The 144,179-nt window shown below is 46.1% G+C and overlaps 1 long non-coding RNA gene across 7 annotated transcripts; it reads left to right on the top strand.

Annotated features, from left to right (window-relative positions):
- Positions 1-64,971: 64,971 nt before the first annotated feature.
- On the top strand, positions 64,972-137,533 carry LOC112547560 (uncharacterized). 7 transcript variants are annotated; one of them, XR_012898415.2, is made up of 7 exons: positions 64,972-65,259; positions 111,704-111,898; positions 125,558-125,701; positions 126,984-127,175; positions 128,033-128,086; positions 129,460-134,326; positions 135,767-137,533. It is a non-coding gene; the product is annotated as an uncharacterized LOC112547560 (long non-coding RNA). The 7 variants fall into 7 exon arrangements; XR_012898400.2 differs by adding an exon at positions 86,795-86,877 and having other exon boundaries at positions 64,973-65,259; positions 128,033-134,326; XR_012898390.2 differs by having other exon boundaries at positions 64,975-65,259; positions 128,033-130,896; positions 131,415-134,326.
- Positions 137,534-144,179: the final 6,646 nt, after the last annotated feature.

Genomic DNA, 144,179 nt, shown 5'->3' with positions numbered 1-144,179 from the left:
ATTCAGGGTTGATCTGCAATGAGCAGTAGGTGCTCAACCAGTGGCAGCTGGAGCTACTCTTATTTGTCATACCTTTGTCTTCCCACGTGAATTGGGCACAGACTGTAAATGAACTAACCTTGGTTCTTTGGGTCCTTAGTGAATAGACCGATTGTAACCTTCCCCGCTGCTGGTTTAATGCAGTCCGAGTCCTTTATTTACAGATGTAATATTACTGCAATTTGTGGTTTAAGTTTGCCCAATTTCAAACCGAAAAGGAAAATGACAATGAGTCTAATCTTGCAACCTTCACTAGGAAGCCAGAGAGCCATACTTCTCTACCTGACATCAGTTTTCATCTCATTTTCTCCAGAATCACCAGCAAGATCTAACTTATCCAACAGCCTGTTTGCTGTCATGGACTAAATTCAGCTCGGGTGTAAGTGAATGTAGTGCTACTTAGTGTGGTTGCACCCACTTACATTACATCCAAATTTGGCCCTGTTGGCTTAAAGAAAAGAAAACTAGGTTTGTATTGATCTTTCCTCCCCATGAGATATGGACGATGCCCTGTTCATGTTGTCTATGAGGGTATGTCTACACTACCCCGCTAGTTCGAACTACGGGGTAATGTATGCATACCGCACTTGCTAATGAAGCCCGGGATTTGAATTTCCCGGGCTTCATTAGCATAAGCGGGGAGCCGCCATTTTTAAATCCCCGCTGCTTCGAACCCCGTGTAGCGCGGCTACACGGGGCTCGAACTAGGTAGTTCGGACTAGGGTCCTATTCCCTACCGTTACTCCTCGTGAAACGAGGAGTACCGGTAGTTCGGAATAGGCACCCTAGTCCGAACTACCTAGTTCGAGCCCCGTGTAGCCGCGCTACACGGGGTTCGAAGCAGCGGGGATTTAAAAATGGCGGCTCCCCGCTTATGCTAATGAAGCCCGGGAAATTCAAATCCCGGGCTTCATTAGCAAGTGCGGTATGCATACATTACCCTCCTAGTTCGAACTAGGAGGGTAGTGTAGACATACCCTTAGTGTCTAGGTAAGAGGCCACTAAGAAACTTGGCGGCTTTGTTTTGCTTGGGGGGGGGGGAGCATATGTCTGATTAAACCCCACTGCTGCCTAGTGAGTCCCTTGTCACTCCTCTCCTTCACTCCTCACCCACTCCAGATGTCCCTGCTGCTTGTTGCATCTCTCCCGTCCTTTACCCTCTTAAGCCCCCCAACCCTCCTGCTTGCCACATGCCTGCAATTGGTGTGGGCTTCACAAGGGAAGTGAGGTATGGAGGAGAGAAGGAACACAATGATGGGGGAGGCTGAGTGGAGAGGGGGCCAAGCTGGAGTGGGGCCGGAGCCTGGGATGGAGCAGCAGTGGGACCTGGTTCAGCATGGGGATACAGTGGGGCCGGGGCTGCAGGTGGAAGAGGCAGGATAGGAGCTAGCCTCTCACAGGGGAAGCTTTGCCCCCCACACATGGTTGGCCTGGAGTCTCCTGTAATCTGCATGAATCTCTTGGTCACTGCTGAAAGCAATCCTGGGGATTGTAATGGAATGTTTTAAGAAAACAATATTAATTGATATTGGGGTGGGGGGACTCTCCAAGAATAGCTTGAGGCAGAAGTGGCCACCCTACCCATGGCTCTTCCCTATCTCCCAGGGGCGGTGTACGGATAAACATTAAACATTGTGCGGGGCTCAGCTGTCATGGTGATGGGGTAATAGAATTGCCTTAAACAGCTCGTTAGGTACATAGATTTCCTTGGAACACCCTCAATCTGAGTGTGATGCAGAGTCAAAAATTGACCTAGGATCTCTCAAAACTGGGATCAGGGTTTATTTATTTTTTGCCTGTAAAGGAGAGCATACCTTATGCTTTGAGACTCAAGTTTGGCTTGAACCAGAGCAGGTGAGTGTGGGATGATTTTGGAACTCCGTGAACATGGTTTAGCAAAACTCTGGTACTTCATTTCCCTTCGTCTCTTGATGGTATCCTCCATTGTAAGACTTGAGAGCTTTCAGAGCGTGCAAACAGCTTGGCTGCATTGCATGCTATTGTGATCCTTTCATCATGTTAATTGCCATGGTTAGTAGCAGCTTGAGCTATTTAAAAAAATAAATTAATGTTCTATAAGGTAAGAAAATTATTAGAGTGATGTCGGCTCTACTAAAATAATACACTATTTCATTTGTTTCATCATATGCTTTTTATGGTCCCGTCACTGTGAGATTCTGGCTAGTTTGGAGAATGTGTGATAAAGACAACTTTTTGGAAGCTGATTAAGCTGCTTACTTAAACATAAGCTTCGCATTGTCTGTTGTGTAATGCACAATAGTAAGATTTGGCTTTCTCCTGCACAGGGAGGGCAAGCTGCCTGCGTAGACAATGGAAGTTCATCCACTTATCTGTCTGCCTCCTGCACAGGTTGGCTGACTGCTCGCTCCCCATTTGTCCGGGAATTCTGACACGGTCTTTAAACTAGGGTCTCCTTCACAGCAGCAAATATGTGCTGCTTTTGCCCCTCTAAAAGATTTTACACAGTAGGCTTTCCTGCTTTGGTTCCCTAATCTTAGCAGAGTCATTTGAATACAAAACAAATCCCTGGTTTTTCTGAGTATTATCTAATCACTAATCTCTTTTTTTTATGTTTGTGCCTGGGGGGAGTTTTGTGAGATCAGTATTGCCTATCAATAGTTTGCTGTCCTCTACAGAAGAGGAGTTGCCCGCATTTCAGTTTTGACAATATTATATTGGGTGTTACAAAATTTTCACTCATCCAGCATTGTCTCCTAGTAAATGTGATTGTGATGTAGATAAATAGGGCTTGCGCTTTATCTAAGCTCTGCTGTCCAGAAATGAGGAAGAATGAGCAATATTCAAAACCTCAGGTGTCTTTGCTTTAGTTGTATAAAACATAGTCAAATGTATCTGACCCCACAACTCTTCTCCATGCTGGCTTCTCTCTGCCTCCTGGCCAGCCTCCAGCGTACCTCCAGCTCCAATCAGTATCTGCTTCCCACCATTTGTGGGGCTTCACTGGTCTCCTCAGAGATGAGCCACCCAGCACTGGGGCAGAAGTCTGGCCAGTCTTGGCCTGTTGGTGGCAGGACAGTGTGGGCAGCTTGGCTGGGCCCCTTGGCGAGTGGTTTTGAGGGAGCTCGGTTGGGTCAGGCTCCGGCCTGGCTGATCTCACCACTCCTGAAGGGCTGAGGTGATTTCCCCATCCTAGGACCAGCCCTGACTGCCCTGGTAGCTCAGCCTGGCAGATACAGTCACCTCCCAGGGGGGGCTAGGGAGTGCAGCTGGGAGGCAGAGTGTGTGTCTCTGGGGGCCCAGGGGAGTGCTAAGCTGTGAGGAAGCAGGGAAGGACTCTGTGTGCTAGGGCACTAGGGAGTGGGGGTTCTTTGGGGGTTGCTGGGCAGACAGATGTGGGGTTGTGGGTGGAGAGCGCTGGGCAGAGGTGGTGGTGTGCAGGGTACTGTGCATTTGTGGCAGGTTCTGAGGGGGGTGCTGGGCATAGCACATCTGGGGGGCCTCTAGCCATAGGGAAACAGAGCGTGTTCTGGTGTTGGGTGGAGGACATATAGGGCATGGGCATACTGGTGGCAGCAGCAGTGGTCTGGTTGGGCCACTGTGCATCTGGCACTGCTGGTTTGTAAATAATCCTCATACTGTACTGGGAGCAGCGGGGCTGCCCTTGCCATGCCATTCTCCAGCCAGCCCCTCCGTCTGGGGACTGAACCCCCCACACTGTGTCAAACTCCGCTGCTCCCATAGGAACCCACAAATATGATTGGTGCTGGGTCCATGAAAAGTTAATCCAACCCTGTCCCCCAGAAGATTTGCCACAGCAGGTCAGAAGAGCAAAGATACGGTTTGAAGAGGTAGGTCCATCCTCGACTTGCTCTGGGTGGGGAAAGCTTAATCTCACTTTACTGACCATTAAAATGTTGGTTTTACGTTGAAAGCTGCATCACCTGGTACACGGAGCATCATGAAAGATCAAGGTCTAAGTTCCCCGTTTCTCCCTATGGGTGTGGGCTCCGTAGTGTCCCTTGCCATGAGCTGGAGAGAGGACTCCAATGTGACACCCACAGAAAGGATTCTCCACCCAGGAGGGTGAAGGCACAGCAGTTGTTATTATTTCTATAACAGTAGAATCTAGAGGCCCCAGTTGGGATCCAAACCCTGCTGTGCAGGGTATTGTACAAACATAAAATAATAGTCAGTCCTTGCCCCAAAGAACGTGTGCAATCTAAGGTGCTGATCCAGCAAGGGAGATGGGCTGCTTCTCTGTGGAGTCCAATTGACCTCCGGAGGGGACCTCTGTGGTGGCTCAGGGCAGAACACAACAACCACCATACTGGGTCGGATCAATGGTCTGTTTAGCCCAGTATCTTGTCTTTTGACAGTGGCTGAGGCTAGATGAGTCAATGGGACTGAACAGACCAGAGGCAATTTATAAAGTGTTCCACCCTTCCCCTGTTATTCAGGCCCAGCAGCTGATAGTCAGAGGTTTAGGGACCCCAGAACGTGGAGTGACACACTTTCTCATGCATAGCCAGTAATTTTTTACTTCCGGTTGCACGAGTGTAGACTCAGCATGTTCTCCTTATCTGTATGTTGGTTTATGACTAATTTTACTACTTTTGTGTCTTTTGCTGCAAATTGGAAATATTTCTGAGGGTACTGCTAGACCGTGGGGTTTTTTTTTGTGGAAGAGCAAACATGCTCTTTCAGAAGCCCCTGTATTCCTCATTCTACGAGGAAGAAAGGGCTTCAGAAAGAGGGTTTTTTCCTGACATTTGGTGCAGTCTAGATGGGCCAAGTGTTGGAAAAGCCTCTTCTGACAAAAGAACTGGAAAAAGGTATGCAAAATGCGGAGCACATTTTGCGTACCTTTTTCCAACAAAAACTTGTTGTCTAGCCGTACCCTGAGTGATTAAGCATACCCTGAGGCTGTGTCTACATTGGCATCCCTTTCTGGAAAAGGGATGCTAATGACACACTTCAGAATTGTAAATCCGCGGGGGATTTAAATATCCCCCGCGGCATTTGCATTTACATGGCTGCCGCTTTTTTCCGGCTCGGGGTTTTTGCCAGAGAAAAGCGCCAGTGTAAATGCGATTCTCTGGAAAATAAGCCCTTTCAAGTATGAATAAGGGATCTTCCTGAAAAGGGCTTATTTTCCAGAGAATCGCATCTACACTGGCGCTTTTCTCTGGCAAAAATCCCGAGCCGGAAAAAAGCGGCAGCCATGTAAATGCAAATGCCGCGGGGGATATTTAAATCCCCCGCGGATTTGCAATTCCGAAGTGTCTCATTAGCATCCCTTTTCCGGAAAGGGATGCCAATGTAGACACAGCCTGAGTGATTAAGCAAACTAAAAAAATTGAATATATTTTTTCCAACCATCTTGGCTAATAGCCATTCATGGACCTATCCTCCGTGAACTTATGTAATTCTTTTTTAAACACAGTTATACTTTTGCATCACCTGGTGCATGGAGCATCTTTAAAGATCAAGGTCTAAAAGTTCCCTCTTTCTCTAGCTTGTAGACTGAGAACAAAGCTTGGGGTTCATTTTATCACTACCCAATATTCATCAAAGGGTATATCTACACTGCTCTCAGGAGGTGTGATTGTAGCACATGTAGGCACACCTGAGCTGCCTTGCTAAAAATGGCTGTGTAGCGGTGTGGCAAGAACTAGCCCTACAAGTATGTACCTGGGGCAGGAGTATACCAAGGCAGCTAGCCTGTGCCTCTGCAGCTACACTTTTGTTTTTAGCGAGCAGACCAGATCTGAGCTAGCTTGGTTGTGCCTACATGTGCTGACTACGCTGTGGCTTCTTGATGTACCTGAACTGATTTGTTATGCTCAGAGAGAACTGAAGTGTCAGAAGTGTTTTCAGCATTGTGACTTGCCTCTGGTTTTCCTACCAGTGTATCAGAAACAAAACAATTAGCCTTTCCAGCAACAGGCAGTCTTTTTACATACAGAAAATTAACAGTCTGGAGAGATCTCATATTTCTCCATCACAGCGATATCCTGTGGATCTGAATCTTTTCAGTTGCCACAGAATCCAAGGTCCTGATCCTGCCTTTACAATGCATCAAAAATTTCACGGAGTCACTTTGTCACTGCAAATGTTATTTGTTATACTACCCCTTCACAGTCACCTCCTCCCACTCTTCTGGTAGGATGCTTTATTTCCCCTCTCCTGCATGGAGTACCAATCTTCTGCAACAGCCACATGCCTAACACCTCTGCACTCAGCTGCTGAACTTGTTAAATGCTATCCAAGCCGCACAAGGAAATCCATATTCATTTTTCAGGGCACAGAGTTTGCCCTTGCTGGCTCTTTGCTGCAATAAATTGGACAAATGATGTTTTGATGAGAAAATTAACTCTCCCCTCTCTCCTCCTCAAAACACTTCTGTGCTATTTCCGAGCCTGAAAACAAATCCTCCCCAGCAGCAACTCTAAAAAGAACAGTTTGCCTGGTTTGTGTGGCTGCCCTCAGGCTGTTTCCCACATCTATCAGGAGTGTGTTTCTGCCCTGTTGTGTTGCTGGCATGATTAATGCTGGATCAAATGATCAGTATTTAGTTTGACCCCAGAAGCATCTGAACTCAGGCACTGGTCAGCCCTGGGGGGAGGGGGGGGGGGGGGGGTGGGAACAGCCACAAACCATCATATTAAGGGTGGTTATTTCAATAAATTATTTAATGGATCAGACCAGGTGTAAGTCAGTTGACTTGAATATTGCTGTCCCATTCTGCCCTGCCTGATGATCTGACTCTGTATACTGCTAGTAACTGCCTGATGTTTCCCTCCTGAGCAGCTACACGCAGTACCACTGATACGGCCTCATAAGTACACACACACTTTCTCATGTATAGCCAGTCATTTTTTACTTCTGGTTGCATGTGTAGACTCACCATGTTCTCCTTGTTTGCATGTTGGATTATGATTAATTTTACTACTTTTGTGTCCTTTGCTGAAAATTTGAATTATTTCTCAGCGATGAAGCAAACTAAAAAAATAAAATAAAAATATTCCTCCACCTCCAAGATGTAAACTCAAAGGAACCCTAATGTTCACACACATCCCCTTTTCTGATGGAGTGCTGAGAATCACCTAGCTATCATTATCTGTCTATTCTTGTCTGGCTCTCCATGTTCATACACCACCCCCACCCCTGTGGCAGCGGTGTGTCTGTCAAGATGCTGTATTGACAGTTCTGGAAACTGAAATCCTCTCAAATAAATCAGGAGAGCAGCTTTGCAAGATTCTGGTTGCAGCTTGGCAAGCTTCTTGCATGATGTGACTCAAATTTGACCTCTAGGGATCACCTCTCATGGTGAGAAGATAGTTCATTCTCTATGCTGGTGCTAATTCTTGTCCTTTCTGATGAGCTTGTCAATCAGTGCCAACTAGCCCATGGAAACCTGCTTGCTCGGAAACAGACTGACAGCGCCAGACTATTTCAGATATAGCAGGTCACTAGACAGCTGTCTCCTACCTAGAATCTGGGCTAGAGTTGAACTTGTGCCCCAAAGACAGTTGCGTCTTTGTCCCCTAACATTCCCCTCAAGCAATCCACTCTCCAAAAGCAACTCTCAGAACTTGGAAATAATGTCATCTTACAGAGATTGCTCAAGACGTTCGATCAGGTTTAGAAATTGCATCGGGGGTAAAGCACTCCCCTTTCTTTTAACATTAAATTGCTTCATTATAATCTCCAGCAGAAGAGTGTGATTCGTCATGTGCATTGTTGTCTTTCTCAATTAATGCTTTTCACAGGCGCTCAGGTTTAAACATCTCCCTTTCTCTTCCCAGGTTCTTTACATTTCCCAGAATGGTTCCCAGCGCTAGAGATAATTCTGTTTCAGAGATGCTGCATTTCTCACCTGCTGATTGCAATTAGCCACTGCCAGCTGGGGCCTGGGGTGCTGCTGAAGAGCTAACAAGAAGTGGAGAGCAGCATGAGGCCTAGACAGTATGTATGCTTTGAATATATAAAAATGCTGCTCTGTGTTTATGAGAACACACCTCTGCAAGCAAGATTTCCATGCGCCTGCACAAATGGAGCTTTTACTTTCTTTGGTAACATGGTTGGTTTGTTACTTTTTCACAATACAACAATGGGTTTACCAGTAAGGAAACGTGAGGAAATGAAAAATAGCACAGGTGAAAGTGAAGCCAACAGCAGCCTTGTTAAGCAAACCTTTCACATAGTATTGTCCTCAGGCACTGTCAGTTATGACAGGGGCAAGTTACTTCTGTTTGTGTCAAAAGAAGCTCATTAGACTGACAGCTAAAACTCCAGGGGCTGAGCTGACCTGGCCATAGACTCATTTAGCTGAAATTATAGTGCTGTAGCATTCAGGAGACCTAAGCTCTGTGGGATTCATAGTCTCCGGAGGTCAGAGCATAACTGCCAACTGCAGAAGGAAGTTGAAGAAAAAAGCAGAAGGAATCTCACAGTCTTATGGCATGTGGGGGCTGGCCATGATTAATATCCTTGTCCCTTATCTGAAAGGAAGGACAGCTGCCTGCTAGTGTTTCCATGCAGGCTGGCACCTCCAACATGGCTGCCTGACCATGGAGGGGCCCTTTAAGGGACAGAACAGTTAGGGATGTAAAATCCCATTTCTTTAGCTAACCAGTTCAAAGTTATGTTTAACCAGTTAACCACTTAAACGGGGGTGGTGCCCCACCTGCAGTGCGGCATGACAGGCTGGCCAGGCCAGAACGCCTCCTGCCATGGTGCAGCACGCTAGGTCAGACAGGCTGGAGCAGCCTTCTGCTCACATCGGATCTGAGGCTTCTCTAGCCCAGCTGGGCCACTGGTTAACCATTGACATGCCTAAGAGGAATAGCCACACACTCTCTCTACACTGAGGAACTCTGAATGACATCGGGCTTCTCTGAGGCACAATGCCAGCAGCCCTCTCAATGGGGCAGAGAGAACACTCCCAATGCACTTTTTAAGCACAGCGAAGGCCCAAGGAAGCCTACTCAATAGTGAGCTAGTGGGAGAGGATGGGTTTCCTATCACAAGTTTCCCCAGCAGTACGACTGTGCTCATCTGAAATACTAAACTGAGATGTGCCGGGGACATGCCCAGACAGGCAGAGTGGAGAATATAAAAATACAGTTCCCCTTTGCTCCAGCCAAACATGGCAAGCACAAGGCTGATCAGATTTTGAGTGGGAAAGGCAGCTTGTGCTTTGCAGCTGCTGTCCGTGTTATCAATACTCTGCCTCCTCTGGCATGGCATAGCCCTGAAGCATTGCAATGCCAGTGTTGCTCATGATTGGCACTTCATCGTCTCCTTGTGCTTGGCCATGGTGCGGATGGCATCTGGCCAGGCCAAAGAGTTCGCGGGGCCCAAGGCAGCATGTTGTGGTTGGCTGAGCCTCACGGCCGGCCGGCTTCCAGTCAGGGCAGTGAGTGAGCAGCTGGGTGGGTGGGAGCTGGGCAGCGTGGGGCTCTGAATATGAGGGGCCCAAGGCAACCACCTTGTCCAAAGGCCAGGGCTGGGTAGCCTTCTGCACGCACCCTAGCACAGCAAACGCTGGGCTTTACAGGACAGAGTAGAGGTAAGTCTGCCTTACTCCCCTGCACCACCACCCAGAAGCCACCTGTGGGAAGCAGTGCCCAGCTGGAGGCTGCATTCCGAATGCTGGCCCCAGTCCTGAACCCCTCCTGCACCCCCCAAACCACTGCCCCAGCCCTGAGTCCCCCTGCACCCAAACTCCCTCCCAGAGCCTGCACCCTGAACCCCCTCCTGCACCTCAACTCCCTGCCCCTGGCTCAACTCAGAACCCCTCCCACACTCCAAATCCTTTAGCCCAAGATCAGAGTCCATATCCTCCGCACCCAGCCCTCTGCCCCCAGCCTGATAAAAGTGAGTGAGGATGGGGGAGGAAGGGAGGATGGAGTGAGCAGGGGTGGGGCCTTGGAGAAGGGGTGGGAAGAAGGCAGTGTAAGGATGTTTGGGTTTGAGGTGGATCCTGGATTTCATTTAAATTCCAAAAGTGATCTCATGCTTAAAAAGGTTGGAGACCCCTGGTCTACACTATAGAGTTCTGTTGGAAAAACAGCCTTTTTCTGACACAACGTGAGGAACCTCCACACTGCAATTAAGAACATAAGAACGGCCATACTGGGTCAGACCAAAGATCCATCCAGCCCAGTATCCTGTCTGCCGACAGTGGCCAATACCAGGTGCCCCAGAGGGAGTGAACCGAACAGGTAATGATCAAGCAATCTCTCTCCTGCCATCCATCTCCACCCTCTGACAAACAGAGGCCAGGGACACCATTCCTTACCCATCCGGCTAATAGCCATTAATGGACTTAACCTCCATGAATTTATCTAGTTCTCTTTTAAACCCTGTTATAGTTCTAGCCTTCACAACCTTCTCAGGCAAGGAGTTCCACAGCTTGACTATATGCTGTGTGAAGAAGAACATCCTTTTATTTGTTTTAAACCTGCTGCCCATTAATTTCGTTTGGTGGCCCCTAGTTCTTATATTATGGGATTGCGTTCTTCCACAAGAAAATCGAAAGAACAGAGGAGGTTTTCCGGCATTGGTAATCCTCATTCTAGGAGGAAAAAGCCTTTTTCCAAAAGAGCTCTTTTGCAAAAAGGCATATGTGGATGGGGAAGAGGGAGTTCTTTCGAGAGAGGGAAAAGCACAGGTGCCCTGGTAGCCATTGCATCCATAGCAATCATAGCTTATATGCGAGATAGCATCCCTTCAGTCTGGATGCTCTCTTTCAAAAAAAGCAGATTGCTTTTTCAATGCACTTCCATGGTGTGGACAGTCTCTTTTGGAAGAAGTTTTTTCAGAAGATCTCTTCTGAAAAAAGCTTCTTCCGAAAGAAGCCTGCACTCTAGATGTAGCCACACACTCTGTATTTGAATTCTTGTGTGTTATTTTGAATTCTAAGAAATAAAGCAACATTAATGTTCCAACCTTCCAGCAAAAACATTCATGGTTTGTTTTTTCTACTTTCTGTGTGTATGCTCTGAACATAATAGAAGGAGGAACAGACAAAGAAGGGAGAGGCACAGAAATAGGTAAATTGGAGAAGGGTTTGGGAGAATACAGTGGAATGAAAGGAATGTGCTAAAAGGCATGTGTGACAGTAGGAAATCAAGGGGAAAATGAAACAGATGGATGGAATAAAGGAGTTAGCATAGCAGGTCCTGCAAGCATGGCAGCACATGTCTCCTGCATGAGAAGAGGAAACACTTCTGCCCCGGGCTGCTCAATGCCTTGAGAGCGCCCGCTGTAGCCAAAGCAACCTGGGGATGAAAGCATGACATTTGCCAGAGACTTAGGGCAGTGCCTTACAATGATCTTCAGGGCTGAGGCTACTGCTGATACCTGTCAGGTTGGCTGGGGCAGCTATTATACATTCTCTATGCATTTTTTTCTAGGCTGTTTATCATGTTAGACCATCCCAGTAGGTTTTTCTTTTGTACATTTGTATTCCTATTGCCTTAGGTGTGTTAAAAACTAAAGCACGGAATTGGGATGGCTTGAGATTATACAAAAATATTAAGAATGAACATGCTCTGCAGTGTACAACCAGGGAGTGTTTACTAAAATATTAATTATATAGAAAAAAAAACCCACCACAATATGTTTGCAAGATCTGTTCATGACCAGAAAGCTACATTTCTTTTTGCAAATAACAAGATTTCAGATTGATCGATGCATACTCTGATATTGCTGTCTCAGAAGGACTGTAAAAAGCATCTTACAGAACCATGCAGCCTAAAAACAAATTAAGAAAAGGTCTTTCACAGTCTCCAGTATTTTGAAACATCGCATTCCACACCATTTTTTAAGGAGGAAAGCAGCAGGTTGCTCTTGGAGATCTCCTTCGCTTGGTAGGCTCTGTTATTGGCTTGGTTCTACCTGGTCATGCCTTAAGACTAGCATATGTCATGCTTTTATCGTAAACCCCACAATTCCATATTTTTGATCATCTAGTGGGTGACACACCTGCACATCATCCCCTGGGTAACTACTGTCTTTACAGCCACATCTGGCTCCTGAATGTTTTGTAGAAAAAATGGATTTGAAAAGACTATTTTGTTTCTCGTTACTGAAAAGTCATTATCTGCTTACGACTGACCTAACGCTTATTCCAACCCTCCTTCAAAACCCTGCAACCACCCTGTGGCCACTGGTCCTCACCTCTTGGTGTGGTCCTTCAAGGTAGAAGCTCTGCAAGTCTGCAAGATATCCACTTTAAATCTGAGGATACGGACGTGCATATCTGTGGCTCATTTTTGCAGATATGGGTGCATATGCACATACAAGTTTGGTATCTGAGCAGAGCTCTACTTCCAGGGGATTCAGCTTCTTCTAGCTGACTCTTCTTAAATTGTCCTTAATCAGGTCAATACCTGAGCCTAATTAAGACTAGCGGTGCCTTCATTTTACGGCATACAGTCTGAGTCACTCTCTCAGTTACTTTCTTGGAAGCAGGGCTTTCTCCCCTTTGTTGCACCAGGCCTTTTGGCCTCCCCTTCCTTTTCCGCCCTTTTTAGCAGGCCTTGTTTCCTCTACCTGGCTGAAGCTGTGGGTGCATGGGACATAGTCAAGCTGCTTGTCTGTAAACAGTGGAGGCTCTTCCCCTTGTCCCCCTGTCTGAGGTAAGCTCAGTGTAGAGTTGTAGACCCCCATCACAGCACCTCATGGTAGCGGAAGCAGCAGCAGAATCTTTCAATAGCCACTACATCAAAAGCCAGCCTTTCTCTGGGATGACTCTTCTCCTTAATTTATTTTTAAATAGTAAATATTTATACTCTGGAAGCACCCACATGCCCCGAACAAAATTGCAGCCCCATTACGCTGTGATGCACTTCCTCACTGGCTTCTTTTTGCTTCTCGTAATAATCTGGGGGAAAGGCAAGAAAGAAAAATACATCCTTTCTCTCTCTGAAAGTCACTCATTTCTTCACCAAAAGAATCAGGGTCTCTTTTTAAAATGTTCATGGCCCCGTTACAAACCAGAGAACAGAATCTTGGATGAACATGATAATCAGAGGCACTTCAAAGAGGACTACTGGGCATATGGTGCATATGGGCAGAATCGAGATGTAAGTTCCTGTGGCATAGTAAAAGGATTTTTCAAGCTTGTTAAGTCTGAAGGAATTCCCTGAAAGATCAAGCTAAGCTATTGTCCATTAAAGGCTCGATAGGTGAAGGTCAGATGTTTTCATAACACTCTTGCAGTCTCTTCTTATTGGTGTGTGCAGAGTGGGCTCACACATTTTTATTCTCGGGCCTATTTCTTTTAGCCATTTGGTTTGATTGAGGAGGCTGCCACACATGTCTTCACTTTTGTGGTTACAGACGACGTAATCTACAAAAATGGAGCAATTTACACAGCAATTGAAGGTCCTTACTAATTTCCCATTTTCAGGCATGGCTCCCAGGAGAGTCACAAATGGGTTTGGATATATACCAGTTTCAAACAGATGAAATAAAGGAAGAAAGAATCCTCCCTCCAAACCCTCGAAGCAGTCTCCATGCCCACAGAATGTGTTGTCCTGTTGTTTGCCTTCAGAAGCATTACACTGCTAGCATTATACCGGCTGGCTCATGGTTGAATGGCCTTTACTCCAAGCATGTTACCAAAGGTGAGTAATAAAGAAATGTATTAATTTTAAATTAGTTTTCAATGTGGAATTGTGCTTGTAAAATTATATATCTGCTCCCGGGGGTTCCACATATAGACTACATCTAAACTACGATCCTCTTGCAGAAGAGCAAATGCAAATGGAGCACTCATTTGCATATGTCACACTCTCATTTGCATTTCCTCTTCCTTTCCCTTTTGTGCAAGAGGTTTTTGCGCAAAAAAGCGCTGTGTAAATGACACCTTTTTGCGCAAAAAAACCTTTTGCGCAAGAGCTGATCTTCCTCTTTTTTTTTTTTGCACAAAAGGGGGTTTTTGTGCAAAAAGGCACCATCTACACAGAGCTTTTTTGTGCAAAAACCTCTTGCACAAAAGGGAAAGGAAGAGGAAATGGAAATGAGAGTGCAACATATGCAAATGAGCGCTCTATTTGCATTTGCTCTTCTGCAAGAGGACCGTAGTTTAGACATAGCCATAGAGGAGATTCCTATTTGTCTAAGTTAAGTATGAATGGGTATGTCTACACTACCCCGCTAGTTCGAACTAGCGGGGTAATGTAGGCATACCGCACTTGCAAATGAAGCCCGGGATTTGAATTTCCCGGGCTTCATTTGCATAAGCGGGGAGCCGCCATTTTTAAAACCCCGCTGGTTCGAACCCCGTGCAGGGGGCTCGAACTAGATAGTTCGGACTAGGATTCCTGTTCCGAACTACCGGTACACCTCGTTCCACGAATCCTAGTCCGAACTACCTAGTTCGAGCCCACTGTAGCCGCGCTGCACGGGGTTCGAACCAGCGGGGTTTTAAAAATGGCGGCTCCCCGCTTATGCAAATGAAGCCCGGGAAATTCAAATCCCGGGCTTCATTTGCAAGTGCGGTATGCCTACATTACCCTCCTAGTTCGAACTAGGAGGGTAGTGTAGACATACCCATAGGGATTACTTGAGGCTAACACCCAATGCTTCTTGAAAATGAGATTACTATCAATTTACTCCACGCAGGTTTTTAACTATTTTATTCAAAAATACAATGTAACGGTATTACTAGTAGAAGAATGCACGGAACAACTCCTAATAACTATAGTATCCTTTATTATCTGCAATGAGGTTAACACCTAAAGAGCCCCACTCAGCCTCATTGTTCTAGGTATTGTAATAATTTATAAAACATGGATCCTACCCACACAGAACTTATGATGTCTAAAATATACCAAGTCATACCAAAGGAAGGAGAAAGAGGCTACAAAATCCAATCCCTGTGGCCAGGTGGTAAGATGCATACGTCTTCTTGGTTCCATGGAGATGAAGATTATTGTTGTCTTGATACAAAAACTCCACTCCAGGCTTATCGGCTAATTTTTTAAACAACTGCACACTAATATCCCCACTTTCCAGTCTATCTTACCACCCAAATAAACTGGACTTAATGATGAATGGCCATGGACCATTAAAAAAATCACACCATATTCAGGTTGCTTCCCATCCCAAGAGACCAGACACGTATCCAGATCACTTGGTACCCTACATCTTACACCAAAGACAAGATCTGTAGCCAGTCCTGTGATAAACCAGCTAAAAGTCCGTTAATTAAGAAAAAAGATATGAGAATTATTTACAGGTCAAAGCAAGCAAACATATGCACACAAATGAATTACCATCAAGATCCTTAGAGTGACAGTGACCTGTCCATTCAAAGTGTCTTTCAGGATGAATCCAGGGCTAATCCCTGGGGATCTGTGCCTCAGTGTAGAGCAGTGGTCACCAACCAGTCGATCGGGATCTACTGGTAGATTTTGCAGCCTCTGACAGGTGATCCTGACTGGTTTGGCCAAGAGGTTATTAATCAAGCACAGCACTTCAGCTGCCCCTCCCTCCACTGCTGTGCATCTCCTGCTCCTTGCCTGCCCACCCCCGGAGCCTCGTGCTTGCTGGGCAGGGCAGGGCAGGGAATGGAGAGGAGGTGTGCTGATATCAGGGTGCCCCCTCTCCCACCCTGTATTCTATCTCCATGGAACAGAGGTGGGGGGCACAACAGGGCATGGGATGGAGGGAGTTCGCTGTCTACCTTTGAGAGTGGTGCAGGGCCAGGGCAGGGGGGAGCCTGGCTTAGCCTCATTGGACCACCACCCAGGAGTCACCTGAGGTAAGCAGTGCCCAGCTGCAGCCAGCTCCAAATCCCTGCCCCAAGTCATGAACACCCTCCTGCACACCCTGCCCCAGCCCTGAGGCCCCTGAACCCAAACTCCCTCCCAAACCCTGCACCCTGAACCCCAACTCCTGCCCCATGCACCGCTCAGAGCCCCTCTCACACTCCACATCCCTTAGCCCAAGACCAGAGCCTGTGCCCCAACCCTCTGCCCCTGCCTGGTGAAAGGGAGGGAGGGAGGAGGGGCAGGCAGGGCCTCAGAGAAGGTGCATGAAGGAGGCAGGGCAGGGTATTTGGGTGTGAGGTAGATCTTACATTGCACTTAAATTCAAAAAGTGATCTTGTGGCTAAATAGGTTGTCGATCGCTGGTGTAGAGTCTCCGACCCTGTCTGAGCTCAAACAGCATAGAGACCGATAAACTTCCTGTGATTTCCTCCATTTAGCTTCCAAGTCCACAGGGCCAGCTTCCTTGCATGTAGTATTTCTGAGGGTTGATAGGGCCATTAACCAATCTGTTGTATTGTGATAGTCCTTTATGGCCCATCTGATTTAACAGTCCATCTGGATGGGAGAGGGGGATGATTCCCCTGCTTGGGTTCACAAATACAAAGCAAACATTTTCATAGTTACCAAGCAAAATGTACATGTTTTCTTATAGCATGAAATACAGACATTACAAGGGAGATTAATGCATGGGGCAATTTACAAACATTTCAGGGAGGCTGAACACTAAACGCATTCTTACCAGACTAATGCCTATTCTGAGCAAAGCCAACATACAAGTTAACTGATCTGGTCTCCAGCATTGAGTTTTTTAGTTCTTAGCTCATGCGTGTAGCCTGGGAAAGAGCTGACATCTAGTTTGCCAGCCTCACAGTCCCAAACAGAGTTGAGTTCTCACTTCTCCCTCACTTCTGTGATGGTTGGCAAGATGGAATGGGAGTTTTCCATTTGTAATCACATGTCCTCTGGGTAAAGTGAGCTTAATAAAGGATATGAAGGGCTTCCATCTACAGACTGCTGAATACCTCCTGGAAGAGCATCTTCATTTCTCATCCACTTCAGTGGACGCGGTAGGCGTGCAGGAGGGTTAGGCCTACTGCTGGGACATGGCTAACTATAACTTCTTGCACTTGAGGAAGGGAGATATGCCTCTAGCATTGCAGTGAATGACCAGCAGCCAGAGAACTCAATTGGGAACCAAGATATGGTGGGTTTTTCTTTTTATGAGGCCTTGGGCATGAAACTTGATCACCCTGCCTTGGTTTTTCCATGCATAAAACAGTGATAATAAAACTTCACAGAGCAGTTGCAAATAGAACCGAAACCAAGCCAATAAGTTTAGATGAATACCCAAAGCAAAACTCTCCCAAACTTCAAGAAAGGCTTGAGTCTAGTGTTCTGGTTTGACTTATCCTACAGAAAATAGCCACAATTATGAAGTTTGGGCCTCAATTTCCTTAAAGTTTGAGAGGGTTCGAGTCCAGTGTTCTGGCTGGGATCTAGTACTAGTTGTGACAATTCATTGCTTAATGCTTGTAAAGCTCTTCAGATGGAAAGAGATACACAAATGCTACAAGTGCTAGAGACTCCTGTTCTGTCCTTCTATTGGGGTGGGTAAATATGATTAATTAAGAAAAACCCTTACCCTGAAAATAGTCACACAGAATTTTAAGATAATTTCAATTTCTCCCAAAACTACTTGAAAAACACTCTCCCCTGGTAAATGCTTTTTTTTTTTTTTTTTTTTTTTGACTAAAGGGCATTGCTAATCTTCTTGGGTACTCAGATACACTGGTGAGGAGAGTGATAGAAGAACTGGAATAAAATATTCCATCCATCAGCCACATTTATCCTTTAGAAATAGATCATTGTTGATAACTCTGGTTTGATCAATTTGGGAAGAAATACAGAACTGTAATCTTATTCAAGAGAGAAATCCTCCTATGCCTGCTTGCAGTTAGAGTTATTAGATGCCGTTTCTCGCCTCTGAATGTAAGCAGAAGGGAAAAGTACTCTACTCTACCTTTGCTTTCCTCTTGACAGTCAGGCGAAGCTGTGCAATGGAAGGGGACTAAGGACCAAGCAGATCCCCAGTTCGATTGTACATATAGACTATGTACTGAACAAACACCAGTGAATGTTTGGGGAGCAAGAGGTTAATATTTACTGTGATTGCCTCTGTAACAAGATGCTGGAGGAGAGTCCAAGCTGGTGTCTGCTGAATGCCAATGTGGCACAACAGGCTGAAGCAGTACTAGGTATATAGCTCATAATCATAAGGGAGCTGGTTTCTGTTCATAGACTGAGCCCAGCTCCCTTGGACAGAGCAAATGAGCCCAAACCAGCTACTTGAAGAGGCCTGGGCTACAGCTAGGCTTATAAAGGGCTGCTAGACTGGAGAAAGGGCTAAAGCAGGTTACGCCCTGGCGAGGGAAAGCCACAGTGGTGCAGCATCAGCTGCTGTGGTGAGTCCCTGGAGCAAGGGCCAGAGGCTCAGGGAAGCAGTCATGTGACTGGTCCTCCAGGAAGGGAGCAGGGCTGGCTGAAGCTGAGTGGTTGCCAGGTGCTGGAACGCCCGAGGAGGGGTGGCCCTGAAGTCCAGGCTCCCGACTGAGTTGACTGTGTCCCATTTGTGTGTTCACCTCCATGATGAAAACAAACCTCCTTGAGGGGGACTGGACATGGCTGGGCGAGCTGAGAGAAGCAATGCCTATGGACACTGCCTACTAATGGTCTGTTGCAACTAGTGGCAGAATGACTAACTGCAGGACAGAGTGTTGGTAGCCAGCTGTGGGATGTCACAAAAGGACAAACAAGTGGCCCACCGAATAGAACAGCAGTTCTTATTTTTTATAGGGACTATTAATTTCACTTTCCCCATCTATGCATTTATAGACAAGAGTATGCAGAGAGGCTGCCAGGAGGTGGCTTTGTGTTTGTCCTGGAGGAGAGGTGCCAAATAATTGGTGGCTGGGGGACATGCACAATGGAACCACAGTGAGTGAGTGTATAGGAGGGCGGAAGGTATTCTGGGCATGAGGAGCTGTCAAAAAACTTGGGAAATTTTTCTGTTTTACAAGATTATAAAGCTATGTTGAGCGTTCCCATTGGCCTAACTAGTTCCACGACTCCTATTATGCACTTCTCAACCAGAAACAATGGCCCCTCTCCTCCCCCTTGAGATGGCTAAAATACCCAGCACAATAAAGGTGACTCAGACTCATTGGTAAAACTGAGACTTGCAAAGCAGAACACTGTTCAGAAGATCAAAGCTTTGAAACTATGGCTATAAAGGCAATACTATTCCCAGCATCCCACACCAGGTAAATATGTGCAAGAGACAAAATCAATTTATCTGATAGTCAGTGCTATGCAAATAAAACATGGAATGAGAGCAAGAATGGGGGGAAAGGTTGACAGACCTGGCTTCTGGAGAGAGGAGTTAAGGCAGGTGTGTTGTGTTTAGCTTTCTGGGAAAGGAGATTGCTCTGTGATACCAATCTGTGTTCCCTGCTGGCTTCGCAGATATGCATATTGTCCTGCCATTTTGTTCTGCTATAAAATGAGTTGAAAACCCTCTTATCTGATCTCTTTATTCCTTTAATGCAGAGATCTAGATTTTTTTTTAAGAGTTGGTTGAAATTTTCCAAATTTTTACTCTTACCATGATTTTTTCCTCACCCCCCCCCAAAAGTCATGGATATGTTTGCAACGACCGCTCTACTGGGTTTCCAATCAGCTAAAGCAGTGTTTCTTAAACTGTGTTCTGTGGCACACCAATGTGCATGGAAAACAACAGAGTTCAAAATGGCCACCCTTAAAGGGGCAGGCGACCTTTTATTTTTGTTTTTTTGCTCAATAACTTCCCCCCGATCCCCCCCCCCCCCTTTTTTTTTGCTCAACAAAAAATTCTTGGTGTTCCTCATAAAAAAAATTATTGTTTGGTGTTCCTCGGTCTTAAAAAGTTTAAGAAACACTGAGCTAGAGAGATGAGTGGGTTGTTCTGATTCCAAAAATGTCAACAACATTTTAAAAGTTTGAAAAAATGGTAATGAGGAATATGACTTTAATCAAAATATTTACCACTTTTTACAAACAACTCTAGCTCTTTCAGAACAACAGACACCTCTTATGATGGTCATATTTTTTCAGTGACGTACTGTCCAGTGTTTTAACAAGGCGTTCCAGTTAAAATGTTCCCAAAAGCCTTTAAACTCCATTAGCTAGGGATATGTGTGCCACATAAAGCAGCAATGAGCAAAGAATTTATTCATTTGTTTATTTTTTAAACAAAAGAAAAGCTTTCTGACAATCATACCCAAGGTAGAGGTGACATCACCAAGGCAAACACAGGGATAATAAGGGCATGTCTACATTTGGCATTTAAAATGGAAAAAGTCCCTTTTTTGTGCAAAAATGGTGAGTGTGTCTATACTTGCCAATGACTTTTTGTGGCGAAAAGAAAACCACTGCCAAGAGAGGTGTACCACAGTGATGTGCAAGGGAAAACACATTCTTGCTTTAGTGTATACAGAATTTGTAGCCTCTGGAGGATATCCCACAGTTCCCAAATGACCACTCTGACCAGCACCTATGTTGCGCTGATGCCAGGTAAACAGATGTCCCCTCCTCCTTCTGTAAAGCCTTGGAACTTTAAAACTCAAGATGCCCCAAGTTCACCCCCCTTTCCACAAGATCGATCATCAAAATGGAGGGAGCAGCACTGTGGGAGCTGCTCCCATCAGGGATGGAAGGGCTGCAAAAGTAAGCACTCTCTGGCACCTGTGGAAGTAAGTGAGAACACAAACCAGTGAATTTCTTTTACTGCTTCCCTATCCTGGGTGACAGCTCAAAAACTTTGCAAGTATAATTATAACTCACACACCTGCTGGGTGTGGTTCACTCTCCCATCTAGATGCACTTAGACCACTTACAGAGAGAGACAGAGAATGAATGTGTTCTACAGCTTTAGCTCACACGGTAGAGCAGGGATTGGCAACCTTTTCAAACCAAATAGCCAAACTACATCAAAATTGAGAACATGTGGTCAATAAAGAGCCGTACAAGAATGTCCATTTGCATGACTTTAAATATACAACTTAATACTATTGGTAAATGACATAATAATAAAAGTAATAATAGCATAAATGAAACATTGTACTCATCTAAAGAAGTGGGTTGTGCCCACGAAAGCTCATGATACCATCTACGTGTTTTGTTAGTCTTTAAGGTGCTACTAAACTATTTGTTGTTTTTTAAGTTTTTCCTGTTGCAAAGTAACTTAGCTACTCTTCTGAAGCTTTTAAACTTGATTTAATGGGACTTCTGCTGCTGCATCTTTTTGTACAGTTCTTTGAAGTTTGCTTCATAACTGGTCAAATCCAGCTTCACACATGCATTCAGGCTGTCTTCTGTCAATCTTATGGCACGGGGCTGGAGATGTGGGGATGTAGGAGTCTGGGTTGGAGCAGGGCCAGCTTTAGGCCGATTTGCCAGATTCCCCTGAATCAGGCCCTGCACCTAAAACGGCCCTGAAGCTGAAGATTTAAAGGGGCTGTGAGTTGTTTCTTTGTATGCTGGATTGGTTTTTTTGGTTCGAATTGGGCCCTGCACTTCCTAAAGCCGGCCCTGGGGTGGAGTGTCTGAGGGGCTGAGGGCAGGAGATTGGGATGTATGATGGACTCAGGATACAAGGGTGGGGTGTGTCGGGGCATAGTAGTGTTAAGGCAGGGGACTGGAGATGTGGGGGTACATAGGCAGGGTTGGGGAGGATGCAGGAAATGTGTCCCGAGGGAAGGAAATGTCAGTGAGCAGAGAGCCAGCTTTGGGTCCTGATTTCCCCCACGCAGGGAGAAGGAACTGTCATGCTGAGCCATGCTTAGCTCTGCTTGTTCCCCACACGCCATGTTTGGCAGGGAGGTTCCAGGCTTTCTCTCCCCATACCTCCCCATAGGAAACTGCGCTTCCAGCACGGGCTCCCTGCTGTGGGAGGAGCAAGGGGGGGCTACGGTAGAGGCTCATGCACTAAGCTCCACAGCAGTGGTCTCCAACCTTTTTACACCCAAGATCACTTTTTAAATGACAGACCAAGCCAAGATCTACCGCCCCACGCTCTGTATTCTCCTCCTGTCCATCACTTGCTATCCCCAATCCTTATACTGCTGCTTGGCTTTTTTTTTTTTTTTTTTTATTCTTCTGTAGGAAGAGGTTTTTCCAACATTTGGCATGTCTACACTGGACCAAATGTCAGAAAAAAAACCCTTCTTTTGGAAGCCACCTTATTCCTTCTGGAAAGAGGAATATAGGGGTGACCAAAAGAGCCTGTTTGCTCTTCCACTAAAAAAGCAGAAGAACAAACGCAACCCTGGATGCAGAAGAGTTTTTCTGGGATATCTCCAAAATCCTGAAAAACTCCTGCAGTCTAGCTGGACCCTTGCTGTGTTGAGACAGGATGTGTAGGCTCTGGGGTGGGAATGAGGGATTTGGGTGTGGGAAGGGGTGAGAAGTGCAAGCTCTGGGAGGAAATCTGGATGCAGGAGGAGGTGGAGAAGAGGACACTGGCTCAGGGAGGGGGCTCCAGGCTGGGCAGTGTTGGGATACTAAGCAAGCCACAGGCTTGTGGATGTGAGGGTGCAGGGATGTGGGTTGGGGTATGTGAGGGGCTGAGGGCATGAGGTTCCAGTGTTTGATAGGCTCAGATCTGGGGAAGAGGGAGTGCAGGAGTGGTTGTGGCCAGATGGGGGCTTGGCCCCAATTGGGGGTTTGTTGGCCAGGCTTCATTTTTAAATAGAATACTATGTTAAACACAAAAAGTTTCTGCATTGTCTTTATTTATGAGAATGGCAGGGAACCTGCCTTGAGTCAGGGGTCACTGACCCATAGAAAAGTCATTTGGGAGCAGGGGTCACAGTACTGGGGAGGAGTGCTAGTGGGTTCTGGAGCAGGGAACAGGGTGCCAGGACAGGTTTCTGCAGCAGGGGACAGGGTGCCGGAGGGGACAGGTTTCTGCAGAGGGGAGCAGGGGGACAGGTTTCTGTAGTAGGAGACAGGGTGCCAGAAGGAACTGGTTTCTGCAGGGAGGGCAGGGTGCCGGGGGACAAGTTTCTGCAGAGGGGGGCAGGTTTCTGCAGCGGGGTCGGGGGGGGGGCAAGGGAGAGGGAACAGGGGGCCAGGAGGGCAGGGGACAAGTTTGGGGCAGAGGAAAGGGAACGAGGTTGGGGGCAGGGAGTTCCCTACACCAGCCACGGAGGGAAGCCTCCGACCCACACTCCCTCCGGACTGACCGCAGGGCAGCCGGGCTGGAGCGAAGAAAAGTGGCTGCCCGGCCAGCTGGCCATGGTGCTCAGCCAGGGTGCCACCAAGCTCCACGTGGGCAGGCGCAGAAGGAAAGCTGCCCAATCAGCTGGAGCACGGTTCAGCCTCCTCTGGGCTGAACGCCACAGCCAGCAGGCCAGGCAGCTTCTCCTCTGCGCCAGCCCACGTGGAGCGTGGTGCACCCTGGCTGAGCGCCATGGCCAGCTGGCCGGGCAGCTGCTTCTCTTCCCTCCAGCCCAGCTGCCCTGCGCTCAGCCCAGGGAGGCTGTGCCTAGCTCCAGCTGTGAAAGCCACAGTCAGCTGGCTGGGGTGTTTCAGCCCTCCCGACCTCCCAGCTCCCACCATTCCTCGCAGCTATTCACCTGTGTTGTTGCTCAGTGAGTAGCTGCTCCTCAAATGAAGAAATCTAATGTAAATGTACTGCGCAGGTGCGCAGTTCAGAGAGGGCTCAAGAGCTACTCTTAGAGCCCCTGAGATCTACCGGTAGCTCACGATCTACTGGTTGGTGACCACGGCTCCAGAGGTACATAGGCATAGAGTAAATGTTTATATGCTGCTCTTGAAAACTATATTGAGTACAGTGATAATAGAACACAGTGTCCAACTTGTGTAATTTGAATAGAATTGGCTACTTTGTAGGGCCTCCCCTCAGGAAAATTACTGACATCTGATGAGAGAAAGGAAACATTTTACGGATTGGGAACTGATGTACAGAGAAATTAAGTGACCCTCTAAAGTCATAAAGGAAACGTATGCAGAGCTAGGAATTGAACCTCCTAAGTCCTAGTTCTATGTTTTAACCATAAAACCCATCTTCCTCTTGCCATTATATGAAGAGCATTCCTGAGGTAGAATCCTTGCTGACCACAACTGTATTCTTCTCTGATGAGTCATTACCTGGTCCACAGTTACCATGGCAATGTATTGCAAATATCACGTCATGATCTCATTGTCCTGCTGGATAAACTTTGAAAAGTAGCAGCTGTAGGCAGCTCAGCTTTCAGGAAAGCCAGAACAGAGCAAAACAGCATTGGTGCTTGCTGTGCTTTATAGAAACCAGGTGAAAGGTGGATGAAAATCTGACCTTTGTTTTGGAGTGACTTCTGATTTATCACTAAAGATGAAGACTTGTCAATCTACCCTGAACTGTTCAAAAAGTGTTCTTTTTGCTCAGATCGGCTTCCATTTGCATAGCTGCCAGCTGCACCAACAGGGGAATCTCTTCTCTAAACTATTTGCATTGGGTGAATAGTGCTCATAATCCCAGACTTAATGTCAAATATTTTCTGTGCGGGGAATAAAAATGTCAACAGGAAGTGAAATGTGATCTGATTAACAGCTAGACCTCTGACTTTGACTCATTTTTGACTGATGTGGTGTTTTACAAGAATAATACAGCTGATTCCTTTTTATGGATGGGCTCTGATGGAAATATAAACTAAGCAATTATTACGATTCTCTGAGGCTCATAAAAATAAGCTGTGCTGAGAGACAATCACAGTCATTTTTGAAGTGTACACAGTAGTGCTGCTCTTTTTTAAGGGACATCAAGATAAATTTTACTTTCTTAGCAGCCAGAATGAAATTGGGAAACAAAGCAAACAAAAATCTGTGTGCAGTGGGGCAGTTCATGGTTGCTGAGGCTTCATTATGGCTTGGGAGTTGTGAAAATCAGGGACTCCGAATGTTATGTTAAAACAAACAAAACCGAAAAATGCTGTCTATAACCTTTATAGCAGCACCGAGCCGTCTCATTCCATGTCAAGGGACTCTTTGCACTACCCAAGCACTGCATGAACATGAAAGGAAGCACAGTCCTTGTCATGAACTGCCCACAGTCTGACTCCTGAGGTGTTTAATGTTTTCTCCTGTGGGTGGATGACTGGTTGCCATCAGGACACTGGCTCAGTGTTTACTGAAGACCTTGAGATCTGCCAGCTTGAAATCTGGGCCACATGAGAAGAGCAGCAGAAAGGCTCAGGATTAGTAGCACTGGCTGGGTACTATGCAACAGTATTTGCAAACATTTCTTCTAAGCCTAAGCTACTGTTTTGGATCCTCTGATATTTGCACAAACAGATTTTCTGCTCATGCAAAAGTTTGGAGAATGTCCAATACAGCCAGTCCCAAGGGTTCCAAAGTCATAAGTCAAGCCCTAAACAATAAAGATTTATCAGTGCTTTTTATTCACCTTCTGGTTTCTAACCCTCAAGACTGTACATTTAAAAGCTTTCCACTGCAGCCACAAAGCTAGAAAATGACTTTTTAAAAGAAATGAGAGTGGACATTCTCATGTCATAACATGTCTCCAAGAGCTGGGGCTTTTAGGAAAAACACCAAATATCACAATGCCCACAATGAAATTGTGAGAGCAAGCAATCCTAAGTTTGTTCTTCATCCAAATGTGCAAAGAACCAAAGCTATTTGTGTAGGAGGGTTCACTATTTATGCTCACTGAGTGAGGTAAGAGCTTTTAACTTCTGTTGGTCCAAAAAAAGATATTACCTCCCTATCTGTGTCTCAGATACTGAATAATACAAGTTTGTAGTTCATGAAGAACCTCTAATTTGAGATTTGTTCCCCAAAACTGTTATCTGAAAAATTCTACAAAGGGAATAAACTCATGTAAAGCTAAACCTCTTTGTGATTTGCAAACAGAAAAATAAGCCTTAAAATATTTGTAACTAATATTCACAACTTCTGATTAATTAATCATTAATTAGGAAATATGGCTTAATGGATAGAGCATTAGACTAGGATTGGATTCAAAACCTGATTTTGCCTCAGATTTCTTGTGCGATCTAGGCAAGTCACAATATCTACCTTCTACTTCAGTTTGCCTTCTTCACGGGGCGGGTCATGTGGATTTTAGCAGGTCATGGTGATCAGACACTCTGGTGATGAGGGCTATATGTGTACCTAGATAGACAGACAGAATTGAGCAAACTCTGGTGTCAAGGTTAGTTTGTTGTAGGAGTTGGAGGCAGATGTGGGGGGAGCAAAGGGGACAATTGCCTTTGAGTCTGGTAACTCTAAGGGGCCCGTGGTTCCTATCTGCCACTGCTACTCTGACAGTTGCAGCAGCTGGAGCCTCAGGCCTTTTAGAATTGCCACCAAAGCCCTGCACAACGTGCTTCAGAGCCCCAAACTATGTGCTCCAGCAGGCTCTAACCCAGTGTTTCTTAAACTTTTTAAGACTGAGGAACACCAAACAATCTTTTTTTTTTTAATGAGGAAAACCAAGGATTTTTTGTTGAGCAAAAAAAAGGTTGAGGGGGGGAAAGGGTCGGGGGAAAGTTATTGAGCAAAAAAAAGAAAGAAAAAAGGCCTGCCCCTTTAAGGGCGGCTATTTTGAATTCTGTTCTCTGCAGTATACCTCCGACTGCCTCGCAGCACACCAGTATGCCATGGAACACAGTATAAGAAACACTGCTCTAAGGGCTGGCCAGAGCAGTAACTAATATTCACAACTTCTGGCCAGAGGGGAGGTGCTAGGGGCTGGCTGATCAGTCTCGCCCCTTCTGCCCGAGGCCCCACTCCTTCTGGGAATGCAGAGTCCTGCTTAGGGGCACAGCCCGATGATCCTGAGTGCTCCCCTGGCTGGATATAGTGTCATGGATTCTCTAGCTTATGGGAAAAGTCGTGGAGCTTATATCGCAGGTTTGAGCCTTCTGCACACAACAGCTGCTGTTGAAATCTTTGCAGAAGCTGAGTTAGGAAAATGGCTCTGAGAAGTGGTACATAGTACCACTGGGGTGCCCGGGTGGCTGGGAGTGTTCGTTCCCTGGGCAACCCATCTCCTCCTTGCAGCTCCCCCTCCTGGCCCAGTGGCCGGCGACTGCCATACCTGAGCACTGCTCCGACGGTGGATCTCCCCATGCCGAACTGGTTCCCCATGGATCGGTAGCTATCCGGCGTGGAGAGCTTCCAGAGAGTGATGGCCACCTGCTTGTGGAGGAGAATGGCGGGCCTCATGCATGTGTCCCGTCGCTGCAGAGCAGGGGCAAGCCACTTGCAGAGCTCGAGAAAGGTGTCCTTCTTCATCCTGAAGTTCTGGGTCCACTCTTGGTCTCCCCAGCGCTCCAGGATGATGTGGTCCTACCAGTCGCTGCTGGTGTCCAGACGCCAGATGTGGTGGGGCACGCTGGCATCCGGGTGCCTCTCCTCCAGGGCCCCCGGGGGGGGGGGCATGGGCAGAGCCAGGGGGCTGGCCTGCACCAGAAGGTGCCAGGCAGCCTCCAGCAATTGCTGCCAGGCTTGCAGCAAGACGTTCAACATGAGCACCAGAGTGCCCGGGGCAGCTCTGGCTCCATGGTGCCGAGTGCTGTGGTGTCCCAAATGAGAGCGACCAAAACAGACAGAGAGGAAAACGTTTCGCTGTCCCTCAGCAAGGTAGGGAAGCAAGCGGGAAAGCTGAGAACCGAATGTCCAGGGGCGGGGTCCCTTTAAGCATGAGCCTCAGATAGCAGCCACACAAAGTAACTACTGACCTGATGCCCTGCTGGAACCGGTTTCAGCTGACCTTAAATGTGATCCAGCATCCAATCAGTGTGGACGCACTATTTTGAAATAGCAAAATGCTATTTCGAATTAGATTTTGTGTCTAGATGCGTTATTTCGAATTAGCTTAATTTGAACTATTTCGAATTAAGTTAATTCGAAATAGCACTGTAGTGTAGACATACCCTGAATGGTTTGGCCGAGAAGTTATTAATCAAGCATAGCACTTCAGCTGCTCCTCCTTCCACTGCTGTGCATCTCCTGCCCTTTGCCTTGGAGCTGCCTGCCCCCAGGATCCTTGTGCTTGCTGAGCAGGGCAGGGAAGGGAGAGGATAGGTGCTCATGTCAGGGTGCCCCCTCTTCCATCCTGTATTCTATCCCCATGGAATGAAGGTGGGGGGCACAACAGAACTTGGGATGGAGGGAGATTGCTGGTTACCTTTGGGAGTGGTGCAGGGCCAGTGAACGGGTGAGCCTGCCTTAGTCCCACTGCACCACCCCTCAGGAGCCACCTGAGGTAAGCAGTGCCCAGCTGAAGCCCACAACCTGAAACCCTATCCCAGCCATGAACCCCCTCCTGCATCCTGAGCCCCTGCCTCAGCCCTGACCCCCCGAACATAAACTCCCTCCCAAAGCCTGCACCCTGAACCCCCTCCTACACCCCAACTGCCTACCCCAGGCTCAGCTCAGAGCCCCTCTCACACTCCACATCCCTTAACCCAAGACCAGAGCCTGTGCCCCAACCCTCTGCCCCTGCCTGGTGAAAGGGAGGGAGGGAGGAGGGAGGGAGAAGGGGCAGGGCCTCAGAGAAGGGGCATGAAGGGGGAAGGGCAGAATATTTGGGTGTGAGGTAGCTCTAACATTGCACTTAAATTCAAAAAGTGATCTTGTGGGTAAAAAGGTTGGAGACCCCTGCACTAGGGCTATGATCCCAGAGGGATTGCAACCACTCTCTCTTTTTTGGGCTGGAGGGGACGGGAGATGCCTGGAAATTCTTCTTTTGTGCTGTAACATGGGGTCACGGAATACAAAGGTCTGAGAGCCATTGTTCCAGCTGGATGCTGGGTGGTTACCAGGTAATAGTGGGAGCCATTGTACTTGCAAATGCTTGGTGGTCACCATTGCACCATTGAGGAGCTCAACGGAGGACTTGGGGTACTTCCTTGTCATTGGTCAAATTCAGAACCTTTCAAGCTGCTGCTAAACGAACCCTGTAACTCAGGGGTAAGGAACCTTTTTGGGGTCAGAGGCTACTGACCCACATAAAAATCAGTCAGGGGCCACGCACAAGTAAAAAGCAAAAAACAAAACAAAACACCCTCACTGACGTGGTGCCCACCTTAGAAGGAGAAAGACACGCCCCACATTCCCCTTTTTACACCAGAGCCTGGGGGAGCCCAGGCTAGTAGATTTTGTGTGCTTCAGTCCCACGAGGTGGGGGGGGCGGGGAGCATCAGGGGTGAGAGGAGCAGGAGTGCCAGCACGGGCTCTCCAATGCTGAGAGAGAGCCCTGAGCCTCAGGGGCTGGATCCAGGCAAGCCAGGGGCCACATCTGGCCTTGGGCCTTAGGTTCTCCACCCCTGCTGTAACTGCTGATTCCCAGAAGTTATTAAACAGCCTTCCAAAGAGCACACTGTTCACTTTATGCTCAGTGTGTACGATTACACCAAATGGCAGCTGTTGTAGCAAAACAAAAGAATCCCAGAGTAGGATATATCTGACCGTGGCCCCCAAAGTCTAGCCCTGTGTGACTCAAACTAGAGGTCCTGACCCAAAAAGAAGTTGCAAGTCTATTCTGGAGAGGGTGAGGTATCTGTGCTGCCTTCAGGGCTGTGAATCCAGCCAGCAGTTGCCATGCTCTGGTAGCTTAGCTCTGAAGGCAGTGCCGCGGCCAGCAGCAGCACAGAAATGAGGGGTATGGCCTGAGGGGGATCTTCACTGCCTGAAACATTTTCAAAGACTGTCCCAGTAAAAAAAAAAAGTTTGAGAATCCCTGTGATAGCCCATCTACCTCATTTTCAAAATTGCACAGGATGAACAGTGGCACCACTCAATAGTCTCAACACTGGCCCATTCAAACTGAAGCCAACAGAAGGTCTCTCGTTGAGTTCAGAGGGCTTTGGATCAGGCTTCCTATCTCCATGCACAAAGTGTGACTATTTCCAGCAAAATTCAGTGAAAATGCTTGCTACTTGTTGCTGCCTCCTTCGTTGGTTTGGAAGTACGATTAGATGCATATATGCGGGGAAACAAATGAAAAAAATAGGCCGAATTTTACTCTGATGTATTGTACTTGCTGTGTGAAGAGAGTTTGAATAGGTTTGCTCTGCAGCATGGAGAGGTTTCTCTTTTCCTGTGAAAAGAACATTTGTTAATTATTCCCAAGCTATTCAGAGACTAGCCCTTTAATAGATCTATGACTTGCCTTTCCTAGCTGTACTGCATTGACCTAAGAACGTTGTTCCTCTTGAAAATATCTGCATTTGAAGAATGATGATTTTCCCCCCCACAGGTAGGGGTAAAACAACTGGAAAATCATTTCAGAAATGTCTCTGATTGGTTTCTGAATGCTGAATATGGGAAGTCTAATGACAGTCCCGAGAGAACAGAAAATGTGTGTACCATTCTGCACCCTTATGGGTTAACCCAGACAACATGCCATTTGTCTCGCTTGAGCTGGAAATGGCAGGATCCCAAAGGGATTTATGGCTCCCCCTTAATGATAACTCATTATAGTGGCAGCCACCGGGACTGCTGAAATTCAGATTCTGTCAAGGTTTCTGTGGTGGAGCAGAGTGCTTGTTCCAGGCACTGGTGATGATGCAGCCATGACATTCCAGCCATCTCTGATATTTGGCCAAGCTGCTCACTGTCTGGCTAGGAAGGGTGATGGTGTGGTTTTTTTCAGTGAATTGAGAATACATTTTGGAGGGATTTTTGTATTAAATGATAGAATTGAAAAATAAAATCAATTGAATTTAACTGCTTATCTGCTTCTCTGTTGCCATGGAATTCCACAGCGAGCCTGGAACTAGCCAATCGGGGGCTAGGGAAGGGGCTTTTATTACTTTTGTGGTGATTATGTGGCACACATTTTCGAAAGATTGTCTGATTGTTTTATATCTCACTGGGTCTAAAACAATCAACTTAAAAATCCATCCTACTACACTCTGAGCTGCCAGCTACCTGGCCTCCCGCCGTTCCCCTTCAGGCTGCTGTGTGAGTTCTGTGGATAAGCGGTGTGGTTAGATGTGCCTGGCTGAAAGGAGCCACTGGTTACCAGAACTGTAAAACTGGAGAAGTCCCACAGGAAAGCAATTAATATTGGAGCATCATTTATTCAAAACCAGTGGTACCGAAAATATCCTCCAGAAGGCCGACTGATGTTAACCAAGTACATGGTGTGACGGGGTGTACCAACCCCGCCCTGACCTGCGATGGGTGACCAGGCCTGCTGGGCTGAGTAGGCCCTGCCCCCACGGCCCTGCTGGGCATGCTCCAACTGCAGACCCAGTATAAAGGCCAGAGGAGCAGGAGGAAGAAGAGCTCCTGCCAGAACACAGGAGCAACTGCCCCCGCTGGCCACAGCCACTGGGGCCACAGCCGCACCAGCCACAGCTGCCACCACTGACACTGCAGCATCCACAAGCACAGGGGGGGACTACGCTTGCCAGGGGGCTGGGGTAGGAAGCAGCCCAAGGCAGGGAGCTCGAGGCCTCCCGGCAAACTCGAAGTGCTACTGGGAGAGTTCCCCACCAAGCCAGTGGTGGGAACCACCTACTGCTGACAAGGCCCTAGGCTGGACCCTGGTGGAGAGGGAGGGTCCGGGCCCTCTAGCCCCACCTCCCTTGCTCCTGAGAGGGGAAAGCCAATCTAGTACAGACTCAGCTGCTGGGCCTACTTACCCCACAGATGGGGGCATTATGGACTTGGCCACTGGGCCTTATTTACCCTGCAGACAAAGGCAAGATAGACCAAGCCACTGGGGCTTACTGCCCCACCGACGGGGGCGCCATAGGCTTGGCCACTGGGCCACACTACCCCACCAACCGGAGTGTGGAGGACTAGGCCCTGAGCCATAATGCCCAACCTCAAGGGACTTTAGATGGGGCTAGATCACGTGATGAGCCACCTTGCCCGGTTCTCCAGGAGAGATGGGCTACCCACCCCATGACACATTGCAAAAAAAGCACACCTTGGGTGAAACTAACCTCAGAGCAGTGACCCTCGCGAATGCCCCACTTATGCCCAGCATTAAAGGGCAAATCCATGCCCCCAGCCCCACAACCCCAGGGATCGCTGTGGCAGGATACCAGCGTGGTTGTACTGCACAAGTGGGTGAGATGTGAATGGGCTGGATTTGGGGAAGCTGTATAAGGACTGTGCACCCCTTAGACGTCCCTTGGAGAGGGAGGGAGAGGGGGCAATAAGAAGAAGGTCCTTTGGTTACACAGCAACAGAGAGCTACTTCAGCCATTATCCTGGACTCCCCTCCCAGGAATGACTCTGCTGCTGCCGTTGCCTAAAGAAGGGTGAGAGGAGGGGAGGAAATTCCTTTTTCCTCTCCTCAGTGGGTGTGGTGCTTGGTTCCTTAGTCTTGTAACTTCATTTGTTATTTATACTGCATGGCCTCAATCAACATCGGGCCCCATCGCGCTATGCCCTGTACAGTCATATTGTAAAATATCGACCTTGCCCCAAGATTAAGCTTGGAATCTGTGTTATGATCTTTTGGCACTGACCCCTGCAAAGTCCCTTCTGTTTCAAAGAAACCCCCCACAGGTGCAGGGATCGTGCACATAGATCTGTAGGCAGAAGTAAGGCCTGAGTCTGGATTTGGCCTTCAGGACACAGGTTATGGTGTTCTGCACAGGGGTGAAGAAAGACACAGAAGGGGAAATGGATTCAGGAAGACATTGAGAGACAAGTAAGATTTTGTGACCCAGTGCTCGGAACAGATCCATGCTAGACTGAAGCATTATGGGACCCTGCCAAAGGCCCTCATTCCTGGGTTAAGTGATTACATCAGAATTTCAACTAACTTTTTTAAATGCAAGATTCTAGCTCAGATTGTTGCAAGGAAAAGCTTGAAAACATGAACCAAATACGACGGGTGCAGTATTCCCTGCCTGAGTTTGCAAGCGGCTTGAAACAATATCTCAGAGACACAGGACCTTGCCCTATGCATTAGAATAGGGAGTTAAGGTCAAGACGGACTCCTCTGGAGGGGTCTCTCCAGCATCACCCACACCATGAACTCTGTGTGTGGGAAAGAAGAGAGCCAAGGGCTCAGCACACCCACCCAACCAGAAGCACCAAGCTGCTGGGCTAGACATTGTGGTCTCCTTGCTATCACCCTGCATCTTTAAGTTTGGAGATCCTGGCTGATGCCCCTGCTGTTCCCAAGTGAAGGGAGGACATTGCTGTGGTTCCTGGAGTCACCTACCTTCACTAGGATGGGTGGAGGGACAGAGCACAACCCTGGTGCACGTATTGGTGAGAGGGCCAGCAGGTTGTGATGTGTCTAGGGCTCCTACATCTGAGTATGGACTAAAGTCTGGACAGGAAGAAGTGAACTGCACCAAGCAGAAACTATTTGCTTCTTCATACTGCCAGCCAAACACAGCTGCCGTCTCTGCCCTCTTGAATTCTAGTGAAGTGTTGTCAGTAAAGCTCCTGCCAGAATTTCCCACAGAAGAACTGAGGAAGAGCACAGTTTTTCTTACCATATTTGAGGTGCCAAACGCTTGCTGGACCCAGAAGACATTTTACAGCACAAAAATAAAGCTTAGTTGGTAACAGCTGAGTACCTCCTGTGACAGACCCAGCCCAGCTGACTGCCACATACTAATGGAGGGAAGACATGCTGGGGCTTGGGTGAACAGTTTTCTCTTCCCTGAATAAAAAAAAGCCATGCCAAAATGCAGCATAATCAGGCAGGCACCTGGGGTCAGTTAGAGCTTGCTAGAAGCTACAGACTCATTAGACACCTGCAGCCAATTCAGGCTTGCGGTGCTGCTTTGAAAGGTCTCCCCCAGGCAAGGAAGGAGGGAAGGCAAAGAGCAAAGGACTGGAAGGAGGAAGTGCAGTGTAGAAGAGGTGTGTGCAGGAACTGAGGACTGATTAGCAGGTACCAAAGGAAAGGTACTGGGAGGGATCGTTTGGGGAAGTGGCCAAGGGAAAAGCTGCCAGATTGAAAGTGACAGTAACCCTGCCTGTTGCTACTGCCTGGGTTCCCCCCAAACCTCTCCATGACATCTCAAAATCTGCCCCCGAGAAGGGAGATCAAGACTCCAGAGGGGATTTTAACCCAAACATATCAACTAGCCTGTGATGCGCATGGCTCAATAAACTGTGAACCCTGCCTCTAGTAAACAGAAAGAGGCTGTGTGGAGGGCCACAGCGAGCCTCTGAGGCCAAACGCTATCAGCCAGTAGCACAAGACCCACAGGGAACAGCCGGAGCTTTGCCACACTACCTTCATGGCTCCAGGTTTCCATGCTTGCCTAAAAGTCAGAAGATTTGACTTCATAAACTGTATGTCCACCGTGTTGTGGTAAAAGGGCTTTGAAGATCTGGTAAGGAAGATGTACACAGCAGCCTTTGGCCACTGGAGGAAAGAAAAAGAAAAGATTAAAAAGGAGAGTGAAACAAAGATTTGGGGTGAGGAGAAGTCTCCACAGCTCACGCATGGCATGAAGTCTGTGGTGTCTGTTTTGGAATGATTAATATGATGAATGAGGGGCTCACAAAAAGGCTGCTAATGCTCACTGATCAGAAGTAGAACGACGGTTGAGCTGCAGCTGCTTCAGTGACTTCCTGAACAGCAAATTCTTGTTGAATGAGCCCCATGATTATTTATCTCCATCGTGCTTCTTTATTTCAAGGTTCTTGTTGCCTTTCCTACATTTTGACCATCTGTCTTCATGCAAAGAAATATCGGATGAAGGATTATTTTGAGTAGCCCTCTTACCCTTCTGCTTCTATAACACTCAGTAGCCCCAAATTGCCCTAATATGGAACTAGAGGGGGCTGCCAAAATGTTAACAAGTGGGCTCCCCCTCGCCCCCGCGCATTCCTTCCTTCAGACTAATAAACACAGGGTCCCAGCATGTGCTGCAGAGAGAAGGAATGGGGGACTGATTAATTTCTCCATTTGTACACAAATGCTTTCTCATGCTGACAACCAAGAAAAGAGGCATAAATATTCCCATCAAGATTCAACTTAATATGTTTATTGTGTCTTTTGGTCAATATACCGAGTATATCAATGTTTCTGCACAGCATTCAACTTGTGTCACTTGAAATCTGTGTGCAAGTGAAGGCCTTTGTAGGGCTGCTTCGTTTAGTCTTGCTTGGTGGTTTTTTGTTTTTTGTTTTCTTTTTAAATGTCTAGCATTTGAGTCATTCTGGACCATTTCCAAGGCAAAACATGTGTCCCCGCAACTCATGTTTGGGAGGCCGTGAGGTCAGAAGAACGTGCAGGGAGCTGGCAGCGAGACAGGCCTAAGTTCTAGGCTTGGCTGTGCCAATGGCTCATTGCGTGATTCCCTGCAAACTGCAGTTTCCCCAGTCGTGAGCTAGGGATAGCACGACTAGATGCACTTACCTAACAGACAAGGCTGTGGCACTGATTCGTTAGGCCACTGCTACACTAACAAGCTGTACTGATGCAGTTGTGCTGCTGTAGGATCACTCGTGTAAATGCTCTGTGCTGGCAGGAGAGCACATTATCACTTTTGTCATTTGTGCGGCGGTGCTTTTTCACACCGATGAGAAACATAAGTTTTGCCAACATAAGTGGCAGTGCAGACATGGAAAGTGCTGTACAGATGCGAACTAATTTTTTTCTCGTGAGCTCCAGCTGCCTAGTCTGGTAGCAGAATTTTGAGAAGGGGCTCCTGTTAGCAGCCCCATTCAAGAGCTGCCCTGGTTCATCGCTGTTCTGAAATCCAGCACAGCTTGTTCAACAGGCACAGGAATGTTATGTATGGAAATCCATCAGCTCCAATTAAAATACAGTCAAAGGACTTGATCCATAGCTGTTTAAGCTGGAATAGTTCTATTGACTTCAGTGGAGTGACGCTGCATTAGGCTGACTTTAAAAGTCCATATTTGTTCATATGTTAGTATAACTAACAGGACACTTTTTGTATAGTTTTAATTAATTTATTTCAGCTGTTTTATCTTTTTTTTAAAATGATATCCTGAGAAGTCTAAACATAACCTTCCTCATTCTACCAACAATGATTTTTTTTCTATTCAAATTATCATTTAGAACATTTATTTTTGGCCTTTGTTTTTATGCAGGGTCAAGATACAAAGTCTGCATATTTCTCATAGGCCCTACAAGAAACATTGGTTGATGTTTTAGAACAGTTTCTGGAAAAGTAAACGCAGAAAGGGAAGCATGTGGTATCTGAAGTACGGATTGCTGTCCTTGTAGCTAGAGCTCAGCATTGAATTCTACAGATTATGTCCTACTCCCCATCCACCCACTCGGGATTTATAGTCACAAAGAAGCTGTAAAGAAGGCACAGACCTTTGTACTCCTCATTGTATGACCCACGTTGCACCTCTAAAAATGGCAAGTGTGAGTAGGCAGGAATATAAGCCCAAGTGTGCAAATGGAAATCTTTGAAGGAGAATCTGAATGAGCGAATGCCACGTGAGTCAGGCAATGCTAATTCTGACTGAAATCTAGAATTAATAAGAAAGGGTATGTCTACACTACCCCACTAGTTCGAACTAGGAGGGTAATGTAGGCATACCGCACCTGCAAATGAAGCCCGGGATTTGAATTTCCCCGAGGAGAAATGGTAGTTCGAACTAGGAAGCCTAGTTCGAACTACCTAGTTCGTGCCCCGTGTAGCCGTGCTGCACGGGGTTCGAACGAGCGGGGTTTTAAAAATGGCGGCTCCCCGCTTATGCAAATGAAGCCCGGGAAATTCAAATCCCGGGCTTCATTTGCAAGTGCGGTATGCCTACATTACCCTCCTAGTTCGAACTAGGAGGGTAGTGTAGACATACCCAAAGGGTTGCCTAGAACCTAGGTCTCTGTGATATATGCATTGGTCCATGGTTAGCTCTAGCATAAGCAGGTTCACCTTGTACTAGGCCAGATTTCTGTTTACACATCTGTTAATCCAGAGTAACCTCTTCAAAGTAATTCTGGTTCTACTCCAATGTAAGGTCCTGGTCCTAGTAACTGTTGAGCTCAACACCATGCAGGATTAGGGCTATGTCTATACTGCACCCGTTTTGTGCAAGAAATATGCAAATGAGGCTAAACATGGAATATCTCCAAGCCTCATTTGCATAATTAATGAGCACCCGCTTTTTGCACAAGGAGCTTTTGTGCAAGATGGCTCCTTTTTGCACAAAACCCCCTCTTGCGCAAGAGGTGTTCTCTGGGAAAAATGCGGAAGAACGGCTTTTGCTCAAGAGGGGGTTTTTGTACAAAAGGGAGCCATGTAGATGCAAAAGCCTCTTGCGCAAAAGCCTCTTGCGCAAAAAGTGGGTGCTCATTTATTATGCAAATGAGGCTTGGTGATATTCCACTCTTAGCCTCATTTGTATATTTCTTGTGCAAAACAGGTGCAGTATAGACATAGCCCAAGTGTAAATGATCTCAGAGCCCAACCTACTCTGAATTATGCCTGGGCTGACTTTGCTTCTGTACGTGCTAAATATTATTCCTATTTTGTTTATTATTGTTTTATGACAAAGATTTTAGTTGCAGACAATAGCATAGATTCATATTCATTGTAATTGACAAAATTACTTGCCCGCAGTCTTTTGGAACATCCAGCCTTTAAAACGCAGATGTCATTACTGGCCAGTTTGTAACAATTTCCAACACTATAAACATTTTGTCTCAAAACAACTGACAGAGCCTCTACTCTGGATGATTAAAAGCTTGGTTTTATTGGGTTATCACTTACATAGCAGTATTTTTATTTTCTAAAAGAACCCATTTTCTTTGAGCATTCAAATCAGTGCAGCATCTTTGCTCTCTGCTGGTCTGGTGAGACAGCACCAAATTTTATGTTTCTTTGCTATTGTGCTAAAAGGGTGCTTGTGCTTACAAGACTTGTGTGCAGTGAGGGATAAAAAACCATCTGCCACCAGTGACTTCCGAGACATGGTGTATTTACAAACCTTGTTAGTTGCCATGAATGTGTCATGCCTGATTGAGGCCCTTATGGACAAAGTATGGCTGTAGGAAGGGTATTCTCCTTTCCACTAGGAAGAAAAGACCTCATTTTTAAAAGGTAGCACATACATGTGAGAATCCCAGGGGGTCGGAAGGAACATCTGGTAATTCACCAAACAGTCAGTCTTCAAAGTGGTAATCATGGCCAGGATGCTACAAAGTCCTTCCCTATAGTCCAACAATCGGCTGGAACTTGACAGACACATCAGTTTTGCTTTTTGTTTTTGTATAGTGCCTTTCTCTACTAATAACATGTAATGTTGCATGCTGGGGGAGCGTGATTATGTAATTCCTGCACTACTCCAGTGCATCATTAATTCATCACCGTAGACTTGCGGGAAATAATTATTTCTTTTTCCAGAAGACTGTACAATATCCACTAATGCACAAAATCTTGATTGTTGGATAGGGCCCAGTTATTACTTGAAATGGACTTGAGGGGTGATTCTGTGGCATTTCTAATCTTAAAATGGCTACTAATGACATGAAAAAATTGTGTGGCAGTTTGCAAAGGTGTTTCCATTACTTCTGAAAAGGTGGGTTATTCTTAAATGCCTTTCTTGTAGATTAAATGCAATATTTATAAAGGGATCATATTTCTCTGATGGTTTTTAGAACAATTTTCTTCATTTTTGGACTAACAAAATCAGCTGATAGTACCACTCATTTCAGCTAAATTTATAGTCTGTATTTTACATTGTGGTCTAACACCATTTCTCCCTTGTTAGATAAGCCATAGGATCTCTTCATGTGGTAGTTATTTTGGAATGAGACAGTAGATTATCATTAGAAATCCATAGGCAGTAGCTAAACCTTATGTAATGCCTCTTACTCAATCTAAATTGAGCACTGGCTGTAAACATGATAAACATATACACGTCAGTAGTCAGAGGGCTTGAATCCCTATTCCATGCCAGTGCCTATTTCTGTAACAAGGCCTTTTATTAATCTTAATTCAATTAGCTCAATGATTAGCTAAAGAACTAGATGTACTTAAAAAAATTGACTCTGAAAGGATCTGAATGGTCAAGTTTGAGCCAGAAATATTTACAGGTAGACCTTTTGTAGAACCATTCATTGTATTTTAGAATTTTTCAGTTACAGACTAACACGGTTGCCCCTCTGGGACTTTTGAAGTATAGGCATTGGTGCTACAGCTCGACATGCTGGGGGTGCTGTCACATCCCCTGGCTTGACATGGTTTCCATTATACACAGGGGTTATAGTTTGGTACAATGGCTCTCAGTGCCCTCATTGTACAGATTGTTCCAGCACCCATGAGTGTAGGATTCACCAAAGAATGTTGTAAATACTCGATGTTTGTTTGTTGATCTTCTACAGCTGAACATCAGGCTATGTCCACTGGTTGTTCATGGCACATTTGTTTGTTTCTTTAGGATCTTTTCTATAAACAGTGCCCTCTCCTATAAAAAAAATCATCCATTGTTGCTGTATTGTGAGGAGTATATTAGGGGTGTAAGTGACTAGTCGAGTAGTTGACTATCCGATAAGCCTAGGCTTATCAACTAGTTGCTTCTCCCTCCCCTCCGTCCCCCCGCACCTTGCTGCCTCTATTAGAGGCATCAAGTGAGGGAAGCAGGAGCCGGTGCTGTGGGGAGACAGCTTTAAAGCCACTGTCTCCATGGGGGAGCAGGGAAGGCAGAGGTACAGCGGGGGACTGGGCGTGACCTGGAACTCAGCTGTCTTGGCTCACGCCCAGTCCCAGATGCTGTGCCTCTGCTTTTTAAATGTAGTAAGAGCCTGGTGGCTTTTACTACATTTAAAAGGCCGAGCTGCAGTGGGGTTAGCTCTCAGGGCCCGGAGCTAACCTCACTGTGGCTCTGCAGTTTCCCCCTTATCGACTAATCGAGTAATCAATGGAAATTCCATCGACTACTCGATTAGCTGATTAAACACAATTTAACATCCTTAGGCTGTGTCTACATTGGCAAGATTTTGCGCAAAAGCTCTTGCTTTTGCGCAAAAACGTGCTGCCTGTCTACACTGGCTGCAAGTTCTTGCGCAAGAACACTGACATTCTAATGTGTGAAATCAGTGCTTCTTGCACAAGAACTCTGATACTCCTGCTCAGGAATAAGCCCTCTTGCACAACTGTTCTTGCGCAAGAGGGCCAGTGTAGACAGGCAACATGAATTTCTTGTGCAAGAAAGCCCGATGGCTAAAATGGCCATCAGAGCTTTCTTGAGCAAGAAAGCATCTACACTGGCACGGATGCCTTTGCGCAAAAGCACATCTGTTGCACAAAAGCACATGCCAGTGTAGACGCTCTCTTGTGCAAATACTTTAACGCAAAAACTCTTGCGTTAAAAGTATTTGCGCAAAATCTTGCCAATGTAGACGTAGCCTTAGAGTATAGACTCTACACAACACTACAGTACATTGCTAACAGAGTATATAAAGCTATTGGCGGGGAATACAGCTGTGTTTTTATAAGGTTTCATGCTACAGCAAATGCTTCTCCCACAGTGAAGTTGTTCTGTAGTATAGATGGCTCAAGGCATCAGCCATTGGCCCCATGTGTCCTGTGGGAGACTTAAATGATAATTGGCTGATATTCTTGTTCTTGAATCAGGGAGCTGATATCTGCCAGCTCTTTTGACATGTAAATTCCTTTTGTTTGGCATCTCCAGTGAAAGCCAAGGATGCAACCGAACCACTTTACCATTTACAGCATTTCTTTGACACACCTACACATGTCCAATTATGTTGCCATGGAATTTAATTTGGCCCTGTGAGCTTGCTTTAGTTTCTGATCATATGCTTGAACGCTTGGGTTTGTAAACACTGCCATTTGCCAGGTGGGGAGTGCGATGCCAGACACTGGTGAATATGGCACTGTATAACGTGTGCAGTATGCCAAACAAACCCGCCTCCCCCCACGCCCTTTGCATTTGACAAACCCAGAATGGTGGAAGTGTATTTCAGGCCTGTTCTTATGAAGCACGGTACACACTCCAGTTCCACTGGCTTCTAAGGACCTCTCAGTACTCTGTGCAACTGGGCCTTATTGCTGAAATGCTTCACCCAGTCAGTTGTTTCTCAGAGCTTTTGTGAAGTTGGGAAGGGCCGGGGCTTATAGTGACAATTATTGCAGGTATACACACTGGCCAGTGCAAAGGCATGGAGTTTAGAATGGGCAAAGGAGACAAGAGTGTAAACTAGGTGTCACCAGCAGGTAAAAGGCAGACATATAAGTAGGACTAGAGCTGAGGTGGAAAATAATTTGTTACGGGGGCAACTCCAAGATTTTGGTAAGTTGCCAAGGGATGCACTTTTCTATAGAGAGAATATGGGGTCTGGGATGGAGGTTGGGTATAGACGGGAGCTCCGGGTTGGGGACTGGGAAGGAATGTGGGTGAAGGAGGGGGTTATGAGCTGGGGCAGGGGACTGGGTTGGAGAGTCTGGGAGGGAGTTGTGACCTGGGATGGAGGCGCAGGAGGGGATGCGTAGGGTTTGGGTAGTGACCTGGGGGGCAGAGAATTGGGGTGTAGGAGGAGGTGGGGGGTTCCAGGAGCAGGTTATGGCCAGGAGGTGTTTACCTAGGCAGCTCCCAGCCAGCAACCCAGCTGAACACTCTTCACTGCACACACACACTGCTCAAAGCAGCTGGCAGCTGGAGCCATGTGCATCTCTGTGTGGTGTGCCATAGAGGGGGACTCCAAGAGACACTCATGCCTGCAAGCAATAATTGTGCAGAGGAGCCCCCCACCTCCTATGAGGCAGGCTAAGTAGAGATGCACAGTCTGGCCGCAGCAGCCAGCCACTTTGAGCAGCATGAAGTTTTGGCGGGCTGTATGCAGCCCGTGGGCCATATTTTGCCCACCCCTGGGCTAGAGTAATAGAACGGAACGTTGGCCTTTAGTGCAGTCAAAGAACGGAAGCCAATATTCTGACTGAAATAATGGAGAAGAACTTGGAAGCTGTATAAACCAGTCTGTAATGTGGCTGATGCAGTCATGCAGCACTCTGATAGACACATTTAGGAAGCAACAGCATTAAATATATGTAAACAAGCTGTCTCAGCACTAAAATTTTGTTACAAACTAATTAAATTCTGTCATCAACTTTAACTGGCATCCATGGCTCACAGCCCTTCCATTCCTATTGTTTCATGAGGATACACACATGCCTCATACTATTTCCTTCTGAAGATTGATGGAAATCTCTTCCCTATTCCTCTCACCCTCTAATGAGGCTGAAAGACACCTTCAATATCCTAGATATCAGGGAGGCCATTTACATTTACATTCATCAATCTTGAGAGTTCTGGATTGCTGAAAGTCTGTTCATTCGCTTTGCAGGGAAAAGAGCGGGTGGGGGGGCATAACAATGTTGAGTCTAAATGGATCAGAACATTTTATTGATATCTAAGGTTGGTGCTGCCCCTCAGGGATCACACCACTCCTCCTGGCAGCAAGAGGTAGGATGACCATAATTCCTAAAGTGAAAATGGGATGATTGGGGCTTTCCGAAACCTATGTTGTTGCCAGAGCACTCCACCTACTTCATGGGGCTAGGGCCAAGCCCCCCTTCTCTGAGCTCCATGCCCCATGCTACCTGCAGCTGGGGCTGATCCTCCCAAACCTTCTGCAGGTAGTGCAGACTCCTCGAGCTCCATGCAGTTTGCGGTTGGGGCTACCCCCTTGAACTCCATACCACCTGTGACTGGGACTGAATCCCCGAATCTTATGCTGCACCTGCAGTGGAGGCTGACTGCCCTGAGCTCCATGCCACCCGGGGCTGACCTCCACCCCTAAAGCTCTGCATCACTCGGATCTGGGGCTGAACCCACCAGGAGATCCACACCCCATGCTGCCCACAGCTGGAGCTGAGCACCCAGTCTGTGCCACCCCCCAGCAGAGGCTGACCTCCCCCAACCTCCATGCTGCCCATGGTGGGGTCTGATCCTTTTGCCCTCCAGAGATCCGTGCCATATGGGGCTGGGCAGTCCTTGAGCCCCGCTGTCTGAGACTTCATATTACTGCCCTCACATCCCTCTGCACTCCACCCACCTTTTTTTTCTTTTTTTGCATTTGTTTGGATATTTTTTCTTGCCAACGGATTAGCTGGGAAGAACAAATGGGAAAAATGCCTATTTTTATTAAGTAAAATAAAAGTTGGAACAGCCAGGACAGAGCTTAAAAATGAGTCTGTCCCAGCCAAAACCGGATGTGTGGTCACAGTAGCTGGAAGGAATATTTCTTTAGCATGCAGTTGTTTGGTCTTCCATGCATAAGATGGGGTAGAAAGTCTATAGAACCTTCAATGATGCAGCCTTCGGCTGAGTCATTCTATGTTCTGTGAATATGTTCCTACTCTGAACTACTGCTTAGACCCATCACATTAGACTTATTTGGTCCATTTGGTTTTCCTTACCTTCATGTCTGTAATAGACAACATCAGACTACAACATCTCTGCTCCTTTAGAGTGATTTGTGCTCATGTCATTTGTATCACTTTTAAGTCACTGTTCTTTTACTGAAACATTTATTTCATTAGAACATGCATTGATTTGTAGTGGTGCTTTTGCTTTCTAGAAGACAGCCTTTCATTTCCTCTCTCAGGCTATGTCTAGACTCCGGGATTCTATCAGAAGAAGCTTTTCTGGAAGAGATCTTCTAGAAAAACTTCTTTAGAAAGAGAGCGTCCACATTGATTGGGCTCTATCTTGCTTTTAAGTTGTGATTACTATGGACGGAGTGGCCATCAGGGCCGTGTTTTTTCCTGGAGGCCTCTTCTTTCAAAAAAAAAAAAAAACCCTCTTCCCCGTCCATACATGCCTTTTTCCGGAAGAGCTTGACTTCCCTTACTCCTCATAAAATGAGGGTTACAGGAGTCAGAGTAAGGAGTCTTTCAGTTCAACATTATTTTGACACTATGTCGAAATAACCACTTGTAGTGTAGACACAGACTATGTTGTTTTGGAATGACATTACTTATTCCAAAATAACATTGCTGTGTAGACATACCCCATGAGTGCAGAAATTTCTTAAAAGGCAGCCTCTAAAGCAAATATTCTTGATAAACACAGTAGGCCAAGGGCTGGTTTCATGTACACTGGTGTAAATCTGGGGAGAAGGTGACTATAGGCAGCATAAATGAGACTGGAATTCGTGCTGTTGCTCATCAATTCATCTGTTGCATCCAAATACACACTGGCTGTATCTAGACTGGCAAGTTTTTCCGCAAAAGCACCTGCTTTTGTGGAAATACTTGCCAGCTGTCTACACTGGCCGCTTGAATTTCTGCAAGATCAATGACTTCCTACTGTCTGAAATCAGTGCTTCTTGCGGAAATACTATGCTAAGAAAGCTTTTGCGCAAAAGGGCCAGTGTAGACAGCTCAGATTTGTTTTGTGCAAAAAAAGCCCCGATCGTGAAAATGGCGATGGGGCTTTTTTGCAGAAAAGCGCATCTAGATTGGCCACGGACGCTTTTCCGCAAAAAGTGCTTTTGCAGAAAAGCGTCCGTGCCAATCTAGACGCTCTGTTCCGCAAATGCTTTTAACGGAAAACTTTTCCGTTAAAAGCATTTGTGGAAAATCATGCTAGTCTAGACGTAGCCACAGAGTGGGAAATCTAGTCCTGGCCAGCAGTAGGCCAGAAGAAAGAGTCTCCCTCCTGAGTAATAAGTTTATGAATTAAAAAGCAAACCTCATGTTCAGGTGGTTAGGAAGCACTGAATGCTCAGCTCGAGCATGTCCTGCCTTTGCCATATTGTATACTGTGCATCAGGAGAATAAAATCATGTACAGTTTTTAAAGCTCCCATTTGTTCCAGCGGAGATGAGAGGGCTCCGGCTCATTATCAATCAAATAACTGCTGCTCCCAGGAGAGCCCTTAACTGGCTCCATTCCTCTTGGCAGATTGTTCAAACCCAGCCGCTTGTCAGCCACTGTGGGAACGTCCCTCTGCCGATGGCCTGTGCATCCACAGACGTTATGTTCCCTTCCTGCTGGAGATTTGCTCATGTAGGCCTCGTGTATAATGAAACCATAATGCCCTTGCATTGAGGAGTAGCTGGATTGGTTTAGGGGGGAACAAATATGCGTGGGACCAGTGTGCATTAAACAGGCATGAGGGGGTTATTTTCTGCATGGAGAAGGCTGGCCAACCCCTGCCTCCAGAATTCCCACCCCCCTCCTCCTTGCCTTCCCTGCAAAAACAAAAGCAAAGGGGGGGGGGGAATAAAAACACAGGGATGCTTAAATTCCCAGCTCACTGTTGTGCTCGCTGTGCTGATTCAGACACTGAGCTTCCTCATGCAGCGGGAAGCAGCAGGAAGCCAGGTTGTGGAGCCACGCTTTTAATCTTCCTTTCTTCTGCTTCCAGCCCCTGCTGTGCAGGGAGCAGGAAAAGCTGCAATAGAAAATGCTAATCAGCCTGGCTGGCGCTGAGCTCCAGTCTGCTCTCAGCTCCTCTTTCCCTCCTCCTCTCTGCCCTGCATGGTTTTCCCTTCTCTTACCTCCTGATGCGCTGTCATACAAAGAGCTACGCAAAGTCAGGCCTTCTTTAGGCCTGGCTCTGTGCACGCACCCGTGTGAACTCCTTTGGCTGCTCTGTAGCTTTGTTTACACTCAAAATTCCCATCGGTGTTGCTATCAGTCCTGCTGAACCGGTGACAGCACCAGTGGGAGCCAGAGTAAAGCTGAGCAGGTTTAATTAACACTGCAGTAAGAACACCAGAAGCCCCCCATAAACTTGTCTGCACACCCAGCTCCCACTGATTAGACTGGACCAGGAATTGCACCGGTGGGAGTAGTTTGTACAACACCCTCTTGTAGACACAGAGTAACGTTTTCAAAAGCACCCAGATGAATTAGATGGGGAAGAGGCAAGAGGAATTCAGATCCAAAATACCCAAGTCACTTCTGAAAAATGGCTTGGGCTCCCCAGCCACTTTTGAAAAATTTCCCCATGGCCTGCCTTGCTGCTTCCTCCTGGCTTTCAGACGGCCACTTTGTGAACCAACCCCAGGGGTTGCATGGGGGACCTCCATTGCTGAGAGTCCAGCTTGAGCTGGAGAGGCAGCCGTGCAAGACATGTTCTGGGTGACTCAGGAAGAGAAGAGGATGTGGAACACACAGCTATCTAAGGGTTAAATGTGGCTACATGAATCCACTTTCTGCCTCTGGGAATCCTGCCAACATAAAGCAGTGGCAGCCCTGCATTTTGTCTTCTTTCAACGAGTGTATGAATGGAAGAGAGTTACCCCTGTTCCTAGCTTTCAAACTGAAATCAAGGACTGGTGAGAGGAGAAGAAGAAATCTATTGCTTTGTTTCCCCAGTGTAAACACAGTAAGCCAGATTCTCAGCAGGTGTAAATGGTTATTGGTTAGGCAAAATCAACATGGCCCTTGCTTTCCATCATGTGTGGCCTCTCCCTTCCCCGACAGCCATTTTGAGTGATCCTGAGCACACCAACACCTTAGTTGTTGTGACTGAATTGAATGTCTGAAGGACTTATGGGTGTTTTATTGATTCTGCTGAATCCACAGCATTATGCTGGGTTTCCTACAACAGCTCTGAAAAATGTAATTCTATGTATGTATAGGCACTTTCAGAGTTTTCTAAACACAATTCTATTTAGTTTGCCCGTGTCTGTCTGCTCTGTGGGACTGAGAGAGAGACTCACTCAGACCAGAGCTTCCAACATGAGCACAGTTCCAAGCCATGTCTGAGATGGAGGCGAGCGGGAATAGGAAAGACAAGATGGTCTCGATGTCCCTGGGTTGGACAGAAGAGACAGTTGCCATCCCATGCCCTGAGGAGGACCTGACAAGGAGACCCTTTCCTATGAGTGTAGGCAGGGCCTGTAGTCAGTTATCTATCAAATTTAATTTCTTTATGGCATAACTCCGATTTTCCTCTGGTTTGGGGCTAATGAAACTCCATTGACTTAACTGTTACTCCTGATTGACACCGGGGTAAGTGAGATTGGACAGCACTAAGGTATAGCCACAGGTGGGCCTGAGCAGGCTGTGGCTCTTTCACGTTGCATCCAGGTCCATCCACAACTCTCCTCGTGCCCCAGCTCATGCCTTGCTCTGCCAGCCTGCTCTGCGTTGCAGTCAGGAAACATGGGGTGCGGAGGTTAACCCCACTCCACCTGGCACCGTAGCTGGGAAGCAGAGTTGGGGTTTCGGATTTTACCTGCTCTCTTTGGTGCTCTGGCCAAAGAGCAGTACTGAGGTTCTGGGGCTTAACCCCTACCCACTCACCCACCTGAAATTGGGGCCCACCACTGACACAATTTGGTTTAGGCCGTGGAAATAGCATAAGTTGTGCTGGCTCAGCACAGGGCTGAATTTCACCCTTTGTGTTTTAACTTTGTATCTTTGGGCCTTTCTAAGAGCTTCCTATGATTGTATATTAGCATTATCAATGGCAATATACCAGTAAAAAACTGGCATTGGCGAGAAGCGAGTCAGGCCAAATATGTCTTGTCTGTATTCCTGGCTGTTTGACACGACAGGCTAATGTCCAAGTCACTTTCTGTGCTGTTTTCCTTCCTCCAAAAACTCAACAGAATTTCTCTACCTCCCAACAGAGTGAGAACAGTGGTTGTTAGTTAGGTTGCTCAGGTGGATATCCCCAGCAACTCTGTGTTTTGCACATGGATTGTTCTTGCACACTTCCCCTGAAATAAATTCATTCTGGCCATCCATCATCACCACAGGCAATCTAATTACAGCCCTGTCTGAAAAGGAGAGGCTCATTTATAATAAAGACGGCATTATGAAAGTGTAATACCTTGAACCACATTTTACATTTTTTTTAAAAAAGGAAATGAATTAATTGTCTCGTGCATAGAAAAAGCACCAGAGGTTGCCACGGCTGCACCTCAATACATTCCCTCCCCCTGGAGTGCTTACTGTGCCACAGTGAAATGCTACAATTATTATGGCCTGGAAACAGTTTCAAAGGCTCTTGTTTGTTTTCAACAGCAGAGAAATATCTCAGAATGCAGCCTGCCCCTCTGCCCTGTGGGACTGTCTCTATTTGCATACATTGTGCTGTAAAAAAAGCATTCAAAATGCACGGGTCAACCAGCGGAATTAAGCAGGAGGAATTAAACAGCACGCCCCCAGCTTTAAGGGAGCCAACCTGTTGTAAGAATGCACCTCTCAGAAAGCACAAGAGTTTATTTGGGAATAATGGGGCTAATCTCTTATGGGTGTATGCCAAGCAAAACGACAAGGGATCAGGGGCCAAATCCTTGGCTCATGGAAATCCACAAAGCTCCACTGAAGTCAGATGCTTTTCACAGCTGAAAAACTGGCCCATGATGGCTAGCCTGACTCTTCCACCATTCCTCATGCTGATGCCCACTGACTTGAGCAAGCAGGCCTGATAATGGGGCTGCTCAGATATGAATAAATGTCACCCACCTGTGGCTGTTACCACTATTCAAAATGGGTCAACACTAGAACTGTGTATCCAAATTGAATCAACAGCCGCAGAAAGGTGGCCGAACACAAGGCTTTGTTAGTGTGTTTGGGAGTGGCGAAGGTGCTGGGTAGTCATCTCTCTCCCTGTTTTCAGTCTCTTTGGTGCAGGGAGCTCAGGATTGGAAGAGTCTCACTTTAGCAACCTCCTGGGATGGGGAGACCAACTCTGATACTGAAGCAGAGAAAGCTGCAAATTGTGGAAAATGTGAATTCTGGGTCAAAGGTGCCCTAAAAGCCTAGAAAACAAGATACGAGTGGAGAAGGAGGGGAAAAGAGGTTGGGAATCAGGAGGAAGGAGAAAGTGGGGGAGGGTCTGTGAGTGGAAGATAGGAGATAAGTTCTTAAAAAAACACTGTGGGGATAGACCTTCCATTTACCTCATATAGAAAGGGACCAGAGGTAACGTGACCTCTTAAAACAACGCCAGACAGAAAAGAGGAAGGTTTCCTGGTGCAGGATCTGTGACACAGTCTGTTGTGGGGTGTGGAATGTTATAAGGGGACAGAGGACTATGGAACTCACACTGGTTTGAATTCAGAGTGAGTCTACCAGTTATTCTGCTGTAAAGCTGACACCAGTGGGAGGAGAGCTAGGCCAGAGATTGCAGGGGCAGGTGAGGGCCTTCATGGCAGACAGCTTTGGATGCTTTGGCATATTTATTTTGAGCCCTTCTCTTGAGTACCTTAGTTTCCCTGGAAAGCGATACAGTACAGCTGCTGGCTTCATGCTGCTGCTCTTACAGGGGCTTGCTGTTCACGAGTCAGCGCTTATCAGTTTACCAATTTATCTCGCTGAGGTGATGCTATTAAGGCCTGATCCAGCTTTGAACTTGGTTTGGGCCCCTAATTCCCAATACAGAGGACAGAAAATCACTGTGGTGTCCTCAGTATTACTCTGTGGTAACTCTGAGTCAATGGTGTTCTTGTTTGTTTTTTCTGAGCACCCAAGAGTGGGCTCTTGACCAAAATCCAAACAAAGACCCTTCCTGCTCTGACCAGCTGATGACCTAAGGCCCCCCATCTTCCATGAGTGGACCTTTGCACTCACAACATGTCCAACTGAAGTTCCTAAATTTGGATGATGTGCAAATAAACAACTGAAAGACAACGAATGGGAGGGTTAGAGGAAGGAGCACAGTGATAGGATCACATGCCAGCTAGAGCATGTGTAACCCCCATGGAAATTACCTAGATTCCTGGGGCTCTGTCTGCCGGCAGCTCAGGGAGGGGCACACTGTCCCTGGTAGGGAGGGGGAGCCAAGGCAAACTCAGAGTCTGTCAGGCAACAAATAGGGAGTGAGATGCTCCTCCCAGGGAGTTCAGGGAAGGGGAGAGGCCATTGTTTTTTATGAGTCAGGCTGCAGCCAGCCAGGGCAAGGGCGGGATTGGCTGTGTGGGGAGCTGATAAGCTCCAGGCCTGCATGCAGGGTGCCCCCTGAGACCTGGCCTCTAGGGACCTGAAAGCAAGATCCCTTAGCTGGGTTTTCCTTCTCCACTGATGATTCCCAGTTTGTAGAGTTTGCTGGGAAACTTCCCCAGCCAGGCTGAGTTAGCCCTCCAGCTCCCTGGGTGAGACCAGTCACCATGTGGTCAGCTCTGCTCTGCCTGCTAGTTCAGGGCTGCTGCCTGCTGTGTGTGTGTCTGGGCGCTGGGCTAGGAGACTACAGTCTGGATTTTAGTACAGTTACGTAATCTGCACCTTGAGACCTGCACCCCTTTGTGGTGAGGGGAAATCATGGGACCAAAGCAACCTGATTCCTGCCTGAATAGGATCCCTGCTAGCAGAGATCAGCCCTCTGCAGTGACTAAGGAATCCAGAGTCATCTCTGAGCTGGAGGATCATTCATGGAGTTTGTGAGTGCACCATCTTTTAGTTAGTCAGGGAATTTGTTTGGGGACCCCCTACTCCCTGAACTGTGTCCGCAAGACAGGGAGTAAGGGTATGTCTACACTACAAAGTTAGTTCGAACTAACTTTCATAGGCGCTACACTAGTGCTCCGCTAGTTCGAATTTAATTCGAACTAACGGAGCGCTTAGTTCGAACTAGGTAATCCTCATTCCACGAGGATTAAGCCTAGTTCGAACTTACTAGTTCGAATTGAGGGCTGTGTAGACCCTTAATTCGAACTAGTGGGAGGCTAGCCCTTCCCAGCTTGCCCTGGTGGCCACTCTGGCCAACACCAGGGAAACTCTACTGCCCCCCTCCCGGCCCCGGAGCCCTTAAAGGGCCACGGGCTGGCTACACAGTTTGTGCCAGTTGCAAGGCTGCCAGCACCCGTGCCAGCACACCCAGCAGCTGACACCCCATGAGCCAGCCACCTGATGACACCCAGCCCTCCCCCTCTTCCCGGGACCAGCCTGGCGGCTCCAAGGACCCTGCCTGGGGCCGCAAGAGGCGGGCACCCACGTGGTCTAGTGCGAAGATTGTGGACCTCATCGAGGTTTGGGGGGAAGCCTCCAATGTCCACGATCTCTGCACTAGCCACAGGAACGCGGCAGTCTACGGCCGCATGGCTGCCAGCCTGGCCGCCAGGGGCCACCAGCGCAGCCGGGAGCAGGTGTGCTGGAAAATCAAGGACCTGCAGCAGTCCTACTCCCAGGCCTGCCTGCCAGGGGCCGACCTGAAGGCATGCCCCCACTTCCAGGCTCTGGACCACCTCCTGGGGGCTCATGCCGTCCCTGTCCCCCGGGACGTGATAGACCCTGGGGCAGAGGGACCGCTCCAAGAGACAGAGGAGGAGGAGGAGGAGGAGGAGGGCTCCGAGAGCCAGGAGCCTGCCGGCAGCCTGCCGAGGACCCGGGACCCCCTAGGCACCCCACAGAGCCGCTCGCCTGTGTCGTCCGAGGCCGGGGAGGCGTCCACATGTGAGTACCATCGTGTTCCCCTTATGTGTACGGGGGGCTGGGGCGAGAGGGAGCCCAGGGACCGTGCGCCTGGGCCTTGCCCACCACGGAGCAGCAGCTGGGGATCCTGCAGGGGCCCTGGCCTTGCAGAGGGGAGCTGGGTTTCACACACTTGGGCCCCTGGGGTAATTGACCGCTGATCTTGTTTCACCACAGCCGCAGCATCTGGGCCTGCAGGGCGCACCACACCGCCTGCAGCAGCTGCCCGTGCCCGGGCAAGCAGGAGAGCCAGGAACCAGGAGGAGTACCAGAGGTGGCACCTCCAGTTCATGGAGCAACAGCTCCGTATCCAGGACCACTGGGTCCAGGAGGACCTGAGGCTGCGCTGGAGGAGTTTGGAGGCCCTGGAGGAGCAGGGCCGTGCCCTGAGAGGCCACCTCCAGAGCCTGCTCGACTGCTTCCCAATTCCTCCTGCTCGCCCTGCTCCCCCTCCTCCTCCCCCTCCTGCTCCCGCTCCTGCTTCCTCCACACCCCCCGTCCCTCCTGCCCCACCCTCCACAACCGTTCCCCACCGACGCCCCTGGACCCGCAGTGTTGCGAGACAGGAGAGGCAGCCGGACCCCCACCCCTGAGCTTTCCTTTCCCTTCCTCCCTTCCCTCCCCTTCCAGCTCCCTCGTCCCAGGTTTCCCCCTCCCCTCTCCCACCCTCCCCCTCCCACCCCCCACCCCAGTTATGTTAAATAAAAAGATGTTTTTGTTTGAAAAACAGGTGTCTTTATTTGACAGTAGGTAGGGAGGGGAAAGCGGAAGGGGGGGTAGGGTGGAAGAAGGCCCCAGTGGGGCATGCAGGGAGAGGTCAGTCCTCCTCCTCAACCAGGAAGCTCTCCCGCTGAGCTTCCCGGACGGCGGTGGTGCGGGGCTGACCGTAGTGGCCAGCCATGCGGTCAGCCTCAGCCATCCAGGCTGGCAGGAAAGCCTCCCCCTTTCTCTCACATAAATTGTGGAGCACACAACATGCTGCCACCACGGGAGGGATGTTGTGCTCGGCCAGGTCCAGACGGGTGAGGAGACATCAAAAGCGGGCTTTCAGTCACCCGAAGGCCCCCTCCACCACGATGCGGGCCCTGGTCAGCCTGGCATTGAAGGCCTGGCAGGAGGGATTGAGGTGCCCCGTGTAGGGCTTCATCAGCCACGGCTGCAGTGGGTAGGCGGCATCCCCCACCAGGCACACGGGCATGTCCACGTCCCCGACCCTGATGTGGCGGTCGGGGAAGAAAGTCCCGTCACACGGCACAGCCACTGGCACACGGAGGAGTTCCGGTACACCCGGGCGTCGTGTGCTTTGCCGGACCAGCCCACATTAATGTCCGTGAACTGTCCCCGGTGGTCACACACGGCCTGCAGGATCATGGAGAAGTACCCCTTGCAGTTCAAGTAACGGGACGCCTGGTGTTCCGGGGCACGGATGGGGATGTGCATCCCGTCGATGGCCCCCCCGCAGTTGGGGAAGCCGAGGGCGCCGAATCCCTGGATGACGGCGTCCGGGTCGGCGAGGCGGACCACCCTGCAAAGCAGCACCCGGTTGATGGCCTTGACCACCTGCGGAGAGAGACACAGGAAAGTGCCAATCAGTGGGGTGCCTGGGTGGCTGGGAGCATTCGTGCCCTGGCAGTGCCCCGCGCCCCACTCCCGGAAGCAACCCCTCTGGCGGCGTGTAGTATGGCCGGGACAGACCGACCCCTCCGGTGCGGGGCGCTTTTGCCTCCTCCCTCCCCCGCTTTGTCCCTGGGGTGGCCCATCCCCTCCTTGCAGCCCCCCTCCCCCCCCGGCGCAGTGGCCAACGAGTGCCATACCTGCATGAGCACCGCTCCGACGGTGGATCTCCCCACGCCGAACTGGTTCCCGACGGATCGGTAGCTGTCCGGAGTGGAGAGCTTCCAGAGGGCGATGGCCACCCGCTTCTGGAGGGGGATGGCGGGCCTCATGCGAGTGTCCCTTCTGCGCAGAGCAGGGGCGAGCCACTCGCAGAGCTCCAGGAAGGTGTCCCTCCTCATCCTGAAGTTCTGGGTCCACTGTCGGTCGTCCCAGCGCTCCAGGACGATGCGGTCCCACCAGTCGCTGCTGGTGTCCAGACGCCAGATGCGGCGGGGCATGCTGGTGCCGGGGTGCCGCCGCAGCATCTCCACGGCCCCCAGGGCGGCCAGGTGGAGAGACAGCGGGCCGGACGTGCACCAGGAGGTGCCAGGCAGCCTTGAGCCATTGCTGGCAGGCTTGCAGCAGCAAGTCCAGAAAGTGCACCAGAAGGTGCAGGGCGAGCTCTGGCTCCATGTTGCCACCTGTGGCAGTGGCCCCGAAAGGAAGCACCGACACACACGGGCACAGAGATCAACGCTTTGCTGTCCCTCGGCGAGGTTGGCAAGCAAGCAGGAAAAGCTGAGAACTGGCTGTCCGGGGGGGTCCCTTTAAGCACGAGCCTCAGATAGCCTCAGACAGCAGCCACACAAAGCAACTACTGACCTGATGCCCTGCCAGAACCGGTTTCAGCCACCCTTAAATGCGCCCCTGCGTCCAATCAGTGTGGACGCGCTAGTTCGAATTAGCAAAACGCTAATTCGAACTAGTTTTAAGTTCTAGATGCGTTAGTTCGAATTAGCGCTGTAGTGTAGACATACCCCGTGGGTTTGGGGATTTTATAACCTGCTGCATATTGAACCTATGGATAGGGATTTACCATCTTCTCCCACTTGTGAGTCCTTTGGGCTATACTGAACCCAGTCAGCCACACTGCTAAACCACTGCAGAGAAGGATTGTGTGGTCATAGGTCATCAAGGGCCCCAACAAAGTACACGTACCAACGGGGCACTAATCTTACATTTGCTACATCAAGTCACATAACGGGAAAGTCACAGATATTAGCAGCGTGGGCACTGGTGAACCTAAAAATAGTGTTTTACCCTGTTATGTTGTCATTGTTTAATATACAACTATATTTAATTAAAGTTGCCCTGCTTAATATAATGAATGTGTTTGTGTTTGTGTTATTTTTTGAAGTCTCCAACTATCTGGCAAGTAAGTGGGGATTACCCTGTGGTTAGAATTTTCCTCCCAAACTGCCCTGGAGACTCTTCCAGGAAGGAGTGAGGGGGGGAGGAGGCACTTCCAAATAAATCCATAGGAAAAAATAAAGAAGATACACCATGCTGAGTGGGTGGCGGGATCCAGAAGAACCCAGATCTGTTCACCGAAACCTGTAGGCAGATTGGCCTTGAAGGTAATTGGGCGGAGAGGGGCGCTACACGTGTATATGTCTCAACACCACTGTTTTTATTTGACTTCCTAATGGCACTTACAGCACATGACTTTTATTACAGGTTCTCACTTGTAACTTCACAATATTAGCCATGGCATTTTTAAAGGTTTTTTTTTTATAGTTTTGCAGTACTAATGCTGAGTTTTGTGAATGGTCTTATACGTATTTTTGCAATAGTGGTGCTGGTTTAAGATGTAGCTCTTAAATGGATTTTGCAATGTTAAGACTGAATTGTGCATGTTTTTTCTATATGTTTTTATTTCCTTGGATAGTCCTTAATGCAGGGGAAGGTTTATTTAAAAGGGAAAAGGAAAATATTATTTCAGTGAGGAAGTCCCAGATGAGCAGGAGAAACCTGGAAAATGTAAAACACTCCAGTTTGGGAACAGATCCTCACTTGGTGTAAATTCATGCATGCTGCTGATTAACACCACTCTGGTCCTATATACTCATTGGCCAGAATTTTAAAGCCAACATTGGAATAACTCCTAGTTTTGTGTTTTGCAAAAATAAAACTGGGAGTGAGGTTTTGCAAATTCATGTCCTCTTTTGATTTATAACTTGCAGACTTGTAGTTCAAGTTATGTCAGTGCTTTAACGGGGACACTCTTTGGGCCTGATGCTGATCTCCTGTTTTCTGTAGTGAACCAAAAGGAACTCCAATTGAGACACTATAATCGGACTGGTATAAAACCAGTCTAAGCAAGTGGAGAGTTAGGGCTTGTGTGTAGGTCAAGTTAGTCAAGCCAGAGTGACTCTACAAATGCAGTGGCATGCTGCATACCATATGGGTCTTGCTACTGCACGCTAAAAGTTCTATCATGTGCTGTGACTTACTTCCTTTTCAAGCAGCAGTCAATAAAGTGCACAAAGGAATTTTTAATGTGCTGAAATAGGGTCCAAATCAGTTAGCATGCAGTAAGCTAGCATGCTGCAGTCACACCATGGCCTGTTGTGCACTACAACGCCTGAGGCTATTTGTTTTTTTAGGATAAGAAAATTATCCATGACAGAACTTGTCACCCTCCCCCCACCATTAAATCTTAACTTGAAAATTTCAACAGTTTGACAGCTTTTATTTGATTGCAACAAGTGATCCTGTAGCATCTTAGAGTTTAACAAAAATATATATAGTATCATGAGCTTTCGTGGGCAAAACCCACTTCTTCAGATGAACTTGAGTGGCTGATTTCCCCTCTGAGACTTTTAAACATGCAAGGCACTGCATTCAGCCGTATGGAGTGGAAATCCATCAGCCACTCAAGCTCATCTGAAGAAGTGGGTTTTGCCCATGAAAGCTCATGATACTATCTATCTATCTATCTATCTATCTATCTATCTATCTATCTATCTATCTATCTATCTATCTATCTATCTATCTATATTGTTAGTCTCTAAGGGCATGACTACACTGCAGGGCTAAAGTTGAATTAAGCTACGCTACTTCAGCTATATCAGTTGTGTAGCTGAAGTCAAAATAGCTTAATTCTGCTTTTGGCACTGTCTATGCAGCAGGAAGTTGAAGGAAGAACATCTTCCCTCAACTTCCCTTACTCCTCATGAAAGGAGAGTTACAAAAGTTTGAGTAAGAAGTAATATCAAATTTATTTCGAAATAACGGCTTGTTGTGTAGACACACACTTTGTTACTTGGAAATAACATCAGCTATTTGGAAATAACGCTGTAGACGAGCCCAGTGGTTCCATAGGAGTACTTGTGGTTTTAAAAGTTACAGACTAAATAGCTACTTCTCTGAGACTTTATTTAATTGATTTTGTATTTTTGAATGCAAACAAAAATAGCTGTTTTCATATGTTTTGTTCATGCTCATATAATAAAAATGGATTTGTTTAAAACAAGGAAATGTTGCTGTAATGTGCAATACCGCCCCATAGCTTTTGACCTTACAAAAAGCACTCCCACAAAAATAAAGGTGCTATGCAAAATGCATGAAAATGAGTTGTCATTTGTATTTGTCAGATGGCTCCAAAAGTGCTTCTGGCCCAGATTCTACAAAGTATCCTGGTCAAATTCCACACTGACTTACTGTGTAATTTTATGGGTAGAATTTGGTGCTGTGAGCCTGTGTAGATATACTCAGAGACAGTTGATTTTGCCCACTTAGATTTAAGGCTGTGCAAGTGCATTTTCGACCAACAAAATCATGGAATATCAGAGAAACTTCCAGTTAAAGCAACGCTGACATCCAGGCTTTCCTTAGTTTTACAAGCCTTCTCGGCCTATGGTTACGTCTACACTTGAAACATAAAGTGCTGACGCAGCAGCACTTCAGAGTGCAAGTATGGCCACGGCAGGAGAGGCGTAACTCCCAGTCAGAGCCATTCTGTCCATAGTCCGGTTTGGGGCAGCCACCCCAAACCCCATACTTTTGGGGACCCCATGGCGTCTGTTCCAACTGGATAGGAGGGACCTGGGGGTTTACTTGGGGCAGGGCAGCAGCAGGGGTCACCTCCCCCACACTCACTGCAGTGGGAGGAACCCCAGCAGCCTGCTCTGCTCCACTCCGCTGCATTGCCCTCTTTCAGCCTGCTGCAGTTGGCTTCTCCTTGCTGGTGGGAAGCAGAGCGCCCCTACCCCAGGACGCTCCTTTTCTTCCACTGCAGAGAAGTGGGGCACAACAGGCCGGGAGGGTGGGGTGGAGCAGAGCAGGCTGCCGGGGCTCTTGCCATCCCAGTGAGTGTGGCTGAGGGGGAGAGGGCAACTCCTGATGCTGCCACACCAGGTCTTCCTTAATTGCCTGGGCCTCATTGCTGGGGGATGGGGTTTGGAGAAGATGCGGGGCCTGTACTGTACTGTGCTGAAACTTGCTGCGCTCGAGGGAGAGAGGGTGTTTTTTCATACCCCTGAGCCATAAAATTGCAGGACAGTAAAGTGACAGTATAGACATGGCCTGACAGGTCCTCAACTTGCCATACATCAAACATCCCAAGAATCAGCCCGCATGGGGGTGGGCTGCCAGTGTAGCCAACCCTTGTGATTTCATCACCGCACTCATGGTATTTGTTATTTTTCGTAACACCTCGCTCCTGGACTTGTGATTATTTCAAGTCTCAACTTTCATTAAAAAAGGTTACTGAAGAAAAACCAAAAAACATGTCCCATGTATACCAAGAAGACAAAGAAAAAGCCCCCTAAGGTGTATTAGTTTTTACAAAATCTCATGATTTTTAGGCATGGGTTGTAAGCTCAGAAACTCTAGCCCCTGTCCCAGCCTGTCCCTTTTGCCTGAAGCCCTGCCCCCTTCCCCTGACAGAGTTCCCCACCTCCACCCCTCTGTCCTTTTATTCCAGTCCCAACTGTGAGTGAGGAGGCCGTGACAAGCTTGCTATCAATAGGGCCACAGGGCCACTGGGCAAACTCAGCTGTATGACACAGAAGGGCTCCTGCCTGTTCCAAATGCTACTATCAAAAAAATCATCTCCCTCATCATTTTCAGCATTGGTTCCATTCCCTAACGCACACCAGCCTCTTTGGTCACATTTAAATTCAGTCGCAAGCTTTTCTTTCTTGTGTAAAGCATCTCTGCACAGGAATTGGTCACTTTCAGGTAACCCATTATGAATAATTGTAGACTCTAGCTTCTAATGCACCACACCCTTGGGCTTCTTTAGAGAAAGAACAAAAGAAAAGACAGCAATTAAAGATATCTTTTACAGATGATTTTTGATCTTTGCTCCATGTGTCCAAGCCAACCCAGCAAAGAAATGGAGTGGGATTTACTGCAGCTGTAAATATGAAAGGCACAGATGAGGAGCAGGTTTCTCAACTACTGGATCCCCCTTAAATGTCCTGCTCTGCTATAGCCACCCCAACCACCCTTTTGGATGGGGCTGCTGCATCGCTGGTGGAGAACCAAAATCTTTTTTTTCAGAGCAGCAGAAGTAAGTTAAAAAAATTCCCCAGCGAGCATCACACGGTAGTTAATCAGACTGAGAGCTGATTAACAAAATTTAAAAAAATGAGATAAATGCTTTGCATAATTTGGCAGAATGCTGTGTGCGTGCGCATGCACATGCACTTCTGGGCTCTCATCAGCCTGGTGAATGTAATCCATCATTGTAAGAGAAGCACTTTTCCATTCTGTTACTGATGCAAGTTGGAAGTTGCCATGCATGGCACTAACAGGAGGGAAGAAGTGGGGAGTAGAAGGAAGAAACCTGCTTCCATAGCCAAGCATTTGGGGCCAGACCCAGAGGCAGGCTTGTTGAAACCCAGGATGGTGTATTTTGCCTTGCTGCCTAACTTGAAAATTGCAGTAGCAATAGCATTACATGTGTACAGCATGAGCGAAGGGAGGGAAAGAGAGGGCGCCTCAGGGTCCGGGCATGTCTTACTATTACACAGGCCAGATTTTTGGATAACCAGGGCTATTAAAAATAAACTTAGCCCACCCAATATCACCTGCTTCATTCATTCAATCTAAAAGACAAAACTGTAATGTTTCTGAAGGGCACAGAGGAGGCCAGTTCCTTGAGCCGTGTAAATTGTAGTGGATGGCAGACACCTGGCTCCTCGCTGAAGGAAATCCCCTGTACCTACCTATGTGCTGCCTTTGTTTATTCATGCTCTGTCATCCTGAGTTTGGTATACTAAGGCTAGGCAGGGGAAGGATCAGCCAGAGAAGTGGAGCACCAATCATTGGGGTCTTTATTCAGGTAGCAGAGGGGGTTCTTTTATTTCTTCATGGCAGTCCCCTGCAGCAGCCCCTCCTGCCTCCTCCTCTCCTCACTCTTTCTAACCTGGATGGTTTCTTCAGAGCATGAAATCCATGTTGGATCCTCCATTCAAACCCAGTCTCCTTTTTTGTTGCCAGTGCCAGTCGGAGAATGGCTACAGCCTAGCTTTGTTGCTCACCAACAAATGCAGACGGCCTTTGTGTACGTGGGTATTTCTCCATTGTCCTCAGTAGAGTTAAATGCCTCTTGAGGGTTGAAGATGGCCATATTTTTGACTCTTGATTTTCTTCTGGAAGGAGGGGGCCTTTGAAACTCTGATAAAATCCTTACGAGTAGGGCTGTCCACAGAACAGCATATTCAGTTTGGCTTCAAGTCTGAGGGGGGGAAACCAGTCAGTCCTAGGAGCATGAGATCAGAAACTGTGTCAATTTGAGAAGAAGCCTGGCTAGTGCTTAAAGCAAGGGAGGTGTGATGGCAGGATAAGGTTTTGCCACTGATTCAGCTATGGACTTCGGGCAAGTAATTTAACCTCCATTTTGCCTCTGTCGTCTTATTGGTAATATGCACAGGGCTGGACTGAAGAATTTTGGGGCTTTGTGCATAATGGCAATCAGGGACCCTCCACCAACCCTGCGTATGGGGGATGTGAGGCACTGAAGAGGGGGGCAAGTCCTGCCATCAGGGTGGAAGGCTGAGAGGGGTGTTGGAGAGTATCCAGCTCACAGCTGCTTCTCTCTCACAAAGCTGGTCCATCTCCCCACTTTGACCTGTTGGTTCTTGCTATATCCTGTAGGTGATGCCCCACTTCGCAACTTTCCTGGTCCTGGGATGTTATTGTGCATGTGTGAGTTGGGAGAGTTCCTTCAGTGATCGCCTACCCACCCCCGAGATCAATTAAATTGCACAGAATGCACATGGGTTATGCCAGGCCTGCAGATGCATCTGCCCCACAAGGGTGTTGTGAGGCCTCATTAATTAATGGCTGTAAAACTGGTGGAGCTCATTGCAAACCCTGGCATAACTCCTATCTTTATTGCATGTGCCGAGCTGGAGGGGCTCAGAAGTTGATGGGCCCTGGGAGAGCCAGAAGAAGAGTGAACAGCAACTCCTCCTCCACACCAACGGGGAGTTCCCACTGCTGGATTGATGCCACCGGTGCAGCAAAGCACAGGAAAGAAGCTTCCTTCAAAACTTGCCAGCCCATTGCCTGTGCCTGTCCCTTCACTCAGCTCTCATGGGGAGCCCCAGTTCAGCACATCTGGGCTACGTCTATACTGGCAGGTTTTTGCGCAAGAACAGCCACACTGCCCACCTGCTCTTGCGCAAGAAGATGTCCAGTACGGCGTCAGAAGACAGGGCTTCTTGAGCAAGAGCTACGCTCTTTTCTAACAGGTGTAAGTCCTCTTGTGCAGGAGCTCTTGTGCAAGAAGGCAATGTGGACGTGCAGCAAGGGTTTCTTGCACAAGAAAGCCCTATGGCTAAAATGGTCATCAGAGCTTTCTTGCACAAGAGAGTGTCCACACTGCCATGGATGCTCTTGCGCAAAAGCACATGGCTGTGTGGACGTGTCTTGTGCAAGAGTTCTTGCGCAGGAACCCACCAGTGTAGACATACCCCTGGGGTGGCAGCTGCTACTCAGAACAACTATAGAGAGTGATAACCTCTTTCCAAGGCCTCTGCCAAACCTAGAGCTGCCAGTGGATGCAGGACAGGGAGAGGCAGAGAGACACAAGGGCAAGGCAGGGGATAGTGCAGTGGGAGCATATTTTGGGTGGGTGAGGGAAAAGGAAATCCTTCAAAGCTGTCTGTGTGTGCTAATAAGCTCACGTTGACTGGTGCTTGAAGTCCCATCCAAATGTTGTCACACCCCGAACCTGAAGGATTATGTTGTTATATGAGGGAGTCTGGGTTGGAGAGTGAAGGCTCTAGGTGGAGTCAGGTTCTGAGGTGGGGCTGGGGATGAGGTGTCTGCAGTGCAGGAGAGGGCTCTGGGCTGGACCAAGGGGTCTGGAGGATGGGAGGGGGATTGGGCTGTGGCAGGGGATTTGAGGGATGGGACACAGGGATGCAGGGTCCAGCCTGCACTTATCTACTCAAGCAGCTCCCAGAAGCAGCCGCATGTCCCCCCCCCCCTCCAGCTTGTAGGCAGAGGAGCAGCCAGGTGACTCTGTGCATTGCCCTCCTATCCACAGGCACCACCCACACTGCTCCCATTGGCCACAGTTCCAAGCCAATGGGAGCTGCAGGGACAGTGCATGGAGCCTCCTAGCTGCCCCTATGCATAGAAGACGGAGGAAAGGCATACTGCTGCTTCTGGGAGCCATACGGTACCATGGTACCTGTGGAATGGGGCAAGCCCCAGACCCCTCTCTCCAGCAGGAGATTGAGGGCCAGATTAAAATGACCAATGGGCCAGGTGCAGCCCATGGGCCATAGATAGCCCCCTTCTGACTTTAGTCAACGCTTGCACTGTAAAGCTTACTGACTGGTCCCTTATGACTTTAATATCTCTGAAAATTAGCACAACTGCATTGAGCTCAAGGGGGCTGCTGAGTTATGCCCTCTAGGGATCTTCCCCTCCCCCCACCCCCCGCACACACATGGGCTACGTCTACACTGGCCCCTTTTCCGGAAGGGGCATGTAAATTTCATGAGTCGTAGTAGGGAAATGCGCGGGGGATTTAAATATCCCCCGCGGCATTTAAATAAAAATGTCCGCCGCTTTTTTCCGGCTTTTAAAAAAGCCGGAAAAGAGCGTCTACACTGGCCCCGATCCTCCGGAAAAAGTGCCCTTTTCCGGAGGCTCTTATTCCTACTTTGAAGTAGGAATAAGAGCCTCCGGAAAAGGGCGCTTTTTCCGGAGGATCGGGGCCAGTGTAGACGCTCTTTTCCGGCTTTTTTAAAAGCCGGAAAAAAGCGGCGGACATTTTTATTTAAATGCCGCGGGGGATATTTAAATCCCCCGCGCATTTCCCTACTACGACTCATGAAATTTACATGCCCCTTCCGGAAAAGGGGCCAGTGTAGACGTAGCCACACACAAATTAGAATTCTCTCTGGTGCAGTGGCTCAGTGTCCAGATGGGCTCGGCTGGCTAAAATAGGCCATCACTGGGCTTTTCTGAGTCTCATGATTGCTTTGGCTGTTCTCTTAGTTTTCCTCAGATGTTACATCTTTACATGGGCTTTGCTTCCATGCTGTGTTTATAGCACCACTGTCACCCAACATGTTGCCACATGGCATGAAACTGGGAGAGTGTCTGTCTTTTAGCCAGGAAAAGCCTTTGGTGGCCTTGGATAAGCTAAGTTGTCTTATCAAATATGATTTAAATAATGCTGTTGGAAAATGCCTCTGTGCTCCTTGCGTCTTTGTGTGCAGCACACTCTGAGGCTGCCAAAGTCTGGATCCTAGGCATAGCAAAGAATGCACAGCAAGCATGGAATCAGCCAATTAACAGAAACGGAGTCTTACTGCGAGAGATGAAGGGATCTCTCTTTCGGGCTGAGGTGTTAGCGGCAGCTGCCGAGATATTAGAAGCAGGGTGAACAAATCAGTTTTGTAGCATAGGAAAAAGTCAGAAGATGAATCCCAGAACAAGGACTTTTGTAGCCCATAAAAAGATTCAGGGTTGCTCACCATTGACTGAGGTTTCTTTTTTGGTAGAACTGGGGTTGTCAACCCTCCTACTTTCTGCAGGAGTCTTCTGGAAGCACACCCTGTCTCCCAGAGGCTACCTCAGCCAAACTGGGAGGTTTGGGGCACCAACAGTCTGACTTGGCAGCGGAATAAAACTAGTCCCCTTTAACTGCTTTCACTCTGTGCCCACTTAACTGTAAGTCCCCACTTAACTGCTTTTCACTCCTGGAAGCAGCCAACACCATCCCTGCAGTGCCTGGAGGAAACAGGGGATCTCTGTGTGCTGCTTCCTCTGGAGCACCGACTTTGCAGTTCCCATTGGCTGGGAACTGTGGCCAATGGGAGCTGTGGGAGCGGTGCCTGAGACATGCAGAGATCCCCTGGTCTGCCCACCTAGGAGAAGGGATGTTCTTTTGTGAGCCGCACTGCCCGAGGTAAGTGCCGACCCCCTGTACCTCTCCTGTACCCCAATCCTCTGCCCCAGCCTAGATACTGCACCTCACACCAAATTCCTACCCAGAACCTAACCCTGCACCCTTCTATCACCCAAACTCCCTTTCAGAGTCTGCACCCCTCTTGCACTCAAACTCCCTCCCAGACCCTGCACCCTTCCTGCACCTAACTTTCTGCCCCAGTCTGCTGAAAGTAAGTGAGGTCAGGGAAGGAAGGGCGGATGAAGTGACTGGGGGCAGAGCTTCAGAGAAGGGATGGAATAGGGGCATGGCCTCAACGAATGGATAAGACGGGGTGAGACAAGGGTCTTTGGATTTGCACAATTAGACAGTTAGCTACACTTGAGAGAACAGCAACTCACCATAAAGGCTCCAGAGTCTGATTCAAAGGCATTAGTCTCGGACAGCTTTTACTGGGGCTGCTGAGCTATGCTGACACTTTTCTTATAACATCCTTTTTCCTGGTGCTCGGAGCTTTCCAATTTTTATCTTTCATGTTTGTTCTCAGCTCAAAAATAAATTGTGACTTTTGAGCAAAATTCATTCATCTTATATTTTGAGTTGCAGCATCGGAGAAAGGGAAAAACAAATATTTTCTGCTGTAAAAAGGTTGTTTAGATTCTTGTGCAAACAATTCAAAATCATTAGAACTTACCAGTGATCTTTGGTCTCATCAGAGACATAGATAGGTGGATGAAATAATTAAGTAAAAGAAAAGATAAGAGCCACTCAACACTTGATTTTTTTTTCACAAGCTCAGTACAAAATTTCCACCACGTTTAGAATTATAATGGTATAACTCACAATAACATACATATACAGGGACAAATTCTGCTCTAGATTACAAAACTAATTCCACACTGCAAAATGGAGAAGTTAAGGTTGTTGTCCACATGTTTTTACAGCTTCAAAATTTTCATGAAACAAAACTGGGAGGATTCAGGATTATTGAAGGCTGGTGCTTTTTTAGGGTTGTGGGGATGGGGTGAACTGTTTTCTTGCACACCAACTATTACATTTCACTTCCAGCATAAAATGTGTCCTGAGATATTTTGTGGATGTGCCTTGGCAGCCATCTTTAGCAATTTTGCCTTAAGTTATGAGTATGGGAACGTCTACACTGCAGCCAGGAATGTGATTCACAGCTGGTGTAAATGTGATTTACAGCTAATCATGGAAGTGAGAATGTGTTAATATGAGCTTCCGCGCTGGCTGTATAAGAGAGTTTATAGTCAGGGGAGTAGGTACAACAGCCTTTGCTCAAAACCACACCACAGCCTCCTCTCTTCCATTTTTAGCAAGCTAGCGTGAGTACAGCTAGCTCTGGGGGGATAACTACAGAAGCTGCCCTTGTCACCTCCAGCGCTAATGTAGTACCTCTAAAAGAATGGAGTGTTCCTTGCAAAAAATATGCAGTCTCCTTCCCCAAGCAGTGCTCCTTTTCAGTGTAGCAGTCCAAAAAAGTACTACGCAGAGTAGCCCCCTGAACTCTGTGCCCGCATGGTAGCTTGGGGACCCCCTGCCAATTTACATCACTTCTCTCCCCACTTAACAAAGGACAGGTTTTTGCCCCAAAGTTTCATATAAAACTAAGCTTACTTGTGTGTGGTTTATGGGATCATCATGGGAGAAAAACACGTTTGGGTAGTTTTAGAATGAGCAGTCTTTCACTGATTGCAGCTTTTACTGCAGCTACCCAGGCTGGCCAAATGTCAAGTTTCTGTGAGATAGGAGTGGTTCCCAAAGGTCTCCATCCCACTCACTTTTGACCTGTGCTGGCTTGCTGCTGCAGGAACAAAGCACAGGTTGTGGTTCACAAGCCTTTTACAGGAAGCACTTTGACGGTAGCTATTTATAGGGGGGTGGCCTATGTCTCCCTCTGTCTTCCTCTGATGCTGCCGAAGAACTTACTACAGAACTGTTTTCCACTGGAAAATGCTGATTGCATGGAATCAGAACGTTCGGCGGGAACAGGAGCCCTTGCCTCAACGCTTCTGACAGAAACCAGGTAGGCAGGCTTTGCAGCAGCTGGTTTGCCAGCTGACTGGATCCCCAACTCCCCAGCTGCTCACTGGGCGGATGGGCTGGCTGCCTGGCTGCTTATCTCCCCAGGCACAGCATGCCAGCTCCTCCGCTGCCTGGCTGGTGTGTGGGCTGCTCACCCCCCCCCCCCCGGTGCTTGGCTGGCAGATGCCAAGACAGGAAATTGTGGAATAGTGCTGTCTCATTCCGCACTGGAACAAAATGAAACGTCATGAGCCTGAACCAACCCATGAAATGAAAATCCTCTGTTCTGCCAGTTCTATTCAATACTTTGCCTCATATTGGAGCCTGCATGTGCCTTCTTTTCAAGCTAAAATCTAATATTTCTATGCATTCCTTACTCATCCTTCAAAAATTCCTTTGTGCTGGTAACATTTGTCGTGAAGATCTGCTCCTGTAAGAAGCAGATGCCCTAACGCAGGGGTGGGGAACCTCAGGCCCAGGAGCAGGATGTGGCCCCTGGCTTACCTGGATCTGGTCCCCATGTCTCAGGGCTTCCTGACCCCTGCATTGGGGAACCTATGCTGATGCACCAGCTCCTCACACCAATCCCCCACGGGGCTGGAGCACACTAAATCTAATAGCCTGCCCCCCATCCTGGCACTTTTGGGTGAGAGGAATCGGGGAGTGTCTTTCTCCTCAGTCAGGAGCCATGTCAGGTTTGGGGGGGAGGGGGGATTGGGGTTTTTTTGGTTTGGGGTTTTTTGTTGTGTTTGTTTTTAGCTTCTCGTTTGTGTGCAGGCCCCAACTGGGTGTACGGCATCCTCAGTGCCTGCACTACCCCTTGGTTGTCTGTTGTTTTATACTTAGATTGTAAACTCTCTGGGGCAGTGAGTGTCTTTGTTTTGTTTGTAAGGCACCTAGCACAACGGGGTTTTATTCTGAGATGCTACAGTTATACAAATAATATTTATAACAATACTGACTTCAATGGGAACTGACTGTAGCCAGATCTACTCAGTGCGCTGTACCTCACAGGATCAGGGCCACACTAAAACCACTGTGAATGTAAAACAACTGCTATTCAGTAGCTTTACAGAAGCTGAGGTAGAGGAGCTTTGAACAGGAAGTTGTTTTCTTCTTGTGACATTTTACTTCTTGTTATAAACCACTTCTGTTTTTTTCTAGTAGCACCTACTGAACTCTCACTCCTGCAAAGCCTTCAGAGTCTTCTTTCAAATAGCTGTGCAGCAAGGGGGCAGCTTTGCTCCTGCCCCATGTGCATGGCACATATTCAAAGACTAGTGTTTATACACGGATGTCTGAACAGGGCTTCCCAACCCACATAAGGGTACTCAGATCAGCATTGAGTCATGGATCAGGCATTTTACATGCCTTATTTGGAGCATCTGGATGTGGGTTTTTGTTGTCCTTTTGAGACATGCCTTTTAAAAGTTGGGTCCTGTGACTCCAAACTTTTCCCTTTGGAAGAATGAAGATGGGGATTTGTAAGCCAAAGGGCAGGTTCACCAGCTAGGACAGTCCAAATAAATCCAAATGCTCATGTTCTCACACCCAAGGGGCCCTTTTTCCACTCCTGAGGAGAGACCCATACTAGGCCTTCCCCCATCCTGGTTTTCCCCTTTCTGATGCCCCTGCTTACATAGCAGGAGTCTTTATGTCTGGTTTCTTGTAGGTCACATGTTTGCTTCTAGTCAAGTTCCCTGAGCGAGTACAGCTCCCTGTTTTAGGAGCCCAAGGGCTGTAACAGGTGAATGTGTCCCCAGACCCTGTGCTTTCTGACAGGATTCAGGGATTAGTAATAGAGACTGTCAACACTAGATTATGGTTCAAATCCAACCCTGGTACGTCATGACAAAATGTATTACCTGCTGCCCCCAGTTTTGTGGCCTGTATAACAAAGAGAAAGAAAAATGGAAGGAAATGTCGACAATGTTTGCTGTGGAGCAGAGTTCATTTTATTTTATAATCCATTTGGTATTTCACAGAACTGACGTTAGAATAAGAAGGTTTGTAAAGAAGTGGTTTTCTGTGTGATAACTCAGGACACCATACAACAGTTGACTATTTTGTGACTGCAGCAAAGATAGAGACGTGGACTTGCTACTACCGCATCCAGGGGTGAAAGTAAACTAAAGTTTATTTCAGGAACTGTCCTATTGCAGCCCGAGCCCCTTCCAGATCTTTAAATAGCTCCCCAGTGGCTTTTGCCACAGCTCAGCTAGCTCTTGCCGGAGCTGTGCATCCGCTTACTTTCAGCTCTGGTCTTATCTGAGTTTCAGCAGCTGTGCTGATGATACAGAGACACAGCGTGGAATGGTCTAGGTCGGTATTGCTGTGGAGGCGTCCTTTACTCACCATCAGTTTTGAAGTGCTGCCCACTGTTGGGAGAGGGGTCACAATGCTCCGTGCAGGGTACAGAGAGCTCCTGCTGCTACCTGTCCCTCCCCACCTTGCGCAGAGGTAATGATTCTACTGGTTGATGAGAAACACGGCAGCATCCACTCCAGGCTGCCTTTGAAGGTGCCCCCTTTCCCGTGCCACAAAGCTGATTCCAGGAGAAGGAAGAGCCATGGTGTTTTAAACCCAGAGATATGAGGCAGAGAAGATCTTCATCCTCAATTTGGGCAGCACAACAGGCCTCATCTCCCTCCTCAGTGTTTAGAAGCCCTCCCACCCAAAAAACATCGCCCTTCACTCAGTTTAAATCTGCCTCTGGACACGGGAATGTAAAACTCACCGGCTACGTCTAGACTGCCATGATTTTCCAGAAATGCTTTTAACTGAAAAGTTTTCTGTTAAAAGCATTTTCAGAAAAGAGAATCTAGATTGGCATGGACGCTTTTCCACAAAAGCACTTTTTGCAGAAAAGCGTCCGTGGCCAATCTAGACGCGCTTTTTTGCGCAAAACAAATCTCAGCTGTCTTCACTGGCCCTTTTGCACAAAACTTTTGCACAAAAGAGACTTTTGCCCGAATGGAAGCAGCATAGTATTTCCGCAAAAAGCGCTGATTTCTTACAGTAGGAAGTCAGTGCTTTTGCGGAAATTCAAGCGGCCAGTGTAGACAGCTGGCAAGTTTTTCCGGAAAAGCAGCTGATTTTCCAGAAAAACTGGCCAGTCTAGACACAGCCACTACGTTTTCAGTGACTTCATTTCCCCTCTCCGTATTGTGCTGAGGTGGCACAAGCCATTTCCTCCGGCATGAACATTATGTTTCTCAGTTGTATGGTTAATCCTTAACCTGTACATTGCATCCCTTGCATCTCCTCTCTTCTAGCAATCACTTAGGATATTAGGTGTAGATTCCTCTGGCCAACAAATAAGAACTGATCCTGTGCAAAACCTTGAGAGAGGAAAGCAGAATGGAACCCTTCAAGGAGAAAAGTGTGTTATAATATAGAACACTAGAACGGGAAGGGACCTTGAGAGGTCATCGAGTCCAGTCCCCTGCCCTCACAGCAGGACCCAGTAATATCTAGAGTAGACCATCCCTGATAGACATTTATCTAACCTGCTGTTAAATATCTCCAGAGATGGAGATTCTACAACCTCCTTAGGGTTGAGTCCAGTCCCCTGCCCTCATGGCAGGACCAAGCAGTTATTACACAATTTCGGTTTTAATTAACTACTTTCCTGTTTTGCTTACCGCAAACTTACTTAGCCTCTATTTTATTTTTAGGTGAATGTGATCAGTGTAGATAATATCCATCACCATAAATTTAGCATGTTATAAAAGTGTGCATGCTATCTTCTTCATTGTTTACAGGCTAAAACTTCCTAGCACTGCTGAAGAAAAGTTGAGTCTCTATTCCAGATAAATGCGGAGTTAAAACTTTTACTCAGAATATTGGACAAATCAGAAAAGGCTACCATTTATTACAAGAGTTTGGCTAGCTATGATTGTTAACCACTTTAAATGAAATAGGCCGACTGGGTGACACAAAACCTTTCAGGTTTTCGTTTTCCCCTGGATAGCGTGGGCTTGTTTTAGTTACACAGGGTAAATACTTATTGCAAACTTGAAGCTATAGAAAATCCAGACAATGGGTCAGCTCCTCTGCTGGTATAAATTGGCAGCGTTCCATTGACTCCAGTGGAACTACTTCCCTGCATAGACATTTTTTAGTCCATTCCTGTAACCTCCATTCCTACTAGCTCTCAGTCAAAGATATCATTCCTTTTACGTGGAAAAAAAAATCAAGCCCCGTGGCTGTGACACAGAAGCCTGCATAGGTACAAATTTTCACAAGCAAGAGATTAGTTAGAATCAGTGAGCCTGACTCACCATTGCCTTGCACTTTGTACGCTCATTTGTACCTTTACCCCATTGGGTGTAAGACATATCAGATCAAAATGGTAGCATCTGACTGCAAGATGGCAAAGAATCAGATGTAATGCCTGGGAACATTATCAAAACCCACCAGGATGCCAAATTTAATTTTCACTTCGTTTGATCATAACAGCATTGTGGGGAAAATACAACTTCTGCTGTTAATTACACTGATGTAAATTTGGAATAAGGGTCAAATTCTGATCTCATTTGGAGATCAGCTGAAATGGAGATCGGCAGAAATCAGTTATTACTTTGGATTTAAGCTACTGAAATTCATAGCTGAATGTGGCTTTTCTATCTTTTATACCAGATATACTGAAGCACCTGCAAATGTAAATGTGATTCGTGCTTTGGCTTATCTGTATTGTACTGTTTATTGCTACACACTTAACATACAATACATTGCTGATGACTAGACCTTGGACTGGCTTGCTCTAGGGCGGGCTGCATTTTATCTTTGGAGCATGGTTTCCTGTACCTAAGGAACAAAAGAGTATTGCATTGGCAGGACCGCTGAGTCAGCCTTCAGAGTTACAGGAAGATGCAAAAAACATAATTGCTCCAATCATACTGTAGGCAAAGGTGTGGTGCAGCGAACTAGTACACAACATTTATGCAAAAAATAACACTTCAGCCTCTCAGCCATGTTGGAAAACAGTCTTAACATGCAATCTTAATTTATCACTGCACTTTCCCTCCTGAGAGACACTCCCCAAATTTCTCTTGGGAATATTGTGGGCTGGTGGAATAATGTGCCTTCTGATCAGTTTATCTTCAGCTCCAGTGAAGGTGCCAAAACCCAGTGCAGCAAGAATTAGAACATCACAGAGGAAGTACAAAAGAGTGTGCAGTTGTCTTTGCTCCTACACCACCATGCTTAAGTTCTGCACCCATCTCGGTTCAGCCAGAGGTGAGGATTGAGTATACAGGCCTGTAGCAGAGCAGACTCCATTCCCATTTCTTTGCACCTCAGAAGCCATCTCAGTCTCTACTCGCTAGATATCCACTGTGCCAGCATTCCCTCCATCAACAGCCTCACAGGCCCATGCAACTATTCTGAGTATTTACAATATTCGCTGTGGTTTAGGCACTCTCCTCAGGACCCAAGAGGAGCAGAGGTCTCTCTTGCCTAAGGTCTCTATGAGATTGGGCTTAGCTAGCCTTGTTCCCCTCCCCTTAGCAATAGCATTGGAACAATATTTGGGGTGGGATCTGAGCTTACCCCTATTCATACCTTCATCACCCTAGGTGGGGCCACACCTGCAGAGCCTTGTGCTGGGGTCAGGAGCAGGGCTCCAGGGTTGGTGTCCAGGACCCCTAGTAGCAGTGGAGTCCCCAAGACCAGGGGCTGGTGGCAGAGCTCCTGGGGCCAGTGGCTGAGACCCAGAGGCTGGTGGCCAGGATGCCGACAGCTGGGACCCCAGGGCTGGTGGCTGAGACTCTGGATGGCAGCAGAGCATCCAGCTGAGACCCTGGCTGGTATCAGGACCATCAGTTGGGATGCCAGGGCTGTTGGCCAGGCCCCTGGACAAGAGGCTGGCAGCCAGGCCCCTGTCAAGGGACCATTTGTGGAACTAATGGATGCAAAACTTGAGATTTCTACAGCAGCCTCCTGCATTCCTATTTCCTATGCTCTCCAGCACATCCTTCCTGCTTCTCCTTATCAGACTTAAACTGATGGGCTGACTGACTCATTAGGTCGCTGCTCCCCCAAGTTGATTAGTTAATTGACTTTAATTACTCCAATCAGTTTTCCGTGGGAGCAGGGGAAGGAACTAATGAGTGTCGGAGAACAGGCTGACCTGTTAACACAGTGGGCCCCACCCCGCAAACTTCCCTATCCACCCCTCTGCATAACCTACAGTTGGTTTGTTTCTGAACAGCACCCCCAGCACAGCTGTACATGCTCCTACTCCACACATTTCATTTCCTCTGCCTCCTGTCCCATCCTGACACCCAGCAGCAGGGCTGCCTACCATTTGTGGAGGGTAGGGTGCTCCAGTGGATCAACCTGTGTTTCATGCTGGTCCCATGGGGATATTAATGGATGGATCCTTCATAGAGCCCTGAGCACAAGGGGTGTACTTGACATGGTTCACCCCTCCCCCCCCAACACCTGCACCTTCTGAAACATCAGGGAGACCCTAGTGCATTTCTATCTTGAGTGCACCAGGTTCTAGCCCATCTTCTTGCTCCTCTAGAACCTTCTCCTTAGGTTCTGGCTGCACTTTCCCTCATTTATGCACCCCCTATCCATGGCCTCATAAAGACATGAGACTTCCTCACCATTCTGTTACTGGGTCTCGCCAAGGCAGCCAGCTGTAAAAGTAATAGGAGGTGGATGGATGGGGAGGTGCTTTGTGACGGTGGGACCTATTTCTGCTCCTCCTTGGGTTCATGTAGCTGAGCAGCATTCCTCTGGGCCATGTCTGCTGGCTCCCTAGACACCTCCGAAGAGACATGGGCATCGCCTGCAATTCTCTGCATGGTGTCATCTTCTGGTTTCTTGGTTTTGACCCTGTCACCATGCTGCTTCCTGTCTTATCATTTGTTGTCCCCAGAGGCAAGAGTAAGTCAGTGCACCCTCGTGTGGCACTCCCACAAGAAGCTGGCCAGCTGGGGCACTCAGCTACAGTGGGAGGGGAAGGGTACTCACAACCCGGCTCTGGCTCTCGGGGCTTCCTACTGGTTGCTGTTGTCAGCAGCAGGAAGCCAGGCAGGTTAAAGGGTCTGGATGGGTAGCACCCCACCCCCCAGGACTGCCCCAGGCTTTCCCCTCCACTGCCATTTCGGGGGCAGGGAGCTGCAGCCACACATACTGGGTCCCTGTTGCTTTTATTCTCCTTCCTCTGACTCTCAGGGAGTGAGGATAGTGCAGAGCCTGCTGCATTCCTCTTTTGACCATCCTCTGGGCAATTGGGAGAGAGAGGGACATAGCAGGCTCTGCACATTCACCTTGCTCCCTCCCTGATAGAGGAAGGAGAAAGAGCAATAGGCATCCAGTATGTGTGGCTGCAGGCCCCGCCATGACACCTTTAGCCCCTCACACACTCATCCCTACACACACCCAGCCTCCTGCCTTGATCCCCCTAACCTCACTCCTGCACCCCCCATACCCACTTCATACTTACATTTCTTACAGATGGGCTGCTTCTAGACTGGCATGATTTTGTGGAAATACTTTTAACGGAAAAGTTTTTTCGTTAAAAGTATTTCTGCAAAAGCGTGTCTAGATTGGCATGGATGCTTGTGCGCAAAAAAAAAAAAAAGCTCTCTCACTAGAGCTAGAGAAGAGCTGACTGGGAATGGGAGTAGTAAGATTCACTTGAAACCCATGAGGACACACGTTCCTATTCCCTACTGCAGAGCCTCTGCAAGGCAAAGTGGGATGAGCTATGCCTATGTGCCTAGCACTGTGGAGAGAACATTAGTGTTCCCGTGGCTTTCTGAGGGATGAGCTCACTCAGAATGAATGCTAGTCAGGTGCTTAATTCAGTCAGTTAATTGCCATTTGCATGCCAATAAGTACTGCCTCTGTGCCTGGTGAGCACACCCAGTGATAGCACAGGTATTTGTATTAGGCTGTGTCCCTGCACGGATTGGGCAAGGTTCTGTGGCAGCTGTGCTTAAACACTGCTGATCCTTCTTGGAATGGGTGGGAGAATGTGAGTAGGGGGACACGGCATTCTAGACTTGATTCTAACAGAGAGAAATTGGTTGTGAATCTGAAGGTGGAAAGCAATTTGAATGAAAGTGACCATGAAATGATAGATTCCCTGATTCTAAGGGAAGGGAGGAGTGAGAGCAGCAGAATAAGGGGAAAGGACTTTAAAAAAAAAGCAGACTCTGACACATGGCAAGTAGGGGCCAATGGGAAAGACATGGAGGGGGGAGAAGGAGTTCCGGGCAGTTAACTATTTCTCAATGAGACAAAATTAAAATCTCAATAGCAGACTCTCCCTATGCAAAGGAAAGAACTCCAATATGGCTTCAGCAGGAGTTCTTTAGTGACCTGAAAGTCAAAAAGGAATCCTTTAGAATGTTGAAATGTGGCCAAATTGCTAAAGATGAGTTAAAGAGAACAGCATGAGCATGTAGGGACAACAATCAGACACCCAAGGTACAAAATGAGTTACACATAGCAAGGGTCATGCAAAGAAACAATAAGAACCAGTTGCATAAATACATTAATAGCATGTATTTAGGTTGGCTGGGTCCAATGAAATTCATTCTTGTCTACTTTAAGCAATCCAAGAACCATTAGCAATGATCTTTGAGAATTAATGCAGAATGGGTGAGGTCCAAGAGGACCAGAAAAGGGCAAACATAATACCTATCTTTAAAAAGGTAACAAAGAGGACCTGGGGTATTATAGACTGCCAACTTAAATTCAATACCTGGAAATATATTGGAACAAATGATTAAACAATCAGTTGGCCAGCACCTACGGGATAATAGGGTAATAAGTACAGCCAACATGGATTTGGGGAGAACAAATCATGCCAAACAACCTAATTTCCTCCTTTGATAGGGTAGCTGGCTCAGTGGATGGGAAAAAGCTATAGATGTGTTAAATCTTGCTTTTAGCAATGCTTTTGGCACTGTCCCACATGGCATTCTCACAGGCATACTAGGGAAATGTCATCTGGATGGAATTATTATAAGAAGGATGCAAAACTGTTCAAGAAGTAGTTATCAATGGTTCACCATGAAAATGGAATGATGTATCAAGCAGGGTCCCACAGAGGTCTGTTTTGGGTACACTACTATTAGGTGTTTTCATTAATGACTTGGATAATGGAGTGATGGCGGGGTGGGGGGAGCACTGCAGATTTCACCAAGCTGGGAAGGGTTGGTAGCACTTTGCAGGACAGGATTAGAATTCAAAATTACCTTGTCAAATCGGAGAATTTGTCTGAGCTCAACAAGATGAAATGCAATAAATACCAGTGCAAAGTACTACGTGTATAAAAGGAAAATCATACACATAAGTACAAAATGTGAAACAGTGGGCATAGGCAATAAAGCTGCTGAAAAGGATGAGAGGTTATAGTGGATCACAAACTGAATATGACCCAACAATGTGATACATTTGTGAAAAGGCTAATATAATTCTGGGGTGTATTAATAGAACCATCTTAGCCTCAACAGAAGTACTATGTCCCATTCTGAGTGCCATGCTTTAAAAAATTTGCAAATACATTGGAGCAAGTCCAAAGGAGAGCAACAAAGATGACAAAGGTTTAGAAAACCTTCCTATGAAGAAAGGCCCTAAAAACTGCATATGTTAGTCTTGAAAAAAGAAGACTGAGGGAGTACCAGGTCACAATCATCAAATACATTAAGGACTGTTATAAACAGGACCACAAGCCATTGTTCTCCATGGCCACTGAAGGACAACACATCATGGTTTAAATCTTCATCAAGAGAGATTTAGGTTAGATATCAGGAAAAGCTTTTTCTAACTTTGTAAATACTTAAGCTCTGGAATAGGCTTCCAGGGGAGGTTGCAGAAACCCTGTGATAGGAGGCTTTTAAGAAGAGATTGGACACCTGCCAGAGATTATCTAGGTCAGGAATGGGCAACTTTAAGGTAGTGGATGGTCACAAAATCCCTTTGGTGGGCCAAATAGTTTTTAGAGGCTATGTCCCTATCAATGGGCAGCAACGAGCTGCAACAGATGTCAAAGCAGGCAGCAGCAACAGCCTGATCATGCTTTGCTTCTGCGTTAACAGAGTGCTCTCATAGCAGTGGTGGCAGCACCAGCATGCCTTCTATGGCCTACACCAGGTCACAAGCACCTCATAGAAGTTACAAGAACAACATGGTGAGGAAAGACTCTCCTTTCTCTTACAGTATATGGGGTAATGGGCTGGTGAGTCAAATGACATGTTCAGGTGGACCAGATATTGGGTCACCAGTTGCCCATCCCCAATTTAGGCATACTTGGTCTTTCCTGAAATAAATTACCTCTCAAGGTCCCTTCCAGCCTGACAGCTCTGTGTTCTTTGATTATATAATGATGTGTTGCAAAAATCTGATGCACATTTGTAATCCTCCTCAATGAGGTTGCACCCATGTGCTTATAGTTCAGATAGATTAGATAAAGTTGTAACATCCCTCTCTGTCAGTACAGCTCTTGTTTCTAATCTAGACTGTTAGCCTGTTTTTTCTTCCTTTAGAACTCAGTGCTGTGAGGTGCTGAGTCTTCTGTAGTCCCCTGACTTCAATAGGTTCATCATAAAGCAGGATCTTGCCTTGACCTTGCACAGTTTTTTGTGCTGTTGACACCAATGGGAGAAGGCTCTAACCCAAGACTTTCAAGTGCTGCTCCCTGGTGATATGTTTTCCATTTTTTCTCTAATTTTTCCCTCTTAAGTACTTTGTCACCTTCACATCAGCAATATCTGAGCATTTCACATTCTTTACTGTCTTTATCCTCGCACCGCTCTGGGCACATCCACTCAGCAGGGATAAAGCTGAAATAAGCAATGCAATCTGAGCTACGTCAATGCATCGCTTACATTGAAATAGCTTATTTCAGCTTTTGGTGCTGTCTGCACAGCAGGAAGTCTGAGTTAGAGCACTTTTCTTCTGACTTCCCTTACTCCTTGTAAAATGAGGGTTACAGGAGTTGGAATAAGAAGCCCTCCAGCTCAACATTATTTCCACATTATGTTGAAATAACTGCTTGCTGTGTAGCCCTGGACTATGTTATTCTGAAATAACACTGCTGTGTAGACATATCCTCTGTGAGCTAGGGCAGTGTGATTGTCCCTGTCTTACAGATATAGGGCACTGGGGCACAGAGAGGCAGATGACCTGTTGAACATCATAAAGCAAATATGGGCCAGAGCCAGTCCCAGACTATTGGCCTAGCACTAGCCTTCCTTCCCCTAGCCCCTAATTTAGATAAGCAGCTTATAGACCCAAAACAGTCTCATTATGAACCAGATTTTGAGCTGGTGTAAATCACAGGCATGCCATTGATTTAACTAGCTCTGCCCTGATTTATACCAGCTGTATATCTGGCCCCAGTGTTTTTAAATTAAAATAATAATCAAAAGCCGTGTGAGAGAATAAATGTCCTCTGTCTAAATGGAACACACACTCTGAGGAGAGGCGTTAACATCATTTATTTGGTATTTGCTTAGTGCTGTCAATGTGCTCAGTGCTGTACAACAACAATAAAACCAGTCCCTGCCCTGAGGAATTCACAGACCTATAAAAGACTGACTCCAATGGGGAATGCAGGGCTGAGTCAGACCTAGTGTTTATTGGTTTCACTTGCAATGAGAGATTTGCATGAGTAATGAAATATCACCTCTCCTCTTCGCTCTTAAAAAATTTCCATCCAACAGGCACTGAAGATTTGATTGAAGAGGTAGGAGGAGAACCATGAGGACAGAGTTTCCAAAGCTAATGGATTACAAGGTATCTCAGAGAGAATCTTTCCGTAGGAAGTTACCAAGAAAGTCACCACTTACATGAATCAAAATATTCTTTGCCATCCAAAACAACCCTATTTGACTAATGACTGTTACTAAGAAGACCAGGTGCCCTAACTATTTTATTCAAAAATTTACTCAGAAAAACCTTGTCTAATTCAACCAACCTGCTGCAAAATAGCCACAGACTTACTAAACTACATTTCCCAAAAGGCCACAGGCCTACCCATGGTCAAAGTTCTTACTGTCTTCCTAGGTAAATGGATGCCCCAAATCCTTAGTGATGCTTCCATTTTAAAAAGTGGAAGGCTGCAAGGGGGATAGCCAGGGTAAGGAGCAATTTTCCTTCTCACTGCAGGTATGGCCACAAACTCTTTCATAGACAAGGTACCTGGCACAGTACATGATGATATTCACACATGCAAAACCTCTCCAAGTGACATGATAGAACTATACTTTTATAATTAGCCAATTTGTTATTTCTAGGGAAGAGTAAATAGCCTCTTAGAATGGTGGGTAGAATTTTGCAAGGTTGTTTACAACTCTGTAAGTGCTCGGTATCATAACTGATGTCTGCTGCCTGCACAATGAATAAGCAAAAGTCATTTACATTCCCTTTCACATCACATAGGCAGCGATCTGCATAATCTGTTGCATGCATCTTCACCCCCTTAGCTGGGCACTTATGTAACACAATATTGACAGCAAGTGTTTAGACCACAAACAAATTATATTTGCTTGGCTGATTGCAGGCCCCCATACCTGTCTAGCCATGATTAAATGTCTATGATATATTGAGAAAAAAATCTTAGACATGGATTAAAAGGCTGTACGCCCCCACAAAGGTGTTTGAATGACATGATTGCTGGGAGAGTGTAGCCTGAGTGGTTTGATATTGCCAGGGACTTCCCCAAGAAAGTGCGGGGTCTGAGGCAGAGGTGACAAATAATGTCATTTCTTGACTTCCACACTGGCCAATTACACCAGTCCACGGGCCCCTCCCCCCCCCCAAAGTGCAGGGTCCAGCATGGTTGCCCCAATTCACCATGTCTTAGGGATGTCTCTGGGCATTGTCTGAGAGTCCCTGAGGCTGTCTGTAGTTATACCACAGCGGGACCCTAAAGGGGCTTGTGATTTAAAAAACAAGAGCATGAAATCACAATATATGTCCTACGAGAAATTGTCATACTCCACAGTCCTAATCTTGTACCCCTTATATCACAGTTTCATGGTAGCTGTACTTGTATTCTCCCCTCTTCTCAGAGATCCACTTCAGGGATGTACTATCAAGTGTCCAGCTGCCACCTGTGTCTAGATAGGCACCCTTGTCCAAGGTTCTTCTGACCAGAGCTTTTAAGGCTGCATAGTTCCTGACCTACACAGTGATATCTCCAGCAAACCAGTCTGCCTAGCAGCCGGCACCTGTGCTTTGCTTCCTCTCTGTGGGCTACAAACCAGGTATTGCCCTCAATTACAAGGTACCTCACAACACTTTCTAAGCAAGCACAAGTATTCATAAGGACAAAGGATTACAAACAAAACATATAAAATAAATTTAAACACATGCTAACCAAGCCAGGAGTCACACTAGCTGGTCAAAGTCTAGCCATCTGTTCAGCAAGGGGTAGGGCACCCCATGGGCAGAAAAGCTTGTCCATTTTCTGCAGCAGAATGAAGACTCAGAGTCAGCTCAACCCCCAGAGCCTTGGCTTCTGGAAAACCCAGTTTGAGTCAGTGTATACAACCCTCCTCAGGGGTGATACCTCTTTGGCGCTATTTACCTTAAGCACTTCCATACACAGTGGTTTTGGTTCCTAGAGGAATGGTGGTACCCATTCCCCTGGATTTGCACACAGTCTCTGGCCCATGTGGTCTGTAAAGATATTTCATTTAAGAGCAATATCTGTCACACACTCTCTACACCCTAAAATTACACTGACATTAATGGGAATTTAGCACCCTCACTGGATGCTGTAGGTGTGCACAAATCCAGCTAATTTAGGCTGAATTTTCAGCTTTATTTTATACATTTTCATGCACAATTTGTATTACTTATAGTTGCTGATCATATATGTATGATAGATAATAATAAAAAGGTACAGTGGAAAAATTAGGGGCCCAACTTACTGAATTGCAGTGCAGCAGTAATCTCTCCTGTGCTTAATGATGATTGTCTCTGTCTCACAGGGGCGGATATAGGGCAGGGCGAACGGGGCGGTCGCCCCGGGCTCCAGGCCTCAAAAAGCCCCGCGCATGCGCCATGGTGCCACCGTGCATGTGCATGGCGTCACTGCGCATGCGCCGTGGCAAAGGGGGGCCCCACGGAAATATACTGGCTGGGGCCCCGCAGAACGGTCATCTGCCCCTGCTGTCTCAGATCCCGTATTCTCTGTCTCTGGTCTGGTTTCTCCAATGTGGGTCCTTAATATTTACCCCACTCCACAATAGCTCTATTCCAATCACTGTGAAGCACTGTGTCTTGCATAACCCATACCATAAATGCATGCAAGATTCAATTTACATAACTTTTTCTATTCTATTTCCATGTCACCATCGTTTTCATGTCACCTCGCTCCTTTTTTCTCTAATGCAGGGACTTTTTAGCCTTGCATATATTTTGTTATATCGATTAGCTTTCTCTTACCTTTGCTCTGTGACACAGAGCATTCCATGAGCAAAACCTCACCCTGGTCCTGTCAGCTGTAAGTAGCATCATTTAAGCAAGACTGCATTATAGAAAGTCTGGCAAGACAATACTCATGCCAAGCAAAGACTAGGCCAAAACCTTGGCATAAGAATAACCCTGACTCATCCGTACTCATTCACTATACATAGTCATAAACTATTAACATTAAACTCACAAAATATAACTGAGTTTTACCCGTCAGCATTTCTTTGTCTTTGACTGTCATAGTTCAATACATGTATATCATCCTAAATTATTCATTACCATAATCTTTATTTTTTTTATTTGAGTAGGAAGGACATGGGAAACAAGCTGACCTGAATATCAGCATATTTTTGTCTTTTCCAAACATGGGTTTCCAGGATTTATTTTTCTCAAAGTCTAGCGCCACACTGGTAAATCATTAATAAGCCTTGTCAGTAATCCTGCCTGTTTCGTTTTGAGGTGCTTTATTCAAGTTAAGGCCTGGGTATTTAATTGTTCCCCATCAGGTGGTCCTGTGTGTTTCTATTCTGTAGGATTATTTGTTGGAGAAGCACAAGAATAAGCAGACAAAATACTTGTGAAGCGTCACTTTGATCTCATGTATCGTTTGCTGCCGGGGAGCAGAATTACGATGTCAGAGATAGCACCACTAATGAGCACATCGTTCATGGTGGCTTATTTGAACAGTTCAGCTCTGTTAGTCAGACGAAGTAAAAGCTGTTCTTCTTATAAGCGATCTAAGGGCAGTTGTCCTCAAATTATATGCAGAGGAATGTTCAGAGGGGTGAACGTCAGGATCCAGGCCAACCCCACAGGGTGTAGGAACTGAGCATGACCCAGCCCCACTCTGCCCCCAGAACACCTCTGATACCAGTCACAGCTCCACTCTGCCTCCAGGACAGCACCGCCTCTGGTTGTAGCTCTTCCCTTTTCTCCAATTCTGCCCTCAGCTCTGCCTTCAGCCTGCACTCCTCTGCTGAGCTAACTGCAGTAATGGAGAGGGGGGACCGGCAGATTCCATTACTGGTAAAGGAAGGGGTGTGACAGGAAAAGTTTGGGCACTACATCTTAGGGCCAAAGCTGTGCCAGACCTAGGGTTTGCAAGGCTCTTTGCAAAACAACCCATCAAGATTCCTTCATATGGTTGTGACCATTCCCACTCCAGGTTCTCGTGACGACTGCCACCCATCTGCCTCTGAACATACTTCAGTGCAGTTTTGCAGATTCAGGTGACTTCCCTCCCCACAAACATTCTGAGGCCAGGGGAAAGCAGGTGTGGAGAGGTAGCACAGTTTTCCAAGTAGGGAGCCCTGAAGAGAGCAGTTAGGGAATGAGTCACTGCCATGATTTGCTGACACAAGTCTGTTTGGATGGTGGGTGGCACCGTGGCTGGCAACAAGGAGGAGATCGTCTCTGCTGTTGGACTTCATAAATTATCTTTAAGACCTATGTTTCTGTGGGTTGTGTGGGCCTATGTCTGCCAATGTGTGTTTGCCTCTGGCATCCTGACTAAGAACGACAGCCCTTTGGCTACATCATAGCTGCATTATTTTACTAGCTGGCAATGAGATTTTGGCCATGTGAGAGGCACATGCATGAGCATGTGTTTATTTCTTAGAATTACATCAGGACTGGGCCCTAGTAAATCACAAAGAAGCCACCAGTACCTTTAGCTGGGAGTGTGGTCAGAGTAAGGGACTTGATTCTGACAACATCATAAACTTAATCCGGACACCTGCAATAGTATTTAATCTAGCTTTTGTTCTTTGGGCTGTCTGTCGTGTGATCTAAATGGTCCACTAATCCACCATCCCCAGACCAATAGGCACCTTGAGAGTTTCCAAAAGAGCAAGCGTTTCTGGTTTCCACTTTCCCTATGCCAGAAACCACTCCTGATACCTATCAACTTTCCAGTGGAGAAGGGACTAAAAATGACTTCTGGTCTAAAATCTTCACTGCTCCAGAGGTGAGGCTGGGGGTAGGTGAATGACATGCAGTAGTAAGAATTCCACATCCATACCATCAGCCATTTCCTTCCCTCAGGCACTTCCAAGTCCTGTCCTCTACACGTGATGCAGCAGAGCAGTGTTTCTGAAAGTGTTCCACGGAATCACTGAGAGAAACACAATAACTGGCCGCCCCGGTTTGTTTATTTTCCAGCTCTGTGGCCAAAGAGTCTCGCAGCTCCCATTGGCTCCATTTCATCCTTTGCAGCCAAGGGGAGCCGTGGGAAGTGGCGTGGGCCGAGCCACCACTTCCCGCTGCTCTGCTTTGCTGCAAAGAGCAAAATGGAGCCGATGGGAGCCACGTGGCTCCATGGCCATGATGCTAGTAAATAAACAAACCGGGGCAGCCAGTTAATGTGTTTCTCAAAGTGCTTTCACGGAACACTTTCAGAAACACTGCAGTACAGCATTCTAACATAGAGCTGCTGTCATCAGATAAGTTAAGGAGGACCAAGTCTCAAAACCAAAACTAAAGAAGACACAGAACCATCTGCATTGACAGCATTGTGAATAATGTGTTGTGTCCTGAATGTTTCCCCCTTCCCTTCTGCAACCTGCTGCTTTTTAAAAAAAATAAAAATTGGAGCAGCTAATAAAGAGGACGGTGTGTGTTCATTGGCTCATGGTTACAGAAAAGGTGTCAGACCTCTGCAATACATTATTTCCTTGAAACATTAAATATCCATAGAGCTGCCTATCATGAACACTCCCTGTTGCACAGATGGAAGCAGCAAAGCAGAAGATCTGTGAGGTCTGGATCTCATGCCATACAAAAGGAGCCCTTTCATGTTACACAAAGTTTCCACACAGGGTCTGAAATAAATTCCTTTGGATCAAGGGGAATCAATTTTATTCAAATTGCCTACAGTCAAATGAAAGAAAATATAGTTGTTAGTCTTAGGGAAATAGGTTGATATGGATAAGCTGTCCTGGGCTTCTCCTCCCTCCCTTGCCTCTCACGGCTGGAGAAAGTCTCAGAGGTGTAGCTGTGTTAGTCAATAACTTTAAAAATGAGTAGTCCTCTGGCACCTTAGAGACTAATATACATCAACTAAATATAATCCACGCTTTATGTTATATTTTTCTTCCTCTGTATCTGTTTACATGGGCAAACCCATATTTTCTTTTCTAAATCATGGATTTTCATCATGGTAAGGATTATATTTTGGATGTGTGGTGAGAAAAACAGTTACGTTATTTCTCTTATAAAGCAGCATCAATCAGGGGGTTTTGCTTGTTTGCTTATTTGGGCTTTTTTTTCCCTTGAAAAGCTCAAATTTGAGCTGGAGCCAATCTGCATCCTTTTATCAGAACCCCCTAAATCTGATTCTGGGGTTAGATAAAATGTTTCCATTTTGAACTATTGTGTTGTGGATAAAAATGATTTGATTCCCCTTAGAGTGTGGTGAATGTTATTTGCTCTTTGTGTGCAGGTGTTCTATTAGATCCAGAGGAATTCACTTTGGATAATGGGGAGGGGAATATGTGAGAGCTCAGTTGATTATTCAGTAATTCCCCAGAAAAAATTCTGAAGCGTATTCAGGTGATAAACACCATCTGTGTAGGGGAGAAAAATCTGTGGCTGTTTTTTGGTTATGTCTTGTGTCTATGCATGTGCACGTGTAATTTGCACCTCCTTCTTCCAGACAGAGTGAATCTGCTCCATAGTCTGAAATCAAAGTCTTTGTGTCCAAAATCAAGAGATTTTGTGATTTTGCAAAGGGCTAAAGTGTCTAATGCTTTATTTCCAGATCTTTCTTTGGGTCAGCAAAGAATGGCAATTTGCTAGCTGTGCCCGTCAGCTCTTCTCTGCTTCTGAATTACCTTCTTTTGTGCAGTAACATGTTTCACTTGAAAACTTTCTGCACCATGTGTTGCTTTGGCTCATTGTAAGAATTTGCATGATCCTGTAGATAGCATTACACATCAATACTGATCTCATAATTGATAAGGTTCTTTTTCCGGACATCTTTATATTGCCTGCTTTATCTGCCTCTTGACTTTCACACTTCTCCAGACAGAACATGTCTGGTCCAGCAAACTGTGTTTAATATGCATTGTTTCAGTGTGAGTTGTGTAATCTCTCTGCCAAGCATAATTATTTGAGATTTTATCTGACATGCATAACAAACTGAAGATGCCATGGATGAAATTTTCCAGAGTCTTGACATGTCAATGGCAACTTCTATGCTTCATTGTCAGATAGTAAGGTAGAAATTTGGAGCCCCATTCACTGTTGTCTTGCACCTTGTGTAGTAATTCACACCTGTTCAAGGATAGTGTAAAAATGAATATCCTGAACTGGTAGCATTTGCACAGACTCTAATGACAATAGAAGAATCAAATCAGTGGAGAGGGATTCCAAATTTTTGGGTTGCAATCAACTTTCTATAGAACTGTACATGTCTTTCTAATGCGATAAATGATTTTACAATTTAAATGTCTTCAAGGACATTTTCTTCCAAGGTAACACTACTGGGGACCACTGCAAATTATTTGGCTACATATGTTCATCTGATTTTCCAAATATTAGGGCAACCATTCTAATTTTTCCTTGAAAAGTTTGTGTGTCTTCACTGACTTACGTGACATTCATAATTTTAGATGATGCCTTCATGCTACTGTTTAGGGAATTGTTTGCATCAGTAATTCGGGGAAGGTGGATTCTCCAAACTGAAATGACACATTATTTTTTTGCCTGTGTGGTTAAGCTCTCTTTGAACAGGTACATATAGTTTTACCTTATCAAAGTTCAAAAAAAGTGTGGCGATAATATTTTTATCTCAAAATTTTCCATGTTATGAACCAGTTATGTTAGTACTTTTGATGCAATAATTTTGCTATCGCTATGCTCTAATTATTAGGCTGTCTCAATCTTAACATTTGGCAGTATGTTGCAAAAAATTCAGAGTATGCCATGGTGAGGAGTGGGGCTGTAAAGAATTAACTGGCTACTGGGTGCCTTACTGGCATGCTGGAGCAGTCCCCCACTGTGGGTTCACAGTTAATCAGTTAAACATTCCATTTAACTGGTTAACTTTTTAAGTAGGATTTTACATACCTAGTGAAGAGTGGATTTTTTATTTAATGAATTTGAGGTCATTACATAACCCACAAATTGTAGAAATTAATAGAGCCATGACAAAGTTGCCTTCAGTAGGATAATTTATGTCATGGGCAGCAGGTGAAGGTAGGGCTGGGGGAGGCAAGCCCCTAACCCCAACTCTACTCCTTCTGCCCAGGCCCTGCCCCCATGGGTGCAAAGTCGCCTCCTGTCTGAAGCACCATGGCGGGGGGGTGCACTGCTCCAGCCCCAGAGCAAGGGAAGGGCCGGTGCTTGGGGGCAGCAACACTCCACCCCCCAGGACACTTAGGGTATGTCTAGATTGCATCCTACTGTCGGCAGAGGGATGCAGATTAGGCAGGTCAATGTTGCAAATGAGGCAGGGATTTAAATATCCCGTGCTTAATTTGCATAAAAATGGCCACCGCGTTTTGCTGGTCCAGCACTTTGTTGGCAAAAAGCGGCCGTCTAGAGGCAGATCTGTCAAGAAAGAAAGCCTTTTCGACAGATCCCTTAGGTTTACAGGATCTGTCAAAAAAGGCTTTCTTTCTCAAAATAACATAGTCCACGTCTACAAACAAGCAGTTATTTCAACATAATGTCAAAATAATGTCGAGCTGGAGGACTTCTTACTCCGACTCCTGTAACCCTCATTTCACAAGGAGCAAGGGAAGTCGAAGGAAGAATGTTCTAACTCAGACTTCCTGCTGTATAGACAGGGCCAAAAGCCGAATTAAGCTATTTCGACTTCAACTATACAATTGACGTAGCTCAAGTTGCGTAGCTTAATTCAACTTTTTCCCTGCTGTGTAGATGTACCCTTGGTGTCAACAATGTTACTGAGCATGCTCAGTACAGGCCAATCAGCAAATCGAGGATAGGGGGAGTGACATTTCATGCCTTCCCATCCCCACCCATTGCCTCTGCTGACACTTTATAATTAAAAAAAAATCACAAAACCATTATGCTCACTTGCGAGGTATATATATAGGTATATAATACATGTGTAGCTTCAGATGGATGAAACTAACCTCTTCAGTTTCCTCTGTATTGGTTTTGTGTGTGAAATAATGAGCTTCATTGCACCTGGCTGTATTTTTGTTCTTTTAATAGGTAGTGCATGTAACAATAAGGAACAAGTACCAGCATTGTCCTGTGCACATTTCCTCCCATGCTTCGGTTTGCACCTGCTGCTGCTCCAGTTCTAGGCCTGTGTCTGAGATAGATTGCCAGTCATGACAGATTGTGCCGTCACTGGCGTGGTTCTGTGATGTAGATAAATGTCAGCTGGGGAGTAGGTCAAATGCATCAAACGTGCAATTAAAATGGTTTAATGTAAGTAAAGAGCACTGGCACAACGTCATGGGTGAGTGCTGTTCGAAAGTGCAGCCATCAGGCACTTTCAGTGGCCAAGAAGCGGGAGGGACAGGGATAGGCCACAGACAAGGCTGAGAGAGTAACTGAAGGATGCACTCTGTGCTTATATGAAGAGATCAGTGCGTGTGTGCTGTGGAGGGGGAGATCTTTGCATAAATGCTGTGTACATGGAAAATATTATTAAACATTGGGAGACTGCCAGCTGCAGAACTCTCTTGTGACTGCTGTGGTAATTGGAACCCCTTGCTGTCTGCCTCACCTTATCTGCAACAATAGCCACGAACAAACTGAGTGTGCCTAAAACTGGGGTTCTAGATGGAAGCAGGTTCAAAAGACCATGCTTGGGGCTGAGAGCAATCCCCCAGGGAGAAGCCCTAAGTCCGTGGGAAGGGGAATTCTATCAGCATGCTGTCTCTAGATGCACCTTAAGGGTGTCCAGCCCTGGTATCAAATTCTGGTCTGATGGTATAATGTAAATGTGAAACTCCATCTCCCCTTTCCCTTCCCCACACACAAACAAACACTGTTAGTAACCGAAGAGAAGGGGAAGCAAGGTGGATGAGCTATTATCTTTTTCGGGATTAACGTCTGTCTGTGAGAGAGAGACAAACTTTTGAGCTGACAGAGTTTTTCCTCAGGCCACGAAGGAGGTGGCTTCATGCTGGCCACGAGGAAGGATTCTGGCAATTGCCCAGCATTTGGACCCTCACAAAATGTTCAGGTGGGTGCTAGCTGCCACTTAGCATTTGTAAAGGACTTTCCATCCATACCTCTTGCAGCACTTTGCAAAGGCGAGTTAAGCACCATTATCCCCGTTTTGTGGAGCAGGGAAACTGAAGCAAGGTAAGGTGACTCACTTGAAGACGCAGGGAGTCAGAGTCAGAGGCAGAGCTAGGAAATGGAGCTCTGGGCTGTTTTCTCTAGCTGGTGAGTCCAAACTACTGGAGCATCCTGAAACAGGTACAGAGCTGAGAGTGTGGGGATCACGTTGGAGAGAAACTGGTGGTGATGGAGACAGTTAACTCTGTGAAAGGGGCTCAAAAGAAAATGTAAAGGTCAACCCTGAATGCACAGCCCTCGTCCCCCATAAATTGTATCAAAAGTCAGACACCAACTTGTGCGAGGCTTTTAGGCCACTTGCAAACTACCTTAAAAATCCCGACTGCCCTACTGTAACCAGGTCATTTCCTCTAGCTGTAACTGTATTGTAGATGGGCCCTTATGCTCAGCATGGTCAGAGCTAGCTGTGTCTTGGAGTTTAGCCTAGACCATTTACACACCACTCTGACATTTGCTTCCAACGGCACTGTGCAGTTTGCATGTGTTCCTCTGCCTCTGCGTTGGTGAAGACAGAGCACCTCAGATAATTTGGCTTCATCTAAATACTAATAAAATCTAGGGGCGGATAGAGGGACTAGAAATGGGAAAAGCCTACATTCCAGGTAATTAAGCTGTAAGGCCCTCTAGGGATGGGCTGTCATCAAGTCATCTGATGTGTGATGAAGACCAAAGCAGAGCCAGATGCTTTGTCTCTCAATCCCCTCCTCCGCTCCCCAGAATATTCTTATTCTCCTAGCAAGTCTGTGTTATGGAAGGTGTGTGTGGGGGGGGAGCTGATAAAAAAAATCCTAAAAGATAAATCTTGTAATGCAGAGCACTGAACAGCTGGTAGTTTAAGGCACCCAACAGCAGTTTAGTGATTAACTTACCTCTTTAAAATGCTGAACGATGCAATACAATAAAATATGACTTGTACGCTGTATCGTCTCTTTCACACCGCCTGTCGCACTGGGCTCTCTCGGGTGAAAAGCGACGACACAGAGTTAAAGAATAAGTAATAGCAGAAGGAGCGAGGAACTGAGAGATGGGCAAGGGACCAAAATATCAGCTGCTCAGGAGTGCTCTGCCATCCATTTCATTTTATTGAAAGGAAATAGCCTTCGTATTTCCCCTGATTTTTATGTATTGATGCTTTTGCCTTGTGTGCCCTTTCCCTCGCCTTCCATCTCACATGAGCATCTGTCTTCAGCTGCTGTCAGTGACACTCCCTGGTGGTATTAATGCGCTGCTTATAGTGCTACAGGCTATCTTACTCGGGGGGGGGGGGGCTGTCAGTTCCCTCTGTCTGTCAATTCCTTTGTCTGTCTGTCTGTCTCTCTCTTTCTCACAGTACCATCACCAAAGGGTATGCTGCTGCCCCAGTGTCCTGTTGCTTGAAATAGCAAAATCCAGCACCCTGTTGGACACCTCTGGAGATGCTGACAAATGGAGTTCAGACCTCTTCTTCTCCTTCTCCTGACAATCAGGGAGTGAGGGGCTAGTGTACAGTGTGCTGCTTTCCTCTCACTCCAGGCTGCCCAGGATAGGGGCAGAGGAGGTCCACCAGGGGTGCGTCTACACTGCACCATTATTCCAGAATAACGGCCGTTATTCCGGAAAAACAATACTAGCATCCACACAGCAATTGTGTGATTTCGAAATAAAATTGTAATAACGGCGGGCTTTTTCCGACGGTGGTAAACCTCTTTCCATGAAGAATAAGGCCTCTTCCAGAAAAGCTCTTTTGGAAGAGGGTGTGTGTGGACGCTCCACTGCTGCTATGTCGAAATAGCTCCTCCCCAAGGCCATTCTGAGTTATTCCTCCCAAGCGCCTCCTGGGGCTCTAAATCGAGGTAGCACATCCACATTAGGGGAGCCTGCCTTGGATTAATTTGGAGGCTTCCCTGTAGTGTGGACACTCTATTTCGAAGTAAGCTATTCCAGAAGATAACTTCCAGAATAGCTTCTTCTAAAATAAGCTTGCAGTGGAGACGTACCCAAGCTCTGCATTTTACCCTTGCTCCCTGACAGTCAGGGGAAGCCAAGAGGGAAAAGTGCAGCAGTGACGCAGTATGTGTGATTGCAGCCCTTCCTCCCTTCCCCCCTCCCCCGCATCCTCCAGAAATGGTGCCTGGGAGAAGGGGGCTCGGAATTGGGCAGTCCTGGACGGAGCAGACATGCCCCCAGCCAATCCCGTTAGCCTGCCTGACTGCTGCTTAGTCCAGCCACCTGCAGGAAGCCCTGGGAACCAGGTTGGGAGCATGCCATCCCTCCCACAGCAGCTGAGTGCCCAGCCAGCCGGCTGCTTCTCAAAGCAGTGCACTGGGATACACTGGCTTACTTTCACCTCTAGCTAGCACTGCAGTGTTCCCTGTAAGCAGTGCACTTGGTTCCAATGCTGCCCAGCTGATTAGCAGAGTGCCCACAGCGAGATTTGTGTTTCTGCTGGTGGTGCGCATTCACACATGCCTTGGTGTACATAAAAAATTCATTCTGCACATGGATGGAAAAGATAAGAGAGAACACCGGTTAGCAGATAGCTGCTCAAGCAGCTTTTATTTCATTTAGCATTTCAGGGCTGCTTCTTTTTTTCAGACAGTGGCATTGTTTATTTCCCCTGGTTCTTTGACTTTGGAATTTTCTCTTGCAAAGAGTAAAATGTGGCAATAAGCTGGAGGAGAGAGACAGGGGGAATGCCATTTTTAAAGTAATCCAAGAAAAGTCCTGACATGTCTCATAGGAAGGAAAATGTCCTGATAAACAGTGGTCTGAACACCCCAGGAGCTGTACAGTGGTCACAGCATTAAAGTGTATAAATCGCAAGTTCCACTGACGTCAGTGGAATTACTCAGTTCCTTACCTGTAAAATGGGGATTTACAGCCTCATGAAATCAGGATCTGGCCCTGAGACTTATTTGCAAAGAGATTCCATTAAGTTACCATCATCGCATGGAATTTTCCGGAACCCCGTGTGTTCAGCCTAAAATTCTTGACAAGTCTCACCTGCCTTCTGTCCCCCCGAGAAAGTATTTGATACTCCAGCTAGCGTTTGAAAAGGTATCTTGTGCTTTTCAAAAGCTGATTGGGGCTGCATTTCCCCCCCAACCATCTTTAGTATGGATCTAATTCTGACAATATTGTGGTGCAGTGAAATCACATTAGGTAATTTAAGGAGACTGACAACCCCTTCAAGCATGATAAACTTTTAATTGCTTCCCCCAGAGCTCTAATGAATCTGCATAGACTGAGTGTAATGGAGAGCTTTTATATCTGGTGAGGTTCTGATCTTAGCTGCTCAGTTTGCCATCATGACCAGGTGTTAGCTGGGGAATGACATGGTTGAGTCTCATGAAACAGGTGCATTTTTTGCCCTCTAGCTAGAAGAAAGACAGTGGTGTATGGGATGAGAGAAAAAGAGCACAAAAGATTCTAGTCTGGAATGTCTTTGGGATTCTTTTGCCCTTGTAAAAACTCCCTTGTAGTGTATTCAGTAGTAATAATCCAAAACATGGCTATAACATTATAGGGCACGTCTACACAGCAGGGCTAGGGTCGAATTAAGCTACGTCAATTGTGTAGCTGAAGTCAGAATAGCTTAATTCAGCTTTTGGTGCTGTCTATGCAGCAGGAAGCAGAAGAACACTCTTCCTTCGACTTCCCTTACTCCTCATGAAATGAGGCTTACAGGAGTCAGAGTAAGAAGTCCTCCAGCTTGACATTATTTCGAAATAATGGCTTGCTGTGTAGACACGCTCTTTGTTATTTCGGAATAGCATCAGTTAGTAGTAGTGAGCTGCATTGTTTTGGACTGCTACTCTCAGCAAACTACGGCAAGCATTTGTACAAGGACAAACAGATTAAATGTATTTGTTTTGTTTTTCAATTACAGACACCGTTTCATAAATCCTATTCACAAGTAGCAAAATTCAGATCCAGATCTTGAAAATCCCCAAAGTCCAGGGGTATCTGGTTGCCCTGTCTGTTGGTTAACATACAAGGAAAGCATTTCATCTTTTCAGGAAGACTATTGAATCCTGAAAACTCTGATTTATTGCAAAACTTAAATACATTCTTTATCATGTGCATATGTGTGGCAGATTGAGAGGTTGCCGCAAAGGTGGGACATTTTAACGATTGGGTTGGCACAAAACAGTGCTTATCTCTTTAAGAAATGGAAATGAAGTCTAATTAGCATATCCTGGTAGCAATTAGCATATAAATCCCATTCTGGGACTTCGACAAAGGGAAAGGACCAAGCAGCAACCAAACAGGGTTTTGTCAGACAAAAGTAGCTATCATAGAACAATCATAAAATATCTAAACTGTTAGTGGCTCTGACCCTTAATGTTAATATTGCATAGCCACACTAATATCTAACTGATTTGTTTCTTGCTCACTCACCAATAAAACAAATCATGGTACAAATGTAATCTGTCTGATGTATATTGTTATGCTAGAGAAAGCAACATTTGGCAGATTTTATGTAAATATTAGTTTAAAAGGTGAACATTCTTAAACTGACTTTGGAGAATGATTTTTGCTAATGCTTGATGAGTTACCAAAGTAGAATGTGTTTGAATAAGAACAGCCATGCTTTCATTTAAAAACAAAAAGAAAATTATGGAGACATTTCTTGAACATTACAGTACACTTTTTGTTAGTTCAGAATGATATGCAAAAACTTAGCATTCAATATTGCTAGCCACAAAAAATTCAAAATCCATTAATCTTGGGCTCCTCAAAATTGACACTGGCTTACAACATTTGTTCTTTTTTTTTTTTAGGGATTTATTTTATTTTATTTTATTTGGATTTCTGGTTCTTGGGCCCTTAGAAATCACCTTTTCAAGATTTTTCTCCACAACCAGAAGGACTAGAAACTTTTTTTTAATGAAAACTAATATTATGTGCTGAAATGATTCCAAGAGCTTGGACTTCAAGAAAAAACAATAAGTATCACTAGATTTGCAATAAAATTGTGAGTGTTTGCAACATGGACTACCACTTCTTAGAAAACTTAGCTTTGGATTTTTACACACCTCTAATATTTACCTTAAAAAACCCACCCTACTGTTCTGTCTCAGAAATATAGTTCGTCCAAATGTGGTAGGTTTGAGAGAGGAATGTCAGGAGCTCCCTACAAGTGTGGAGGTGGGGGGAGGAGTTCTAGGAACCAAGGTGTGGCCCCACATACCCTCTTCTCCCCTTTTCCAAGAGGTCCCACCCTCATGCTGTCTCTTCCCCTTGAGGCCCAGCTCCTTACTTGCTCCTCTCCACCCCCTTCCTGTACATCTCCCCCCCCCCCCCCCCCCCACCCACACACACACTCACTCTTAAGGTAGATAAAAAGTGGGAAGTCTAAATGGTGTGTTTATTAGATTACATTCCAAAGTAACATAGGAACATCAGACTGGCCATGCTAGGTCAAACAAAAGATCCATCTAGCCCAGTATCCTGTCTTCTGTCAGTGGCCAATGCCAGGTGCCCAGAGAGAGTGAAAAGAACAGGGAATCATCAAGCAATCCCTCTCCCGCCACGCATTCCCAGCCTCTGAAAGAGGCTAGGGACACCATTCCTACCCATCCTGGCTAATAGCCATTGATGGACCTAACCGCCATGAATTTATCTAGTTCTATCTTGAACCCTGTTAAAGTCATGGTCTTCACGACCTCCTCTGGCAAGGAGTTCCTCAGGCCAACCGTACACTGTGTGAAGGAAAGCTTCCCTTTATTTGTTTTAATCCTGCTACCTATTAATTTCATTTGGTGACCCCCTAGTTCTTACGTTATGGGAACAAGTAAATAACTTTTCCTTATTCACTTTTTGCACACCAGTCATGATTTTATAGACCTCTACCATATCCCTCCTTAGCCTCCTCTTTTCTAATCTAAAAAGTCCCAGTCTTTTTAATCTCTCCTTATATGGGACCCATTCCAAACCCCTAATCATTTTTGTTGCCCTTTTCTGAATCTTTTCCAATGCCAATATAGAGGCAGTCCCCGAGTTACGTGGATCCGACTTATGTCGGATCCGCAGTTACGAACGGGGCTTTTCTCGCCCCGGAGGACGGGAGTGGCGGGACGCCCAGATGCGCCGCGGTCCGCCGCCCCCATCCTCCGGGGCAAGAAAAGCTGCTCCCCGTCTCCCTGCAGACCAGGCGGGCTTGGGCTGTCCCGCTGCGGGCCAGCAGACCAGGGAGATGGGGAGCAAAGCCTCGGAGCACGCCAGCAGTGGGACAGCCACGGCGCGCCTGGACTGTCCCGCTGCCCGCGTGCTCTGCAGCTTTGCTCCACGTCTCCCAGGTCAGCAGACCAGGGAGATGGAGCAAAGCCGTGGAGGACTTGGGCGGTCCCGCCACCCCCGTCTCCCTGGTCTGCTGGGGGGGGGGGGGTGCAGCTAGTGCCCCCCCCCCCAGCAGACCAGGCTTTTCTTGCCTACCCCTGGGGTAGAGCAGCTGGGGGCTGCCGGGTTGGTCCCGCAGTGCCGCTCCGGACCAACCCGGCAGCACCCCAGCTGCTCTGCCCCAGGTGTCCTGATTCAGCCACTGCTGGTCAGTTTCAGCAGCGGCTGAATCAGGACGCCTGGGGCAGAGCAGCTGGGGTGCTGCTGGGTTGCTCCAGTAGCGCCGAGGAGCCACGCTACTGGAGCAACCCAGCAGCACCCCAGCTGCTCTGCCCCAGGCGTCCCCAAGTCAGCCCCAGAGTTGCTCTGCCCCAGGCTTCCTGGAATCAGCCGCAGATCAGTTTCAGCAGCAGCTGACTTGGGGACGCCTGGGTTTCTTAAGTTGAATCTGTATGTAAGTCAGAACTGGCGTCCAGATTCAGCCGCGGTTGAAACTGATCAGTTTCAGCAGCGGCTGACGCCAGTTCCGACTTACATGCAGATTCAACTTAAGAACAAACCTACAGTCCCTATCTTGTACGTAACCCGGGGACTGCCTGTATATGTTTTTTGAGATGAGGTGACCACATCTATACGCAGTTATCGAACTGTGGGCGTAACATGGTTTTATATAGCGGCAATAAGATGTCCTCTGTCTTATGCTCTATCCCTTTTTTAATGATTCCTAACATTCTGTTTGCTTTTTTGATTGCCACTGCACTGGTAGCTTTAATCCAATGAAGTACTGTGTCTCAGGGTGGTAGAATAATTGTGGGTATTGACCAGACATTAACAAATAAGGTAAACATAAGATTAAAAACTCCTTTACTGTTGCTGGTGTAGACCAACCAATTCTCCCAGTTTAGAGTAGGATTTGGAACAACTTTCTACATTTTATCTATTTGCATGTTCAGAGCATGGTGAATCTCTCTGAGATGTTGACTGTGCTGCCTGATGAGCCCAATTTACATATTCTCAATTTAATCTAAAGTAGGTGCTAATTGATTACTGCTGAATGTCAGCACGCTCTGATTATCTGTTCAAGATGCTCTAGGAAAAAAAACCTGAGCTGCATGTGAGAAAGGGATTTTGCATTCTGCATGCAGAGAACAGAATATTTACACCTCCCCCCACGCCAGTATTATATAAAGGTTTTAATTAGGTAGGCCTGAGGTTCTTGCCTGAGTACTGCTTCTTCCTGTCTTTCCAAGGCAATGGAGTCTGGCTCTGGGCTGGTCTAGCAGAGATCATGGGACACATTCTTTTCGTATGTAACTGATTTGGCATTACATCAGGGATGGGTTTGCCTCTCCCATCACCATTATACTTTGATCCTGAGGATTTCCCCAGCAGTCCCTGAGTTGACTTTTAAGGCTTGGGGTATCTGTAGTAAAGGCACTGGCCTGAGAGAGCAGGGTTTATTTCCCCACAGATTTGGGATCCTGTGTAGGTCTGTGAAGAGGCCACTGGAGTAGGACGAGTTGGGACACTTCAATTTCAGTCCTAGCTTTGCCACTGACCAGCTGTTTAACCATGGGCAAGTCACTTTACCTCTCACTCTTTGTCTCTTCTAATTAACTTATAATTCTTTGGGGCGGAGACTGTATTTTACTATATGATTGTACAGTGTTTTTTGCAATGAGGCCCTGATTTCAGTTGGCACTATACTGGGGCTATTGTAATACAAATAAGAAAACCTTTCTATTCAGAAACTACGTTAGGGTATGTCTACACTTGCAGCCTAATTCAAACTAGGGCTGCAAATGTAGGCATTTGGAATTCCAAATCAAGCCCAGGATTTAAATATCCTGCGCTTGATTTGCATCTTGTGAAATGAGGAGTAATGGTAGTTCAAATTAGGATCTTTACAGTGTTCGGACTAAGGGGGATTTAAAAACGGCGGTGCCCGGGAACATGCAAATGAAGCCTGGGATATTTAAATCCCGGGCTTCATTTGCAACTCCGCTTCCCCTAATTATCCTACCTAGCTCGAACTAACGAGCTAGTGTAGACCTACCCTTAGAGATTAGCAAAACTACATTAGAGATTGGGTCATGGTTCTGCTTCTTCTTCATGAGTTTGAGTGAGTGAAAAGTGGGTTTTACTCCTGAAAGCTCATGATACTATATATTATTTGTGGTAGTTTCTAAGGTGCCACAGGACTACTTGTTTTTAAAGTAACAGAGTAATATAGCTACCCCTCTGAGACTTTCTATTCAGGTCATAACAAGTTTGACCATTGTGGGGCCCCTTTCTCCCCATCTCATGCACCGTACAGATGTTTTGGACTAATTTTCTTTTGCTCTGGTTATGTTTATTAGCTGGTTTCGCTGGGCTCTTAGCCCAGCTTTAATTTGTTTACAATTGTTACAGCATGCTAGCATACCTGAAGTTGAGCACTCTAGACATTATTTAAATTTAAGCCCTATGCTGTATGATGAATAAATCACCACCAGCACTACCAAAAATAAACAAAGCTAAGCCAGGGATTGCAGGGAAATGCTCTCTCATTATTCTGTCTTGTGGTTGGCTATGGTTAAACATCACATTTCTGCTTCTTTGGGTCATGGTAGGATTAATCCCCCACATTGTGGTAAAGCCATTTTCTTTTCTGGGTCTCACTTGGCATGCAGAGCTATTTTGCTGTAGAAGGAACTTTTGATTGACGTTCCATCATGCAAAAGACTTCATAATATTTCCTCTCCCAATGCGGTTTGCACCAGCATCCTGCCCTCCAGCTTTTCCAATTCAGCACGCTGTATAAATCTGGGAGGCGGCAGAGGGGACAGTGGGCTGGATGTGGAGACCGCGGTTCAACTAGTATTGTGCAGAAATAGCTGATTTTTCTTTTGGGCAGCTAATAGTGTAGATCCCCACTACATTTTCCAGGTCCTGTTACATGTCTCCGACAGAAAGCATTTGGTAGTTGGGTCCAGGAATTAGACCCTATAGGGTGAAAATTATTAAAGAGATTCATCTTATGACAAAATGCTGGCTTCCTAGAAATCCCCTGACCTGCTTACTTAATGCTCCAGTAAAGGAGATACATTTTAATCAGGACGTCCATTTAATTTCTTTTTATTGTTAGCAGCTACACATTGCATTGCCCATTATTGGAAATATGTGACCCATCCTCCTGTGTTATTGTGGTGTAGTAAAATATTGACTATCCTTGTAAAGGAAAAACTTTCATAGACGTGCAAGGCCAAGAAAAGCACCAAAAGGAGGTGAGATATTTAGAAATGTAGACATCTTCTGTGGTGTATTGACAGGAGGCTTTGCAGCCAGCAAACCAGAATCTTTAGTCAGGTTCTTTGGATATTAATCAGATTCTGAAAATGGAACGTGCCAAGCGCTATGCTACTGTTTAATTGTAACTTTCCTTTAATAAAAAGTTTTTTTTTTTAAGAAAGAAGAAAGAAACATTTCCTTTCATTAGCACGGCTGCTTTTAAGGTCTGCATGTTGCATAGTCCCACAGAGAGTCTGCAGAGAAAGCTGTTGAGTTGTTCCAGAATGGAGCCAGCCTCATTGCCTCTAAAACTCTCCTGTAAATGGTCATCAAGGGAGCTTCCCTCATTGAATGAAAACTTGAATAATACTCAGGGCCACGTAGTGACTTGCCATGTGGCGTTATGCGGTAGGGAGGGGAGGGGCAGAGAGGGTGCATTGAATAGCCATTTCTCCATGTGTGTCCCTGTTCCAGGAGTAGGCGCCTTCCATGCTCGTGTGTTCTGAGAGCACAATGGTTATGCTAGGTGAAGTGAAGTCAAACAGTGGCCTTTCCAAATGAGTCCAGGAGGCATGGGCATGGGTGAGACCAAGTGTACACCACCCAAGGAGGCCGATACAATTGCCAGTCCCCTGGTCCAGGTGTGTGTGTGGGGGGGAGGGGTAGCTCTGTGGTTCCAGAAGAGGTGGGGCCTTGGGCAGAGTTGGGGCTAACTTTCTGCCTGCCAGCCCTTCAGCGCTGACCAGAGCATGGAGCGCAGCGTGCAGGGCTCCAGCGGCAATTTAAAGGGCCCAGGGCAGTTACCTTCTTTGCTCTCCTCATTGGCAGACGTGGCACAACCTTGTCCATACTGAAAACTTCAGCGGGATAGCTGAGTTAGTCTATAACTGGAAAAACTTGAAAAACAACTAATAGACTTGTAGCACCTAAAAGACTAACAAAACTTGTGGGTGGTTTCATGAGCTTTCGTGGGCACAACCCACTTCTTCAGATGACTGGAGTTATTAAAGGTTCAGTTTCAAAATAAATAGGGGTGGGGGGGGGGTTAAGAAGCAGGGACGGAGAAGGGGGATGATCAGAGTATCCATGCTACATGAAGCTGATAGAGAAGTTGCAAATTATAGGCATTATCAACAATCTACAACTTATTCTGGAAAATGACCCCTCACTCTCGCAGCCCTTGGGACAGGCCAATCCTCACCTACAGACAACCCCCTAACCTCAAACAAATTCTTTCCAATAACCATGCAACACACCTCCATCATAATCATCCAGGAACCCACCCTTGCAATCAGCCCGGGTGCCAACTCTGCCTACACAACTACACAAGTGATATCATCACAGGACCCAACCACATCAGCCACTACATCAGAGGCTCATTTAACTGCACATCCAGTAATGGGATCTGTGCCAGCAATGCCCCTCTGCCATGTGTATTGGCCAAACTGGCCAGTCTCTATGGGAAAGAATTAATGGACAAAAATCAGAGATCCGAAAAGGTAACACAGAGAAACCTGTTGAGGAACATATTATCTTGCCCTGGGCACTCATTAATGGATCTCAAAGTCACCGTACTGTTTCAGGCCAATTCTACAAGCCAAATACATAGGGAAGCCTTGGAACTTAACTTAATTTACAGGTTTGATTAGTACAGCAAGGCTACGTCTACACTGGCCCCTTTTCCGGAAGGGGCATGTAAATTTCACTAGTCGTCGTAGGGAAATCCGCGGGGGATTTAAATATCCCCCGCGGCATTTAAATAAAAATGTCCGCCGCTTTTTTCCGGCTTTTAAAAAAGCCGGAAAAGAGCGTCTAGACTGGCCCCGATCCTCCGGAAAAAGTGCCCTTTTCCAGAGGCTCTTATTCCTACTTCAAAGTAGGAATAAGAGCCTCCGGAAAAGGGCACTTTTTCCGGAGGATCGGGGCCAGTCTAGACGCTCTTTTCCGGCTTTTTTAAAAGCCGGAAAAAAGCGGCGGACATTTTTATTTAAATGCCGCGGGGGATATTTAAATCCCCCGCGGATTTCCCTACGACGACTAGTGAAATTTACATGCCCCTTCCGGAAAAGGGGCCAGTGTAGACGTAGCCCATAGGTATGAATAAAGACATTGGCTGGACGGCCCGCTACATTCCACTTCCTAATGACATAAAAAAACAAACAATAGGTACTTAAAAACAATTTGCAACTTCTCTATCAACTTTATGTTGCATGGAGACTCTAATTAACTATTTCCTGCCCCCTTCCTCCTTCCCCCCCTCCCCCACATATAACCCACCCTGCTCATTACTTGGAAAAGGCTCCACCCATACTCTGCTATCTCTTCAGGTGAGGGGAGCCACCATCTTTTCCCTCTCCAGCTAGGCAGAATAAGCAGCTGCCTTACTCATATTTAGCCTCTATGATCCCCCATTTCCTGTCCCCTACTTGGCCTCTATTATGTTCATTTGCCCCCTATATTTCCCTCTCTTTGGCCTAATAGCCTCCACCCCAGTACCTCCTTCCTCTCTGCCATACCACATTCCCTGCGCAGTCCTTCAGCCTGTCTCCATTCCCTGCAGCCACCCCATGCCCCATAGCTTCCCGTCTGGTTTCCTTAAACCTCATTCCCAGTGACCCCATGTCTGGCCCTCCTATGAGTAAGAAGCCACCATATCCCCTGAGAGCAGCCGGGCTTCAACTCCTCTAGAAATAAGGGTGGACATCAGGGTGGCCATCAGGCTGAGGGCAGCCCATCTCTGGCTTCAATCTAATTTATAGTAAAGAGAGATGATGGCTATTTTGGGGTCAGGGCAAAACTTCATTACTACCACATAGTCAATATGAAACATTTTGCTTCTATAGTTTTTCCAAATATTTAATTCCTTTTGCCTTTGCATCGTGGATTTCAGGTAATGGAAATTGGTTGCTTTGCACAGGTAGTAAACCAATGACAGAATCATAGAGTCACAGGAATGTAGGGCTGGAAGGGACCTAAAAAGAGGTCCAGCCCCTTATCATGTCCTGCAGGATGAAACACTCCTAAGCCATCTCTGACAGATGGTTGTCCAACCTGGTCTTTAAAACTTTCAGTGACGGGGATTCCATGACCTCCTTTGGAAGCCTGTTTCAGTCCTTTGCTTCCCTTATAGCTGGAAAGACTTTTTCTAATTTCTAATTTACATCTCGGCTGTGTCTATACTGGGCCACTTATTCCGGAAAATCAGCCGCTTTTCCGGAATAAGCTGTGAGCTGTCTACACTGGCCCTTGAATTTCCGGAAAAGCAACGATGCTCTACTGTACAAAATCAGTCACTATTCCGGAAAAACTATTCTGCTCCCGCTCGGGCATAAGTCCTTATTCCGGAACACTGTTCCGGAAAAGGGCCAGTGTAGACAGCTCAGTAGTCTTTTCCGGAAAAAAAACCCCAATCGCGAAAATGACGATCAGGGCTCTTTTCCGGAAAAGCGCGTCTACATTGGCCACAGATGCTTTTCCGGAAAAAGGGCTTTTCTGGAAAAGCAGCCTGCCAATGTAGACGCTCCTTTTCCAGAAAAACTGAAAACGGAATAGTATTCCGTTTTAAGCAGTTCCAGAAATTCATGCCAGTGTAGACACAGCCCTTCTTTGCTGCAGATTCAGCCCATTATTTCTTTTCCTGCCTACATGGGATGTGTCCCTGACCTCTGTTTGCCAGAAGCTGGAAATGGATGACAGGAGAGGGATCACCTGATAATTGCCTGTTCTGTTTGTTCCCTCTGGGGCACCCGGCACTGGCCACTGTCAGAAAACAGGATACTGGGCTAGATGTCCCCTTGACCCAGCACAGTCATTCTTATGTTCTTATGAGAACAGTTGATCATGGTCCTTTACATAATAGTACTTAACATATTGAAGATTATCCGATCCCCTGCAATCATCTTTTCTCAAGACTAAACATGCCCAGATTTTTAACCTATTATTAAAGGTCAAGTTTTCTAAATCTTTTCACTTTGTTGCTCATCTCTCCACTTGCTCCAATGTGTCCATATCTCTCCGAAATTGTGACACCCAGAATTGGACACAGCATTCCAGCTGAGGCCTCCCCAGTTCTGTCTAGAGATGAAGACAATTACCTCCTGTGTTTGACATTCGACACTGCTAGTAATACACCCCATAATAATAACAGCCTTTTTTTGCAACTGCATGAAAGAGACAAGCTGAGCCTGTGAACTTGGGAAAAGGTGAAAGAAGGGATCAAAGAAATGAAAGCATTTCACTCAATAGCCAAAATACAAATCTGTGGGACTTAAAAGATATTGCATGACATCAATTTCCAATGCCTATTGTCTGAATGAAATTAGTATGGGTGGGACTCCCCGCCCCAACCATTACAAGCAAGAAGAGTAGTGTAGCAAATTAAGAAGTGGCATAATTGAATCACCCCATCACTTGAATGGTTTAAAACTAGACTGGGCAAGGCCCTTGAATGTATTCATAGTAGAGTTGTGCTTCCCTTGCTCATTCCCTGTCTTCGGTGAGGTTAGTTGGGTGGGTAAAGCAAACAGGATTTGATCAGCCGTCCGACATCAGACTAGATGATGTATCTTTTTGTTCTGGGACATCATCGACACGATACTGCACAAGGCAGCCTTCTAGAATATTATTTTAAAAAATAAAAATAGCATTGCTTTAAAATGTGAAGCCGTGTGTGTGTTTGTTACAGAGAGTTTATTTTCTCCTTTTATGAGTAAAACAAAATTCCCATCTGATCAGAGCTTTACATTTTCAGGGGAAGGTATCACCTGTGTCACATTTAGCTGCAGCTGGTTGGAAAGGTGCTGTTTCTATACCCGTACACACCCCACCTTCCCTTCTTCCCTACATAAAAGTGGACAATTAGCTTTTAGTGCACATATATGAAGGGAGATACATGTGTTGGTCTCTGTGTAAGAGCAATAACTCTCTTAAATTGATGTGTCAGCGAACTAAAACTCAATATTTTTTTCACACAGTATATTTTACAGTCAGAGGACCTTCACTAATCGGAATAAAGCAATTTGGCTCCCTGTCATTGCTCACGGAAAACATATGAGCTGGTTGGCATGTATGGCCTCCCAGATTTATCAGTGTCTCCCATCTAGTGCACGGGAGGTTCAGGGCTGCAGCTCCGAGAGGAGTGAATTTTTATGAACGCTTTGTACTGCAACTCTCATGGCTAGATTTATTCCTTATTTTCAGAAACATTTTATTTATTGTCCATAGCCCAGACCCTCTTTAGGTCCAATGGAAGTCATATTTTGCATGTTTGATTTGTTACAGTATGTCACAGTCTGGCAGATGCCACCATTCCCAAAGCTCCCTGTCCATTGTGTGTGTTTCTCCAAAGACATCAGACAAGTATGGTCCTTCTCCCCCTTTGCCATAAGGGGTCTTCATTTTACAACATTGTTTCAGGACACAAGCACAAATCTAGTGCTAAAAAAGGGGGCTTATTGGACCCCAAGCTGAGAACTCATGGCCCAGAGTACCTGGGTCCTTCCTGATACTCCTATGCCACCCCAAACAGCTTGGTGTGGACCCACCTATGCTCCACTCTCAGGTCCATGTCAGCTAGCCCTGTTTAGTTGGTCCTTCCATGATTGCTACCATTGAGTGAGCTGCTTGGATAACTGGAACTGTGAGAAACTTTATGGGGAAAAAGTTCTAGTGGCGACACAGCATTTCCTGCTAAATGCTCAGGTCACACTGAAATTCAACCACCTTTGTGGTGAAACATGGCTTATCAATACATAGTGAAACTGAACAGCTTGGTGGGAAAATGGCATATTTCTTAAGCAGAAAGAAGGTAAGGTACTAAATTTCCATTTAGCTGGGATATCACAGTTATGCTTATGCATACATAAAGTAAAACAGGATATTCCATGACCACAGAAGTGCAGGGCATTGACTTTGTTTAGTCTGGAATTCTCGCTTCCTGTATCCCTAGCACTATGCTGGAGCATCAGTTCAGTTACAGCTCAGAGAAAACAGTGTCATTTGCTGCAGAATTACCATCATTTCCTTTAGGAGGTTGCTCACTCGTCTATTGTCCAGTCTGATGCTGTCCAGTTTGGGATCTCTGGAGCTCACTGCCCCCAGATTATATGATTATTATACGTAGGAATGTGCCTTAAATTCAGGCAAGAGCTCCAGCCATTTCAGGTCTTTGCTTCATTTATTGCAGACCCTTACATTCTTTGCCACATTTAGGCATGCAAAAGGCAAGAATAGAAGCACTTTGAATAAGTCCCAGGGGCTTCAAATTCAGAAAGAGAGAGAGAGAGAGAGAGAGTAGAGTTCTGATTTGTCAGTATGAGAAACTTCAAACTGAATGACCGGGAGTTGACACTCCTTCTATTTATTTATAAAATTTGTAACTGTGGAAATTAGCCTTAGAAGTTATAGAGCCATTACTATTATTTTTATCATCCTAAGACATATCCGGAGACATCCCTAGAGATTCAGACCTATTGTACTTTTCAATAAGCCCATAATTGATTATGCCACGGAGCTTTAATATGGATTGGAGAAATGGAATCCAGAGTAAATACATTCAAAATTTTGCTAGCAAGCGAAATTTAAAACTGGTTTTCTGAACCTACCAGGATTATTCCTCCTTAGCTAATGAGTCAATTAGTGTTAGCCACCCTGAGAGGTGCAATATGTGAGGTAAGTCTAACTCCCTGGGCTTCTCTAAAGAAGTTTATCCAGTATACTGCACCTGTAAAATTGTGAAAATAAAATGAAACTCAAACATGATACATTATAGACCAATAAATAAGCCTGATGCTTGCTTACATCCTTCTTGGTGTTTCCCAATGTAATGTTGCAGTCACCTGTCACGAATACTGTCAGCTGTGAGTTTGTTGAGTCACTGATATATGAGCAAATTATACCATATTTCTGCATATCGCCTAGGACAGATCAAGGAGGTTAGAGTTTGCTTTTGTCAATTTCTGTTGAAAAAAGCTGTCAAAGCTCCAGCTGGCCAGATGATCTTTCATGGGTAGGTGTTTCAATGCACTTACTGAGAAAATTCCAGCAGTGTGTTCATCTTGTCCATTAATGGTCTCTTCTCTCCCTTTCCTTCAAGTGGTCTTCTCCTTTTCCCCCATTTCTGAGTACCCCATATTCTGTGCTTTGATATGCAAAGCAGAGCCCATTGATTGTAAATCAGGTCATGGTTTAAAATGGACTAAATTGAAGACCTGGCAGAAATTAAAGTCCTCTGAGGTGGGTCAGTTGCCATTGAGAGCCATTACAAACAAGCTGCCCAAGTCCTGAATATTGATACAAGCTAATGAAATTCTGCTCAGATACGACAGAATTAGCATTATTTTCAGATCATTTTAAATCCTGGATTTGTTTCTTGACTTCAAAGCTCCAAGGCAAAATTTGCCCATTAGATTCTATACTGAGAATTGAGGAGGGGGAGAGGGCGGATTCAGCTCCCACTATGCATTTACATAAGTAGCTTTCATGAAACCTTGCCATCAGCTAGGTCTTAAAAATGAAAAATATGATGTAGTCCAGTATTTTTAGGGGAGCAAGCTTTTGCAATCATAGCATGCATGTCGGTAGCTTATGAACAATCGCCAGGCACTGAAAAGTTGGGTGCTTCTTTGGAGTTAATTAAATGATTGACTTGTGTCTACTTGGAAGCAATATAGCAAAAACGTGAGTACTCAGAATATGATTGACCTGGTGAAATCCCTAGTTTCACACATTTTTCTAAAACCTGATGGTAGTGCCATTCTGTATTCTGTGCCTCTGCCCAGCCTGAGGCCGCATGCTGAACTGCAGAGATGAGCACCTGCTGTCACACTGGAGACAGCTGAACTAAACTCTTCCAACAATCCAATGTATGAGGGCGACAGTGTTTCATTAACAATGCCTACAATCAAATAGAAGACAACAGGCAACAACCAAGAATGGTGGTGGGACTATAGGAGCTAAAGGAAATTGAAGGAAGAGATTTGTTAACCTAGACCAGCTGTGTGCAGTGCAGATGGATTTGGGGCTGGACTTCTGTTTGGTTGTTTTAAAAAATTGATATAAATAACAAACACAATGCAAATTCCAAGGCTTCGCTCATCTCCTGCTTTTCTCCTCTACTCCACAACTCACCTAAAGTAGGAAATGCATAGTTAATATCATATAAATAACTTTAACTCTATTGGCATCCCTCCCTGACCTTTCACCTGGATCCCCCTGGGTTTTGGCATGTAAGCTATCTCTTTCTCTGGCCCTGAAGAGATTTGTAGCCCTAGATACAATAGCTATGTGTCTATGCAAAGTCTGGCCATATGGCAATGCTTTTCCATTTGAAACCCATGTGTACTTATGAAGAATTGTCCCAAATGGTTACTTCCTTGATTATAAGGCCAGAAGGTACCATTGTGGTCACTGATCTCCAATAGGTTTTAGGATTTCCCTGAATTAATTCATGTTTGCACTACAGTGTATCTCTTGGAAAAACATTCAATTTTTATTTTAAAATTTCTAGTGATGGAGAATCCATTACATCCCTTGGTAAGTTGTTCCAATAGTTAATTACCTTCACAGTTAACAGTTTCCTCCTTCTCATCTGAATTTGCCTAGCTTCAATTTCCAACCATTAGCTCTTGTTATACCATTATCTGCTAGATTGAAGAGCTCTCTTATCAAATTTTGGTCTCTGTGTAGGTACTTAAAGATAGTGATCAGGTCACCTCCTTAGCTTCTCTTTGATAAACTAAATAGACTAAGCTACTAATGTGAGTGCAAAGTATAGAAGTAATAATATAATATCCCTACTCTGACTTGAGATTCTCCTGTTTATACATGCAAGGATTGCATGAGCACCTTTGGCCAAACCTTCATGCTGGGACCTCAAAACAATAAATGTTGAGTACTTTTCTTTTTCCTTCTTGATTTTTCATCCCATAGAATATACTTTCAAGTGTTCTGCTACAAACCTAAGGATTAAAAAGTTATTTTTGAATGAAACTGAGATCCTAAGGTAATCACCTGACTCCAGGAGCTCAGACCTCAAGAGAAAATATTGAATACTGTGACACTCACATGAACTTGTGAAGCCTGCCAACATTGTACCTGATATGTAGCCACTGCCGGTGAACAGATGTAAAAGCCTTTTCTTCTCAGAAAATGTCAGAAAATATAATGTATACAATGTACAAATATATAATGTATAGATTATAAACAGCAAAATAACCCTCTCTCTTCAGGTTATTGTATATGGTCTTAAAAGAGACACTGTAGCTTGCTGTATTATTACAAAGACAAATTAATTTGCCACCATAGCACTTTAAACAATCAATTTATCAGCATGAGTAAGTTAAGTCCAGTTAGCTCACTTCTCAATTTTCAGAGATGCCAGTACATTTGGCATATGTTTGAGTTGTTTGCAGGTTTAGTCTGGCGGGGGAAGGAGGGTTGTTGGTATGAGTGATACAGGGACAGAATTAAGTTCAATTTGTTGTCAAGGCTTCTAATAAAAGTACAATATTGATAAGAATCATATATATAGTAGCTCAGTGTCTGAGAGTCTGTAATGCTGAAATGCTGGCTGTTCCTTCTGGGCGGCCCATGCTGCATGGGGAGTGTGGGGGCCCAAACAGCCGCTGGCGCCACTTGCTCCCCCGCGGCGGCCCAGCTGAGCGGTGCCGAAGTTAGCCGAGCACCACGGCGGGAGGTGAAGGGGGGTGGGGCGGTGACGTGTGGCGTGACAGCAGCTCCACACCCTGCCCCCTGGCCGTGAATGTCACCGCCCTGTCCCCCTTCACCTCCCGCCATGGCGCTCAGCTGACTTCTGCACTGCTCAGCCAGGCTGCCATGTGGGAGGAAGTGGTGCAAGTGACCGTTTGGGCTCCACACCCCTCATGCAGCACGGGGAGTGCGGCGCCCAAACGGCCATTTGGGTTCCTGGTCCCCCAAGTGAGAGGCAGGAGGGGGAGGAGAAGAGAAAGAGAGAGACAGAGAAAGAGGCAGGAGGTGGAGGAGAGCTGAGAGAGAGAGAGGGGGAGGCAGTAGGAGGAGGAGAGAGAGAGACGGAGCAAGAGACCGGAGGCTCAGGAGAGAAGACTGACGTGGAGGAGAGACCTGAAAATCCCTTCTTATGACGGGCTAATTGGCTAGTTCTGTAAGAAATATTGGTATTTCTCTATACTGACATTTAATTATTTAGGAAGTATTAACAATTTTACAAATCCCTGCCATGTAAATATCAGAAAAAAAACTATAATCATTACAATAGTGAGTTTTTGTTTAAAGAAACGTGATATAGTCATCTGATCTCTCTCCCAAACAGTTTTATCATATCACCAAGGGAGCATCGTCACAATATCTGTGACACGTTTTTTTTATGCCGACAGTTTCAAAATCTTAATTGTCCTTAAAAATAAAAACTATCAAGCCAAACAGGGCTTAAAAAAAAAAGCTAAAAAAGTAAAGTAACTTTTCTCAAAAAGATAACAGCTTTTAACTTTGTTTATAGAAAACTTCCTCTTTAGCAGAGTTGGTTGCTGCTTGCAGACTTCCTGTGTGGCCATAGAGCTGTGTGTATTTATGTTCTCTCGGTAGAGGTGAAAAAACAGGAACCCTATATAAAAGTGAAATATCAAAACAAGAAGGATCATCAAGAGGAATTGTGGCCCAGATATATCATGTAATGTTTGCTGGAGCCTACCCCTTTCCCACTTCCCTTTATTTGTACAGGTGTCAGGGAGAGGCTGAACCTCCCAGTACAATTGTCCCCCCTTTCCCTTCCTCTCACTAGTCCCAAATACAAAGTCCAGGCCAAGAACTGATTAAACTATTGCAGTGTAATTGCTCGTGCCGGCTATGATTGTATAATTCGGACCAGGATTGAAAGACAACTTGCACGGTGGTGCTAGGCAGGTTTCATGAATTGTCTCAGTATGGGGGCTAGAAAGCCAGGGAGAACTATTGAGTCTGTCTATGTCTGGCAGCCTCAATAAAGAATTCATTCTATTTTCATTATAGCCAAATTCTATCTTACATTTACTATGAGCAATAAAGAACGAGTATCTTCATCTGTCTCACTCTCTCTAGGGTGTAGACTTTCAGGGATAGATTGTTGTATGTTTTAAAATCTGTGGCTATTTCTACACGACACGCTTCTTGCGCAAGAAGCCTTTTGTGCAAGAGTTTTTGTGCAAAAACTTCTTGCGCAAGACCACGTCCACACCTCAAAGCACATCGCAAAAGTGATGTGCTTTTGAGCAAGAGAGCATCCACACTGAATGGATGCTCTTGTGCAAGAAAGCTCTGATGGCCATTCACAGAATGGTCATGAGAGCACCTGTGCTTTTTCCCATAGGAAGAAACCCCTCTGGACCTTCCACACTTGCCTTTTTGCTTAAGAACACTTGTGCAAAAGGGAGTTATGCCTCATAAAAGAAGGTTTACCTATGGCGGAAAATCTGCCATTATACTCTTGATTTCCTTGTGCAAAAGTGCAGTTGAGGTGTGGATACTCCACGGGTTTTTGCGAAAAGCCAGCAGTTTTTGCACAAAAACCTTGCAGTGTAGATGTAGCCTAAGTCTTTTGTAATTCTGCCTATCACCATACTAAATCAGGGACATAATTTCTTCTTCTCCATTGATTCCAAGTTTTCTACTCTTTGGAAAATGACTGAATTGGAGTAGCTCAAAAAATTGCCATTTTTATGGGAAATTTGACACACAGTTTTCAGTTCCTCAATTTTATATTTGTTTGTTTAATGGAAAAACTTGAAGCATTTCAGTTGTCCAAAGCAGAAAACTTCTACCAAAAATTAGAACTGTTTTTTTTTTCCCCTAGAAAAACTGGCAAAGCTTTGATTGAAATACAATAATTTTCCCTACATATTTTGGAAGAGAGACATTTTCTGTTTGTGGGGAAGGAAGTTGTAGCAGAAAACATTCGACAATCTCTGGAAATAATTCTGTGCTCAGAAAAGGGAAATGAAAATCATTAACTTTCCTCAGAAAGTTTGTGTGTTAGATACTAGGTGTTTCATAAATTATTGTCATGTAGGCCTTGTGGAGATTAGCGTTTTGTCCCCACCCTTTTCTAACTCATGGTTGCAATGGTGGAATCTCAAGTATGGTCCCATTGGTTCAGCATTTTAACCATCATCTAGACCTGCTCTCAGCAGGGGAAGACAGCATGATTATTAAAACACTTTTAATGGCTGCATAGTAGTCCCATGGTTCTCAACTGTGCAAACAAAATTCTCTCTCTCTCTCTCTCTCTCTCTCTGTGTGTGTGTGTGTGTGTGTGTGTGTGTGTGTGTGTGTGTGTGTGTAAAAGAGATTTTTGGAGAAAAGATTAATGTGGAGAGCCCTGAATGAGAACTAAAGCCAAGAAGTCAAAATGCAAAATGAATTTTTGGAAAGTGTGAGCGTTTTTTGTGGCTATCCAGAATCCTTGTCCTGAGGGCTTTTTTGCGAGGAAGAGAATTTGAGAGCTGACACTCAGGAACATAGCAGAGTTGTTCCCCATAAACTAAAAGAGTATTTACATGGCGCATCTAAACCAAAAACTTGCTTCCCTACTCCATGCAGTGATATAGCTCTGCTTGGGAGCAAAGTATTGGGTTTAGAGCCTTTTGCATAGCAATATTATGAGGTAGGGAAAGAGTATTTTGTAAAATGATATTTCCTCGTGTGATGTTTATGGACACTTGCTGTTAGATGTTTGGCTGCATGCGTGTGTTCTCCCTGCGTGCTGCCCCAGCTCTGCACAGACGGACAGCACAGCAGACTTTGGGCAAACCGCCCAATGACTACAGGATCCATTAATGTACAAAGGCACCAAGCGAGGTTTCTTGTCAACAAATCAGGGTAATAGCACCTGTCAGAATCTACAAGGATACTTAAGATATGGATGCCCATGACAATAGACTCAGCTCAGTGAAAGGAGGGACCTTCCATTCCCACCTCAGCTGGACAAAGACACACACTCTCTTCCTACTGTAACACTTACAGAGTTTCAAAGGGGATGGATTGCAGATTCCTGCAGATTCCTTTTCCAGCCTAAATGTGCTGCTGCATGTTACTGAAGTGGGAGATATTTCCCATCTCCTTCTTTTTGCTGAATGAGAGAAAAAGGCAAAATCCCCTCTAGTAAAACAAAAAATGTGAAATAACGGAAAGATTTTCACTTGATGTTATGTTGATTTGAAAACATTGTTCTCATTTAAAGTGTCCCAAAAAGTAGCTGTATTCATTTATAAAGCTATTTAGTATGTCTTTCCCTAGTCTTATTTCACCTTCTTGGTCCCCTGCCCCCCAAAAAACATCAAGTTTACAGAAGGGGAGTGGGTGAATGTCACCTGCCTTCCCCTGCCTCACATAAATCCACAATATTCCAGTTTGGTAACATAATCTGCTCTACCTGTCAGGATTTATGAATCATTAACTTGCAAGTAGACTGAGATGTTGTTTCTAAATACGGCAGTTGCTGCCTATTTTGAGAGACGCTGATGTTAAAGCGGAACCCTAAACATTGTTCCATATGAGCTAAATAGATATGATGCATAGAACAAATGTTATACATTATTTAGGCTGAAAAGCTAAGCAATCTAAAATTAGGACGTGACAGACTTCTAATTGAAAGTGCAGCCTTAATTCCTTCCTCTTGTGCATCCATTTCATAAAGTGAATGAGGCAGAGATCCTGTGGAAAAAAGAGTATGTGATCCTGTATTTGAGACACTACAGTAACGCATGCAGGCAAGGGGGCAGGGTACAGGTTGCATAACCAACCTTATCCAGCATTTCCTACCTTTTGAGTGCTTCACATTGCAACCTAATGTCATTTTAACACAGATTTGAATATAATTTCCTGCTTTACAAGAGGAACAACAAATGTTATTATATACAAATGTATACAAATGTATCAGTAGACAGTGTCCCTTCTAAGATCTTCCATCCATGAACGGAGTGAGTTTTGTCTTGTGCACCAATAATGAGGCCATGTGCGCTCATTTGGATGTGTCCTCCCGTGGCACCCAAGTTATTAACAAATATCTATCTATCTATCTATCTATCTATCTATCTATCTATCTATCTATCTATCTATCTATCTATCTATCTATCTATATTTTAAAATGTTATGGAAGAAACAATACTAAAACAAGGGATAAATAAAGATTCCACCCCCCAAAAAAATATTCTGGTACTTGTCATTCACCAAAATGAGCTAGTTTTAACATTTATTTTTCTGCTTCCACTTTATTAAACAGCACTGTAAGTTTTCCTGTGCTTTTGTGTTCTGCTCATGTTGACACTTTAGCAGAGCTCAGTGGTTACTTATTTATTTATTTTTAATTGGACTATATATGGTCAGGGAGCAAAATCAGTCCCCACAATCTAAGACTGAAAGATGTTTTGAATCTGTTACTGGATAACATTCCCAGGGTTGTATTGAGAGAGATGCCTCGTTCTTTCTATCTAGCATCATTAAAAGTCATCTGAGTGCCAATAAATTAATTGACCCACCTTCTCTCTAATGTAAATGAAAAGTGTGGCAATGGGTTAACTGAACTCATGGGAACCTACTTGCCGGGCCCCCAGGCAACGTAGAAGGGTGAGGCTGTGAGCAGAAGGGACAGAGCACCCAGCCCTCAGTGCTGCCTGGATTGCACTGCATGGCACTCCAGCGGTGATTTACAGAGCCTTGGGTTCCAGCGGCTGCTCCCGTCACAGTAGTAGCAGCAGTGGCTGAGAGCCCCAGCCCTTTTGAATTGTTGGTCTAATACAAGATTTTACCTCACCCGTCTTGTCCTTCTAATATCATAGGACCAACCTCACTACAATAACACTGCATGCTTACTAACTCCATTATCAAAATGTAGGGGAGATTTGGGCTGGTGGGGGTGATATTTGGAAAATGTTGATTTCTTCTTCAAAAAGTAAAATGCCTTTTAGAAACACTGCCATTGTGCTTGAAGGGAATTGTAACTCAGGCTCCTCGGGCTCCTGTTCTTCTCCATGGTCTGGACTCCATGGCCACCTGCGTCTCCAGTAATGAGGCACTACTGCCTTCTCTCTTGCTGACTCACTGCAGTGCCCTTAAAATGTTTTTATGTGTGGTTATTGCCCTGACAGGCTGCCACCATTTTTTTTGAGGAACACACATGAGAAGAAGGACATCATGGTTCTGAAGAATTTACTATGTGATGCTGCCCATCTGAATCTGACGGATCTGTTTGTGTGTGTGTGAGAGAAGTCTTCCTGTCCACTCCATAACAGCCTGCAACTAACATATCTGAGGCTTTCTGCAATTAACTATAGCACGTTTAGGTGAGTGGAGACAATTAAATCTTGAGCTTACAAATGCTTATATGTGGGCATAATTATATTCAACCGAGTACAGTTAAGCAAATGTCTGAGTGTCTGTAGGATCAGTTCCCTGAGTTATAAAGTAAACAGATAAGGGGTGAGATATGAACTACCATCAGGCAAAACCACACTCCGACTTCCTGTATCACCCCTACTGAGACTACAGGAAAGCAAAGATGCAATTGGGAACACTTTGGTATTTTCCCAGGCCAAAAATATTTTTTAAAATAATTTAAGATAAATAATTTAAGAATTTAAGCTGTGAAGATTTATCCAGCCACACCACTGAAAACTTTCCAAATGTTGTACGGTTCACATATAAATACAGTGAATGAACAAATAAACCCTGGGAAGCGAGTAACTTTAACTACAAACATTTTTTTTTTTAATGTTTGACTGTGGAAATTGAGAACTAAGTCTCCACAAACAACCATAATATGCCAGAATGTGCATTCTAGCCTGGAGACTCCAACTGTTGACTGTGCTAAAGTATTTTAAATCTTTTTGTATTTCTTTGTCCCCCCTGACGCATGCGTCAGAACTCCAGAGATTACTATGTCCACAGACAACGCTGAATGTTTCTAAGCACTACAAGGCAGCTTGCAGAGTTTACAAGGCAAGAGCAAATGCTATGTACTACAAAAAGGGAAAGAAAAACCTATGAAATAGTTTTTAGGCCAAGGCATTTTTGAACAGAGTGGTTAAAAAAATAGATAATGTTTTTTTAAAGTGAAAAGTCATTATTCTTTTCTAAAACGTATCATCTCCAAGGCTTCTATGATCCTTAGAAAGGAAAACTTCTGCTCGTTCAGCTCAGCAACCTATACTTCTCAAGTGAAAACTATACAGTCATTACAGTTTTTACAGTCCACGGAACACCCATCAATCTCACTGGGTTAAGCGCTCTGTTACTCATATTACCCCAATTGCCCAATCAGGCTTTGTATATGGAAAACACAAAGAGCATAGGCACCGACTTACTTTCAAAAGTGCTGGGGGAAGGGGAAAGATGCTCAACATCCTGGCTCTGACCCACGCCCCGGCCCTGCTCAACCAAAGCCTCACCTGTCTCCTCTCTTCCTGCCCCTGCACCACCCGCATCTTGCCTTTCCCCACACAGTTCTGCCCCCTATCCTAAGTGTGCCATGTCCTCGTTCTTTCCTCCCCCAGCCTCCTGAATGCTGCTAAGCAGCTAATGGCAGCGGGCAGGAGGTGGGGGGAAGGAGGAGGCACTGATCTGGGGGGCCCACCAATATGCAGGCAGCACTGGGAGTGGGGGGAAACTGGTAAAGAGGCTGCCAGTGGATGCTAACTACCCAACAATTTTTCCTCTGGGTGCTCCAGCTCCAAAGCATCTAGGGAGTCAGCACCTATGCCAGGCACAGGGGCAATCTGGCTGCATGCTTATATAATACCTTATAAATCATTGTGTGTAGTAAGTAATTAAAATGATATCTCGCATTTGTGCACCATATCCAATTCTCAAAGCGCTTAGCAGAAGTTAGCTAATGAATCCTCACAACACACCCATGGGACAGATATTATCCCCGCTGTATAGATGAAGAAATGGCAGCAAGTTGGTTCAGTGACTTGCCAAAAGCCACCCAGAAAGTTAGTGCCAGAACGGAACTTAAAGTTCAGAAATCTGATGTCCACCTCTCGTGTGCTCACACACACACACCCCCTCCCCTGCACAGTTGGTTGTGTCTGTTGTCTTTAAATAGTCCTAGTTCTGGTATCAGGCCATACCCCCAGGACTTTCTCTCTGGAGGCAATGGTTTCCCCTCTTTGTCCCTGCAGGCCCCAGCTCTCTAGCTGCACCTCTTGACAGCTCAGGTATACGTAGGCTACTTCTGCACTGCAGCCTTCTTGCGCAAGAACCATTTTGTGCAAGAGTTCTTGTACAAAAGATCTTCCACAAGAGTGCGTCCACACTGGCATGTGCTTTTGCACAAGAGATGTGCTTTTGCGCAAGAGCGTCCATGGCAGTGTGGACGCTTTCTTGCTCAAGAAATCTCTGATGGCCATTTTAGCCATAGGGCTTTCTTGCACAAGAAACCCCTGTTGCCTGTCTACACTGCCTTCTTGTGGAAGAGCTCTTGCGCAAGAGGGCTTATTCCCAGTGGAGAAAGGAATAACTCTTGTGCAAGAAGCCCTGTTTTCTGATGCTTCACTGTAAATTTACTTGCGCAAGAACATGCGTGTGCAGTGTAGACGCTCTGCAAGTTTTTGCGCAAGAACAAGTGTTCTTGCGCAAAAAGCCTGCAGTGTAGACATAGCCTTATGGTAGCTTATTGCTGTTCAATTGTAGGCCCAATTCCCCTTTGCCCTGTGGGGATCGGGAGGACCTGGGCTTGTTTACTACTCCAGGTCCCAACCCACGAACCCTAAGCAGCAACATGCTATCATGTCCCTTTAGCAAAATTGCTTTCAGTTCCCCAAGCCACTTTTCCATGGCCTAAGCTTCACCAACACTTCAACTTAGCACAGGACCCTTCTAATTTCAGGCCCAGCAGACAGCCAGGAGTTCTTCATTCCCCCATTCCTACTAAGCACTGAGACGTGCATTGTGCTGCAGTGCTCTTTGGCTAGCTAGTTTCTTTAGCTCCAACAAGGAACTGCTCTCACTGTGGCTCCTTTTTATAGGACCTACCTGGGCCCTATAGGTTGTGAAACCTCACACAACCAATAGTCAACAGTAGAACTCCTATCCAGTGGATGTTGTGACGTGCAAGACTATAACAGGGTTCAAAAAAGAACTAGATACATTCATGGAGGACAGGTCCATCAATGGCTATTAGGCAGGATGAGCAGGAATAGTGTCCATAGCCTCTTTGCCAGAAGCTGGGAATGAGCAATGGGATGGATCACCTGCTCATTATCTGTTCTGTTCCTTCCCTCTGGGGCATCTGGCATTGGCCATTGTTAGAAGACAGGATACTGGGCTAGATGGACCTTTGGTCTGACCCAGTATGGCCGTTCTTGTGTTCTTATGTTCCGTTTTCTGTGATGTGCTGCTTCCTCTGCAACCACTCCAGCCCATTTGGAGGAGCTCTCCACTGCTTTCCTGAGATGACCCTGAGGTCTCCAGCAGGGCCTCTTTGGGCCTACTCCACCCCATCACACCAGCACTTTAGACCATGTTTTCTTTCAGCTAACTCACTAGAGCTTCCTATGAACTTACAAACTAGCTTTCACACACTAGATCCTTACTAAGTTTACACAACAAGAAACCAGTATGTGTGGTACATAAGAAACCATCAAACATCTGAGTTTCTTGAGGGACAGGCAGATTTAAGACAGGTTGCCTCTCCTGATGCCTTTTGTAAGAGTTCATTTGAATGGAAGTTCAGTGAGACAGTAATGGAAAGTAAATATTCTTCATTCTTTAACACCCTGTTTATCTGGAATACCAATATTGTGCGGTCTGAAGAACACAGAGCAATAGTGTAAATTCAGATCTGGGAAGTAGTCTGCCATCTGTTCTCATTGTGACTTTCACAGAGTTAGAGATGTGAGGAATACATATGTAACTAGATCTAATTACCTTGTGGGAAATTATCAGCTGGAAGAAATTTGAACTCAAATTCACTTTTCTTGAATTCTGTTTGTTTCCCTTTTTGGACTTCACTCAGCTTGGACAGTGACAGTAGTCTGCTCTGTTTCTAGTCATTGTCATTTCCAGGTATTCATACTGCTCACTTCCCTACACTTCGGGAGATTTTATCTATTTACAGTATTGCAATGACAGAATTACAATCTCAGCCATTTCAAAATCATAAAACAATCTTCTCCCTCCTCAAATATGACAAAATTGACTTAAAATCCTTATTAAAATGATAACATTTGGGTTCACTTTATGGCGGGGGGAGGGAAGTTAAGATGTCTGGGAGGGATGGAGGGTGCAGGAGGGGGCCGAGGACTGAAGCACTTACCTGGCACAGCTCCTATTTGGTGGGAGAGCACAGGTGATTCTGGATGGGGCAATAGAGGTGGAGCCTGCAGGCAGGTGCTGCAAGTGGCGATGCATGCGACTCCAGTGCGGGGGATGGGGGGCAGCAGCACGCAGAGCTGCTCTCCCTTCTCCACCAGGAGGAGCTGCAACAAGCAGGAGCTTTAGGGGTGGCATCCCAGAGCCCTTGTCATAGCATGGGGCCATGGGTTGCACCTGCAGCCCCTAAAGCCCCTTTCATAATCCGGCCCTGTGCAGAGGAACATGGGGAGGCACAGTGGGGCTCTGGCCAGCCCTCTCGGATGGCAGTGAAGTGCTTCCTCTACCTCCCCACCCCCTGCCACATCCCAATTCCCAGCCCTGCACGTGGCCCAGTCCCCAGCCTCCACACAGCTCCATTCTTGGCCCGGCCCTGACACTAGGGGCAAGGTCAGGAGCGGAGTCACACCTGGCTGTGACTTCTTATTTTGCTGATGCAAGGTCCTGAGGTATCAAACTAGAAATGGACCCCAAACAAAACCCTTAATCCAAACACTAGCAGAATGTGGGGCAATTTGAGTCTGACCTGAACCTTGAGGCCTGAGATGTACAAAGGATTCTAACATCTAGAGAAAGAATGAGGAAGAGAATAACAGAATAATCTAACACTTGACTGTGACACTGCTCCCACCCCCAAACGCACAGCCAGCTGCGGCACCAGACTCAGCCCCCACTTACTCCTAGTCGCATCCCCCACTTGTCCCTGGAGTTGCTCCAGAGTGCCAGGGGGAAGAGCACAGACAAGGGAAAGGGAGTACTACCTTAAAAAGTTTGGGGTCCAGGGACCACTGCTTTAATCTCTGATGCAGGAGGCACATCTTCTGTGTGACATGCTTTTCTTTCTCTCTTGTACACAGCCATTAACTAAGCTTGTTGACTCCTGAAAGGAATGAATTGATGCTGAGAATTTTGAGCTCCTGTTCTTATTTTTAACCTGGTGGATGTTTTATTTGCTAGAGATGGGATAACCGCCCAATTTGATGAAAGGAGTCTGGTTTAGATCTCTTTTTTTTTCCCTCCCCTTACATATCTGATTGAAATTCACCGGTATGTTTATGAGATCTTTATTAAGACAGACCAAATTTATTTTTTATTTGCTTTAAATTGTTTATGACCTTTTTATAATGCACTGTAGCCTCAGCACTGGGTTTTCTGTTTTCTGCCTGGTGATGAAGCAGGATGTGTTAAAAAGTACATTAACATTCTATTCTGTGCACACTCTGGGCTATTTATAAAATGAGAATTGTAAGGAGGAGCAACAGATGGACATGGAATAGATTAGTTATACGCAAATCTCATTCTCATCTGATAATTTTATTCCAGTCCAGATTGATAGTAATTAAAGCTCAGTGCCCTTAGACTGCGAGGTGGCCTACGCTGGCCAGAGTTCCAAAAGAGCTACTTAGGCAACTACAATAAAGTTTGGATTTTCAAGAACTGAGAATCTTACAGAGCTCTTCTGAAAATCTGGCCTTGTATTTTGGTGTCTGAATAGGAGCTGAGTTCTTTCATGCAGTGAGTAGGTGGTACCGTCCAGTTACTAGTGGAGATTAATCTATTGTAGTCTCTAAGGCTGTGTCTAGACTACATGCCTCTGTCGTCAGAGCCATGTAGATTAGACACATAGGCAAAGGCAAATGAAGCCGCGATTTAAATGATCGCAGCTTCATTTAAATTTACATGGCTGCCGCGCTGAGCCGACAAACAGCTGATCAGCTGTTTGTCTGCTCAGCGCGCTAGTCTGGACGCTACCCTGCCGACATCAAAGCCCTTTGTCGGCAGCCCCGTTATTCCTCGTGGGATGAGGTTTACCGGGGCTGCCGACAAAAGGGCTTTGATGTTGGCAGGGGAGCGTACAGACTAGTGCACTGAGCGGACAAACAGCTGATCAGCTGTTTGTCGGCTCAGCGTGGCAGCCATGTAAATTTAAATGAAGCCGCGATCATTTAAATCGCGGCTTCATTTGCCTTTGCCAAAACAACAAATCTACATGGCTCCGTCGACGGAGCCATGTAGTTTAGACATACCCTAACTGGTGGACAGACACTGAAGTAAATTTACCCATAGCAGACTGATGAGTGGACGTTCAATGGTACGTATGTTCTGGATATTATCCTAGCTGTTAATTGAATGGAACACTTGCCTGCATACAGCAGCTTCACTGGGAAAATAATACTTATTTCAAAACGACTCCATCTGGCTAGGCTGGTAGGAGTTGTGCTGTGTTAAGCTTCTCTCAAAAGAAAATTGCTCATTGCATAATCTTGCATCCTAGCCAGTAACCTCAGCAAAACGGTCAAAAACTGACAGGGCCTGGAGTTTGAGTTTCCCTCTCACAGTTCAGCCTAGCCCAACAGATCAGGGCTGAGATGAACAGGTGATAAAATGTGGGCAATGCTTGTCGGGCTTGCTAATATTTCCTTCTATGTGAAAAACAAGATTTCTATGCTCAGTGTTTTGTAAATCTGAGACCTCTCCCTCCCACACTCAAATCAGTATAAAAGGAAGCATGTTCTACTGGCCATAGATGTATGGCTACATAAGGTTCTCAAGTTAACTAATTTTGATTGACAAATCAGATCTACTTTAAAACAACAAAATAAATTTCATCGATATTGCTCTGATGTGTTTTCCCTTAAGTCTCCTGAATAACTAAACAACCGGATATGTCTGTGTGTATAAATGAAAACAGCCCCCAGATTTTTTTCCTCTCAATTCTGCACTTTGCCTTGCCATGGAATTTTGAGAGCAATGCAGCAAGGAGTAGAAATATAAAAAGGCTCTCTACTCAGGGAAAACACAAAGAGGAGTAGCACAGGATCCAGGATGTCTATCAAATTAGCTATCTTGGAGGTTAGGAGGAGGAGGGCACATATCCACAGGGCTTTGAAAAGAATAGGTTTGATTGCCTACTCACAGTGCTTTTATACCAGTGTGCTCTGTTGGCTTCAGTCATGTGAGTCCTGATTTACACCAGTGTAATGGGGAGAAGAATAGAGCCCATGTATTTAAATTTGAACTGAAGCAAGACATTACCCATATGACTACAGTGCAAAAAAACACCTGTGGCTGGCCTGGGCCAGCTGACTCAGACTCCTGGAGCTCAGGCTAAGGAGCTGTTTAATTGCAATGTAGACATTTGGGCTTGAGTGAAAGCCTGAGCTCTGGAACCCTCCGGCCTCCAGGCTGCAGCCCAAGTCTCAGTGTCTAGACTGCAATTAAACAGCCTCTAGTCTGAGTCAGCTGACATGGACCCTCACTAGAATTGGCAGCTGTCTAATCACACAACCCATACACCTGTGGTCACCAACCAGTAGATCGTGAACTACCGGTAGATCTCAGGGGCTCCAAGAGTAGCTCTTGAGCCCTCTCTGAACTGCGCACCTGCGCAGTACATTTACATTAGATTTCCTCATTTGAGGAGCAGCTACTCACTGAGCAACAACACAGGTGAGTAGCTGCAAGGAATGGTGGGAGCTGGGATGTCGGGAGGGCTGAAACACCCCAGCCAGCTGACTGTGGCTTTCACAGCTGGAACTAGGCACAGCCTCCCTGGGCTGAGCGCAGGGCAGCAGGGAAGAGAAGCAGCTGCTCAGCCAGCTGGCCATGGTGCTAAGCCAGGGTGCACCACGCTCCACATGGGCTGGTGCAGAGGAGAAGCTGCCTGGCCTGCTGGCTGTGGCGTTCAGCTCAGAGGAGGCTGAACCGTGCTCCAGCTGATTGGGCGGCTTCCCCTCTGCGCCTGCCCACGTGGAGCTTGGTGGCACCCTGGCTGAGCACCATGGCCAGCTGGCCGGGCAGCCACTTTTCTTCGCTCCAGCCCGGCAGCCCTGTGGTCAGTCTGGAGGGAGTGCGGGTCGGAGGCTTCCCTCCGTGGCTGGTGTAGGAAACTCCCTGCCCCCAACCTTGTTCCCTCTCCTCTGCCCCAAACTTGTCCCCCGCCCTCCTGGCCCCCTGTTCCCTCTCCCTTGCCCCCCGACCCCGCTGCAGAAACCTGCCCCCCTCCCCTGCAGAAACTTGTCCCCTGGAACCTTGCCCCCCCTGCAGAAACCAGTTCCTTCTGGCACCCTGTCTCCTACTACAGAAACCTGTCCCCCTGCTCCCCTCTGCAGAAACCTGTCCCCCCCGGCACCCTGTCCCCTGCTGCAGAAACCTGTCCTGGCACCCTGTTCCCTGCTCCAGAACCCACTAGCACTCCTCCCCAGTACTGTGACCCCTGCTCCCAAATGACTTTTCTATGGGTCAGTGACCCCTGACTCAAGGCAGGTTCCCTGCCATTCTCATAAATAAAGACAATGCAGAAACTTTTTGTGTTTAACATAGTATTCTATTTAAAAATGAAGCCTGGCCAACAAACCCCCAGTTGGGGCCAAGCCCCCATCTGGCCACAACCACTCCTGCACTCCCTCTTCCCCAGATCTGAGCCTATCAAACACTGGAACCTCATGCCCTCAGCCCCTCACATACCCCAACCCAAATTCCTGCACCCTCACATCCACAAGCCTGTGGCTTGCTTAGTATCCCAACACTGCCCAGCCTGGAGCCCCCTCCCCGACCCAGTGTCCCCTTCTCCACCTCCTCCTGCATCCAGATTTCCTCCCAGAGCTTGCACCTCTCACCCCTTCCCACACCCAAATCCCTCATTCCCACCCCAGAGCCTACACATCCTGTCTCAACACAGCAAGGATCCAGCTAGACTGCAGGAGTTTTTCAGAATTCTGGAGATATCCCAGAAAAACTCTTCTGCATCCAGGGTTGCGTTTGTTCTTCCGCTTTTTTAGTAGAAGAGCAAACAGGCTCTTTTGGTCATCCCTCTATTCCTCTTTCCAGAAGGAATAAGGTGGCTTCCAAAAGAAGGGGTTTTTTCTGACATTTGGTCCAGTGTAGACAGGCCAAATGTTGGAAAAACCTCTTCCTACAGAAGAATAAAAAAAATAAAATAAGCAGCAGTATAAGGATTGGGGATAGCAAGTGATGGAAAGGAGGAGAACAGAGAGGGCGGGGAGGTAGATCTTGGCTTGGTCTGTCATTTAAAAAGTGATCTTGGGTGTAAAAAGGTTGGAGACCACTGCCATACACCCTTGCCCCACCCCAACCTTCCCCTCCCTTCAGGTCCCACCCCTGCCCTGTCCCTGCCAGCACTTGTACCGCTCTCTTCCACCTGCACCTCTTGCCTGCTCCCCTCAGGCTGCAGGTGAGCTTTTGGTTGTATGTGCGGATGTTCCTAAGTCAGATGTTTGTAACTCGAGGAGTGCCTGTAATTATACAATACACAGGGCCTTTAAAAACTGGAGACTGGGGCAGGAGAAACCTGGAAAAGGAGAGATCATTTCTGTCCTTTAACACCCATCCCTGGGTGTGTCTACACAGCGCCATAAACTTGAAATAAGAAACGCAATTTGCATAGCTTCTTTCGAGTCTATTTCAAAGTAGGCTATTTCAAAATGTGGTGCTATCTGCACAGCACCAGATTTCTAAATAAAGCGCTATTTCAAGCCACCACTTACACCTCGTACAAAGAGATATACAGGGATGGCGAAATAGCACGTCTGCTATATTTTGAAATAGTGGACGCGTTCAAAAGACGTAGGATAGCTATTTCTGGATACCTGTGGTATCCCAAAATAACTTTGCTGTGTAGACATACCCTCTGGCTACGTCTACACTGGCCCCTTTTCCGAAAGGGGCATGTTAATTTCACAGGTCGTAATAGGGAAATCCGCGGGGGATTTAAATATCCCCCACGGCATTTAAATAAAAATGTCCGCCGCTTTTTTCCAGCTTTTAGAAAAGCCGGAAAAGAGCGTCTACACTGGCCCCGAACCTCCAGAAAAAAAGCCCTTTTCCGGAGGATCTTATTCCTACTCCGGCTTTTTTTCCGGAGGATCGGGGCCAGTGTAGACGCTCTTTTCTGGCTTTTCTAAAAGCCGGAAAAAAGCGGCGGACATTTTTATTTAAATGCCGCGGGGGATATTTAAATCCCCCGCGGATTTCCCTATTACGACCTGTGAAATTAACATGCCCCTTTCGGAAAAGGGGCCAGTGTAGACGAGCCCTCTATGTTCTCAGACTTTACAATTGTGATGCGACATCATTGGAGTTGGTCCACAATGTTTAATTGCAATTCCAACTAGCTCTGTAAAGATTTGCATGATACAGCAGGTCATTGGCAATAATGTTCTGCATTTGCATTGCTCTTTGCCGCTAAGCTATGGTGAGCATTTTCCAGGATTAACTTTGCTCTGCTTCTCAATTGGTTTTGATGGGTTTAGCAAGGAGACTTTTTCTTAGCCAGTGTGGAGAAGCTAATGCGCTTAGTTCTCAAGCTTTTTAACAAGTGCATAAGGCAGTTCCTTCTCTCCTGTTTTTGCCACAGAGGGGATGTAGCTAGTGGAAAACCCACTTGATGCAGTTTGAAATCTATTAGAGGAAAGCTATATCACTTCTCTCCAGTCCCCACATGCACAATCTGCATGTCTGTGGCTGGGCATCTGTGGGTAAAGCAAGGGGAGTTAGGCTCAAGGTAGCCCCAGTTCCAGCAAGCCTAAAGGGGAATACCCAGGATGGGAGTCAGCAGGGCTTAAATTCTCATTAAGTATTTCCCAGAGCCCCTCATTTGGGACTCCAGGTTTCAGCTGCAGGGTGGAGAGTCTTGCAGCTTCAGCCATATGGGGCATTTCACAGTAAATGGCTGCAGCCCTGTGGGTTTGAAAATATTCACTAGAGCACTGCTGTGGACTGGTCCAGCTGAATTTAAGCCCTGAGCAACAGTGTCTGAATGGTGAGCAGGTTAACAAGAAAACTCACGAGTTAATTTCTGGTGAAGAGATTTGCTCTATAAGGACAAAACTTCATTCCTTCCCTTGCCAAATCATTACTCAAAGTCTACTAGGAAAAACTCTTCCACTTCACAAAAGTATCTTCACCCTTCTTCTCCACCAAGGCATACAAAATACAGTAATTCCTCATTGTAACACTATAGATATGTTTCAGAAAATGATTGTGTTAAGTGAAAATGTGTTATGTGGGGTCAATTTTCCCATTGAAAATAATGGAAAAGGTGGGGATTGCATTTCAAGCAGTGGTGTCTGTTGGGACCAGGACATACAGTTGGGGGAGAAAGGGGACTGGGTTACAGCAGGGAGGGGAGGTGTTTGGCTCTGGGGAAGGGAAGAGGAGGAGAGGGGAGGGGGATTGTGTTGGGAGTATGCCCATGTGACGGGTCTGCCGGGACCTGCACTGTGTCCGGAAAGGGGGGGTCGCCGGGGAATAGTGCAGCGAGTGGCGAACCCTCCGCTGCTTTGCAGGGAGGCAGGGGAAGCCCCGCACAGCCGCCAGCAATGGCCAGCTGGGGAAATTATGTTATTCCAGGGACGGTCATGTAATTCAAAAAATGTTCCCTAAAAAAAAAAATTGTGCTATCGCGAAAACTTGTTAAGCGGGCATGTGTTAAATGAGGAATTAATGTAAAACTCAATCTATACTCTAAGGCTACGTCTAGACTACAGGCTTCTTCGGAAGAAGGTTTTTTCGGAAGAGATCTTCCGAAAGAGAGGGTCCACACTGCAAAAGTGCATCAAAAAAGTGATCTGCTTTTTTGAAAGAGAGCGTCCAGACTGAATGGACACTCTCTCGCATGTAAACTATGATTGCTATGGACAGAATAGCCACCAGGGCACCTGTGCTTTTTCCTCTTCTTCTGAAAGAACTCCCTCTTCCCCGTCCACACATGCCTTTTTGTGAAAGAGTTCTTTCATAAAAAGGCTTCTTCCTCGTAGAATGAGGATTACCAATGCCAGAAAAACCCCTGCGTTCTTTTGATTTTCTTGCGGAAGAACGCAATTGCAATGTGGACATTCCTCAAGTTTTGTTGGAAAAACGGCTGTTTTTTTGACAAAGCTCTGTAGTGTATATATAACCTTAGAGTATGTCTACAGCAGTGGTGCCCAGCCTTTCTCTGCCATGGCACATCTTGAGCTCTAAAGGCTCTTTTCTCTGCCCCCAACTGGTGGCAGTAGGGGGGAAGGCTTGGGACAGAGGAGCCAATCTGTTGTTCTTACAGGAGGGGCGGAGGGAAGAGAGGGACGTTGGGCTTTGATGGGTTGCTCCACCCCTGGAGGAGGTGGGGAAGTGAGGCAGATGGCCAATCAGAAGGCAGCATCCCTCCTTGCTCTCACATGCACTTTTCCAAATAATTCTGCCATACACCAGTTCCGGCCTGATGACACACTATTTGGAAACCCCTGGTCTACAATACAGGCTCTGTTCCAGCATAGCTATACTGGCATAGCCCCATAGTGTAGTCACAACCTACATCACCATGTTTTCAATTGATGGCAAAACATTACCTTCCCAAAGCACATTAGAGACATGGAGAAAAGACCTCTTCCATCAATATAGCTGTTTCTAACCTCAGAGTCATATCAGCAAAGCTATGTGCATGAGGAGTGTGGTTTTTCATACCCCTGACCTATATAGCTATGCCAAGATACCTTTCAAGTGTAGACCAAGCTTCAGGTGAAGCACTTCAGTGAAGCAAAAATAATTACCACCTCTCTGTCTTCCCCCATTGATGTTTCTACTGAATGCAAGGCTGCCAGCAGAGAGAACAAAAGAGGCAACTGCCCCGGGGCCCACCAGTATAAAGGGGCCCAGGCTCTCAGCTGCTGCTGCTATTGTGTCCATTAAATCATTGCCAGAGCTCTGGATGGTGGGCTCTAGGAGGTGCAAAAGGGCTGGTTGGGGGAGGCTATCCTCTGTCTCCTCCCTTCTGCCTGAGGACCCTCCCCTCTCCCAAAGGCCCCACCTCTTCAGGAGTACAGATCCAGACCCCCCGATCTTTCCCAGGGTCCTGGTAAGCCTGTCAGCCACCCTGGCTGAATGCAACAGAACTAGATTGCTACATTGACTGTCACTTTAATGGTTTGAATGGAGTGTGCCACCTGCATCTGAGAACCTCAGTGGGTATAAATAAGAGGTGGTTTTTGTTTTCCCAGCTCTTGGTGAGTCTGAGTTTGGCATCACAAAGTCACAGTTTGGACTCAGGTCTTGTTTTGTCCAATCACACTAGTCAGGCAGCAGGTGAAACGTTCAGATAATTATTTCATTTTATGACCGGGCACTACATTTACTTTAAAAAAAAAATCCCCTTTTTACAAATCAGCTTTCAAGATCAAGACACACTCTCTTTATATATTGCCTACATCTATTTCTAAAGCTAAAGTTAATCCGCTAGAAAGCAGAGAATGAAACCCAGCCCAAAATTAAATATAAGCAATGGTCCTCACTGCTCACATGTGTGAATGGCACGCATAGATTATGATTAACACATGCTGTTCTCCTTTCAGTCTGTGCAAAAGTGTCCTGTTACAAAGGGTGGTCAGCTTCACAGCACTGTAATGAAATTATGAACAGTGCATGGGTTTCTTCCAGCCCAGAATTTCTGAGATGCTCACTAGGACAATGAAACAATAAGAATAAGATAAAGGATCTGTGACGGGGTGCCTCCGCCCCGCACTATAAATGGACCTATGGGCAGGGCCCAGGTGGCTGAGAGGGTCCAGCTGGCAGAGAGGGCCCTCCCCCATGGTTTTGCTGGGCATGCTCACTGGTGAACTGCATTATAAAAGGTCCTGAGCCGGCTCACTTGGGGCTGATAGCCGAGGGGGAAGGACCGGCAAGGCCAGCTCCTGACCCAGAGGAGTCCATGCAGCTGGAACCAACGCTACAACCCCATCCGCCGCACCAACCCCAGACCTGGAGACCATGGAGAGGTATGACCGCAGGGGAACAGTGGGGAGATAGGAAGCAGCCCAGGGCAGGGAATAACAGGGCCCCGAGTTCTCAGTGGGTTGAGGGGAGTCACTGCCAATAGGGCCCTGGGATGGGACCCGGTGGAGTGGGAGGGCCCAGGTCCCGTATCCTCATCCCTGTGGCACCCCCAAGCCCAAGAGGACCCACAGGCTTAAGGACTAGGCCCAAGAGGGAGGACTCTTAAGACTGAGTCGCCGGGCCCAAAATGAGAGAGATCCTTACCAAGGGGTTGCACCCTTTGACAGGATCCAAATATATGACACTTCGAATGAATTCCTTGGATTTAGAGGTTGTTACTATAGTTATCTCTGCCCTGAGCTCAAGTTTCATAGAATTACAGAAATGTAGGGCTGGAAGGGACCTTGAGAAGTCATCATCTCCCGACCCTTGCACTGAGGCAGAACTAAGTAAACCTAAATTACCAGGACAGGTGTCTGTCCAACTCCTTCTTAACCCCCCCTAGGGATAGAGCTTCCACAACCTCCCTTGGAAGTCTATTCTAAAACCTAACTAACATTATAGGTAGAAAGAATTTCTAAATCTCCCTTGCTTCTTGTCCTATCATCAGTGGACCTGGAGAACAATTGATTGCAGTTCCCCTTATAAAAGTCCTCAATATAGTGGAAGACATTCATCAGGTTCCACTTCAGTCTGCTTTTCTCAAGACGCAACAGGCGCCCACTTTAACCTTTCCTCATAGGTCACATTTTCTAAAACTTTTATCATTTTTGTTGCTCTCCTCTGGACTTTCTCCAATTTGACTATATCTTTCCAGATGTGTGGTGCCCAGTATTGGACACAGTCATCCAACTGACACCTCACTAGTGCTGAGTATAGCAGGACAATTACTTCCTGGATCTTACATATAACACTACTGCTAATATACCCCAGAATTATATTAGTCCTTTATGCAACTGCATCATACCATTGTCTCATATTTAATTTGTGATTTGGCTTTCAACCTACAATCCTTTTAGTAGTACAACAACCAAACCAGTTTTTCAGTTGTGCACCCATCTTATAATAGTTTTATCTAGACCATGTTTCCATAGTTTGCTTAGAAGAATGTGATGTGGGATTGTGTCAAAAGTGTAATTAAACTCAAGCTATAATATGTCTGCTGCTTCCCCCCTATCCACGAGACCAGTAACCCTATTAAAGTTTACTAATCAGCCAGTGAGTTTTTGTTCTGGTGACTTGTAAATATTTCTAATTCTATCCTTCCCACATGGAATTTGCTAGCTTCTGCAATGCTGGATTGTGCCTCGAGAGGTCCTACCTTACGGACTACCACAATGAAAGTTAGCAGAGCCTTCTAACACCATTTCCCAGCAAGGAGCAAGCACCAACCAAAAGCCTTGAGCCACACATCAGAGAAGGGTCTCTGTGTGTTTGGTTGGTTGGGTGCGGTGTTTTTCTCTTAATAACCTGCAGGTGAGATATGGAGGAGTTCTGGAATAAAACTAAATAGCTGATAAGTCTTTTCATGATACTTTTTAACCTAGGTCTCAAAACACTTTACAGAGATTGGTATTATTCCGCCCATTTCACAGATGAAGTAACTGGGGCTGTTTTTCCAAAAAAGCTTCAATTATGTCCACATTGCAATCACGTTCTTTCAAAAAAAATTGAAAGAACAGAGGGTTTTTTCCAACAGTAGTAAACCTCTTTCTATAAGGAAGAATGCTTTTTCCGAAAGAGCTCTTTTGGAAAAAGGCATGTGTAGTCAGGAAAGAGGCAGTTTTTTTGAAAGAAGAGGCCTCCAGGAAAAAGCACAGGTGTCCTGGTGGCTACTCTGTCCACAGCAATCAGAACTTAAATGCAAGATAGCATCCAATGAATGTGGACACTATCTTTCGAAAAAGTACATCACTTTTTCATTGCACTTTTGCTGTTTAGATGCTGTCTTTCAAAAGAAGTTTTTCCAGAAGATCTCTTCCGGAAAAGCTTCTTCTGAAAGAAGCCTGCAGTCTAGACATAGCCTGGGCTACAGAAAGTCAGTGCATCAATAGCAGAGCTAGCAACTGAAGTCAGCTCTACTAACTGCCAAACTGATGTCCTGTTTACTAGATTATGTAGAAGTAGGCTGTTCCTGCATCATCTCCCTAGCATAGTTTCAAGTGAAATATTAAATTTATTTAGTGTTTACATTGTGGAAAATCTAGAATCAGGATCAGGCCCCCTTGTGTTAGATGCGAACAAATATATATGAAAATACATAAGTCACTTTCCTAAAGAGCTTACAATCCATGTAAATTTTGTACTAAAACTATTATTTTTCACATCTGCAGGTTCCTTATTAGCAGCAAGCAGAATCCATGGAACTGACATGCTAATCCAGATAGGTAAATGCATTTTATGGGTAAAGGTAGGTGTATTTCCATTCCAAAGGCATTCATTCTGCAATAGCAAAATTCATGAAATGATTTTTTTACTCTGATTTATTGACAGAATTTCTGCCTCACTTCAGCCTCCTGAATAGGAATAATAGGAAATATGTGGCTAGTAAATGTTTTAAAATCTCAAAATATTAAACATTGATGGAGTATCAGAAGTGGATATAGTCACATCTAGACATGACTGAAAATCCATTGAAGGATGGCTTGTAATGTTCCATCTATTTTTTCCATCCCCATGCAGAATGAATTTTATGTACACAGTGGCACATGCACCACCAGTAGAAACACATGCTGCTGGCTGTGGGCGCTCTGCTAATCAGCTGGGTGGTATTTCAGTCTTTCTTGGGTGGCCACCCAAGCACTCAGTTTATAGGGAACACTGGCTGGCTTGGTGCCATAGCAGCATGGGCTGATTCAGAATTATGGTTTAGAGGAAGAACAATCACATTAAATGTAAGTGAAACTCTCACCTCCCTATACTCTCTACACTCTACTATTTTAAAAAATATATATTATATATTTAATTTGACAGCAAAGTAATGGTGTGGTTATATAACCTTGCTATGGACCTAACAAAGCTAGGGAATAATGGCTTTGCATTTTTAGCTTTCCACTGACTCAGAGGTTTTGTGTTTGTTAAATCAGACCATCTCTTAGCGGTGATGGAATAACTAATGTAAACTAATTGAGTTTGGACCACTTAAGCAGATGGCTTTCCCCTCTTTGTGCTGTTGTTTGGTCAAACACAGTACAGTGTGCTGTCCTGTTCCCTAGGGATTAAGCATGTGTTTTTGCAAGTGCTAAATCAGTATCTAATTTTGGACGGGGGTTAAAACCATGTAAATAGTTAAACATGTGCCCAGCGTATTAAGGGGCCAGCTAAATGAATGCTGCAGGGGGGTTTCAGATTCATCTTTATTATTAAACATCTGTTAAATGCATTCACTGATCTGTCTGTATCTGAGCTAGAGATGTGCAGAGTATATTTAACATTATTTTTATTAATAATTTTTATTGCCTGTGTTTTTGATGGTAGTGAGGTGCCAACTTTGTGGTGACTTTCCCAAGAAGTGCTGAAATCCTGCTCTGCCCCATGCCCTAAATCATCCTGCCCCTTCTCCCAAGCCCCCATCTACCCTGCCTCTTCTTCCCCCTAATCATCTCCCTTCCCCCTAGAACTTCCCACACACTTCTGAACAGCTGATATCACAGTGGACAGGAGATGCTGGGGAGGAGGAAGAGGAGATGCTGGGGAGTGAGGAGGGTGGCTATCAGCAGGTGCTGAGCATTCACTATTTTTTTTTCTGTGGATGCTGTAGCACTTGGCATTACAGGGATTCCCGGCTGCAGAGCAACCTGTGTGGAGTCTGAGTCTGCTGCAAGAAGAGTGGCCCCTAGGGCTGTAGACACACATCTGGACCTAGGGCAATGCCACACCTCCATTGAAGCAGCAGTGGTCACATTGAAATGCCATTGACTCACTTTGAAGTGCTGAAGGGTATGATGGCAACAAGCCAGGAGCCTGCGGGGTCACTTTGAACTGGTTGGCTGCAGGCTGGCTGTGCTTCACAGATTGTAGGGCTACCACCTGAGCCTTTGCTCCTGTACATTTGAATATGAATCCCCTGGCCAAGACTCACTTTTGACTTTAACCTATGGGCTCAAGTCATGCTGTGAGGAAAAGCAGGTGCCCAATATGACCATAGATGGCTTTTCTTTCTGCTTTAGTCCAGGGCACCGTGTAGGAAAATAGCCATCTTATGGGATATCTGTACTGGTAACCAGCAGCAACCAAGCTCTGGATTCGTGGGAATTTTCATTTAGTTTGTTTTTATTCCTTAAAAGCAATCTAAGGGTATGTCTACACATCAACGTTAATTCGAAATAACAGCCGTTATTTCGAATTAACTTTCCTAGCATCTACACAGCCAAACTGCTATTTCAAAATTAATTCGAAATAGTGGAGCGCTTATTTCGAATTTGGTAAACCTCATTCTACGAGGAATAACGCCAAATTTGAAATATCTAATTTGAAATAAGCACTGTGTAGACGCTTATTTCGAAATAGGGGGTTTCCAGCCCTTCCCAGTTTCCTCTAGTGGCCACTCTGGCCCAAACCAGGAAAACTCCTCTCCTCTCCCCCAGTCCCAGAGCCCTTAAAGGGGTAGACTCTGGCCACAGTGCAGGTGCAGATCCAGGCCTGCCAGCAGTCGCTGCCCCTGACCCCGTGGCCTCACAATGAGCCAGGCAGCCAGTGCCAGCCAGCTGTCCACTGCCCAGTCCCCCAGCTCCCAGGAGCCAGACGGAGATGGCGGGCACCTTCCTGGACTAGTGCGGAGATCATGGACCTCATTGAGGTGGGGGGAGGCCTCCAACATCCATGATCTCCACACTAGATGGAGGAATGCAGCCGTCTATGGCTGGATAGTTGCCACCATGGCCACAAAAGGGCACATGCGCACCAAGGAGCAGGTGAGCATGAGAATAAAAGATTTACAGCAGGCGTATGCCAGGGCCACACGGGGCAGCTCCCCAAAAGGGACAGATACCTGCCCCTATTTTGGTGACCTGGACCACATCTTGTGGGGTGGGACGGTCCTTGCCACCCCGGGGGGCACCGATTCGGGAACAGAGGGCCCCTGACCAGGACGTGGAGGAGGAGCCACAGGAGTCGAGATGGAGGGTGCCACGCCGCCAGGACCACCGAGCCCTCCCAGCAGCAGAGTCATCAGGGTCATCCGGGGAGGCCACAACATGTGAGTGCCATCACTGTCCCCTTACCGGGGTAGTGGGGAGCGAGGAGAGAGACCAGGGACCTCGCATGGGCCTTGCTTACCATGGATCACGCAGCAACCTGTGCCCGTGCGAGCACGTGTCATGCCACCCCTGGGCAGGTGGCTCCAGCTGCGTGCCACACAGGGGCCTTGGCCTGATAGCCACACGCGTGTGTAAAGAGACATGACATGCTCCTAACCTCGGAGCGGGCCACAGCAGGACACCCTCCCTTCACATGCCCCCTCTACACAGAGGCAGGGGACATCTCCCCGCCACACACACACACCTCAGCCACACTATACACAGCACAGGGGCATGGGTGCAATCTCGGGGCAGCTCCCACTCCTGGGGATAGCCAGACATTCTGACCATGGCCTCTGTGCAAGCACGTCGGCTCGGACAGTGCAGGGCACAGTCATCCTCACCTCGCAGAGGCGGGGCTGAGCTTCACCCACTGTGTCCCCAGGGAGAACTGACCACTTCTCTTGTTTCTCCACAGCCGGACCAGCAGCACGTGCAGGGTGCACCACCCCGCCCAAGACATGCTCCCGCACCCGAGGGCTCCGCAGGACCACCCGAACACTGCAGGGGTACCGACAGCAGCACCTGGGGGCCCTGCGAGCCCTGAACTGCACCGTGGAGCACTGGGTACAAGAAGATCAGGAGTTTCAGCAGGAGCTGCTTACCCAGTGTCGTGCCATCTACCAGCACCTGCAGACCCTGGTGCAGAGCGTGCTGCCTCTTGCCGCTCCAGTGCCTGCTGCCTCCCCAGCTACTGCTCCTCCTCCCAATCCTCCTCCCTCCCGCTTCTCCCTCCACACCCTCTTCAACCTCCGCACCCTCCTCCTCATCCCCCCAGGGATGCCGAGGCCCCCGCACCCGCTGTGCTGGGAGACAGTTGGCCCAGTGAGACTCCCACCCCTGAGCCCTGATCTTCCCCTCCCACTTCTTCCCCTTGATTCCCCCTTCTAGCTCCCTCCTCCCAGGTTTCCCCCTCCCCTCTCCCACCTCCTTTCCCCAGTCTCCCCAGAGTTTCACCCCCCCCCACCAGTTTTGTTAAAGAGTTTGTATTTATGAAAAAACGTGTTTTTTATTTGACATCAGGCAGGGGGGTTGGGGTGAGGGTGGGAAAGTGGAAGGACATGCGGGAGGAATGAGGCACAAGCCCCCAGTGGGGCAGTCCAGGGAGGCTCTTAGTGCTCCTCAGGGTGGAAGTTCTCTCGCAGGGCCTCATGGATACTGACAGTCCCCCGATGGACCTCCTGAATGGCAGCCTGCAGAAAGTGCAGCCAGGCTGGTAGCAACGCATCCACAAGAAGCACCAGAGTGTCATGGGGCAGCTCTGGCTCCATGTTGCAGAGTGCTGTGGTATCCCGAGTGAAGACAACTAGACACCTCAGACACAAATGCTTTGCTGTCCCTCATCAAGGTAGGCAAGCAAGCAGGGACACCTGAGAACCTGGGGGAGAGGAGGAGGTGTCCCTTTAAGCACAGGTCTCAGATGGCAGCAGCCTCACACAGTAAGTTCTGACGTGATGCCCTGCCTGACCTGGTTCCGGACAGCCTTAAATGCGAATAGTGTCCACTCAGTGTGGATGTGGTATTTTGAAATACAAAATTCTATTTCGAACTGCGTTTTTTATGTAGACGTGTTATTTCGAAATATCTTATTTCGAATTAAGATATTTTAAAATAATGCGGTAGTGTAGATGTACCTGAAGAGAAGAGATTTTTACTGCATGCCTCTCAGCTTCAGCAATTCCCTTTCCTGATTTTCGAGCAATCTTTCACTTTCTCACACACCAAGAAGAAACCGATTATTTAAATGTAGTGAAGTATCTGATATAAAATGATGTAGTCCATGAAATTCCTCTCCTCATTCATCCCCTAGCTCCCATGTAGGACTGCCTTTCCAGCCTATATGGCACACAATAACTCAATGTTCCAAGGCCTTCCCAACAGATCACTGTGTATCGTCAGTATCTAAAGGTAACTGAAAAATGGGCTGCTTCAGCTTTACCCTCCAAATTCTTCTGTTTAAGTCAGACCTTGGATGTTATTTTGACAAAGGCTTCACAATGTTGATTTCCTTGTATTCGTAGCAAAGAAAGGAAAATGAGAGCAAGGTACACAAGGCACAACAATCTCAACAACTATTTGGAGAAATCCAGAACTTTGGAATCACAATAAGCATTAATTATGCAGAAGAGCAACAGGGACTAATGTTGGTTCAATTTTCAGTTTGTGCTAAAGCCCTACATTTTCCCCCCTGAAAGCAACAGAATGGTAACTGAAGGATGAATTTAACTTTCACTCTCCTCTCTACCATCCCCTCATATGTGCATTTTGAGTGGGATGCATACCACATATTTGTAGCTAAGAAATATTGTAAGTAGAATAGTCAAGTTGCTTTTAACAATGCACATTTATGTGCCATGGCTAAAAGTTCCTGGTAAATGGCCAGGTGCTCTGATTCACTGATGTAAGTTTGGAGTTCCTCTGAGTTTACACCAACACAACTGGGAAATAGAATGTTCCCATTGACCCCTTGCTGAAAGAGCCTGAAATGAATTTGAGGGTCTGAGGTCAGTCCCTGGTGGCTCTTAGTCAACAGTGTAAAAGTACCATATGTAGTTTGTCACAATTAATGTAGTCTTCGCTCAGCTGTGGCTGCAGAGCGAAAGTGACTCTGTTCATTTCAATGCCTAAGCAGATCTGCCTTTTCTGTTTAAAGGTCATTAAAACAGCAAGGAGGAGATCATGTGGCTGCTGTATGGGCTATAGCTGATTGTCAAAAGGGGGAGTTGATTTCCAGGATTCTAGATACCTTAAAACCATGAAATTAGAAACAGCCTTGTGTGTTCAGCGGAAGGAACAGGGTTCAGGCAAACAGTGGCATTCAAACCTTCCCTTCAAAGAATTTCTGTGAGGATTAATTAGCTGAAATCCTTTGTTTTTTATCTCTTCAGGGAAGTCCATTGAGAATTTATTGCTGGGCCACTAATGAATTTTTAAACTGCCAAAGAGTAATGTAAATAACTGCGATCCCCATCTGTTACACTACCATTATCAGGTCAAAATATATGCATACTATTGCTTCAAGTAAAGGGTACGTCCTGAGGTGGGCAAAGAGTGCTTATAGAAACCACGCATAGCACTGTGGATTAGAGCAATTAATTGGAACTCCTTAACTGCATCTGAAAGAGCTTCCATGCAAACAATTGGATGATGGTTGCAATATGGTGTCCAGGAGGAGAGGGTTTTTTTTTAAATGAGCACATAAGCATTTTTTTTCAGGTTCATTGTAGTAAGCATAGAAGGATGTTGCCTATTGATGTGTGTGGAAAGACAGCTGCTTGTGACAATGGGCTTTGTGGCAGGCTCTTACATGGCGGAATGTGCACACCCAATGTAAGTCCCAGGGTATAACTTAGCCATTGGCATTGCTTCATATGTGACCCCGTTTTGTTCCCCTGGCTCTATTACAGTATGTGAATACATTCTTTTATAACTGCTGCAGTACCCAATGAAGATGCACCTTAATGAGTTTTAATTACTAACTGGTATTAATCTACCCCTTAAACCCTTTATTTTTAATTATTACTGTTTTTTAGCCTTCATGGACCTTTTTGAAAAAAATGAATTCATGATGGGTGTGGTTTTAAGAAAACTTGTCTCCGATATTTTTCTTTTTAATTTATGGAGAGGAAAACAAAATGTTTCTGGTCTTGAATAGACAATCACCCTGAAAACAATTGCTTCTAAGACCAGTTGCAAGGATTGGCACACTAGGCAGAGTCAATGGAAAGTAGCCACGTTAGTGTGTAATTGAAAAAACTTTAAAAACAGTGAGTAGTCCTGCAGCACCTTAAAGACTAACAAAACATATAGATGGTATCATGAGCTTACCATGAAGAAGTGGGTTATGCCCACGGAGGCTCATGATACCATCTACATTTTTTGTTAGTCTCGATGGGTATGTCTACACTACCCTCCTAATTCGAACTAGGAGGGTAATGTAGGCATACCGCACTTGCAAATGAAGCCCGGGATTTGAATTTCCCGGGCTTTGAATTTCCCGGGCTTCATTTGAATTTCCCGGGCTTCATTCCACGAGGAGTACAGCTAGTTCGGATTAGGAAGCCTAATCCGAACTAGCTACTCCGTGCCGCGTGTAGCCGCGTGGCACGGGGTTCGAACTGCCGGCATTTAAAAATGGCACCGGCCGGCTTCATGCAAATTAAGCCCGGGAAATTCAAATCCCTGGCTTCATTTGCAAGTGCGGTATGCCTACATTACCCTCCTAGTTCGAATTAGGAGGGTAGTGTAGACATACCCTAAGGTGCTGCAGGATTACTCACTGTTTTTAAAGTTTTTTCAGTAACTTCAGTGGGCAAAGATCAGGCTCCAGAATTGTAAGATGCTCCCAAATCACCCCAGTGCCCTACTTCCCCCATTAATATTCTGTAATTGGCACGTGTTCTGTTAGCTTTTGAGGGCTAGCTTTGCAGAAAGACAGCCTTTAAAAAATTAAAATGCTAAGTAGTCTGGTCTACTATGTATCTGAGAGAGTTTGTTTGACTGTGAATGTGTCTGTCTGTTTTGGTTGTGCTAGGAAAATGGGATGTGCCTGAAATGAAATTGTTTCTCATAAAATGGAAAGGGAGAGCTCTGCTAGCAGGGACAGTTATACTGTATAATGACCACAAGGGGCAACAATGGGCCAGAATTGGGGACCAGAACAGCTATAAACCCATTGATACAGGAGAGGACAGGGGTGGGGAAAGGAATGGCTATCTACTGCATATTTGAAAGAGTTTGTTTGTGTGTGTCTGTCTGTCTGTTCCCCAGTTGGGAGACATGCATCCCTCCCCCTGCTGTGCCAGATGCATTGGCCATGGACAGCGCTTTTTACCTGGCTCCAGGTTGCTGCGGTGAGAGATGGTTGGAAATGTTCTCTTCCCCCAGGGCAGCCTGTATACTGAACCCCTCATCTGCACTCCCACCCCAGAGCAATGATTTAAATGAAGAAAAACAAAAATTATTTGAGTTAAGGATCTGCACAACACCGGGTAAATCTTCTAGTAATATATAAGCTTTACTGCACAAAAACTACAAATATAGTATCCTCTTCAACCAAGAGTGGGCAGAATTCATCCTTGGACTGAACATGACTGATGGAGTTCTGCAGTATGGTCCATACCTGCCTTCATCTTCAATGCCAAGATACAGAGACAGATATTTGGGTCTAATTGTGTCCATATGGTTTCTTATCATTTTGTTGCATAAAGAAAAAAGATACCCCACCACTGATGAGTAGATAAGAAATTCTGCAGAAGGCATTAGGGAACAACTTGAGAACAGTTTGGGTAACTCTGCCCTAAAATCTAGCACTTGATCTAATACTGGGTTATGAATCAGAATGAAATTCATACCACTTTTAATTATGGAAATGTATTCTAGATTCACTTGTACCGGGGTGCATGCTGGGAGGCTGCTGCTGCTTAGTTACTATTTGTAAGTTCACACTGTTTCATTTACAAGTGCTGTATCAGAATATATTTGCCCATGACCTGGATAAATCACAAACATCTCCTATCTAGATGGAGTGTTCTATGATTCCGTGCATCTGCTTCTGACAAATAAAATATGTCAGCTAAAACATTGAATTCAAATGTAATACCTTACAAACATTTAAAAACCCTTTAAATGAAGGACGTCACTTAATCGCTAGTGCCTCTGCTCCCCATCTGTAAAATGGAGACAATACTTCCCCTTTGCCATTGCTGCCTCATTTATTTATATTGTAGGATCTACAGGACAGGGACTGCCTTCCACTCTGTGTATATACCATGATGCCTAATACAATAGGGCCTTGATTTGAGTTGAGGTATGCAGGAGCTAAAGTAATAATAATGGTACTACTGTTTTAAATATGCAAAAATCTGCAACCAAAGGTAATTATGGTAATAGAACTTTACAGCTGAGATTTTAATCACACAGAAGCTAAGAAATTCATGTGTGTGGTTACCCAGTGTTGTAAATTGTCTGTCTCCTGGGTTAATAGAATTTTCTTTCTGTATGTTACATTAACACTAATAGCTTAGGTTCAAATTCTGCTCTTGGTTAGGCAGGCATGACTCCCTATTCACTCAGTGACACTGCACATGGTAATAAACACTACAAGGTGTTTTGTCAGCAGGATGAGGCCTTACTTTGCCAGCTGTAACTAGCTAAAAATTTTAAATGGGATTTTCTACTAGACAAGGGTGACTGGAAGCAAAAGTGAAACTGGTGACATTGTTGACATTGTCCACACTGATGAAATATGGGGAAAATGGCATCCATGTTAAAAATGACATTCATTTTTAATAATGTAAGATATTATCAGTAAAGCAAGGAAAAATTGTATTTAACATTATTTTTAACCATATAATAGCCTTTTAAAAAAAGTGGGGGAGGGACCTATGCATTAATTTACTTATGCAATCTACCATGGCTATCACTGAGTAAAGGTAAAATGCATATATGCATTTATTTGAATGTGTGAGCTAACAATTATGCTTCCAAATAAAGGCACCATCACCTTGAGAGTGCCAGAGCATTGATGCTCCATGACCCTGGCTTCATAATTGCTTATTTGCATGTTTAATCACAGATATGACTGGTGCAATTATTTCAGCTTAGACATCTGGATATATATATTCCATGCATATTTCAGATAGTATGGAAAATAATGTGTTGTAACTACACAATATTTTACTTTCACTCATTTATAATGTGTTTCACCCACTGTTTTTTGCATATTGTGCTTTGGGACATTCCTCACTGAATTCCATGTACTGCACCTGTCAAGTTTTAAATGTTTAAATGAGAAGGATTTTTCAGTATCTGAACACAAAGAAACATCTGACCATTTTTAACTAAGTGAGAAAATTGATTTCTAGTAGAATAGTTCGAAAATAACTAAACAGAGTTTAAGCAAACCTTCCAAAGAGATTCACTTCAGAGCACTGAACAAGCATGATACATTTCTATCCACAAGGCTGTCTGAGAGGAAAGGAACAGGACGGGGAAAATAGGAGTATAGAATGAAAAAGCCATTTTATCTGAAGTAATCAGTATAATTCTGAAAGTCACTTGTTAAAACCTTTTTGCTGATGTAGAGTCCAGAACACAAAACTAGTGAGTTACTCATCATCAGTTATAAATATTCAAATTGGAGACAGACTGAAGTCACAGACCTTCCATTCCAATCCAAATTTTAAACAACGTCTCTCACTTCCCTCCCCTCCCAACCCCCAGAAAGTTCAGAAGTATTTGCATCAGGGATTTTGGTTAATGCTCATCTCTAATTATAATGTATTTTGCATTTCCATAGCGTTTCCCATTTGTAGATCTCAAAGCACTTTGCAAACCCCAATTAAGCCTCTCAAGACCCTTGTGCTATATGGAAGTATTATCAGCTTCATTTCTGTAGATGGATAAACTGAAGCACGGGGAGATTAAGTACTGCAGCTTGCCCAAGGTCACAGAAGATGTCAGTGGCAGAGCCAAAAATAAAATTTAGGAGTCCTGATTCAGTTGCTTAATCTACTCAGTCAACCAGACTCCCTCTTTAGCAGTCTGTAGTGTATTACAAACTGAACTGTAGCTGTTGGCAGGCTTACCACAGCCTTAAACACAATAAAACCGTCCCCATTTCCTTTTACCCACTTCACTTGGGCTTCACTAGTGCTGAACTCCAGGTTGAACAGGGAAGGGTTTCACTTGTTCTGACCTTCAACTATCAGCTTCCTCTTGCTTGTATTCTTAGGTATGGATAAGAGAGGATGAAAGGTTGCTAGGTTAATCTGAATCTAATCCAAAGCATGTATAAGCTCCTGAAAAACTCTGCCTTTTGCTCCGTGCTGTGACTAGCTGTCCTAGGCACTGCAAACGGGAAATCAAGCAGTTGGGTATATTTCAATCTCTTTTCCATTTCTAAACTGTGTGACATTGGAGTGGCACATTTGCAAAGCTGAACAGGACCCAGCCTTTATGCTCTAAGAAATACTGACCCAGTTATAAACAAATATAAACACTACAACTTTTTTTTTCAAGGCAGGCAAAGATGCAAGACCTCCATGCTGGGATTGGCTTTCAGTCTTTCATTCTTTCTGTCACCTCTTTTATAGCCCCCTTAAGATTTCCTCCCAGCTACCACTGCATCAATGACTACAGCCAAAGCAACTGTACTGAATACTATGCTAATGTGCCAAAAGTACAGTCTACATTACTCCTTCTCTTCAGTTTGGCCATTTCCAACCATTCCCTTCTTTTAACAGGCAGCTACGGCTTGCTGGCACCTGCATTTCTCACAAACATCAATTGGAGTTATGGATGCTCTGAACCTCTGAAAATCAGGCCCTCAGATGTTTCATACTAGACTGACATGAGTCCCATGTTAAACCAGATATATTTCCCAGCCATCGGTTCTGTTATTGCCTTAGTTTGTATGGGCCCAGTCCCATGATGTTTCATGCATGTAACTTTACTCTCATGAGTAATTCATCCCTTGGGAAAGTGGGGGAAACCTCAAGGTTTTACTGAGCCAGTTTTATAGCTGATTCAGAGGATGACATCATCTATGAAAGACCGAGCCTGAAGACATGTGGTCTATTCAGTTCATAGAGTGAGTCTGGATTGAGTGCACAGTGTCTACAGAAACTGGGGGGGAAATTATGATATTCATGGAGGGGGGGGCAAAATAGAAGCATCTTCTTAATGGATCAAGCTGTAAAAGATTGAAGTAGCCAATTCACTTAGGGTATGTCTACACTGCAATGCTATTTCAGGATACTTCCAGTATCCCAAAATAGCTATTCTGCGTCTTGACAGTGCACCCGTTATTTCAAAATATCTTTCAAAATAATGGGCATGCTATTCTGACTTCCCTGTAAACCTCATTCCTCAGGGATTATGGGATGTTTTGGAATAGTGCTTTATTTTGAAATTTGGTGCTGTGTAAACAGTGCCAAATTACAAAATAAACTATTTCAAAATTAACTCAAAATAAGCTACGCAATTTGCTTAGCTCAAATTGCGTAGCTTACTTTGAGCTAAGGGTGCAGTTTGGACATACCCTTAGTGTGGTCAGGGGAAAATGGAAATGATAAAAAATCCTCTGATGTCACAGAATGTTTCACTTGCAGTTCCTGGTATGAGCCAACACCAAGGTTCGGTAGGTGTGGTTTTAGTTAAGACAGCCAGAAAACAAAAGGAAAATTAGAAGCCATTTCCAGCAACAGTTAAAAAACCCTTTCCCATCAAAACAAACATGTTAAGGGTTTGAGTTCTACTTTGATATATGGGGCCAAACCAAAGGTACCTCACTCTCGCTGTACAAATCTCTGCTACACAATTTAACTTACAAGCAGCAATCTCAATGTTACCCTTTATTAGCTGGCAAACATCAATTCCCTCCCTCTCCTTCTGTTCTCTCCCCTGCTCTGCACTTAAATTTTAAATGAACACAATTCCTTTTTATTTGAAAAAGAAATACAGGGTGATAGCATGCAAAAATTTGTGCTGCTGAGGGAGAGCCAGAGTACACAATGCATTTTGTCTGTGGGACTAACAAAAATAGTAGCTTTCAATCTCCTTTGGAATTCCCTGTTCTTAGGTAACTAGCCAATTAGCCCATCATAAGATGGGATTTTCAGGTCTCTTCTTCACGTCAGTCTTCTCTCCTGAGTCTCCGGTCTCTCGTTCTGTCTCTCTCTCTCTCCTCCTCCTCCTACTTCCTCCCCTCTCTCTCAGCTCTCCTCCGCCTTCTACCTCTCTCTCCATCTCTCTCTTTCTCTTCTCCCCCTCCTGCCTCTCACTCTCTCTCCGCTCTCCTCTGTCTCTGTTGGGGATGCATGCTCGTCCAGGCCCCGCCCCTGGGCATATACATCACCGCCTGGCCCCCCTTCACCTCCCACCGTGGCACTCGACTGATTTCTGCGCTGCTCAGCCAGGCTGCTGCGAGGGAGCAAGCGGAGTAAGCAGCCGTTTGGGCTCCCTCGCGGCAGCCCGGTTGAGTGGCGCAGAAGTCAGCTGAGCGCCACGGCGGGAGGCGAAGGGGGGAGGGGTGGTGATGTTCACAGCCAGGGGGCAAGGCCTGGAGCCGCAGTCATACCGCTCCTCACTGCCCCGCCCCCTTTGCCTCCTGCCGTGGCGCTCGGCTGACTTCTGTGCCACTCAGCCGGGCTGCCACAGGGGAGCAAGTGGCACAAGCAGCTGTTTGGACCTCATGCTCCCCATGCAGCACGAGAGTGCTGCGTGGGGACCACGGCGTCCAAACGGCCGCTTGCGCTGCTTGCTCCCCTGTGGCAGCCCGGCTGAGTGGCACAGAAGTCAGCCGAGCGCCACGGCAGAAGTCAACAGCGCCGCCCAGAGGGAACACCCTGCGTTTCAGCGTTACAGAGTCACAGACATTGGGCTACAATATATATGGGTATGTCTACACTACCCTCCTAGTTCGAACTAGCGGGGTAGTGTAGACATACCCTCTGAAAGGGCCATGCTCTTGGGGTGTGTCTAGACTACATGCCTCCGTCGACGGAGGCATGTAGATTAGCCAGATCGGCAGAGGGAAATGAAGCCGCGATTAAAATAATCGCGGCTTCATTTAAATTTAAATGGCTGCCCCGATCTGCCGATCAGCTGTTTGTCGGCAGATCGGGGCAGTCTGGACGCGACGTGCCGACAAAGAAGCCTTTCTTGATCGGCACAGGTATGCCTCGTGAAACCAGGTTTACCTGTGCCGATCAAGAAAGGCTTCTTTGTCGGCGCGTCGCGTCCAGACTGCCCCGATCTGCCGACAAACAGCTGATCGGCAGAGCGGGGCAGCCATTTAAATTTAAATGAAGCCGCGACTATTTTAATCGCGGCTTCATTTCCCTCTGCCAATCTGGCTAATCTACATGCCTCCGTCGACGGAGGCATGTAGTTTAGACGTACCCTTGGAGTGGGAGACCAGTATCTCTGTCACGTGGGGAGTAAATAACCAATCATTTTCCCACAGCCTGCCTGGTAAATAACAGAAGACAAAATAGGAGGGTGTACTTGAAAAACAAAATTGTGGCTATTAAGGGAGTGTTAACAATATAAGGGAGGGTGTGGAAAAGCAGATAAACAGTAACACAACTTTGTGGTTGCCCCAACCGAGTCCACAAATGATCCTTGGCAAATATAAAGTAAAACCCTAAAACTGTAAATGGAGGTCTGCTCTGGACCCTTCTGAGATAAGTGGATCAACTGGATATGAACACAACTGCTGGTGGTAAGTAACTGTCTGTCCCTTTGCTGCAAGGGTGTGCTGGGCCCTGGACCTGCAACTGCCTTCCAGCAGCTGCTGGACACAGGAGGAACGCAGTATCTTCACGGCTAGAACCAGGAACCAAGAATATAGGCAAGTCACTGGAACCACGAATTGGTCAGTAGACTCAGGTGTTAGATGTCTTAATCAATTATATGTATCAGGTGGACAGTGAAGGACTCCTCCAATGTCTGCGCATTTCTATAGAAATATGAGGGCAAAGCATCACAGAGGGATCATACAAATGTGATACATTTAATTCCAGTGTGGACTGAGGAAGGGCCACCGTATGGGCTGGCCTTGTTAATCTTGGTTAGCTCAGCACAATTTGGGAGGGAAAATGTATCACATATTGATTAGAATACATTTTTTTTCTGTGGCTTTTGATTCAGTGAATCATGAGACTCTGACCAGCCTGCTGAGTGGATCGGTTGTAATTGGTTCCACATTTGAGATTTGTTTTTTTGTTTTTGTTTTTTGCACTATCTGGTGGCTAGTGTCCTTGGGAGAAACTTTGAAGCATATGATTAAGATTAGCCTAGCTAAGCAGAGTGTATGCAGCTGTATACTGCATTATGGAGCCATAGCCAGAGTTTTGTTCTATAGCAAGCTTAAAATAGGACATAAATTACTGTTTTTCTCAAAAAGCAGGTGGCCACCTGTGAACTCACACAGGATTCATTTTTATGCCTTATGAATTTTCTGTGAGGATTTTCTTTGGTTTATCTTGGTACAGTTCTCTTAATAAGAAGACTTTAAAATTTGGGCTGTGGTTGAAATTTGTCTTATTTTCATGGTTGACTGATAGTTTTTAAAAAGAATTGTCCATTTACATGAACACAGGGGACCAGAAAATAACCGGTGCAATGGGGAATATTTTAATAGTTGCATTAAAGGACAGTTTTATCTATTATTCACGCTATAGCTGAAAGCTGGCATAGTACGTTCATACCTGATTGGTGGAGGTTAATGCAAGCAAGTATACTGAGTTAATTGGAGCTGTGAATATGTAAGTCTGGTTGATGAGGTTAGCTAAAAGTTGAACTGAGGCCTGAATCACAGTCCATTGCCTTAACCAAAAGACCAACCAAAAGGGCCCTTTTTCACACCTGGACCCAGAAACATATTGGGATGCAGTGTGTGCCCCACATTGGCAAATAAAGGATTAACATGGAGTCTGGGAACCCAGATAGCCCATTCTGTGGGACCTGGACGGGACATGGCTAACTAAGGAGCTGTAGCAAACTGGTCTTGGTGTTTTGTGTAAAGGAAGGACTGCATAGCCAATGAGGCAGAACTGAGAGACAAGAGCTGCAGTAGGAAGCTTTTACCTGTGATTGCCCCAGAAGGGAGAGGAAAGTAAAGGTGAAGCGGTTCCAGGCAGCTGCCAGAGAGGATAAGAGATACCCAGGGAAAGTTCCTTAGCATCCAACTGGGAAAGGCTGCACAGGGAGATGAAACTCCAAGGAGAGGAGTCTAGGTAGCACAGCTCCATGACAGACACCTGCAAGCTGGCAAAGGTAGGGAACCAGAGATGGATCACTAAAAAGAGATGCTAGCTATTTATCACAAAGGCTCTGTGCTGGAACCCACAGAAAGGGGCTGGCCTGGCTTCCCCCCTATCACCTTGCAGGAAGGGTAATTATCACATTATGGAGTGAAATCTGGACCAGTGAGAGGCTGTCATCACCCACCCTGCAACCTTGGGGGTCTCACAATGCTCTGCTATTGTATTTCCAACAAGGGCTGATTACAACCAAACAAACAGCATGCAGGTCACTCTCTGGGTATGTCTACACTACAGAGTTAGTTCGAACTAACTTTAATAGGCGCTACACTAGCGCTCCGCTAGTTCGAATTTAATTCGAACTAGCGGAGCGCTTAGTTTGAACTAGGTAAACCTCATTTTACAAGGATTAA

This window comes from Pelodiscus sinensis, chromosome 1, assembly GCF_052426305.1.
Source record: "Pelodiscus sinensis isolate ZL-2025 chromosome 1, ASM5242630v1, whole genome shotgun sequence".
Lineage (NCBI taxonomy): Eukaryota > Metazoa > Chordata > Testudines > Trionychidae > Pelodiscus > Pelodiscus sinensis.
This window is presented reverse-complemented; position numbering and strand designations above follow the sequence as displayed.